Raw genomic sequence first — 144,179 nt, 5'->3', positions numbered from 1 at the left:
TGTGTGACAAGTTCTGAATGTTTACAAAAAACTAGGTTAAATTAATTATGCCAGCAAAGTGGGACTAAAGTAATTATCATTAAATAAGGAATATTTCCTTTAAAATCAAGAAAATAAAAGTGTTTTTTTTAAAAGTCTGATGAATAATGTGCATGAAAATTCAGGGCACCTTAATCTGTGATTAACAGTGAGTCAACTCAGCTATAGGGACAAGGGTTTAATTCCACCTTTCTCACAGTTTTTTTTTTCCCAATCTCAAATGTTTTCATTAAAGTATTTGGTGACACTCAATTTCTAAATATGAATGAGGTATTCCTTGTGTCTTGCTCAGGGCTGTTTTCTAGTTTGTAGGCCTTATAAACCCATACTTGTATAAAAGTGGATTCAAAATAGTACAACTGAATAAAAAATGAATAAAAGAATAATCACACATAATTTAGAGTCTTAACAGCCTGTGTAAAGTTATAGTACTTGTAAAAGTTTTTTTTTTTATTCAGTTTTATTCTCTCAGTAATGTTCACACTCCCCCGAACTGTATTTCAAATAAAGACATGGTATTATGAAACAAGTGTGCTGTTATGTGCAATTTTTTTTTATTCAGGTTTTATTCAGTTTGTATTATTGAATAAAAGCACACTTGTTTAGTTGATTTGTTAGAGACTCCACTCAAATGTATGTTTATTATATAATTGTAACAATCAGCAGTCCACAACTCAAAGCAGGACAAAGCAGCACTTCTTACATCTTGCAAGAATGACACAAACACTCACATGCATGCAAATGTCTTTACTTTTTTATCGATTGATATTTGGGCTTCAGTTTCTATACATTGACAGCAACATGTAGGTTGAGCAATTTCTTTTTCTTCATTTTTATTCCTGACTAAAAGCACACTTGTTTTGCTATGCCTTTTGTGAAAGTGTATTTGATATTTGGATTTCAGTCTTCACACATTATACACTTCACATCAACATTTTGTTGTTATTACTATAACAAATGAAAAAATTCTGTTTTAGTTATGTGTTCAGCATTTACCCTATATTTATTGATTGTTTTAGTCACCATACAGACTTGAAAATGTATGTATTTCAAACAATGCTAAATTATTTTCCTATACAATTCCAGACACCTCACTCCCAGATGACCAGACTTCAGCTATGAGTATTTTGTTTCTGACTTCAGCTGCCTCAGTAGGGGACAGCAGACTGCCTGCCCGATGCCGAATGACACATTTGCAAAACAAAGGCACTATCAGTGAGCAAGTAATGCATTGATAAGGGGGTGTGAGTAAAATTAAGGTGGCCCTGTATTACGAACATTTTCGCAGGCTTCAGGAATTCTAGTGTTAAAAGGTGTTTCACTTCTTTGTTCATTCTTGATTTTTTTTATTTGGAAAAATTTTTGTCTTCTCCATAGTGATGTTGTCTACACGGCTACAAATGTTGAAAAAAACGGTGAATGTGTATTCCTCTATCTCTGTGCCCTGCACAGCCTGCTGAGCAAGCAGTTCCCACTGTGTGCATTCTAAGCAGTCCTGTAGTTGTGATATGGCTTTCTCTGGCCATATTCTCACTATCTTTGTTATAGCTTTTTTCTGAGCTATAAGAGGTCTGTATGCAGGCATCAAAAATAATGAAAAATGGTCAGAGTGACCAAGGGATGGGGTAAGGAGGGCTTTGTAGGAGTCTTTTACACTTGTAGAAAATTTGGTGTCTGATCCCCTGGTGGGGTATTGCACATGTTGGTAAAATTTCTTGCCAGTTCTTCAATAAACCCAAAGTGTACTACTAAACATATACTGTTAATTAGCTTAAAATAAGTACATACTATATGTTTTACACGTCTTGGATGATTTATAAAATAGTCATAAATAACCCATGGCTGTTACCCCTAAATCTTGCAGAATTCAGAAAAAGTGAAGTAATATAAGCTCATACAGAAGCCAATGTTTAAATTACATAAAGATTATTCACTACAACTTTACACATCCAACACTTTTCTGTGATACATGGGATTGAGAGATTTTTGCATGCTGTTGTCACTTTTTTCTACTTTTAGAGGCACCCTTACTCCTATGATAGCTACTGTCTGTGTAGAGTTGTAGCACCTTGGGCTGCTGTTTACTAAGCACAATGGATTTACCTCACAAAACAGGCAAGCAGCTCCTCTCCCTGAGGATCTGATTTAGACTTATATCCGAGGCCTCCTAAATGTTAGTAAGCAACTGAACCCAAGAGCTCCCATCTAAAGGGCTTCTATGCAAATCACTGCACCAAACCAGTTGTAAACCTATTTGATATTCTGACAGCCCATAAAAAGCACTTCAAACAGAAAGCATTTAATATTCACACCCAGAACCATATTTCAGTCATTCTTCTTGTCTCTTTCAACTTTGAACTATATTGTTCATTAATTTAAATTGCTTTTCTGTAATCTCCTACATTTATTAAAGATTAAACAATGAATTTGTTTTTGTTTTATGACATATCACCGCTGCTTAGTTTTAAAGATAGTGTAGCTCTCTGGAACAAATGTGTTCAATGCTTTTACATGTACTTAAATGGAGACTAATAATATTTTACCATAAAATATAGTTTTATCCATATTCATACCAATAATAAAGCTAAAACAAGTATAACATTTAGAAAACACTAAAAGTCATTAAAACAAGTTTAGCAAAACAGAACACAATAACTTTGCAAACATACAGGTTACATATATTATGTGTTTAACACTAGAATTCCTGAACCCTACAAAGAAACTCGTAATCCCGGCCCAGCTTAAAACCTTCGCACCTCTCCATCAACGACTTTTGTTTTGTAAATGTGTCGATCAACACAAGCAGCAAGCAGCCTACTGTCCCATCCCCTGCCTTGACGGAGCTCAGCTTATGTAAAAACTTCTCCCAGCTCAAGCCAAGGCTCCTTACCTTCATGTGAGTTGTATAAAGGAAGTAATACAGTATATCGTTATTTGGAATACATGCTGTGAGGGATGGTTTTTATAAACAGCCCTGCTGGATACCATGGGGACCACCAGGAGCCGCTGTAGGGAGGCTTACGGAATGCTACGTGCCCTATAACCTGGAAGTACGTCCTGATTACATGACCAGAAGGAACAACGTGCTTCCAGGATGAAGAAAAGGACTTTTAACCTGACCCGGAAGTGATCACGAATCATGGACTGCAGGGTTGGAACCGCTTCCGGGTCAGGGGATATAAAAGGACTTTGGGAAAGCCCAGACGCTGAGCTGAGCTGAGAGGAAGGGTGGCTAAGTGTCTGGGAGAGGAGGATTGCGTATTGGTAGTGTTTCATTGGAGTATTGTTTGTTATATGAGTAGTGTGGAGTGGAGGGTGCTTAGTGCACGTATTTATATTAAAAATAATAAGTGTAATACTTTTACCTGGTGTTTGGTGTGGTACCTGAGGGTTCAAGGGAGCAATAGTGCCCCCTACTGTTACAATGCATTTCATGTATGTTCCGTGTCTACAAAGATCTAGGTAAGTGTAGGATGAAAGGAAATGCAAGAAATGCTGAACACATACCTAAAGCAAAAAGTTTTTCCATTTTATATTAATAATGACGTGAAGTTTATAATGTGTGAAGACTTTAGTTCAAATATCAAATAAACATGCGCTTTTATTCAAGAATATAACCAAAGGCAAAAAAAAAAAAGCATTCGATTTAAATGTGGCTGTCAATGAGTTAAAAACTCAAGCTCAAATATCAATCAACAGGGAGTTTACACTTATTCTTGAATGGCACAGAGGTAAGAAGTACTGCGCGTTTTGAATAGTGAGTTGCTATTTTTATTAATATTTCTACAATATAATAACATACATTTGATTTCAGTCTGTAACACCCGGTGTAAATTTTGGTTACTTGTAAAAGTTAGCGCTTGTTTTTTTATTATTCAGTTTTGTTCTCTTGGGAACATTCACGTGGTACAACTAACTTGCATCTCCCTCTCTGAGTTGATAGCATTTATCTTCATTCTTTTCACAAGAGCAGGGTTATAAGGAAGCACTTCTTACCTCTGCACCATTCAAGAATACGTGTAAACTTTGTGTCGATTGACATTTGAGCTTGGGTTTTTAACTCATTGACAGCCACATGTAAATGGAGTGCTTTTTTTTTCTTTGGTTATATTTTTGAATAAAAGCACACATGTTTATTTGATATTTAGACTAAAGTCTTCGCACATTATACACTTCGCGTCATTATTAGTATAACATGGAAAAAGTTTCTGCTTTAGGTATGAGTTCAGCATTTCTTTCATTTCTCGCATTTCCTTTCAGTCCTACACTTATCCAGATCTTTGTAGACACGAAACACACATGAAATGCATATATTCCAAATAACAATATACTGTATTATCTGCGTGTGAGATCTGGAGTTGTATAGGGTAAATAAGGAGCCTTGGCTTGAGCTGGGAGAAGTTTTTGCCCAAGCTAAGTTCCGTCAGGGTGGAGGATGGGACAGCTGGCTGCTTGCTGCTGTGGTCGAAATTTAACATCTTATTAAAGAAAGAAACATCCTCTAACAGGACAATTCAGTAATAACGCTGGAGAAAAGCTGTTCATTGTATCTTTTAATGACACCTCAGCAAAATGCCTTGAAGGGAGCATTCATGAAAAGCAGTCTGTTACAGCATGGTCAGAATGGTTAGAGAAACAAAGGATAGATGTTAATTTTATAAACTGTTGAATTCACATACAGTGTCAATCAATCCATACATTTTACGCTGGTTAGTTCATTGGTTTACATCTAAATGATCTGGTTCTTCTTATACCTTTTGAGATGAGACACTACCCTTGAAATTTCTGTGCATATAACCACTGTCCATTCTAGTTTATAGGACATCTGCTGATTTTTTAGTCATCTCTCAGTCATCCTTCAGTACATTTTGTATATTACATCAACCTTTCTTCTGTTACATTCTTTATTTACTTGACCATCTCAGTATTTTTCCTAAACCAATTCATATATTTTAGTGTACATTTTGTTGTTCACTTGATCTTTATTTGGTTTCTCACATTTATTAACCCTTAATGCTATTTCTTTAAGATGAATGCTATGTTACCCTAAAATTATTCTTCCACACTGCTTGTGCTGATCGACGCATTTACAAAACATATGTTGCTGATGGAGAGGTGCGAAGGAATTTAAGGTGGGCCGGGATTATGAGTTTTTTCATAGGCTTCAGGAATTCTAGTGTTAATAATGTGCATTTGTGTATTCAGTGTAAGGCCAGAAAAGCAGAGGGTCCTAATGAGATATGGTACTCCAGTAAGGCCACTAACTTTCTCATCCACCACTGGTAATACCTTCTACTGGTATGAACCTTTGAGAAATGCAGAGTGAAGTTGCTTCCAGATCTGCCGCATCTATGGACTTTAACACAGTTTTGATTTTGTTTGGATGTTTTTCAAAAAATTGCAGACTAGGAAATTTGTGGCCATTTTGAGAAACTCATATTCCTGTTAGATGACATTATAGTGGATATTCTGCATGACCAATGCCAACAATTTCTATCACAGTTAAGAGGAGGATTAACTCGTGCGCAAGCATTTATGGTGAACATCTGGATTCTGAAAGGAACTTTTAAAGGAAGAACATAAGATTTCAAAGGAGTTTGTTCCACTCATAGGAACAATTTCCTAGGAAATGCACTTCCACCAGGATATCTCTTGTTAAAATTACAAGACTCTGACTTGCTGCTGTATTTTACTTTTTTTAGTGTTTCAAATGCAGTTTAAATCAATTTGGACTAAGGACTATTCTGAAGTATTGGATATTTTGCTAATTTTGTAAAACCTAATTAATATATAAAAGGTTAAATGTTATTTCCACACTAAAAAGGAAGAAGGTTAAAGACACAATGTTTCAACTGTATAGCCTTCATCAGGTGGCATATGAGAACTATACAGCCTAAACACTGAGTCTTTAACCTTCTTTTCTCTTTCAGCATAGAAATAATGTTTAAACATTTTTTTACTTGAAATGCATGCTCACATAGCCCTACACTAACCCAATTGGTATATGTTACTGCTTAGTTCCCATTCTTCTGTTTCTGCTGAAAACTATGTTTTCTATTAATTTCCCATCTACTTACATATTAGCATGCTTCTGACTTTTAGTAAAGTGCTTGCATTATTCAAGACTGCTGCAACAAATCCTCAGTTTAAAAAAAGCAACAGTTTCATCTCGTAATTAAGACTATCATCCCATTCTCTTTTCCATTTGCATGAGAATGTCACTAATAAAGAAGTAGAAGTCCATGCAGATAGCAATTGGTTATACACAGTACGTATGTCTGCTTTTTCAATATTATAATATTAGAACTAAATTATTCAAGGTTCACAATGACTTCCTTATGACAAAGTTTTTCTTACTGTACACTGCATAATTTTAATGATGATTCTCACACCAGTAATAATGGGACCTTAGTTTAACAGCTGAAAGACACTGGAATCCCTGGTATTATGCAATAGAGTCTTTTTTGTTATTTTATTGGATGAAAGAAATAGGTAGAAACAACAATGAATCCTCAGCCATGTCTGTTCAAGGTTTCTTTGACAGTGCAGGGGTATCATGTACAACTCCATGTGTAGAATTCACACAAACATGGCGTATGGACAAAAGTGGAAATGTGCATACACACAAAAAATCCAAATGCATAAATCTGTGCGTACGTCAAGTTCCATGCACTTCCCCTTTACAAATCACAACAAACGTTAAATTTAATGCACATGCATGCGCCTACAGCCCAAATCCTGACTCCTCCAAGAATTTTGCATATTTTAATATGCAAATCAATATAAATAGCCCCTTTTCTTCATTGCTTTGTTAAAAGACAATGGCAAAAGCACATGTTAAAAAAGAATTTCAGCTAATATTAAGTGGAAGCAAGGGAAAATGCACTACTTTTACATTTACATTTACAACATTTAGCAGACGCTCTTATCCAGAGCGACTTACAACAGTGCTTAGTAGTCTACGACTGTTCTTCAGTCTTTTTAGGCTAGGATTAAATCTACTGTCATTAAACAAGTTACCGCTGACCAAGTTGTACACAAAACCATGCTAGAAGAAAAGAGTAAGTTTAGTACAATTTTTTTTTTTTTTTTTTTTATAAAGAGAAAGGGTAGAAAAAAAGTATGGGGACTTTAGTCCCCCAAGTGCTGTTTAAAGAAGTGTGTCTTCAGACGACGTTTGAAGACAGTGAGGGTCTCCGCTGTTCGTACAGCAAGAGGAAGTTCGTTCCACCACTGAGGAGCCAACACTGCAAAGAGTCTTGATGCATGTCGTCCTCTTCTTTTAAGTAAGGGTGGTTCGAGACGAGCAGTGCTTGATGTTCTGAGAGAGCGAGAAGTGACACGCTGCTTAACCAGTGCTGATATGTAAGGTGGTGCAGTTCCAGTTTTGGCCTTAAAGGCAAGTGTTAGGGTTTTGAACCTGATGCGGGCAGCCACAGGGAGCCAGTGCAGGTTCTGCAGCAGAGGTGTAGTGTGAGAGAATTTGGGAATATTAAAAATGAGTCTTGCAGCTGCATTCTGCACTACTTGTTGGCTTAAGCAGTGGTATAAGCAAAAAAAGAAAATTGATGGTGTTGCAAAGACACTCCAAAGTTAAAATTCAGAAAGTCGTGAAGTGTCTAATAAAAAAGAAGTGGTCATATTTCAAAGTCGATGTGAAAAGCAAGTCGCAGCCCACCATCTGTTTATTCTGTTTCAGACAATAGCTGATGCAAATTCACGCATTGAAGGTGCTGTTGCACACACACCTATGCCTCGGAAACCACCAGGAGACCTTCTGGCTGTGTCCTGACATACGCTGTTCTGGAGTCATAAAATGCAATAGTGGAAGCTATAAGAGATGTGGCCAATTAACTTAGACTACTAGGGATGTACTATGTGATATTAACTACAAATTAAATGAATTGGTTAAAAAATAAATGCCACATCCTGATTACTTGTTTTTAAAACAAAGTTGTAATGCTGTCCGATGTGACACACTTTCTGTGCTCTATAGAGCAGCACATTAATAGAATGGAAATGCTTTCTATTTACATAACAAAATTAATTCGCTAAAGTTGCCTTTATAGTGTAGCGTTGGGGCTGAGCGCCACAACAGATCAATTATCTGTTATTTATCCTTAAATAGACTGCTTGCCTTTTGCCACACTAGTTGGAAAAAGCACCTGCGACTGTGCGGAGCTGTTGTTTTTACAGGCTCTCCAGCAATACATGAAGTAATACCAGCTCATTTTTTTGGTAATTCATTCCTAGTTGATGCAACTTGTCCAGCACCATTGCAATAGCAATGTGCATGCAGTTGACAGCTCCGATTACATTTGGAAAACCGGACATTGCTGTGGATTGCACTTTTATGCTTTCCAGTTCAACTGCAATGTAAGGAAATCGTATCTAACTGGATGACAAGTGTATAATACCATCCTATACAGCTGGCATGGCGCAACTCAGTGATGACTGAGAAATACCCGATCAGTTAGCAAGTTCATGTTGAAAAGCTCCAATAGCTACAAACCCAAGAGTAGACAGAACTTGCAAAAGAGCAGATAGAGCACAATTCCTCAGTGTCTGCCTTTGTAAAGCCTGCCTCAGTTCAGCACACAGCTCCAAGAGAAGAGCTCTTGGAAATCTAAAACGACTAAGAAGCCAATCATCATCATGTTCCAAGAAATCAGTATAATCTATGAATAAATGTTGTCTTCTGATCCTTCCATTTGCAATGTCTTATAACAATGCTAAAGCAGCCATGGCAGCAGAATAGTTTGGTCATTCTGTGCACCATTATATTATTACAGATTGATTACAATCAGGTGCCTTAAACTAAAAAACGATATGCAGTTAATTTCAATGTATTTGATAAAGTCGTGTCAGGGATGTAAATCTAAAAAATAAAGGTAAACCACACAAGAACAGTGGCACTGCTTTGACGATGAGTGCAGCCAATTTGCAAAACAGAGCTCAACACTTAACTTATCAATTCATTATTTCAGCAATGGCTTTTTTAAGTAGAAAGCTTAGGATAAAAATTGACCCTACAGTTTAAGACCATTTTGCTTCCATCCATAAAACCATAGGGTACCACCTTAGGAGTATTTAAAAACTTAAGACTATCTTTGTTCATGCAGGGAAGAAAAAGGCTGCAACATGCTTTCATATTATGTGAATTAACTATTATAATGATGTATTTGTTGCTTTCCTAATGACAACTACTCAGAGGATGCCATTTATCCAAAACAATGTTGTATGTGTTCTAATAAAAACTTTTACCATTTATATACAGATGTATGGCTTTCTGTTTTATCACTACTATTTTGATTGCCAGTGAAAAAAGGGAAACCATTTACAGATTCTTGAAATGCTCCTCTATCTTCAAGGCTGATTTAAGGTGCCTCTGTCATTTTTTTTATGTGAATAATCCACCCAATTGGCTATGCCATGGACAGAGCCAAGTAGAATAGTTCATTGAGTTTTCATTTGACTTCATCAGTGGAACAAGTTTCATAAATCTTTTAGGGATTGTGCAACACAATTTCTTCTTAAAATAACTGAAAGGCTATCCTTAATGCTATGCATTTGCCTTATCACAGTAGTTAATACCTTGGACCTTAGGTATTTTAGTTTTCCATAACTTTGGATTTGCTGTTTATCTTGTCGTTATTGTTCTATTAAATTATAATTATAGACATGAAGAGAACATGTAAACTGCACACTGAGAGTGACTGAATTAAATCTACGACTCAGGAATTGTGGAATAACAGGATAAATACCTACATAATTGTGTGTTAGGGATGGACTCAGACTGCCCAAAACACATGTGTTTTTGTTGACGAATAAGTGAGTGAAAGATAGTTGGTCAGTCAACTTTGTATTATATGCATATACTGTAGATTCTAATAATTCTGGTGTTGTAAAAATGATACCCTGGCATAAATGCTTTGGCGTTGTGTAGATGAAAGATAAAAAATATCCAGTCATGCCAAGGATATGTTTTATGAATAAACTAGCCGTCCCCTGTAGCTCTGCCCGCGTAGTAGTGAAACAGGACAAACTTTAAAAATCAATAAACAAACCGGTATTGCTAGCTAAGCGGAGGCAAGGTACACTCCAAAATACAGTACACTAAGTCGAACAGATACTGGCGCATGAGTGAGGAGGGCCCTGTCCGGCTCCACACGCCTGACGTCATGCTTCCCCCTCCCCTCAGCCTCTGTCTCGGATTAGCGTGAATATATCGCTCCTGCACGCGAACTATAATTCTTAGTGCTATGAGAAAATTTTCTAAATCAACTGGAACACTCAAGCAAACTATAGATAAAAACCCAGTTTAAATCTGTTAAGTAGTTCTCTCGTTCACTAGCTAAGCGGAGGTAAAGTACACGCCCCGAGGCCAGTGTGTGAGTGAGGAGGATCCCGCCCCCCTCCCCTCAGCTCACAGCCGCTCTCTGAGATTCACACAAATAAATTGGTACCACAAGCAAACTATGATACTTAGCACAATGAGAGAAGTCACAAAATCAACCAGAATGTTCATGCAAATTATAGAAAAAACCCTGATCTAAATCTGTTAAGTAGTTCTCTCGTGAAAAGTGGACAGACATACAAACAGACAGACGTTGGATTTTATATATAAATATATACTCTATTTAAATAATTTTCCACATATGCATTGTATGTGCTGTCCTTTTGCCTAAGTGTATTTTTATTATTCCATTATTAACATTAGGTAATGGAGAGTAGCTTAATACACCACACAAAGTCTTTGGGCCTTGGCTTGCTATCAGGTGTCTACGCTTTCCCTCTCTTCATAGAGTTCTGTCAGCCACAGTTCACAGATGTGTCATCATGATGACTGTAGACTCTGAATTTCACTGGTGTGTTCAAGTGTCCTATGATGAGCCAGTGTCCAATCACTTATTACTTATGGCTTTAGTAAAGAGCAAATCAGGAAGGTAAAATTCAGACATTGAATAAACATACAAATAAAGCATACTTTTTTTACTTTTCGTATGTCAACATGAAGTCATTTTTTGTTGCCACAATGCCCACCCTGAAAGTTTCAAAAATAAGAAAAGATCACCTTTAGATGAGCAATGCTTACAATGTATTGTCTAAGGTGAAAATGTTTTCATCAAACAAAAGTATGCCAATTTGACAAACAGCAAGATTTTATTGATTAGTTTCTACAGGCGGAACAATTTGCAATTTTATATTTATATATAGATTACATGGTGATGTATTTATATCAAGAAAATCAATTTAATTGATTAGAGGATACAAAAAAAATCACAAAAATGTATTAGTTTAACATCAGGCTAAGAAAAATAAATTAAAGCCATAAAAATATAAGTCTAGATTAAGGATTTTAAAAACAAAAATCACTTAATAAAAATGAAATGTTTCTTACACTTTTTGATGTGACTGTGTGGTAGATTCTTTAAGACTCTTATTGATGCTCTGTGTCAGATGACCATATTGCTGCAAGAAACTGCTGCGCCAGCTCAGTGCGATATTAGAGTGGATCAAGGGGAAACAAAAATTTATTCAGGTTTTAATTCCTATAAATGTACATTGGTTGCTGTATACTACTGCGAAATCTGCTTCTTGGCTAATTTATTTGCTGTAAACGTGGTCTGCATAAAAATTATACAGCTGGGTAACCAGCAGGTACATGCTACAGTGCACATGCTCTGATTGTAATCTTTATTATTATTTTTTTAGGATTTCCAGCAGGGTGTCTTAATTGCCTTTTCATTGAAGTCAATTGTCTCTTATGTTATGCTGTGTGAAGGTCTTGAGGCAAGTGTGTGGACCCGAAAAACAAAAACATGCAGAAGCATTACTTAACAGCACAGATGTTTATGGTTTTAATATTACTTCAAAATGAATGTTTTGGTTGAACTCCCCCTTGACAACTTGACAATAGGCAGCATCAGCTTTGATTTCATAATAAAAGATTAAAAAAAATGCCTCTTAAAAATAAAACTTCAAGAGTTATTACATCTGAAACTTAAAAAAAAAATCCATTTCCTTTGTTTTCACTTTTTTACCTCTTCCTTAAAGAAATAATTTAGACAATGTCTTCAGTTGTAGGTGTCAGCAGGGAAGCTCATCATGCCGGTTTATTGAACTTGATTTTTTTAGAGAAGCTTTATAGTATTTGTCCAAAACAGTTTAGGACTATACATATAACAAGCTATTATTGGGTCTATTCCCTAGTGACTGATACATGCTGTTGTCAGTTCCAAAGATTATTAGCAGTCTTTACTCAGTGGCTCTGTAGGCTTTCCAGACAGTTTTTATCATGAAAGCAGACACTGGAAGCATAAAGATGCCACAGTGGAGTTTAATGCATTTTTTTTTATTTATACACGTATCATTTGCCTGCCACATGTACATGAAAAAGGATAATGTAAAGAAATTTGAAAATAAACATTGGCCTTCATGATAATTATGTGCTTAAAGAATGGAATGTTGTTTTGGACAAACATTTTATTCTAATGGAAAGAAGTATACGGTACAGACACCAGCTTACTAAACCAATGTCTGAAAAAGCAGAATTTATCGTCTTATGTGTGTCATAGATAATGGTGTTCACGGATGTCTCATAGTTCTAGGAAACTGGGTTTGAATCCGAGCTGGGTCATTTTGTACATTCTCCCAAAGTCTGTGAAAGTTTGTTTTGTTCTTCCTCAGTACTTTCAATTTCTTCCCTAATTCCAAACATGTGCTAGTTGTATTGATTGTCAACCCCAACACTAGCCTACCATGTGTTAGTGTGAGTGTATTTATGAGTTTACTATGGAAAGGACTAGCTGTGCAGGGCTAATGATCACTTCGTGCCCAATGCTGCTGGCATAGACTGTCTATCTGAATATCTTGAACTTTAAATGTGGGTAGCAATGAAACACCACAAAATCCTGGTGAATAAATCCAAAATGGTGTTAGGATGATATTAGCATAAACAATAAAAAAATGAATAATGACAAAAATTGTAAACATGAGTAAAAGTCAGGCCTAAATGAGGATTCATTACAATCACCAGCAATATTGTGGACTTAAAATAAGAATAAATTAATAATATATGTATGTTTTAGTTCCTTGGTTAGATTATCATATATAGATATATATAAACTCAAGAAACCTGTTCAATTGTAACTTTTTTGGAACAGCCTCACTTCCTAATAACTCTTAATGACTCCTAACTCCTAACTCTTTATGACTTAAAATAGCTGATAAGATGACTTGTGTACCACTCCACCCAGTATAAAATGTTTTTTTTTGTTGTATGTCTTCTTTTATAATAATTCATACTATCAAAGCTGGGTCTATAGTCTTCTCTTTTTATGCCAGTCTTTACTGCATTGGGGCAGTCTTATGTGATTGTACAAATTTATTTAATACAGTGACCTAACCTGAAGGAAATTATTTCCATGAACTCTCCTGTGAAATTAATAGCATGTTTTCACTTTTTCACTAATTATGAAAATGTGTTATTTTCAACAGAACAAAATATATTTTAAAATACTTTTATGAGTAGTAGTAAGTGCAATAGTAGTAGTGTCACTTGTACAGAGTTCTGTAAAATGTGTACTTACATTTTTAATTACAATATACTATGTTTTACCATTATTCAGCATTGCAGCATTAATATACATTTTTAGATAAAATTTCTATTTCTTTCTCTACTCTCTTTTTCTCTGAAGATTTCATGAACACTTTGTTTTACTTATTTACTATTCCCCTTAGTAGCTTTTCCTAAGAGATAAACACATAAATTTATAAAAATGTCTTGATTTTGTATAAGAATTTTAGAAAATTTGATGAGGTAATTTTTAATATAAAGGTTTGTCTTTTTTGTGGGTCAAACTACAATACTTATATTTGTTATTAATTTAGACCAGTTAACATAGGTCTGTTTTCAGTTTACATTAAAGAGTTTTATTTTGTTGTCAAAAAAGCCAAATCCACTCTGATTGAATGTTATATAATAATAATAAAATGTGAAAACTTCCAAAAAGGATGAATTTATTTTATAGGCACTGTATATGTACAGTAGTGGACCTCATGCTGTTATTTTATATATGCCCAGTACTTGAATGTGCAAGCCATTATCGGGTGCACCAATCTAATTGAACAATGTGAATTATACATATTACTTTCCAATATTAGTATAAAATAATTACTCAGTGTAAATTGTACATATCACTGTACTGTACATATACTGACTGACTGACATATAAAATACAATAAGGCAATAGTAACAAAGACAAAGGCAGTAGATGAATTAAGTGATAAACATTAACAGAAAAAGGCTCACTGGTTTCAGCGTTTAGAGCTGGACTGAAATCCCATTGTTTCAACAGCTTACTCCTACTAGAGGTCCTGGTATAATGTTGTTTGATGGATTACTGTTTAATGTATATTGTACAGAGGTAGCCTTTCAGAATGTACAAGGAATACTGTGTTAGCTTGCAATGCACACAGTAGAGCAGGCTGCATGGGATTGCACCAATTCATAAATGTTCAGCATCCATTAGAAGAGTGAAAACTTGAAATAGTGTGTGGAACTTTTTAGCTTTTACTAGAAAAATCTCAAACTCAAATCTTGGTCGAGGCTCAGCAAAAAATCTTTTTCCAGTTGTAGAATTTAACTTGTACAATGTCCAGACTTTTGTTTATTTTAATCTGCTATAAAACTGTAGGTTGTAAAAATGAGAGTGGATGGCTTACATCCACAAAGAAAAATGGTTGAGAGCATGCACTGATACAACGCGTTGCCACACCCACCACATAATGAACCACTTCAGGATGCCAAATTAGGACCAGAGTGAATGCATGCAACAGGTGATGCCTCAGCACCACACTAGTTCGAAAGGAATGGAACAATGTGAGGTTTTTTTTACAGTGGCTGGAATGCCAGTCCTGCCATCAACCAGGGCTGGATGCAGTTTAATGTCATACCCAGGACAGAGCAATTGCAGGTTAAAGGCCTTGCTGAAGGTCGTAACAGAATGGAATCACTTCTGGCATTTACAGGATTCGAACCAACAACTTTCTGATTGACGGTGCAGATCCCTTACCTCAGAACCACCACTCCGCCTTCAGTGAGACTAAAAGAGTGTCCAAAAAAAATTAAAATTGATGTCAAAAAAAGAAAGCAGTAACCCTGATAATGCATTTTATTTAGTTGCATCTGTCAAATCACTTCAAGACATTTTACAAGGTAAGACAGCAAACATACATAACTGTAGATGGTAGCAACACTAAAGCTATGAAAACATACACACCAATATTCCATCCTCAGCTTACCTCTCCAGGTCCTGTGAGAACTACATGCTGCAGGACACCTGCAAGACTTCAGGAAGATTTCAAGGAGGAGCTGCAACAGATGAAACAAAGGTAAAGAGTGGAACAATCAGTAAGAGAGTGGTGTAACACTGTCGTGTTAGTGCCCAAAAAGAAAGGTTGGTGTTGTTTATCAGCAGAAAGCTTTTCCCTGGAGAGAAAACATATGCAGTGGTAGAGAAGGAAGCATTGGCTATAAAATGGGCTTCAGATAGTTTAAAATAATGTCTGTTAGGGATAGAGTCTGTAGTACAGAGTGATCACCAAAGTCTGCAATTAATGTAGAGAATGAAGTTTTCAAGTTCTTACATCACTCAAAGTCTTTTGATTTTATAGTACAATGGTATACAATCAAGTCAATTAACATATACAGTAATCCCTCCTCCATCGCGGGGGTTGCGTTCCAGAGCCACCCGCGAAATAAGAAAATCCGCGAAGTAGAAACCATATGTTTATATGGTTATTTTTATATTGTCATGCTTGGGTCACAGATTTGCGCAGAAACACAGGAAGTTGTAGAGAGACAGGAACGTTATTCAAACACTGCAAACAAACATTTGTCTCTTTTTCAAAAGTTTAAACTGTGCTCCATGACAAGACAGAGATGACAGTTCCGTCTCACAATTAAAAGAATGCAAACATATCTTCCTCTTCAAAGGAGCAAAAAAATCAATAGGGCTGTTTGGCTTGTAAGTATGCGAAGCACCGCGGCACAAAGCTGTTGAAGGCAGCAGCTCACACCCCCTCCGTCAGGAGCAGAGAGAGAGAGAGAGAAATACGTGCCCTTTGAGCTTTTAAGTATGCGAAGCACCGTGCAGCATACTTAAAAGCTGCACACAGAAGGTAGCAACGTCAAGATAATCTTTCAGCACTTTTAGACGAGCGTCCGTATTGTCTAGGTGTGCGAACAGCCCCCCTGCTCACACCCCCTACGTCAGGATCACAGATAGTCAGCGCAAGAGAGAGAGAAAGAAAAGTAAGTTGGGTAGCTTCTCAGCCATCTGCCAATAGCGTCCCTTGTATGAAATCAACTGGGCAAACCAACTGAGGAAGCAAGTACCAGAAATTAAAAGACCCATTGTCCTCAGAAACCCGCGAAGCAGCGAAAAATCCACGATATATATTTAAATATGCTTACATATAAAATCCGCGATGGAGTGAAGCCGCGAAAGGCGAAGCGCGATATAGCGAGGGATTACTGTATAATATTTACAGTATTAAGTACACAAATAAATGTAGAGTAAAATGAACAGGAAATTGAATCAAGTGAACAACTTCAGTAATATTTTATCTGTAACTAAACACATTGGGTCACATGAAGTAAACAAATACAGTTAGGTCCATAAATATTTGGACAGAGACAACTTTTTTCTAATTTTGGTGCTGTACATTACCACAATGAATTTTAAATGAAACAACTCAGATGCAGTTGAAGTGCAGACTTTCAGCTTTAATTCAGTGGGGGTGAACAAAACGATTGCATAAAAATGTGAGGCAACTAAAGCATTCTTTTAACACAATCCCTTCATTTCAGGGGCTCAAAAGTAATTGGACAATTGACTCAAAGGCTATTTCACGGGCAGATGTGGGCAAGTCCGTCGTTATGTCATTATCAATTAAGCAGATAAAAGGCCTGGAGTTGATTTGAGGTGTGCTGCTTGCATGTGGAATATTTTGCTGTGAACAGACAACATGCGGTCAAAGGGGCTCGAAAACAGAAAAAACCCATCCGAGAAATTGCTACAATATTATGAGTGGCAAAATCTACAGTTTGGTACATCCTGAGAAAGAAAGCAAGCACTGGTGAACTCAGCAACGCAAAAAGACCTGGACGTCCACGGAAGACAACAGTGGTGGATGATCGTAGAATCATTTCCATGGTGAAGAGAAACCCCTTCACAACAGCCAACCAAGTGAACATCACTCTCCAGGGGGTAGGTGTATCGATATCCAAGTCTACCATAAAGAGAAGACTGCATGAAAGTAAATACGGAGCGTGCACTGCAAGGTGCAAGCCACTCATAAGCCTCAAGAATAGAAAGACTAGATTGGACTTTGCTAAAGAACATCTAAAAAGCCAGCACAGTTCTGGAAAAACATTCTTTAGACAGATGAAACCAAGATCAACCTCTACCAGAATGATGGCAAGAAAAAAGTATGGAGAAGGCGTGGAACAGCTCATTATCCAAAGCATACCACATCATCTGTAAAACACGGTGGAGGCAGTGTGATGGTTTGGGCGTGCATGGCTGCCAGTAGCACTGGGATACTAGTGTTTATTGATGATGTGACAAGGACAGAAGCAGCCGAATGAATTCTGAGGTGTTCAGAGACAACAACAACAACAACATTTATTTATATAGCACATTTTCATACAAAAAAGTAGCTGAAAGTGCTTTACATAATGAAGAAAAGTAAAATAAAAGACAAAGTAAGAAATTAAAATAAGACAACATTAGTTAACATAGAATAAGAGTAAGGTCCAATGGCCAGGGAGGACAGAAAAAAACAAAAGAAAAACTCCAGACGGCATACTGTCTGCTCAAATCCAGATAAATGCAGTCAAACTGATTGGGCGGTGTTTCATGATACAGATGGACAATGACCCAAAACATACAGCCAAAGCAACCCAGGAGTTTATTTAAGCAAAGAAGTGGAAAATTCTTGAATGGCCAAGTCAGTCACCTGATCTTAACCCAATTGAGCATGCATTTCACTTGTTGAAGACTAAACTTTGGACAGAAAGGCCCACAAACAAACAGCAACTGAAAGCCGCTGCAGTAAAGGCCTGGCAGAGCTTTTAAAAATGAGGAAACCCAGCTTCTGGTGATGTCCATGAGTTCAAGACTTCAGGCTGTCATTGCCAGCAAAGGGTTTTCAACCAAGTATTAGAAGTGAACATTTTCTTTCCAGTTATTTAATTTGTCCAATTACTTCTGAGTCCCTGAAATGAAGGGATTGTGTTAAAAAATGCTTTAATTGCCTCACATTTTTATGCAATCGTTTTGTTCACCCCATTGAAGTATAGCTGAAAGTCTGCACTTCAACTTCATCTGAGTTGTTCCATTTAAAATTCATTGTGGTAATGTACAGAACCAAAATTAGAAAAAAGTTGTCTCTGTCCAAATATTTATGGACCTAACTGTAGGCAGATAAGTACAGAGGTGTCTGAATGCCTCTTTCCATGCCAACCTTCACAGATTTGTTGTGTTTGTGCATGTTCATTTCTTTCTGTTCATTATTCGGCATGTGATACAGCAAACAAGCAGTCAGCTATCTTCACTTATACAGTACATTTTTTGAGTGTGTGTATGCTTGAATGTGCAAGTGTATCTCAAAAACTATGCACAAAACATCTGCAAATCAATAGGCCTGCTCAAAGACTGGTCAAGACTGGTAGTTCAAAGACTGAGCAAAGCATTATCTTTTTTTCCTTACATACTTGCACATTAGTTACATAGCAAACATTATGGAAATTGAAAGGTGCATTGGTTAAAGCTGCTGCTGCACAGCTGTAGTCTACGTGGAGCTGGTAGGTCCTCCACATGTCTAAGCAGATTTGTTTTCCTTCCACTTCCTCAAAGACACACATACAATATGTAATAAATTAAAAGTTTATTTGTTCCACCTTCTGTACAGTGTGTTAAACTTAAGTATTGGATCCAGAGGATAGATGCGTGTATTAAAAGAGAAATAAAATAAAAAGTAATAGCACTAAAAATACTATATATATTTGGAATCTTTTATTATTAATAGCTTTTGATTTGTAAATCCATAATGTATTTCCCATTAAGCAGTTTCTTAAAAATATGTATTTTTGATAGGAATAGTAGTACAAGTACTCAGAAAAGGGTGAAACATAATATATAAGCACTTTCACCTTTTATAAAGTATATAAACTTGATATGTTTAGAACAGGCACATTATATTTTTTTCAAAATAACCTCAGCAAATTACTGAGTAGTGTAAAGATCCATGTGAAGTGGATTTAAATATACACAGTACAGATTAAATTAAGCAACTTTATTACAAAAAAGAGCCAACTGTTTCATATTTTAAATACCCAAGCACATAGGTATTTGTAGTTTTATTATTAGGACGAGTAATAGTACAGTGGTTAGTGTTACTGCCTTCAGGCTTCAATGATCAAGGTAGAATGTCTCAGTCACTTTTTGTGGGGACTTTACAGTTTCAATTTGTGCCCAGATGGATTTTCACCAGTGCCCTCCTATATCCTAAATTCTTGTATTTTATCTTCATTAATACCTTACAGCTGACAGAGTACCAGAAAACATAGATGTGTGAGCAAGTGTGGCCTGAAAGAGACTTCTGTCATTTCAGAGGCTCATTTCTACCTTCCTCTTGATGCTGTGAGATAGGCTTTAAGTCTCTATAAACCTGCTACGGAAGAAGAGGGTTTAGTAAATAAATGAATGCATGACTTCTGATGTCACCTCTGCTTCTTTTCAGAACAGCAAAAAAAATGAAAGCAAGACCAGCATTCACTGAATTGACTGAGGGAGGGGCAACTGGAGTTTTTCTTTTTGTTAGGGCATCTTATTCCAAGGAAGGGTGGTCATGGTAGTTGTAGCCTTTTTTGGGGGCTTATATAACAAGGTTAAAGCAGGCCTTTGTATGCTCTTGCATGCTCCACGATTGTAATTCCTATTTGAATTTGTGTATACATTTTTATGTAAATGGAATTAAGTACAAAAAATAAATTATGCCCTTCAATCAATTGGGAGTGTGAGGGGCATGACAATGTTTTATGTTAGAAATTAATAAAAAAAATTAAAAAGAAATGTATTCAGAGTTTTGTAACAACATAAATTTAAAATCATCCATTTAAAGCTCAACTAATTCTCTAAGCAGATATAATTTTAAATAATGTTCCACTTTAAAAATTTGTCTTTAGTTATGCTATAAAAGTAAGTGTCTTATAGAGGTCACTGGATCATTTCAAAGAATAATTAACATAATTAGAAACTGTGTTACATTTAATCAGCATTTTAAATCCTGAAGACATACACTGTTATGAGTGCAAGTTATGGCCAGGGACATTAGAGGACAAAAATAGTATTTTGTCTTCAAAATTGATTCATTAAAAACTTAATACAACTATGCTGAATTACAGTTGTTTTTAGATAATGACCCTGCAGATATGACGCTAAGCTCTAGGTTGACTGTGCTGAAGAATTTAAATGTTACAGCCTCTGTCTCTAGAAGCAAACTCTTTTGACTGACCCTCAGTCAGCGCATCGTTCCATCCTGCTTTAAGACTATGATCATCGTCCCCCTTGCTAAAAAAACCCCACCCACCTGCCTGAATGATTACAGTCCGGTAGCACTCACTCCAATCATCATGAAGTGTTTTGAGAGAGTGGTGCTGACCCACATTCAGAACAGCATACCGGACACTCTGGACCCCCTGCAGTATGCCTACCGGCCCAACAGGTCCACCTCAGATGCAATCGCGGCCATACTACATCATTCCCTCTCCTATCTGGAGAACAAAGACTCCTACATCAGGATGCTCTTTGTTGACTACAGCTCCGCCTTTAACACGGTTATCCCCCCTAAACTGCACCCCACCCTCTGTGACTGGTTCCTAGACTTTCTGACTGACAGGCCCCAGTCTGTCAGGATTAATAGTAATAGAGTAATAGGATTTCAGCCACCATTATCACAAACACAGGCACCACACAGGGATGCGTCCTCAGCCCCATCCTCTACACCCTGTTCACCCACGACTGTGTCACCTCCCACAAAGATAACATCATCTTAAAGTTCACAGATGACACTGCAGTGATTGGACGCATCACTGGTGGGGATGAGGCGGCCTACAGGAGGGAGGTGAACAGTCTGGTGTCATGGTGTGAGGACAACAACATTACCCTCAACACAGACGAAGGAGATGATAGTGGACATGAGGAAGGAGAGGAGACCTCACCGGCCACTGTTCATCCAAGGGCTTGAAGTGGAGAGGGTGAGCAGCATTAAATACCTGGGCGTCTACATCAGTGAGGACCTCACTTGGACACTTAACACTGGTCAAGAGAGCTCAACAGCGGCTATACTTTCTGAGGAGGCTGAGGAAGTTTGGTACGTCAACTAAGATCCTCAGCAACTTTTACAGCTGCATTGTTGAGAGCACCTTGACCAGCTGCATCACCGTGTGGTACGGCAACACTACTGCTATGGACCGCAAACGCCTGCAGAGAGTGGTAAAGACTGCTGAGAAGATCACCAGGACCCCACTGCCCTCTCTGCAGAGCATCTACAACTGCAGTGTCCGCAGGAGAACTGCCTCGATCCTCAGGGACCCCACGCACCCCCAACACGAACTGTTCATACTTCTACCCTCAGGCAGGAGGTATAGAAGTATGAAATGCAGGACTTCCCGGCTAAAGAACTCTTTCTTTCCCAAGGCCATTAGACTCCTAAATAACTGACTGGATTTTATAACCGTGGTTCATCTCATTCTATCTACCTCACACAACTGTAATTGACTTGTCCATCACACACCTACCTGCATATTACACTTTATATTTCTATTCTGTTTTTATACTTTATACTGCCTCTGTTGCTTATTATCTATCTGCTACTTATTATTTATGTTTATCTTTATAAGTTGGTTTTGCCATTTGGTGTGAACAGTAAAGAAAGAATTTCATTGTACAGGGAAGCATGTTTCCTTATTGTGCACATGACAATAAACTTTGAACTTGAACTTAAAGTGATACCAGCTCATTTTAAAAACATCAAGTATCGAGCGATGCTTCGGGCACTTACAGGGTTTGGGGGTTCATTCTTGTGATCAAAGCAAGTACAGAAAGTGTTAGGTTCAGCTGAAAGAGAAAATATGGGTGCATTGTTAGTTTGTGATGCATACTTATCTCCATGCCCTTCCACAGTTTACCTGCATCATGAATGCTGCTGTACACAGATTCCAGTTTATCTAGTTATTTACTTTTAGGAAACTTACTTGCTTTCCTGAGCTTGCATCTACTCCTGTTTTACTGTATGTGTCCATATCATCAACCTGAAATGTGGTACTGATAATCTGATTACAGGTGTCAGTGATTAGAAAGTGAGTTTCTTATTAGGAAATCAGTGGACTGTTTTAAACCGTGTAAAGTCATCCATATTTCTACAGATCTTATTGGGAACCTCATATGTCCCAATTTCCATAATCAAAACATTCCTGAAGTTTATTTACTGCTGCTTTAGTTCAGTTCAGTTCTAAGCCATCCATCCATCCTCTTCCGCTTATCTGAGGTCGGGTCGCGGGGGCAGCAGCTTGAGCAGAGATACCCAGACTTCCCTCTCCCCGGCCACTTCTTCTAGCTCTTCCGGGAGAATCCCGAGGCGTTCCCAAGCCAGCCGGGAGACATAGTCCCTCCAGTGTGTCCTGGGTCTTCCCCGGGGCCTCCTCCCGGTTGGAAGTGCCCGGAACACCTCACCAGGGAGGTGTCCAGGAGGCATCCTGATCAGATGCCCGAGCCACCTCATCTGACTCCTCTCAATGCGGAGGAGCAGCGGCTCTACTCTGAGCCTCTCCCGGATGACTGAGCTTCTCACCCGATCTTTAAGGGAGAGCCCAAACACCCTGCGGAAGAAACTCATTCCAGCCGCTTGTATTCGCGATCTCGTTCTTTCGGTCACTACCCATAGCTCATGACCATAGGTGAGGGTAGGAACATAGATCGACTGGTAAATTGAGAGCTTTGCCTTGCGGCTCAGCTCCTTTTTCACCACGACAGACCGCACCGATCCGCCTGTCGATCTCATGCTCCATTCTTCCCTCACTCGTGAACAAGAACCCAAGATACTTGAACTCCTCCACTTGAGGCAGGATCTCGCTCCCAACCCTGAGAGGGCACTCCACACCTTTTCCGGCTGAGGACCATGGTCTCAGATTTGGAGGTGCTGATTCCCATCCCAGCCGCTTCACACCCAGCTGCAAACCGATCCAGAGAGAGCTGAAGATCACGGCCTGATGAAGCAAACAGGACAACATCATCTGCAAAAAACAGTGACCCAATCCTGAGTCCACCAAACCGGACCCCCTAAACACCCTGGCTGCGCCTAGAAATTCTGTCCATAAAAGTTATGAACAGAATCGGTGACAAAGGGCAGCCCTGGCGGAGTCCAACTCTCACTGGAAACGGGTTCGACTTACTGCCGGCAATGCGGACCAAGCTCGGACACCGGTTGTACAGGGACCGAACAGCCCTTATCAGGGGATCCGGTACCCCATACTCCCGGAGCACTCCCCACAGGATTCCCCGAGGGACACGGTCGAACGCCTTTTCCAAGTCCACAAAACACATGTAGACTGGTTGGGCGAACTCCCATGCACCCTCCAGGACTCTGCTAAGGGTGTAGAGCTGGTCCACTGTTCCGCGACCAGGACGAAAACCACACTGTTCCTCCTGAATCAGAGGTTCGACTACCTGACAGACCCTCCTCTCCAGAACCCCCGAATAGACTTTTCCATTGAGGCTGAGGAGTGTGATCCCAGTTCTAAGCCACTTTTCTTATTAGCTCCTCATGCTTCAGTCTATTCTTGTGAGTTGAGAACATAAATAATAACTTTGGACACACTGAACAAAAATGTCAACATTTAATGCAATAATGCATAAGTCTAAGAGGACCAATATGCTACATGTTGCTACTTTATAGCAAAACTTTGATTGAAACTAAATTCCATATAATTTAATATAAAAGGGTTGAGGACATTCAATCCATCCATCCATTTTCCAACCCGCTGAATCCGAACACAGGGTCACGGGGGTCTGCTGGAGCCAATCCCAGCCAACACAGGGCACAAGGCAGGAACCAATCCCGGGCAGGGTGCCAACCCACCGCAGGACACACACAAACACACCCATACACCAAGCACACACTAGGGCCAATTTAGAATCGTCAATCCACCTAACCTGCATGTCTTTGGACTGTGGGAGGAAACCGGAGCGCCCGGAGGAAACCCACGCAGACACGGGGAGAACATGCAAACTCCACGCAGGGAGGACCCGGGAAGCAAACCCAGGTCCCCAGATCTCCCAAATGCGAGGCAGCAGCGCTACCCACTGCGCCACCGTGCCGCCCAGGACATTCAATGAAAACTAAAAATACATAATTAAATTAAAATATTTGCTTTTCTTTTTTTTTTTTTTTTTAATTTTTATTAATTTTTATTGTAATCATTCCATACAGATAGATCAATTTATAACCCAACAAAATTGAAGACAAATCAAACCCCACCCCTGAGAAGGAGAGCTTAGCCGAAGGAGAATTGCTTAGGGCTTCTTAATAAGGCAACAATAAACAAAAGAAAGGGAGAAATAAATATATATGTAAATAATGGAGAAGGGAATTAAATGTGGTAATAGTTATTTCTCTTATTCTAAAATAATATTAATTAAATCCTGCCAGGTTTTGAAAAAATTTTGTACAGATCCTCTAACTGAGAATTTGATTTTTTCCAATTTCAAATAATATAAAACATCAGTTTTCCACTGACTTCTCAGAGGAAAATTAGGATTCTTCCAATTTAACAGAATAAGTCTGTGTGCCAAAAGTGTAGTGAATGCAATCACAGTTTGCTTGTCCTTCTCCACTTCAAGTCCGTCTGGAAGAACACCAAACACAGCTGTTAATGGGTTAGGAGGGATTGTGATACCTAGGCTGTCTGAAAGGCACTTAAAAATTTTGGTCCAAAATGATGTTAGTTGGGAGCAGGCCCAGAACATGTGACCCAGTGAGGCAGGAGCTAGGTTGCAGTGTTCGCAGGTTGGATCTTGCCCTGGAAACATTTTGGACAGTTTTAAGCAAGACAGATGAGCTCGATATATAATTTTAGTGGAATAATTCTATGCTTTGCGCATATGGAGCTCGAGTGAATTCTCTGCTTTGCTACCTTCCACTCCTTTTCTGATATATTAATTAAGAGATCTTCTTCCCAATGTCTTCTTGGATCTTTGAAAGGTAGGGACTCTAATAAGATTTTATATAATGCGGAAATGGTGTTTAATTCCTCGAAATTGAGCATTATTTTTTCCAGCATTGTGGAGGGTGCGAGGTGGGGGAAATCGAGCAATTTCTGTTTAACAAAATTTCTAATTTGAAGATAGTGAAAGAAATGTATAGCTAGGAGGTTGAATTTTGAATGTAATTGTTCAAAAGATGTAAATATGTTGTCTATATAAAGATCTCTGAGCATTTTAATCCCAAAACTTTTCCAGGTATTAAAAACTGGATATACTTGCTGTGATATTTACCCCTAGGTATTTAAACTGATCTGCTATGGTAAAAGGTAGGGTGTCTAATCTAATATTATATGCTTGTGAATTCACTGGAAAGAGTATACTTTTATTCAGATTAATTCTAAGACCAGATATCTTTTGAAATTCTGTTAGTGCTGTTAAAACAGCAGGGACAGTGTTTTCTGGGTCTGATATATATAAGACCATATCATCTGCATATAGAGAAATTTTCTGTTCCAGTCCTTCTCTGACAATCCCCTTTATCTGACAAGAATTTCGGCAGTGAACCGCCAGTGGTTCAATAGCGATTGCAAACAACAGCGGCGACAAGAGACATCCTTGTCTGGTACCACGTTCTAGCTTAAAGTAGTCTGAGCAAATGTTATTAACACAAACTGAAGCTTCTGGATTGGAATACAGTAATTTGATCCATGCAGAAATATTCGGGCCAAACCCAAATTTCTCCAATGCAGTGAAAAGGTAGTTCCATTCAATCATATCAAATGCTTTTTCTGCGTCTAATGATAGTAATATCTCTGGGGTGTTTGATTTTGCTGGTGAATATATAACATTAAACAAGCGTCTGAGATTGGAAGATAGGTGTCGGCCTTTAATAAATCCAGTTTGATCCTGTGATATTACCGAGGGCAGCACTTTCTCCATCCTTCTAGCTAGAATTTTTGAGAGTATCTTAACATCATTATGCAAGAGTGAAATTGGTCTGTATGATGCACATTGTAACAAGTCCTTATTTTGTTTAGGAAAGACGGTGATTAATACTTGACGAAATGTTTGAGGTAGTATTTGGTTGTCTCTAGCTTCTGTAAATGTTGCCAATAAGAGGGGAGCTAGCTGAGTGGAGAATTTCTTATAAAATTCTACGGGGTAACCATCAGGGCCTGCTGATTTCCCGCTTTGTAGTGACTTTATAGCATCTAGTAATTCTGTTAGCGTTAGAGGTTTATCCAGTTCCTCAGCACTTAAAGCATCTATTTGTGGTGTCTGTAATGTAGCCAGAAATACATTAGATTGTGTGTTGTCTTCTTTGTGCTCAGTAGAATATAAGGATTTATAATAATCTCTAAATGCATGCATTATATTTTTATGGTCAATAATTTCTTCTCCATTCGTGTTGGTGATTACTGGTATTGCATTGCAAACTTCTTGTTTGTGAATTTGTTGAGCTAAAAGCTTATTAGCTTTTTCTCTGTGTTCATAGTAATGATGTCTAGACTTATAAATAAGTTGTTCAGTATCTTTAGTTGTTAAAATGTTAAGTTCTGTATGCAGGGCCTGCCTTTTCCTGTGGAGAACTTCACTTGGACGCCTGGCTTGTTCTTCATCTATTCTAGTAATTTCGCTTCTTAGCTCTGACACTTTCTTGGTTTCTAATTTATTTCTGTTGGAAAGATATGAAATAATCTGTCCTCTTAAGAAGGCCTTTAGAGTTTCCCAGAGTGTTCCTGCAGAAACCTCTGTGGGCATGTTTGTCTCTAGGAAGAAGCTGATTTGTTTGGATATAAATTCTGTGCAGTTCTCGTCTGCCAATAGAAGAAAGTTAAGGTGCCATCTGCGAGGTGAGAGTGAGGGGCTTAATGCTTTTAGCTCCAAGACTAGAGGGGCATTTGTGTCGTATTTGCATGATTTAATTGTAGGCAGGAAATTATTATCTATAAAAAAAATAATCAATTCTTGAGCAGCTATAATGCACTGGTGAGTAGAACGAATATGTTCTTGAGTTTGGGTTAAGAAACCTCCAGGGGTCTGATAAGTGGTGATCATTTAAAAACTGTGTAATTGTCTTTGCAGTATTAGATGTCGTCCCCCCTGTCACAGGAGTCCTATCTAAGAGTGGATTTAGAACACAATTAAAGTCCCCTGCCATTATAATTTTATGAGTGTTCACATTGGGAATGGATACAATTAGATTTTGCATGAATTCCTTATCATCAACATTGGGTGCATAAACATTTATCAAAATCATTTTACTGTTATATAAGTTGCCCATGACCATCACATATCTCCCTTCAGGGTCTGATACTACATCTGATGCTACAAATGGAACTGTTCTGTGTATGAGAATTCCCACCCCTCTAGTTTTCTTTATAAAGCTAGAATGGAACATTTGGCCAGTCCAGTCTTTTTGTAGTCTGAACTGATCCTTGCTTAGTAAGTGGGTCTCCTGTAAAAATACTATTTTAGCGTTTAAGCCTGTTAGGTGAGAGCATACTTTCTTTCTCTTTAATTCGTGATTCAGGCCTTTAACATTCCAGCTCACAAAGTTAACTGTCCCATCATGGAGACATTGATTCTGAGTTTTTAATGTCATTTTATAGTCTTAACTGGTAATGAGGCAGTTTTAATCTTAGTTTCAAAATTCCCCATGTGTTATTGCATTTTAGCCTGTTGTTGCATTGATATTTATAGTTATAGGGCTTACAAGAATAGATTAGATATAGCTTGCTCTCCTTCTCTCCCCCCTTTATCCCCCCACCCCCCCATTTTGCCTCCCCACATGAGGCTTGATCCCACTTCGCGATGTCCCGGTCCTCTGACATACGAAGAGACAGAGCCCGTCCAAAACAAAACAAACCCCACCCCGCAGCAGTGTTAGAGAATTAAAACACAGAGATATCTATTGCAGCTGAATTCTTAATACTATCTGCCAAAAATATAATCATTAACAGTCTTTAAGCTTAAAATAATCTTCAGCACTTTTAACATATTAAGATATTAAGATTAAAAAAAAAAAAAAAAAAAAAAAAAAGAAGAATCAGCCCTGGGAATGATTTTAAAAAGTAGTCTAGGATAAACATGGTAATTCCTACTGTAATAGTATAATGTAATAGTATAAATAGCAATAAACCAAGGGTATGATGTTTAAACAGTCCACTTTAAGGTAGTAAAAAAAAAATTTAAAAAAATCCTACTTTAATTACTTCCACACTTTCACACTCACATCTATAACTCTAATTAAAACATAAACATATAATGTCCAGATAAAGAAAAGGATGTATAATTATAATACCAGTCTCTTTAAATATGGATCCAGAGAGCAGATGATAGGTCCTTCCCATGCCTTGATAGAATTAACTTTCAAAAAAGTGTCGGAAACAGCTTCTTTAATTCCTTTTCAGATTCTTCTTTGCTTGTAAAAATATAATATTGATCTTGAACTTCCACTTTCAGTTTGGCGGGATACAAGAGGCTGTATTTGATATCGGCGTTCCGTAGCAACTTTTTAATATCAAAGTAGGCTGCACGTTTTGCAGCTGTTGATGGTGAGAAGTCAGGGAAAATACGAATAAGATTATTTTCAAATATAATCTCTTGCTTGTGTCTGAGAAGTGCCATCACATCAAGCTTACATTGTAGTCGCTCAAAGCAGACAATAAAAGACCTAGGTTTAAAGGTGCTTGGTCTGATTGTGCGATAAGCCGCTGCTATCTCAATGTTGAGTTTAAAGTCATCTCCAATTATTTTAGACAGTAATCCATCCATCCATCCATCCATTTTCCAACCCGCTGAATCCGAACACAGGGTCACGGGGGTCTGCTGGAGCCAATCCCAGCTAACACAGGGCACAAGGCAGGAACCAATCCTGGGCAGGGTGCCAACCCACCGCAGTTAGACAGTAATTCTACTGCAAATTTCATAGGGCTTGAGCTTTCTCTTTTCTCAGGTATACCCTCAATTCTTACATTGTTTCTTCTGCACCCATCTTCCAGGGCCGCAAGTCTGTCTCCAAGTTTATTGCATTCGGAATTCGCAGCTGTGGCTTTTTCATCGGCGTTAGACGCCAATTGTTCCGCTGTTTCAACTCGAGCCGTGAATGCCTGCTTAACGTCATCCAGCTGATCTGTAACATCATTAATCTGGTCGGCAAGCTTTTTCAGTTTGCACCTAGTTTCTTCGATGTGTTCCTCTAATTTCTCCAACATGCCTTTAAAGTTCACGTCAAAACATTTAAATAGACGCGTTTTCCTTATCTTTGTTATCCTTCTTAAGCTTGTTCTTAAGCTCCATGTTCGCCTTCTTAAGATCATTCTTGTTATCTTTCTTAAGCTCATTTATGGCCGTAGCCATGGCGGCAGCCAGTGTAGCGATCATCTCTTTCAGTTCGGACAGTTCGTTTTGGATTTCGTGCTCCGCAAGTGAAAGTGCAGCTCCTGTTACAGCAGGTGCTGTGGGCTCACGATGAGTAGATGAGAGCACATCCTGCAGGGCCTTTTCTAGTCTCGAATGATCCTCAGAAATCGGCAATCAATCGCGACCTGTATCACTTGCACCTTCGCTCCCATTTTCACTCTCGACTGTTGACGATACAATGGAGAGGGGTCACAGGAAATCTGCGCATTCATCTGCCTGTTCCAAGTCAGTCTCCGAGAGGCCATACCTAGCACTCGGGCCAGATGTCTGTCCAGACTTTGATGCAGCTTTAAGTTTCTTTTCTGGTTCTTTCTGACTTTTCTTCTTGTTACTCATGCTTGTATATTGTAGTGGACGTTCCTTGGTCGGGTTAAATACAGGATACCTCTAAATAATATGAAATATGTGGGAAAATAAAGCCGCTGCTAGCGGAGCTCTGCTTCAGATGTCCATCTCCTATAAATGGACGAGACCAATCCCTAAATATTTGCTTTTCTTACATTAGAAACAAAAATACTCTTTCTAGTGTAGCTGCCATATCTACAATGTGAATAAATTTTAAAATAGCTTTTGATAAGGCACCTCATGATATGCTAATCAATAAATTACAAAAGATGAGAATTCTGGGACCAATGTACAATTGGGTGAAGAATTAGCTTAAGCACTGAAAGAAATGTGACATGGAACAAGGATCATTTTCAGAATTTACTGAAGTGAAAAACAAGTTCCACAGGGGTGAGTAGTTTTTAAATTTGTTTAAATGGTACTGACAAAGACTCATTTAAGTTTGCAAATGAGAACAGATTTGGTGATTTCATAGACACAATACAGTAAAAAGAAGTTGAAATGAACAAAGAAAACACAAGTATAGGGTGTTTTATTTAAATAGAGCAATATATATTAAATATAGCAAGTCTTACACATAGAATATAAAAATAAAAGGTACAGTATATTTACACCGTGAAGATCTGGTGCTAGAAATAGCACATTATGAGAAAGACCTAGAAGTCATTACAGAGTCTTCACTGCCCAGTGTAAAGAAGTGATTAAAATGGTAGAAGCATGTTGAGTTTTATAGAATGTTATGTGCAGTACATGTCTACAGAGATTATTTTAAGGTGTATTCATTTGACCCCATCATGTACTGGATTGATCTCTTACTTTCAAAAAGAATGTAACAGAGCATGAAAAAGTACAAAGAAGAGCTACTAGACATGTTGCAAGATTAAATGATATGAGCTGTATGGAAAAACAAAAGGGGTTGAGTCATTTAATCCATATTACTAACCGAGAATGCTAAACCGGATGGACGCAGGGCCATGGGCCGTAGCTGCAAAAAGACGTACTGCGCAGGCGCAAAAAGAGTCCGCGAGAGGCGGATGAGGAGCCGCGAGAGGGGGACAAAAGAGGCCGCGAGAGGCGGATGAGGGGCCGCGAGAGGCGGACAAGACCACAGAAAAAAGGAGTGAGCACAGAAAAAAGAGAAAAAAGGAGTCAAAGTAATGAAGCGCAACGAGCACCGAAAAAAGGAAAAGGCACATAAAAAAGTAGTCAAACGCAGGCAAAGCACGAAACACATTGCACACGAAACTAGACCCAAAAAAAAAAAAAAAAAAGAGGCTCGCGCACAACAGCAAGGCACCCCACAACCCCCCCCCCCCCCCCCCCCTACAGGCACCGGACACAAAAAAAAAGAACACAAAACCACCCCACAGACCCTACAAGCAAGGGACGGGACACACACAAAGAGGGGGATTCAACAAGACACAGGAACACAAAAAGAAAGAAGACGCTCGCGCAACAACAATCCTCACCCCCCCCCCCACCACACACATCCATAAGAAGTGACACCCAAAGCTACATATTCTAAAGTGAACGTCAACACCTTCACACTAGACAGCATAGGTGTCAGCATAGGTGGATCTCCTTACAATAAAGCACTATTAACCGTTCAACTGCAGAAAAGGAAACATATTAACAGTGAGTGCGATCCTCCTTATTACTTATCCATATTTCGCATGCTGAGAAAGAAACAAGTCATGAATACACGGTCACGGGTACAAAACGAAAAGGAAAGGATAACAGGAACAAACACACGAACACGAAAGAAACAACAAAATAGACGGCTATGCAGCATAGGTGGATCTCATTACAATAAGGCACTATTAACCGTTCAACCGCAGAAAAGGCTCCATATTAACAGTAAGTGCAATACTCCTTATTACTTATCCATATTTCTAAAAGAAAAAATGTCTCGACTCCAAAAACGCAAAGCTCAACTAAAGCTTCTAACTAACGATGTACCTAAAAGTAAAAACTTTATGAACTGCATTAGATCCTACAATAGTTCATTTGCTTTTGCATCTACCGGAGTAAATATCAGGCCACCAAAAGGCAATGGCCCATACTGCTTTCGCATATGTGCACAAATACTGCATCGCATTGGAACAGTGCACCCTGAAACAAATCAACAACGCAAATATGCACAAATCTACATCCTAGATCCACATGACCCAATCTATCAATCAAAGTGCTGCATCGCAACAGACACGGATTCAAAACGAAACACCTCCCGTCTCAGACATACGTTAACGGCAAGGAAGGCTACAACGGGCTTCTCACACAGCACAGGCAAATCGATTACAGCTCCAAAACAACACGTCCCAAATACTACACATGCAACAACGCGCCTCTCAAACGGCACAAGCAAAACATACTCCAGGAAAATTCATTTGGATTAATGAATGTCATTTGCAATCACTGTCATTCAGTTCACTTCCCTGAAGAAACAACTGGCAATACAAGTAATACATTTACACGTTGTTGTCAAAAGGGTCAAATTAGACTGCCTTCTTTACATTCATATACTGAATATCTACAGGAGCTTCTAACTAACGATGTACCTGAAAGTGAAATCTTTATCAACTGCATTAGATCCTACAAATCGGTATCCACTATGAACATTAACGGTGGCACTGCACGTGACATCCGTCTTGAAAAAATGTTAATTATTGATGAATGTACAATGGCATGAAGTCACTTACTCAACACCATTCATAAACTTCTACAAACGTTTATGAATAATAATATTCGCTTTGGAGGAAAGGTACTTTTATGAGGAGGAGATTTAAGACAGTGATTAGCTATTCTTCCAGATGCCATGCGCTCAGCTATTGTTCAGTGCACCTTAAAATACGTAGACAATTGGCATTGCTTTCAAAAGATACAGTTAGTAAAAAAGATACGATGTCCAGAACCAGATCATAACAATTGCTTATTACAACTGAGAGATGGTACACTCACCAATACAGATGGACTTCAGCCACATATTATTACAATTCCTCAAGCCTTTATCTGCGACGACTTAGTTACAGAGAGATTTGGAACAGCAATCTCATTAGACCAAATGCCCCTTTTAACACAACGTACTATATTATGTCCAAAAAATATTAATGTGGAAAACATAAATACCCAAGTCATTCCATTACTTCCTGGAGAGACACAACTCTTTCTAAGCTCTAACAAACTTGACTCTGATCACGACAATAACCATCTTCATTGACCTTACAAGTTCTGACCTGGAATTACCTTTTACACTTAAATGGCGTGTACAAAGAAATTTTCAAATAAACCTTTACACTGTGCCACACACTTTATTGTTTGCTTTCTATTTGCATCATCTACACCGTCACACTATTCTATATCTCATTCATACATCACGCTCTTTGTCATTCCCAACACCAGGGGTTGGCGAGCGAAGCGAGCAGGGGGCGGAGCCCCCTAGTTTTAATAAGAAAGGTAGGCGCCTTTTTTTATATAAAATGGTGTCTTTAACAACAATAATATGTCTTCACATACAGAGAGGGAGAGATAGGGAGAGATACAGGAAACACATTACCAAGTACTGTAGCTGAAAACAACACCTTGAAAACCTTCAAAAGTTAACTTCCAAAGTGGTCTTTAATGAGTACACTAATCAGTGTCAGGTTATGAATCGCCCTGCTCTAGGTTTTAAACATGTCATCATCTGAAGTAAACTTTGTATTAACACTTTTTTGGTGGTCCTGGGCATTCAACATTATAATATCCCCTGACCTTTCTGCCTGCTTAGATATTATGTTATGAATGAATGAATAACATTATTGCCAGGAGCAATTTATTGATGTTTTCCATTGATATTATAAAAGTAACAGGTCAATCTAAAACCCTATTATTCTAAATCTTGGTCACAGAGTGGAAGTTCTTTTCTTAACAACATCTGACAAAAGAGAGAAACCAACTTAGTTCAGAGTGCCAGTCCATCAGAGGACCCACTCATTCACACACCCAATTAGAGCTAGTTTAAGACTTCCAATTAAAATAATATGTTTGCCTTTTGGAGGAGGTAGGTAATCACTGTGTGGACTGGAGGAGAACTTAAAAAATCCACATAGAACGCAACATGGCATAAGATTTAGAACCTAAGACCATGGATCTATGAAGTAGCAACACTGACCACTGTCTAAGCATGTAACTCCAATGCATACATGCTATACCAGAAAGAAATAAATAATTATACTAGCCATGTGCACCCAACTACGTTGCGCGTGTTAAAGTTGTCTGTGAAGGGCTCCCTGTTTAAACGCGGCTGCCAGTCGTGAACTGGGCCCTTCGTCGCACAGCATTATGATTTTTTATAAGGGAAACAAAATTACAAAACAAAACCCTTGGACATTGATTCGATAGGAACGGCCTACTCGGAATCACTGTCCGAATAGTAATTATGTGGTGGTGGAGGAGCATTTCTGCTTCTCTCCATTCAAAGTCCATCTCATTTTCATGACGCTGTCGTTTCCTCTCACGATCTCTTCTCAACCTTTCTCCAGTCTCGCAGGTTGCTTTGTGGCAATCCAAAGAGTAAGGAAGAACCAATGCTTCTTTCTTGAACTCCAAACGCTGACTGATGGAAAATCACAGAAGTGTGTCCAACTTATATACTCTGACTGCCGACTCCAAGAAGTGGGTGAACATTCGATTTGGACGAAGTGCTGCCAACGACGGTCGATAGAAACACAAAAAACCACAGTCACGACAACGAAGCAGGTGTCGACGCTAGATCTAAACACAAAGAGTGGTGTCGACGCCAGATCTAAACACAAAGAGTGGTATCGACAGTGTTTGTAAACAAAAGTAACAACCAAGGTGTTGTGTATTAAGCCAGTACAAACAGCACGTAGTCACCTTTAGTTCAATCCTCTTTAATCACCACACTCCAACCTCATCCAACGATCCTCCCCCTCACTTCCTCTCCTCCTCCATCACTACTGCCCTCTACTGAACACAGCAGGAACACCACACAAGGCATTGAATTTGCGGACAAACAAAGATCAAGATCCAAATGAAGATTATATATAAAGATCATTCTATATCAGTAATCCCAAAGTGTAGGATATTCCTCTAGGAGAGTTAATGCAAGGAGGACAAGAGAAATTAGGATGTTAGATGTAAAAAAAAATAATAAAAATGGTTTTACAGAATAAAATAGGAAAGTATATTAAATGCATGTTGGTATACATCCGCCAAAAGCTCTTATACTGACAAAATTAAATGAATAAGATATGTATAATCAGTGAAAGACCAATGAGGAGTAAGGAACATTGATACATTTTTGACAGCAATGAAAAGAAAATCACACAAGGTAAAAACATTGAGATCTGTGTCAGGAGTAGGAGGAAAATCAAAATGAGAAAATATGACAAAGTGTATCTTGGTCTCAAATTTGCAACTTCTGTAGTTTGCTCACTGGACACTCTGCTTTTTACAAAAAGAAGCTGTAGGATTAAAGCAGCTAAGTCTTTAACTGTACATTGTTTTGACCCACATCATTACCGTGGTCAATTATAACAAAACAACACAAATCAGAGCTTGTCTTTTCTGTGCCTTTAGCCAGGGCATGGAAGCAAAAACACAACTACATTGTTTTATAAGGGGGCCTGAAAGTTGTCCAGTGGCAAGGTAGTTTTTAGAGTGTTCATCCTTAAAGAGGAGATTACATTCACGAGTATGCTAATTTCAGTAAAGAGGTCATTTTTAATTAAATTGACATACTTCTGCAATATTTTTTTGTCATTGCTAAATAAGTTAAATCTGCAGTTAAATTACATAAATCTGCACATATGGCCAGAGATAAGGGACAGGAAACTTCAACAAGTAAATACTGATTTTTTTAGATGATGCAGTCATTGGTTTAAAGTGAAATGGAAAGAAATCACTGAAATTCCTTGTCTCATGAAGCACATTTCAGTCCTGAAACTGCATTTAAAAAAAATGTACCAGTGGTCAGCATAACTTGGTCAGAAAACCTTTTAATGCAAAAGGACCAATGTATGAGTCTGTAGAGGAGAAGGAGAAGTAGTTTGTTGTGATCTCATCTAGCTCTTTTAACTGCCTTTAACTGCAGTTCACCCCACAAACACTGAATCCTAGCTTGGTATGGAGGAGTTTCCAGTCACAATACAGAAATCTGTGACATTCCTTTGCCACTTATTTATACAGTATGAGGTGAGCCACCACAGAGGTGATGTTTGCTCTGAGGATGTTGATGGAGAAGTATAGAGAAGGCTAGAAGGAGTTGTATTGCGTCTTTGTGGACCTGGAGAAAGCATATGACAGGGTGCCTCGAGAGAGTTGTGGTATTGTATGAGGAAGTCAGGAGTGGCAGAGAAGTATGTAAGAGTTGTACAGGATATGTACGAGGGAAGTGTGACAGTGGTGAGGTCTGCGGTAGGAGTGACGGATGCATTCAAGGTGGAGGTCGGATTACATCGGCTCTGAGCCCTTTCTTATTTGGAATGGTGATGGACAGGTTGACATACAAGATTAGACAGGAGTCCCTGTGGACTATGATGTTTGCTGATGACATTGTGATCTGTAGCGAGTGTAGGGAGCAGGTTGAGGAAACCCTGGAGAGGTGGAGATATGCTCTAGAGAGGAGAGGAATGAAGGTCAGTAGGAACAAGAAAGAATACATGTGTGTAAATGAGAGGGATGTCAGTGGAATGGTGAGGAAAGCAGGTAGCTGAGTTAGCGAAGGTGGATGAGTTTAAATACTAGGGATCAACAGTAAAGAGTAATAAGGATTGTGGAAGAGAGGTGAAACAGAGTGCAGGCAGGGTAGAATGGGTGAAGAAGAGTGTCAGGAGTAATTTGTGACAGATGGGTATCAGCAAGAGTGAAAGGGAAGGTCTACAGGACGGTAGAGAGACCAGCTATGTTATATGGGTTGGAGATAGTGGCACTGACCAGAAAGCAGGAGACAGAGCTGGAGGTAGCAGAGTTAAAGATGCTAAGATTTGCACTGGGTGTGACGAGGATGGATAGGATTAGAAACAAGTACATTAGAGGGTCAGCTCAAGTTGGATGGTTGGAAGACAAAGTCAGAGAGCCGAGATTGCGTTAGTTTGGACATGTGCAGTGGAGAGATGCTGAGTATATTGGGATAAGGATGTTAAGGATAGAGCTGCCAGGTAAGAGGAAAAAAGGAAGGTCTAAGAGGAGGTTTATGAATGTGGTGAGAGAGGACATGCAGGTGATGGGTGTAACAGAACAAGATGTAGAGGACAGAAAGATTTGGAAAAAGATGATCCGCTCTGGCAACCCCTAATGGAAGCAGCCGAAAGAAGAAGAAGAGGTGAGCCACTATGATGTTGCTTCACTGAAATCAAAAACACGCTCACTGCAATAGTCTGGTAAGTGATACTTTCAGTTTATCAGGAACTGTTTCATTCAGCAATGAACTATTGATTATCCTAAGAATGGGTGATGATTTCATCTCATTGTAAACTGTAAGAAATGGTGGTACCCAAAAAGAGAAGTGTGCCAATTTTACTCAAACAACACCACAAATGACTAGGGGTTAGAAGGGTATGTTTCTCTTGAAACATTTTTCTAGAGTTCTGCTTCAGGTCATTGAACATACCCAAGCTGGTTATCTGCTTCAGCATCTGTTAAGATAAGATTGATCAGAGTAGGGTCATCAGGAAACATCAGCAATTAATAGGACACATTCCACTCTGTTGGGATAACCCCATTCAATGGGCCAAAAACCCCAAGTGAAGACTGTCCAGCTGCCACAGTCAGACTTTAGATTTCTAGAAAATGTGTTTACTTGTGGAGTTTTCTCTGTAGAGGTTTAGGTATACAGTACATGTGTTTGATACAGAACTAAAACATTAAAAGCATGCAGCATTAAACTATGTTTCTGCTTTTTTCTAAACACATGTCAGTAAAACACATGAAATGCTAAAGAATCAGAAGCTCGAAGGATTTCATAATCAATAAGACCATGAAAATTGTCCTTTTTGGGGACTGGAGACTCTGTGGAAAGTATATAACAACATTTATTTATATGGCACATTTTCATACAAAGAATGTAGCTGAAAGTGCTTTACAATATATGAAAATAAATAATTAAGATTAGGCAATTATAATAAAGAATAAGTAACAATAAATAACATAAAAGGTAAGGTCAGATTGCTGGGAGGACTTAAAAAAAACAAAACAAAACTCCAGTAAAGTTGGATAAAAAACAAAATCTGCAGGGGTTTCAAAGTCAAAAGGGTGCCCAGCCCCCACTGGGCATTCTACCTACCATACATGTTCTTAAATCAATCCTCTTTTACAATAGACAGGAACTCAGCCCTGAGCCCAGGACTAATTATAAATCTCCACAAACACAGGTGCTAGTTCATCTGCAGAATGTTTTAGTATGGAGAGTGAGACATTATATCTGCCAACTCTCTCCAGAAGATTGGGGTCCTAAAAAAGCAAAAAGATACAATAGAATGTTTTTACCAAATTCAAAAGAGAGGGACACAATGTAGGCAGGGGTACGTATATTTGTAACTATTATATTATTTTAAAGGTATAATCATTTCATTTTGTCCGTGTATTTACACATTCCATTCTTAACTTCCCCATCCTACAAATAACTTCGCTTTTTTATACTCAGCCTTCATTCCACTTTTACCACCATATATTTTACAGTGTATTTTTCTGGAAGTTCTATTTTAAATTTCACTTTCTTGTTATATTTGATAATTAGTTCATTTGAAATGCAGTTTTCCTGGTAGAAACTGAAGCATGATATTACAATAGCCAAAGGCCCTTGAGCAGACACTTCAGGAAATGTCAGACATAATCCAACTAATAGTAAAAATTCATGATGCCCAAGAGACAACCTGCAGGCAAGATACAGTTGTGCATGAACTTCAGACCTCGCAACTGCAAGACACTCTATGGACCACTAAAGCAGTGCTCAGTTAGCCTGGAGTGCTTTAAGAAGATAACAGTCCAAAAATTTGAATACTAAAACAACAGACTTGTCTACGTGGGTGTTAAGTCCATGAAACATGAGCATGAGATCAAGCTTCTATACCCACTTACAGCAGTAAGGGAGGGAAGGCATAACTGGCATCTGACACACCTGGCAAACTCACAATTTCATTACAGTCAGTTCCAGCTCATTTGTGGATATATTTTGAACTTTATTTTCTTGATGTAGTTTCTGCTTCTCACAAGGTCAAATATGTGACCTCCAAATGAAATATGAACCACCAGCAGTGGAGATTCTTTGATTAACCATGGTGTCTTTAGACTAGAGGCTTTTTTCCTCAGTAACATTTATGTTGCTTGCAAGGTTTACACCACAGTCTATGAAATATCAATAATGAGCAAGTTTTAATTAGAGGAGGGTATTTAACAACAATTACAGAAAATAGCAGTAAGTATTTCCATCTAATATTTACTGAAAAAAGTAACAATTTTAAACAGTAGGTATGGAATGACATAATGTGTTTGAATTTTGGACAAATGTCTCACTTTAGCCTGTATTTTATGACCTACTTTTTCATCTACTATTCATATACAACAATTCTGATTAAAAATGCTAATTATTTAGTCTGAAATCCTCAGGCAAGCAATAACATCTCTAAGGACCCAAATCTTGATGTACTGTAGGGATACATACATCATCAAATGTACATCTCAATTTATTTAAATATTTTTCTAAGAAATCTTCAGTTCTTAGTGAATGTGTTTATATGTGTGATATTTAAGCAGCCAAATGAAGCAGTACAACTGAATAGAGATCACTGTCATGAGGAAAGACAAACACTGCAGAAATATCTACTGATAGTGCAGGAGGGATCCTTCATAACACAAATAGACCACATATCAAAAGAAAGACAACAATCTGCCAAGCGGCATTAGCTCTGACTATTCTTTATACTATTAGCATTACTACTCCTTTTTTCTTCCAGATGTAGTAATAGTCTTCTGTTTTAAATCAATTCTCATTCTCAAAGGCCAATTCAGCTCAGTAGGTATAAGTTTTCAAAAAGCATTTGACTACTGCTATTGACATCCAAATAAAGCATAACATTTTTTTCTTACAAATGCCCTGGTTAAAATGCATTTTTGACCGCTAGGATTATTGAGGCTATGTTTAAGTTTGCCATACAAAGGCTAACCAGCGTTTACACATCTGCAGGGCTAGCTTGTCTATAAGTGAAATTTGGAATGTCTATACAACTTACCTCTTATTATTAAATGTACTTTCAAGAAAAGTGGTTGGTGTCACCTTTTCTTCATTGCCACACCATAACGTAACTTTACAGTTTCTTCACTTTGATTGAAATGGAACAAGAAGTGCTCTCTTTCACTTATCTACAATGAATGTACTGGCTGCCATTCAGTGCTTTTGATAAATTATTTCTTAATTTCAGGTTTTGGCAGCCTTCATTTTTGTGAATTAAATGCACCTGATGGTAACTTAAGTGCCTTGTTCATTTAGAACTTGTAAACATCTAGCCTTACGATTCTAGTCTACTCACTCCTGGCATGATAATAATCCTCGTAATGCTAGTATAAAAAACTGACAAATTAGAAAGCATATTTTATACATTAATTTTATTTTTCTGACCCTGCCTAATAAAATTAATGCCAGGGGTAGGCAGTCTACAGTAGGTTCTAGAGTGTCATTTAGAGCAAAATCTTGTTATAAATGGAGCATTACATTTAAATAAAAATGCCTAAATCTATTTTATATTCAACCAGATTAGTCATTTCTATTGGAAGATTATATTATTTGAGAAAATCAAGAATGCTTTGTGTATCAGAGTGGTCACAAACAACTCATTCCTAAGTCTGTTTTTAAGCAACGTCCAGGTTCCAGTCCAGTGCATTTACAGGCTAAATATCTATCTGGTAACCAAAAAACATTCCTAGCAAAGCATAGTCATTTTGTCTCTTATGATATGACTCAAATTATATTTTGTGGGCTTTGATAGCACTATGTTTTTGATATTTCCATATGTTGAAAGGTTTGAGTAGTGAGAAAAGCACTATATAAATGTAAAGAATTATTAGTTTGTGTTTTAATTTGGCAGTAATTTTCCACATTTCACTGGTGTAGACTGCAGACAGTACAGGTGTATATGCTGACCATTTTAAGTCCTTGAAAGAGACATGCTGTCTTGCCAACATGATGGTTTACATTGTATTTCTTGTTTTCATTGTGTAACATTTTACTGTCCAAATAAATGAAATAGTGTTTTCTGATGCTGTGTTTCTACTTGTGCTGATAGATTGTTTCACCATGTGATGTTCATTAATTTTGTTTTTATTTTTTTATTACAGAAGTAAAGCCCCACGTTTGTAGCATTTGTAATTTAGTTTTGAGTTAACAATTGCAGTTTCCTCTTATCATCTGCTAATAAACCAATTCTTTCTGCTAAGTTCAGACCTGTGAAATGCTTTTGAGGCCGTTCTCTGCCAAAATGACTGTTTTTCATGTTCATCTTTAGCATGTACTAAATCAAAATAAAAAAGGTTACAGGAGAAAGGAACCAACCATGTTAAATTTCAGAGGTGATGCTAAAGAAGTCATTGGCTCCTGAATCTGTTTCGATACAATAGGCAGAACTTTGATACACTGACTTAAATATCTTGATAAATTTACATGAAATTCTATCTATAAGCATGACATTTTCCAAAGTGAAGATTAATGGACACAGTCAAATGATTTTTGTATTACCGTAGAGCAGGCATGTTAAACATGTGGCCTGCAACAGAAATCTGTGCAGCCCGCATGACAGATCCTAGTTAGCACTAAACTTGTACAAAATGATTACTATCGTTTGTGATTGAATCATTCTGCATCTTCGGCATTACTTATTGACTTTTTTTACTTCCACCTTCTGACAAAAGCGCGTTTTCCCATGGCATTACGGTACCGGAAACATCATCTGCTAGTATAGTTGAAGCTGCGGCATCAGCTCCTTGATACCCTAGGTATGACACTTAACCCCCCAGAAGCCTTGACCAAAGTTAATGAGCCGCGATGTTGCAACTGAAGTGCTAGGCTGCAGCAGCCTGGCAGGCTACACTACTGGCTGGGCTGCTGAGACCGGCCACTGGGCAGAACTGATCATCACGAGTAGTAATAGCTCGCATATTTTCACGTTTTTTTGCTCTAGTTTTATGTAATTTTGTGCTAGTATTGTAATGAACAGTTAGTGCAGACTACAGTGGACACGAGAAGTTGGTGAGTTGTTTGTTAACAAATTTTTGTGATTTTGAGTTTTGCATATCGGCTTATTTTACAATATAAACTTTGAAGTAAACTTAGTAAAGTAAAATTTTGAGCTCCACAATGCCAAACATGCATAAATTGATAGGCCTATGTCTTTGTCATTTAATTTAAAACAAAATATTTGCATTGCAGTATGAAGGGGACAATGACCTCGACCAAGGTGAAAAGAAAGCTATAAGATGAGCTTTCAAGAGAAATGGGAACTGCTATATTTTTGTATGACAAGAAATGACAAAATTCATTGTCTGATTTGCAATAATGTCATTGCCGTACCAAAAGAATACAATATTAAATGGCACTATGAAACCCACCATGAAACTCATGACACATACACGGAAAAATTGCGAGAAATGAAAAGTAATCTAATTAAACAGCAGACACTTTTCTTCAAGGTGCATAAAGAAAGCGTGGCTTGTGTAAAAGCTAGTTATGCACTGGCTGAACTTATTGCGAGCAATGCTAAACGATATACTGAAGGAGATTTCATTAAGCAGTGCATTGTGAGAGCAGCAGAGATCGTATGTCCTGAAAAAGCAAAGGCTTTCAAAGATATATCACTAACACGGAATACAGTTGCTGATAGAATTGATGACATGGCCGGCAACTTGAGGGAAAAGTTTCGAAATAAGTCAATTGAATTAGAGTGCTTTTCAATTGCCATTGATGAGTCGACGGATGTAACTGACATTGCACAGCTTGCTATATTTATAAGAGCTTGTGACACAAACTTAGAAATGACAGAGGAGCTGTTGGAACTTGTTCCCTTACATGACACGACTACCAGCGAGGACATTTTCAACAAGGTTGAAGAAGTTCTTTCTCAGTACACTCTGTCTATGGAAAAGCTTGTTTGTCTGGCAACAGATGGGGCTGCTGCAAGGCTGTTGTCAAAAAGAGAACATGAGAGAAAGAACCTGATTGCAAGTTTGCTCACTTCCACTGCATAATCCACCAACAATCATTGTGTTCGAAGGTTTTGAAACTAGAAAAAGTCCTTAAACCAGTTACACAAACAGTCAACTTCATTCGTGCACATGGACTAAATCATCAACAGTTTACTTCATTACTGGAGGATATAGGAAGTGAATTTGACATTGTTCCTTATTATACGGAGGTACGTTGGTTATCTTGTCACAAAGTACTGAAGAGGTTCTTCCTGCTGCGAGAAGAAATAACATTGTTTAACAGATGAAAGGAAGAAAGGAAAAAATGTGAGTTTTCTTAATGACGACATCTGGGTACAGGACTGGGCATTTGCTGTGGATTTGACTGGAATCTAAAGTTACAAGGAAAACACAGACTTGTAACTACAATGTACAATGATGTGAAAAGCTTCCAAGGCAAGATTCGTCTGTGGACACATCAATTAAGAAATGAGAATCTTGTCCAATTTCCTACATGTCAGGGTCTTAAGCATTCAAATGACAATTTGATTTTTGGAGGATTTGTTTTCCAACTTGAATTACTGAGCAATGAATTCAGTGAGCGTTTTTGTGATTCCAGTTCACACGAATAGGACTTTGCGCTGTTTACGTCACCATACTCTTACAAAGTTGAGAATGCGCCTGAGAATATCTAAATGGAAATGACTGAACTGCAGTCAGATTCTATTCTGAAGGCAAAATACAACGAAGTTGGTGTGACAGGCTTGTATCCTTACCTGCCACCCTCGTATGTGCAGATCCGTAAGTTGACATCGAGAGTACTGTCTATGTTCGGAAGCACTTACCTTTGTGAGCAATTGTTTTCGTTAATGAAAGCTACCAAAACCCCATATCGCTCAAGACTTACTGTCGAGCACCTTTCATCCCTCATAAAAGTTGCAGCTGCACAAGATTTCAAGCCTGATATTGATGAACTGGTTACTAACAAGAGATGCCAAGTGTCGGGACAAAAGAAATAGCCTCTTAGCTAGGTCCTTATATAGGAGTCTTGCAGTCTGAAATCTAAGACTCTAATTATACACTGTTGTACGGAGACTGTATGGAAATAAATTGCTTTTCTTTAAACTTTAAGTGTTACATTTTTACAAGTTTTCAGTATTGGAAAGAAAGCTACAGTAACTTTGTATAATAGTATTTGTTACAGTGCGGCCTGCTGACGCACGTCTGGCAGTCGAAGCAGTCCACCAATGGTAGTGAGTTTGACATGCCTGCCGTAGAATATATTTATGGAATTCTCTGCTTTGTTCCCCAACAAAAATATTTGTTCAATACAAGATCTTCCATCATATTGCTTGTTCTTCTATGAGGCATGTATCCTTATCTGTTTGTAGTGTGTTCACCAGCACAATGCTGAATGTTTTTTTACTTTTTTTTCCCATGGTCTGACAGTGGAGTTATGCCTCTTCAGTTGTTGCAGCCACTTTTATAGTGACTTTTATTTTTGGTAGCTGCACTATGATGTCCTTTGGCAGTTCTTCTGGAACAGATTCTTTGGTTCTGCATTTATGTAACAACTATGTTATAATTTAAATATGCTGTTATTACCATGCTTTAGTAATGGTACTGCAGTGTCGTCTATTCATGAGCCTTGTTATTCTTCAGATGTTCTATAGGAGTTTTTATTTCTTCTTCTGAGATCTTATAGAGAATGGCTTTTAGCTGTTCAAAAAACATAATATCACTATCATAGGTGTACAGTGGATTCAGAAAGCAGGCACTTTCACTTTTTACTCATTTTGTTATTTATAGACCTTATGCTAAAATTGTTTCAAATTATTTTTTCCCACATCCAGCAGCACTTAATACCCCAGAATAACAGGGAAAACAGGATTTTAGAAAGTTTTACAAATTAATCTATATATATAAAAATGGAATGGGTGGGTCGTCGGGTGGGCCTTTTTTTCATTCCGTCGTTTTTTCGACGTTTTGAAAATGTAGAATGATTATTTGATTTTTTTGTTTTTATTTGATCGTGTCTATGTAGCCGCCGTCGTAATAAAGTATCGCTAAAATCGTCATTTATCGTAATTTATTTTTGACGTATAACGTCGCCGTCGTCGAGGTCAGTGATACCAGTGCAAAAAATCTGCTTACGGTTGAAAGACACGCCCTACTCACTGGACAGTTAAAAACACCAATCAAACTAACGATGACATCAAGTATTACCCAATCAAAAGTAGGAAAGGAGGCATCTTCATAAAATGCGTGTGGGATGATTTGCATGAGACGCTGCTTTAAAAAAAAAATGATAAAAAAAATACGGGATAAATCCCGTCCAGTATTGATTCAAAACGGGACGCGCAATTTCATTCTCAAACGCGCCACGATTCCGTATTTTAAAGGACGGGTTGCAACCCTACAGTGCCAGGTAACCACCCATACAATCAGATTGTGATTCAGACTAGGAATGCAATGAATGTAATTACCCCGATCTACATACAAGGCGAAAGTCTTGCAACATTCAAAGATGATGGTTTGGGATAAGTACACCATACAACATAAAAGAGCTTATGAAGCCTTGAACCGAAAAAAGCAACATCTCAGAGATCGTAAAAAAAAAAATAGGAGCTAATGTCGTTTTACTCGCTGTAGATTTTAGTCAAACATTACCAGTTATTTCACGAGGGAGACCAGCACATCAACTCAACGCGTGTTTAAAATCCATGCTTCTCCCACGCTCGGTTATATGTCGCGTGTTCTTGGGTAGGTGCACCAAAAAATGTATACATTTAAGCATGTAATGGGCAAACAAAAAATGAGGTATACCCGAAGGCACAGCAGTAGTACTTAATGTAACTTTACTTCTTAAATGTTAATGTTTTACTGTTTAATAATTTATACGCTTCTTATATGTTGTTCAAATTCTTTTATCAAAATACCACTGACAGCGCAATGCACGATAACATCGAGTGAATACACCATACGCATCCGCCCACGGCTGCCCTGCTGTGCGCAGATAGGACTTGATTGTACAATAAAATAAAATAAAGATAAAAAGACTAAAACAATCATCACCCATAAAGCGGATAGTAGACGTGACGTACTATATGTGTACCACATTTCAAGTGTATAGGTGCAACGGTTTGCGAGCTACAGGTCATTTAAAATCCTGGACAGACACACAAATTGCCACGGTAGCAAATTACAGAAGAAGATTTTACTGTTTAATAATTTATATTTATATGAAATGTGCTTCTTATATATTACTTCATATTCTCATATGATAATGATGTTAATGTTTATATTGATTTCTGTGTTATTAAAACTGCATGTATGTGTGTATATGTATATATATATATATATATATATATATACATGCTAGCAAAATACCCACGCTTCCCAGCGGAGAAGTAGTGTGTTAAAGAGGTTATGAAAAAAAAAAGGAAACATTTTAAAAATAACGTAACATGATTGTCAATGAAAGCCCGTTTCACTCAGTAAGTCTTATGTGTGTGTTTATGTATGTATGTGTATATATATGTACATGTGTATATGTAGATATGTATATATATGTATATGTATATAAATGTTTATGTGTGTGTGTATATTATATATATAATATATATATATATATATATATATATATATATATATATATATATATAAAAGACAGCAACAGTTATAACAATGACAACACAATTACATTGACAATCATGTTACGTTATTTTTAAAATGTTTCCTTTTTTTTTCATAACCTCTTTAACACACTACTTCTCCGCTGCGAAGCGCGGGTATTTTGCTATATATATATATACGAGCTGTATATACCCGGCGTTGCCCGGGGCAGAAGTAACCTAATCGGTCAAACACTTACATATATACCAAAGTAAACCTAATCGGTCAAACAGTTACATATATAAAAAAAGCGAACCTAATCGGATAAACAGCTTCATATATACAGAAGCGAACCTAATTGGTCAAACAGTTATGCATGTGCAGAATAATTTTACAAAGATTATGCGTGTTAACAATCATTAAAAAGAAAAGATTGAGGAACTCTTCTTCTATATGTGATGAAGCTGGATGAAGCTGACTTGACGAAGACGTAGGTGGCATAGATTGGTTTTTCTAAAACAGAAGAAAAAAATGAGTATCTATTATTATTTTAAATTAGAATGAAAATGAGAACCTTGATTAGAGATAGATTATCCGTATTAAAATATGTGCATGAATAAACTTTTGCTAACTCTCTAGCAAAAGTTTATTCATACAAATTGGCATGGGATGGCTTTGTGAAAAAGTAAAAATTAGATAAAAATAAATTGAGAATACGTACTTCGATATGACTGAGATTATCTGTAATGATGAAAAAAAAGTTTAGTATGTTTTTTTTTCCATACGGGAAGGATGTAAAACCTTACATAGGCACCCTTCAGCCCGTACTGAAGGGTACTGTCAGATTCTTACTGACTAAAAAACACCCTTTTTATTCCACACCTACCCCAAAAACCACTATTAGGCATTACTTTGGGGTGGCAGTAGTTTAGTTATGAAACAGCTGGCTCCTGAAAAAAATCTGTCTTATTAGTGGCTTCATCACATATAGAAGAACAGTTCCTCAATCTTTTCTTTTTAATGATTGTTAACACGCATAATGTTTGTAAAATCATTCTGCACATGCATAACTGTTTGACCAATTAGGTTCGCTTCTGTATATATGAAGCTGTTTGACCGATTAGGTTTACTTTGGTATATATGTAAGTGTTTGACCGATTAGGTTACTTCTGCCCCGGGCAACGCCGGGTATATACAGCTCGTTAAATATATAATGTGGAAATATCACAACAACACAATTCCTGAGCTGAACACCCAGCTGAACAATCATGGGAGAAGAGCCATAGTAAGAGAGCTGACCAACAACCTGATGGTCACTCTGTCTGAGCCTCATAAAACCTGTTTGGAGAGGGGAGAAATGCACAGAAGGACAGCTATCACCGCAACACTCCACTGATCTGGGCTTTATGACTGAGTGGTCAGATAGCAGCCTTTCCTCAGTAAAAGACAAGTAAGACCACTAGGAGTTTGCAAAAAGGCCCCTAAAGGACTCTCAGACTGTGAAAAACAAGATTCTCTAGGTCTAATACAATAGAATACAATTTATTTTTGTATAGCCCAAAATCACACAAGAAGTGCCGCAACGGGCTTTAACAGGCCCTGCCTCTTGACAGCCCCCTAGCCTTGACTCTCTAAGAAGACAAGGAAAAACTCCCAAAAAAACCCTTGTAGGGAAAAAATGGAAGAAACCTTGGGAAAGGCAGTTCAAAAAGAGACCCATTTCCAGGTAGGTTGGGCATGCAGTGGGTGTCAAAAAGAATGGGGTCAATACAATACAATACACAGAACACAACAAATCTTCAATACAGTATAAAAATAAAAATTTTACAAGTATGGACCAGGATTTAACAGTAGATGATATCACATAGTATGATTTGGATTTGTTTAGAGTCCTGGAGACCTCAACCATCAAGCTGCCTCCCCCATTTGGCCATTCCACAGCTGAAACATTGCTTGGTCAGCCAATCCGATGAAAGGACCCCTCTACCCCATGATTCCTGCGATCCTCCATCAGGGATGAGTTTACCTTAGGCAGGCAAAACAACTTGGCAGGTGGGCCATGGCACCAAGTGCCACGTTTGAGTACCGAGAAGAGAAACAGAATAGATGAGAGTTAGTAACAAATTATGACTATCATGTTACTTATATTTTAGTGCTAATGACTAACAACAGAGATGCAGTCTGTACAGTTTAATAAGCAGCTCTAGTCAGGATATGCTAAACTGAAGTAGTGAGTCTTCAGCCGGGATTTAACAGCTGAGACCGATGGGGCATCTCTTATAGTAGCAGGCATACCATTCCTCAGTTTAGGGGCCCTGTAACTAAAAGTTTGACCTCCCACTGTTATTTTATTAATCCTTGGAAACATAAGCAGACCGACATCTTGAGATCTTAATGTGCGCTCTGGTTTGTAAGTCATGATAAGTTCAGACAAGTAAGCTGGACCTTGGCCATTTAATGTTTTTATATGTTAAAAGGAGGACTTTGAAATCTGCCCTAAACTTAACCGGGAGTCAGTGTAAGGATTTAAGCACTGGAGTTATGTGTTCATACTTTCTTGTTCTTGTAATAATTCTTGCAGCAGCATTTTGGATTTTTTGGAGGCTGTATAAAGTAACAGTTTGAACATACAGTGAACACTGCATTGCAGTAGTCAATCCTACTAGAAATAAATGCATGAATTAATTTCTCAGAATCCTGCTTATTTAGAAAGCGCCTTAATTTCCCGAAATTTTTAAGATGGAAGAAACATGATTTGGACAACTTTGTAATATGCGCTTTAAATGACATGCTAAAGTCAAAGATAACTCCTAGATTGCAGGCTGATTCAGTAAAATTAATGGTGATTCCAATTGAGTTAAATGATGACAAAATATTGTTGTGATTAGCGTCATTCCCTCCAACAATTAACATCTCTGTTTTATCGGTGTTTAACACTAGAATTACCAGAACCTACGAAAAAACTCGTAGATCCAGCCCACATTAAATCCGTTCACACCTCTCCCTCAGCGTCTTCTGTCCTGTAAATGTGCCGATAAAGACAAGCCAGCAAGCAGCCTGCTATTCCATCCCCGTGCACAAAGTTCTCCCAGCTCATGCCTTGATTGATTATCTGGGAGTGAAGTTCTGAAGTTTTAGAGTGGAAATAATAGATTGTTATTTGGAACACATGCATTTCTACAATAATCTGTGTAAACACATCGTTAAAACAGAAACATTTTTCATATTTTAGTAGTAAATGACAAAATGTTGGCATAAACTATATAATGTGTGAAGCCTGAAGTCCAAAGATCAAATAAACACTTTCACAAAAGGTTCATAGAAGATACAACAGTTTCTGTGGCGTAGCGGTGATATTTGCTGACTTGTATTCAAGAGTCCCCGGTTTGATCCTGACTGCCTCCCATATTTGCCATTTTCAGTAGTGAGCTGCTCTTATTGTTAATATTATACAGTACACACATACATTTGGTTTGCGTCTGTAACAGACGGTGCACATTTACAGGACTTGTAAAAGTTACCATTTTTTTTCACTTTTATTCTCTCAGTCATGATCACGATACATACTACCGCCCTAGGGATCTGACGCTGTTAGTTTTTATTTGAAACTGGGAGTAACTGTAGATGTGTGGTGTTTTGAGGCAATGGAACTGGACATTCTCTGATCTGGAGGGATAAAAGCTGACACACAAACGCTGGTGAATCTGCCTTCTTCGTATCTCACTGTCACTTGATTTTTTTTATTCAGTTTTATTGAGTGTTCCTGCTTACACTGAATTAGTATGCACCTTATGGTCTATGATGTGAAAAAAAAAAAACAGAGACATAGTTATATATGATATTTGGAATTATTCATTTTCTGACCTGCATTTAAAATGAATGCCTCAAAGGATGTAAAGTCTTTTTAGACGTGATTTGCATTTTGTTACAATGAATTATTCCAAGGCCTCACCCTCGACCAGAATCTCTAGACTTATGAAGGAACGAGTATCCATCTGGTGACGCCTCAGCTAGGGGAACAGTATCAAATTTACTAAGCCAGGTTTCAGTGAGAAAACACAGATCAGATTTTGTACTTATCATAATATCATTTACCAAAACAGCTTTACTGCTAAGGGAGCGAATTTTCAATAAGTAGCATTTAAAACTGCATGCTTCTTTCTGAACTGGTGATATATTTTTTGTTTTAATTTGAAGTAAATTTCTATTACAGATGCCCCTGGTGGAGGGTCTGGTTTTATCCCTTGGTCTAATTATACACCTTATTTTTTGGTTATCAAGTAATTTAAGGTTTGCATTAAGACTAAATTTACTGGATGCTCCACAACAGGGATTATGGGTAACAGCTTCAGGATAGTAACAGGTGGGATAAACAACAGCCTGTGATTTAAGATCACATGACTGCAGCCTGGATGGTGCTCTAATCAGTCAGCCAGGTAGTTTTGCTGCCATATTTTGGGATAATACATAAGATCCCCTCCAATTAGGATGAAGACCATCTCTTTTGAAAAATCCAGGCTTTTCCCAAAAATCATCCCAATTGTTCACAAACACTATACTTTTATTTGCACACCAGGGAAGTATTTTTCATACGTGGATTAGTCGTTTAGCCGGATGTAATTGTTGACGATTTGGCCTGATCCTGGATCTGTCGGTTTTTCGAAACTCTTGCTGGAAGTGTTGTCATAGCAACACATCCTATTCCGCAAACCTGCTCGGAGAAGGTTTGTTCTACGTAAACAAGGATTAGTTTACACACGTGATCAGTGATGGTGCGTGGAAGTCATCCAGTCATGGCTTTGCCGTTCATGAATGAGAGACCAATTGATATTGGTGCGCAAATTATAAGAAGAGAATTTCATATAGAGAGGGTTTTGTGCGATCGGCAAGATCCTTATTGCTCCTGGAGGAAATTCTTTTCGAAAGATACCGCTTTAGCCGAGGGGGAATATTGTACCTCAAAGATTTATTAGCACCTTATATTTGAAGTCAAACTCGGCGAAGTCGGTCTCTCACAACCACACAGACAGTATGCATTGCTTTGAGGTTTTTTACAAGCGGCACTTTTTTATATACTGTAGGCGATGCGGAAAATCTAACTAAAAGTGCAGTTTGCCAGGCAATTCGTAAAGTCTGTTTGGCTCTGAAATATTTCCTTTGGGTTTTCATAGTGTTTCCTGGACACCTGCGTGTGCAGACAATAAAAGAGGCGTTTCATGCCATTGCAGGTAGGTAATACACAGGCTAAAACACCCACAGTTCCATGAAGAATCTCAATCAGCCTAACATTCTCATTACCAGGATTTCCAAATGTGATTGGGGCACATGGGACTGATCAGAGTGGAGTTTGATCAAACATTATTTGGAAAATGTACCTCTCCTCCTGATGAATAATCAGACACAGTGTCTTCATCAAATATTTGACCTTCGTTAATATCTCGTTGGTCAGACACAGGTTCAAGGGATATGACATTCCCTGCAACTGACCCAACAAAAAAGAGGGCTATATGGAACATACCTATGGCACACATGGATGGCAAATATATGCAATGACCATCCTTTACCTGAAATGAAGTGATCACTGCATCCTGCCACTGGTTCTGAGGAGGAGCTTCCCCCTGGAATGCCTTCAGAAACAGGGCGATGGGCATTTTGCTGGAGAGCCAACTCTTCTGCAGGGGTTAGGTCTGGACCGCGTGGACCTCCACCTGTTTTTTGCTTGTCTGCCTTCTTATTAGCTTTAAAATTAATGTTTTTTATATTATATATGATTCTTTATGTCAACATTTCTTTAAATAGTTATATACCAATATTTACCAGTTTGAAGTATATTCTTGTACTTCACTTTAAACTGTTCCCATGTTCTCCTTGTGCTCACGTTTGATCTGGAATTATGACATATTAAATAATAATTAATCTGACACATAGGAAATGAAACGCTGCATTCAGTAAGTACAATGCACAGTACTTAGTGTTTAATTCGTCGGCCACTTTTTGCCAGCCGTCTTTTCTGGTCTGGGCTGCTTTTGCAGTGTTACCCCTTGTGTATATTAAATCTTGAAATTCTTCATGTCTTTCGAATAAAAGGTCTTGCGCCGCGTGTGTGAAAAAAATGCGGCCGTTCTTTCGTCATTTTGTTACAGCCTATCAAAGACTTGCTGATCATGTTTTCTAGACTCAATATATATGGGCTTTTCACTCAGCACGAGCGCGTGCATTCATCTCATATGATTAGATCCAGCTCGACTAATCTAATACACGGCTGCATTTGAAAAACCGACCTATCCCGGATGAGTGTCACCGGCATTAACTTATCCAAGATGAGGCACCTGATCTCGGATGATTTAAGCAACGTACAAAAAATACCCCCCAGGTTTCTAGCCAGCAGTGAAAACAAGATTATGAAAACAACTGATGAAAACAAGATTACTGTCATGTCTGGAAGAAAACCAGTCACCACTCATCACCTGCTCTGTGCCATCCCATCAGGCTGTGGGTTTGTCTTTTAGGAGTAGGGACAAGGAGATCAGGCAGCGTTGAGGAAAGGATGAAATGAGAGTACAGAGATATACTCAATGAAAACCTGCTTCAGATTTCTCTGGACCTCAGACTGGGTCAAAATTTCTCCCTTCAACATGGCAATGATCCTAAGTATGAAGTAAGGACAAAACAGCAGTGGAACAGGAACAACTCTGTGAATGTCCTGGAGTGGCAAGCAAGAGCCTGAACTTGAACCTGGCTGAATATTCCTGGAGAGACCAGAAAATAGCTGTTCATTGATAGTCTCCATTCAACCTGACAAAGCTTGAGAGGATCTGCAGAAAATTGTCAAATCCAGATGTGTGAAGCTTGTCACATCATACCCAAGAAGACTAAATACTAAGTATCTGAATATTTGTGGCAATATGATATTTCAGTTTTTATTTTAATACATTTGCAAAAATTCCTAAAATGCTGTTTTTACTTTGTCATTCTAAGTATTGCCTGACACGGGGAAAAAAATAATTTAAAAGGCTGCAACACAGCAAAACGTGAAAAAAGTGAAGGGATCTGAATGTTTTCTGAATCCAGTGTACAGTAGGTAGTGTGATGCTCAGTTTGATTTAGAACAACCATTACATGTCTGTGCAAATTGCTTCTTTTTCATTAATGTGCTGTCTGTCCTACTTACAGTATTTTACAAATGATTGTAGTGGTTAGATGTCATTGCTTTGGACTCCTCTTTACACCTCTGTATATATTAATAATTAAGCTATTCTTTTTTTCTCTCTTCTGCATTTTTCCTAGATAATCTTTTTTTTTTTGCATCTTGTTTTTTTCATTTTGTTCTATCCACTTCTGATATTTTTCTTGCTTCCTGAAATCCTTTTGGTCTTGTGTTTTATTTTATCTACAATTATCTGTGTGAATGTTCAGTGTTCCTATCACTGCCTATGCACAGTCTATGATGCTGCTTTAGGATATTTTTCCATTGTTCCTCAAAATCCCCAGCAGTCTGTAGTGCATCAAATCTGCTTTCTAGTGTTTTCATAAGCTCAGTCCAGCTGTTTTTTTTAAGCTTTTGCTACAGGAAGTGGCATTTCTGCTATGTGTTTTTTTTAACTTTTTCAATTTGATCCACAATATCATATAGACTATTATTAGTGGTGATATAATCTAACACTGGATACTCAGTATACTCAAACATCCTGCAGGCAACTTCTACATTGTCAATTAATGCATGTCCATCATAAACCTTTTCTGACTATTAGAATATGATTCAGTATTATTTTGGGTATTTACTTTTTCTTTCTATTTTTTGTTCTAATTTATTATTATTTAACATAACATTTTGATACCATTTTGTTTACTTATATTTTTGTATTTACCATCATTTTGAGTTGTTTTGTTGCCACAGCAGCCATATTGTTGATGACAAAGATTCAAGGTTGCTAGATAGATGACTGGACATCAACATGATATTTGATGTCTTTATGCTCATGTTAAATAAGATGGCAGTGCACATCACAGGGTATTTCAAACTTTTGGATGATTTAAAGCAATTCGTAATAGTTTGTTTCTTTAGTTACCTTAGGGAAAGGATAATTAGACAGTTCAGAACATCTGGGGCCTCATTCATAACAGAGTGTGTAGAATTCACACTAAAACATGGCGTACAGACAAAAGCGGAAATGTGTGTATGCACAAAAAAATCCAAATGCATAAATCTGTGCGTATACCAACTTCCACATTCTTCCACTCCATAAATCCTGGTCTGTGTGAAAAGTAACACTCGTGCATGCGCCTACCGCCCCACCCCAACTCCTCCCAGAATTTTGCCTCTTTGAATATGCAAATCAATATAAATAGCCCCTTATCTTTTGCATTCTGTGAAAAGGCAATGGAAAATACACATGGGGGTGGGGGGGAGAAGAATTTCAGAGAATACCAAGTAGAGGCAAGGAAAAACATACTATTTGTTGGTATAAGCAGTGATATAAACAACAAAAGGAAGTTGATCGAGTGACAGAGTGATGGAGAAATTTGAAAGTTCAAGTTCAAAATTTGCACACTGCCCGAAATAAATAAGAAGTGGACAGATATCAAAGTCGGTGTGAAAAGGCGAGTCATAGCTCACCATCTGAGTGTCATATGGAAGCGTATTAGGGTACAGAGAAAAGAAAAAAACTGGGACAAAGTGGGGAAAAAAAGGTCAAAATTACCACTTTAATCATGTAGTTTATTTTGTGATTAAAGTAGAACGTCATAAACTTCATCTTAAAATCGTTTAATTTAATAGTTTCTCAAATCCCATCGTAACTAAAGTAGCATGTTAAATGCTTTGTATTCTATGTGTTCTTCTATGTACTCTTATGTGTGTGAATCACTATGTGCTTCTTAAACGGGCTTTCTCTTATGCAGGCAGGACACAGAATACATTACATTCATGATGTTACAGCTCTCTGAACAATTTAAATACTAAGATGTATACTTGATATCATTTTCATGATGACAGAAATTAAAGCATGTATAAAACATTGAGACACGTTGGCGCAGTGGTAGTGATGAGCTGGCACCCCTTCCAGAGATTGTTCCTGCCTCACACAAGATGCTTGCTGCGCGGTGTGGGACCCTCAGTAAAATAATTTATTGCAGCAATACTGTCTCTTTCAAATGGTTTAACCCCCGATTCCTGCCCTTCTTTTTCTTTCTTCAAATAACCAATCACCACACAATCAGCTCTTTAATAAATGTCAAGCCATCTGTAAGCTTAGAACGCTGATTCTTCAAAACTTTTAAGGAACATTGAAATATCTTTGTAGTACATGTTTAATTAATTATTTCCATCTATCCATCCAGGGTCATGCCAGTCCCACCAAGCATATTCCTGAATGGGGCGCCAGCTCATCGCTACCACTGCGCCACCGAGTCCTCGCATATTTAATCATTAATAAAATACATTATTTAAATGAAGTTAAAATTTTATCTGTATAATGTAATATATATACTTTACTGTATTTCACCTTAAAAAGAAGATAGCGCCTGGAAATCGAAATTGACTTAGAAGCCGGTCGTCATCTGTAAATACGCACTCTCTTCTATTGAATTGAATTGAATTCCTTTATTGTTATTGTACAGGAGAATGAAATTCAATATGCAAATCCTCCATAAACTTAAACCTATTAAATGGTAAAATAACAACAATAGCAACAACAGCAATAATAACAATAGGATAAAAACAGTGAAAAATATACAATATGGAAGTATAAGTGGCTAAGGTTGTGCAATATTACAACTGTAATGCAACTTTACAGTGAGGTAATTGTACTTATAAGTACAAACAGTTCTGCCAGAAGCACTTGATGGACTGATCGAGTGCGTTTATAGCTGTTGGGATGAAACTGTTTCTGAACCGCATGTTCCGTACAGGAAAGGCTCTGAAGCATTTAATTGGAGAAGTTCAAATAGACTGTGCCCATGGCTGAGGCAGTGTGTGCTATAAGCTGTATCCCGATAATTCTCTCATTTCTTGACACAATCTGCCATAGAGCTTTCCAATCAGCTGCTATACAGGTGTGATTACACACTCAGATCCAGTGGGTTAAAATACTCTGAGTGGTGCACTGAGAGTAACAATGCTAAAGTGGATATGGTATTTGGAATAGTTTGCACCATTAAATGGTTACAGGTTGATTACAATCATATGCCTCGAACTAAAAAACGATATGCGGTCAATTTCAGTGTATTTGATAAAGCCGCATCAGGGATGTCAATCAGTAGCACTGCTTTGATGCTGGATGCCGCCAGTTTACAAAACTAAGAGGAGAACTTGCATATGCAAGGGATTGAGCTGGTATGAAAATGTGTGTGGCTTTACGCCAAGTTTATTTTTTTATACATTGTGATGTGATCGTGGAAACGGGCGTATCCAACATTTTTCTGCGTATGCACTGTTTATCATGAGGCCTCTGCTCTTTCATTTTTAACCTACGATTCTTCTGTAACGTATTGGATTTGTTCATTGTTGCATTTTGATTTTTTGGGTTCAGACGCTCTCTTGGTTTTTGACCAGCAACCAAATACTTACATAACATATGTAAATAAAATTGCTTTTATAATCTCATTACTAATTAGATAGATAGATAGATAGATAGATAGATAGATAGATAGATAGATAGATAGATAGATAGATAGATAGATAGATAGATAGATAGATAGATAGATAGATACTTTATTAATCCCAATGGGAAATTCACATTCTTCAGCAGCAGCATACTGATACAATAAATAATATTAAATTAAAGAATGATAATAATACAGGTGAAAAAAACAGACAATAACTATGTATAATGTTAAATATTAACGTTTACCCCCCCTGGTGGAATTAAAGAGTCGCATAGTTTGGGGGAGGAACGATCTCCTCAATCTGTCTATGGAGCAGGACAGTGACAGCAGTCTGTCGCTGAAGCTGCTCTTCTGTCTGGAGATGACATTATTTAGTGGATGCAGTGGATTCTCCATAATTGATAGGAGCCTGCTGAGCGCCCTTCGCTCTGCCACAGATGTTAAACTGTCCAGCTCCATGCCAACAATAGAGCCTGCCTTCCTCACCAGTTTGTCCAGGCGTGAGGCGTCTATCCTCTTAATGCTGCCTCCCCAGCACACCACTGTGTAGAAGAGGGCGCTCGCCACAACTGTTTGATAGAACATCTGCAGCATCTTATTGCAGATGTTGAAGGAAGCCAGCCTTCTAAGGAAGTATAACCGGCTTTGTCCTTTCTTGCACAGCGCATCAGTATTGGCAGTCCAGTCTAATTTATCATCCAGCTGCACTCCCAGATATTTATAGGTCTGCACCATCTGCACACAGTCACCTTTGATGATCACTGGGTCTATGAGGGGTCTGGGCCTCCTAAAATCCACCACCAGCTCCTTGGTTTTGCTGGTGTTCAGGTGTAGGTGGTTTGAATCGGACCATTTAACAAAGTCATTGATTAGGTCCCTATACTCCTCCTCCAGCCCATTCCTGATACAGCCCACGATAGCAGTGTCATCAGCGAACTTTTGCACATGGCAGGACTCCGAGTTGTATTGGAAGTCCGATGTATATAGGCTGAACAGGACCGGAGAAAGTACAGTCCCTTGTGGCGCTCCTGTGTTGCTGACCACAATGTCAGACGTGCAGTTCCCAAGACGCACATACTGAGGTCTGTCTTTAAGATAGTCCACAATCCATGCCACTAGGTATGAATCTAATCCCATCTCTGTCAGCTTGTCCCTAAGGAGCAGAGGTTGGATTGTGTTGAAGGCGCTAGAGAAGTCTAGAAACATAATTCTTACAGCACCACTGCCTCTGTCCAAGTGAGAGAGGGATCGGTGTAGCATATAGATGATGGCATCTTCCGCTCCCACCTTCTCCTGATATGCAAACTGCAGAGGGTCAAGGGCATGTTGAACCTGTGGCCTAAGGTGGTGAAGCAGCAGCCTCTCCATGGTCTTCATCACATGTGATGTCAGAGCAACAGGCCGAAAGTCATTCAGCTCACTAGGACGTGATACCTTTGGGACTGGGGTGATACAAGATGTTTTCCAAAGCCTCGGGACTCTCCCCTGTTCCAGGCTCAGGTTGAAGATGCGCTGTAGAGGACCCCCCAGCTCCGATGCACAGACCTTCAGCAGTCGTGGCGATACTCCATCTGGACCCGCTGCTTTGCTGGCACGAAGTCTCCTCAGCTCTCTGCTCACTTGCGCTGTTGTTATTATGGGTGGGGATGTTTTTCCTATGCTGGTATCAGCAGAAGGATGTGTGGAGGGTGCAGTACTCCGAGGTGAGAGTGAGAGTGGGTTAGGGTGGTCAAACCTGTTAAAAAAGTTGTTCATTTGGTTTGCTCTCTTCACGTCTCTCTCAATGGTGGTACCCCGCTTCGAGCTGCAGCCAGTGATGATCTTCATCCCATCCCACACTTCCTTCATGCTGTTATTCTGCAACTTCTGCTCCAGCTTACTCCTGTACTGCTCCTTCACCGCCCTGAGTTGGACTCGGAGTTCCTTCTGCACGCGCTTGAGCTCATGCTGATCACCGTCTTTAAAAGCCCTTTTCTTCTGATTCAAAAGGCCCTTGATGTCACTTGTAATCCATGGCTTGTTGTTAGCATAGCAGCGTACTGTTCTTACTGGAACTACAATGTCCATACAGAAGTTGATGTAGTCAGTAGTGCAGTCAACAACTTCCTCAATGTTCTCATTATGAGATCCCTGCAGGATATCCCAGTCTGTAGTTCCAAAAAGTTCTCTCAGAGTATTCTCAGCCTCCGGGGTCCACTTCCTGAATGATCGTGTGGTTACAGGTAGGACTCTAAATTTTGGTTTATAGTGAGGCTGAAGCTGAACCAGGTTATGATCTCCTTTCCCAAGCGCAGGCAGCGGGGTGGCGCTGTATGCGTCTTTAACGTTTGCATACAGTAAATCAATAGTCTTATTTCCCCGGGTGTTACAGTCCACATACTGGGAGAATGCAGGCAATGTTTTGTCCAGCGTCACATGGTTAAAGTCTCCAGCGATTAGCACAAGCGCCTCAGGGTGCTGCGTTTGTAACTTAGCAACAGCGGAATGGATGATGTCACTCGCTGACTCCACGTCTGCCCGAGGAGGAATGTATACAATAACAACAATGACATGTCCAAACTCTCTGGGCAAATAGTAGGGACGTAAACTTACGGCCAACAGTTCGATATCCCTGCAGCAAGTGGAGATTTTGACGTTAACATGTCCAGAGTGACACCACCGTGTATTAATATAGAGAGCGAGTCCTCCTCCTTTGTGCTTACCACAGGTACTTGCATCTCTGTCCGCTCTAACTATGCTAAACCCGGGTAGCTCCACGTTGGCATCTGGGATGGTGTTATTTAGCCACGTTTCGCAGAAACACAACAAACTGCATTCTCTGTAGGTCCTTACATTTTTCACCAGCGCAGCCAGTTCGTTGATCTTATTTGAGATTGAGTTTACATTCCCCAGAATCACAGAAGGCACCGAAGGCTTGAAACGCCACTTTCTCGCAAGCCGCTTCTTTTTTAGCTTAGTACCGGCTCTGCTGCCACGATACCGCCTTCTTACCTCGTCGGGTAAATATGGAACCACACCGGCACTGGCATTTGTTCTCAGCGCCCGAAGTTGAGTACTTGAATAGGCGAGTCTCGGCGTGTTAAAATCCATGCCCACGTTGTAAAAGTAAGTATGTCCAGGGAAGGAATCCACATAAAATAAAGTGGTAGGAGTGATCAATAAATAAAAATAGAAAAATAAAAGTAGAAAAGTACACATACATATACAGTCATACACGGAGCTGCTGAAAAGGCTGCCACTCACGGCGGCGCCGGATGCATCATAATTAGCAATTCTCTAGAGCAAGCATCAGCTTTTTTTATGACTTGAACTATCCTTGCTACTCAGACTTATAGCTTACCGAAGTCTTTGATTAGTTCGAGTGAAGAGAAGATGATACTAGTTGCTGATTAAATTTTTGGCAAGTACTAGCAATTATATTAACTTTCAAGATGTTGCAGATAAAAAGGAAAAAGTGAATCCACATTAATTTATGTGTTGTCTACCCAAATACTTTAAATACAAGACAGCTAGCCATGATTTAGATGATAACTTAGATGAAGTTATCAGTTTAGCCATAAACCTAGCAACTAGACTTACTGAAAGAAAGAGGAAAATTTCAAGCAAAAACATTTGCTGAGAATTCACCAACACTCCTGTACCTAGGAAAGGGTTTGGTTAATTTTCAAGACGAATTACTGAGGGTCTGTCATATGGTATTAACATGTCCTAATTGTAGAGAAACTGAATTGCCCATTCTGTTTTGAGTTTGGTGGGGATTGTAGATTATTTGTAACACTAAATAGTACTGTTCTTTTATAATCTGGAGCCAGTGAAAACTGATTTAGTTTTGTGCTGCTAGAGCAATTCCAAATTAAAAGTACACTGCAATACATTGAATCTAAGTCAAGCAAAAAGTATTTAAATCATATGAAATTTAGTTGTCCTTATTGCAATAATTATTGACATATCCAAAAATTATTATTTATGATTATTTAGATTAGGTTAAGAAAACTTGTCAAGTAAATTCTGCTTACCCTTTTGTTAGATTTTTTTTTGTAAAATACAAGCAAAATAAATCAATTTTTTGTCCAGTTTTTGTATATGTATTTTTTGCAGTGAATCCCAGCCAAATACAAATTTTTTTTTCTGTTGATGGAGGTCCCATTGATAAAAGGTTGTTAGAACATATATTGCCTTTATTAGTTTTGCAAGTAGGGTTCTTTCATATTGAACATATTTTTTGTTTATTTAGTTTTCTGCACTGCTGACTTCAACGGTTAATTGGAGAACTACAGAGCTGGAATCATGAGGACTTGCATGCAAACAATAGGTAGTTGCATTAAACAATTACCTATGCCACCGCTTTCTTATTTCAACATTGAATCCCTGCCCAATCAACATCAGGATTATATTTAATAGGCAATGGACATAACAATCCTTTACTAAATGTATGAATTGGACCATTGAATTGTTACCTAGATCTTTTTTTAACCTAAAGGACCATCTGTGCTCTGTCCATTTTAGAACTGAAATACATCGAAAATGTTATTAAAGAAAAAATAGAAAATAGTTGGAAAATAGTTAGACCATATACTGTACTACTGCGGTGGGCTGGCGCCCTGCCCAGGGTTTGTTTCCTGCCTTGTGCCCTGTGTTGGCTGGGATTGGCTCCAGCAGACCCCCATGACCCTGTAGTTAGGATATAGCGGGTTGGATAATGGATGGATGGATATACTGTACTAGTCCCGTAGGCATAGAATGTTTTTCTGTAGTTAAGAAAGATGGCTTTGTAAGATCTGGCACCAATTATTGAGACTTAAATAAAATCATCATTAACAACAGCTATCTTCTTTCTTTTATTCCGCACCACTTAATCACTCAAATTACTGGCTCAACAGTATTTACCAAACTAGACGTACCAAGTTGATGGAACTTAATTTGCATATGAGATGAGGATGATGGTGGAGAAATAAGCAAAACTTTTCTGCAGGTTTTTCGTGATAGGAGATCAGAACCACTTTAAATCAAATGTATAATACAAAAATGTTATCACAATGTATGTATGGTTTCAAAACTTGTTTCTGAGTTAAACAAACATGTACTGCTTTCGGCTGCCAATTATGATGTCAGAAGCATGAGCTAATGCAGATGATTTTGGAAACATGATTTTAGTTTTATTATGGACGATTACACACAAGCACTTCTTATAATTCTAGTTTGTAAGTTACATTAGCACAATTCACTTTAGCTTCCTCACTCTAATGGAAGAAGTGTGTGAGCTGTGAAAACACGTTTCAGAGAACAGAATAAAAGGCAAAGTTGTATTACATTCAGGAGGACTACATCATACCTAGATTATCTTTACAAAATCAGTAAAAAAAATTCTGATCAGTGAGAAGAAAAAGGAAGGGAAAGTCATGCCAAGAATTTTCTGACTTACTGCAAGCAACACAAGAAAAACACATATTTTGTGATTCTTCAAAGTGCTGGGGCACAGCTTTTAAGAATGTGAACATGTCTATCAGGAAGTTAAAAATTAACTCGGAATGATGCTAAGGCATAATCATGGACAGGCAGGAGTTCATAACACACACATGCTAACAAAAAGTGATTGCAAAAGCTAAATACACTATGTGACGATGCAGGTTTGCTGCATGCTCCCATCTACTGTCCGGGAGCCCTGGAACCTGACACCGTCGGTAATACTACCGATGAGCTAAGCAGTGAGGCAACAACAATAGCAAAGGGGATGGTGCAAAAGTGCAATGTGCTTTTATTAAAACAATCAAAACAATGTTCAAATTAAATAAAGTGCAGTGATTCAAAAAGAGTCATTAAATAAATAATCCATAAAAACAGTAGTGAAACGTGGAGGTTAAAAACAATAGAAAAAAGTCTTCTTAAGAACAACGAGGTTAAAATCAATGCTGGAAGCTGTCCTTTTAAAAATCTGTTGCATCTTTCTTGTACTACTGGCAGCCCCCCTGCTTCTCCCGTCTGGGCTTCTCAACAGGGGAGTCGCTCTACATGCAGCTGACCTTCTCTGCACTGTCCTACTGTTTGGATTGCCTTAGCGACCCCTGGCTCCGGTAGGCTCCTCCATACAGCGACTTCGGTTCCACAGCAACCAGGGCGCCCACGCTGGGGAATACACACCCCAAGTCCCAACTCCTGCTGCCTTCTGCGGCCTTACGCGGAGAGTCATCTGCCTTCTGGTCACTCCCGCCCTTCAGAATAAACTCTGCGGGAGCAACCACTACTGCTACTCCTCGGGTGTTGGCCTAACACCCAAGCTCCCTGATCAGCTGCGTGCGAGCATGTAGTAGCTCGCTTGCTCGCTCTCCCGCACCAACTTTCACCTCCTGCTGCAGCTTCCTGCTCTCCTGCAACCTCAATTTCATTCAGTCTTTTTCCTCCCCTTAGCCGACTCGCGCTTCTATTTATCAAGAGGGCATGGCAGCTGTGGTAAATCAGCAGCCCCCGGAACAATCACGGATGCGGACCATTTCTCACCTGTGCACTAAGGTGAAAAACACCCACATCGCGAATAGCCCTGAGAACCGCTTCAGCCACACAACCACCACGCCCCTTCACCAAGCCGCGAGCACAGTGATTTATTTTAAAACTGGCCTTTTAAACGGGAGCTGTGGACCCGCTATACCACACCCTAAAGAGGATATGTAGCCAACAAAGAACAAAGTAAAAGACAAAACACAATAGTTGAAATTATTTAGCTCTTTATAGTTCAAAAGAAAATAACAGATTTGCAACAGGATTTTTTGGGGTGGAAGTAAGGATGCCATATCAGACACTTCTGTGTTTTACATGCATGGCACCTTAATGTCAGAAGTACTTTGACCAGCAATGGTGCCCTGCAATGGTAAAGGACATGGTCCTGTGACACAATGTGGAACTCTGTGCCCTTGAACCCATGGCATGACCTTAGTAATGAGGCGCCTAGCAGTTCATAACCGAGTTAAAACCAGAGGTATGTGAGATAAAGGCAAAGTAGACTCTTGAAAATATCAAAAATAATGTCCTTTATTATAAACACAATGATTGTTGTTCAAGTGCAAACTATTTAAAAATGTAAGTGTCTTGCAAAAAAAAATCAAAACTTGTATCCACACCCACTTGGTTGACAAAAAAACAATGAATACTCAAGGTGGTAAAAACTGTGATACTATTTACACTCTGTACAGGTTCTGTACTATTGCATTCTTCAGGGTTGAAAAAAAATGCCAAAAACAAATAAAAGGTTTCTTCTTTAATCTACTTCAAGAAAACCGTCTTCCACAAGTGAAAAGACAAAAAATGCTACGTGTAGATCTAGCAAAAACTCCCCAGCTTCTCAATTTTTCTTTCCTGGTCGTCACCCTCCACTTTGTAGATGATCAGAGGTTCTCCCAATGTGTTTTCTCTCTATCAGTATTGCTACTGACTAAATATTACAATACTGATCCGGCCTGAAAACAGACTCCCCTCTAGGGTTCACTCTACCCTCTTTATATGGCTGTAGGCTCCTTAACAGCCAATTGTGAGTCATGCTCTAGGGTATCACCCTATCCTGATTTATGTAGTGGGCTAGCTGCCTCTACATTTTGTTGACCTCCCCAAAAACTCCTATAACAATCATTAATTTTATGTGTGTGTGCAATACCTGCTGCACAACCACATGCTTGTTTCAGAGTGGCTTGTTTCTCCAGTGGGCCCCTGCTCTTCTTTGCACATAAGCCGGCTTCTCTGTTACGTGCATCTCGGCTTCATGGCTGCTATCTCGCCGAAGCACCTGGTGCCTTGCATTATGGTTTGCCACCCTGAAATGCTTTCTTCCAGAACTGTGTCTGTGTCGCATTTTAACACCATCTTCAGATGCTGGTGACACTTTCAACGCATCTTATGCTCTCACCTGTACTGCAATAAAAAACAAAAAAAAAAACAAAGGTAAGTGCACCTTGTAACTATTAACAAAAGAATATGCTGGCTATAAATAGTTAGGCTCTCATTGACTGCCTCTAATTTGGTATAGTGCTAAGGCGCTATACCACACACAAAAATAACAAAAGTCCATAATGGTGGCACAATGACATCACCATAATAAAAATATTCATACCTAAATACATAGAATACAAAAAAGGTAAGAAATATTCCACCTATTTTAGGTGGGAATGTTATTTCTTATGCGGGCTGCCATTTTGCGGCTTAGTAACGATAAGTTTGCTAGGATAATTGAGCGGAGATGAATGACAACACTGCGATGTTAATGTCGGTGATCAGAGATAAGGATATCAAAAATCTCTATGTGCGTGAAGTTCTCTCCAAGTCTTTATAGTTTTGGTACTTGCTATGCTTCTTTGACTCAGATTTTTCATTTACCCCTGGTCTAGTTGAAATATAAAACAAATTACTGGTTATCAAAGTCAGCTTGGCTTTTCAGTGCACATTTAGCAGCCATACCATGTGTACTTCAGAACAGGTCATCCACCTATAGTCATGCATGTTCAGGCCCAGCCAATACTTGGATGGGAGACCAACCAGGAAAAAGCTTGGATTGCTGCTTGAATAGATGTTGGTGAGGCCAGCAAGGGACGCCTACTCTTTGGTCTGAATTTGGATCCCAATGCCCCAGTGCAGTAATGAGGACACTGTACTGTAAAAATGGCACCATCCTTCAGATGAGACATAAAACCAAGGTCCTGACTCTCTGTGGTCATTAAAGATCCATCGGCATCCTTTGTAAATAGTAAGGTGTATCCTGATGTCCTGGCTAAATTGTCTACCATGGCCTAGTTTTTCTGACCCAATAATCATCCTCTGTCTCTGATTAGCTAAATATCTCTCACCCCTTCACCACATAACAACTAATGTATGGTGAGCATACTGGTGCAAAATGGCTGCTGTCGCATCATCCAGGTGGATGCTGCACATCAGTGATGGTTGAAGTGACTCCCTATTCACTGTATAAAGCTCTTTGAGTACCTTGAAAAGCACTATATAATAGTAACACATTATTATTATTGTTGTTTAAATTCTTGATAGGCTTCATAATATCATCAGCCTCTGACAGCATGACAAAATGGAGGCAGGCAGCATACATTGTCCAAGCTTTGACGTAGCCTAAACAATCCATAGGGGTGTGTGTATTAGCTACAGTTAGTAAAAAGATTAGACTAAACTGGACTTCTGCACTTCCATTTTATGACCTTTGATTTCTTACCCAACGTTTTTATTCATTTTGCTGGTTTATTTTAAATTTATAGGATCATACCATTAATGATTCTTCATGTGTTCATACCTTCACTATTCTTCTTGGGCATGAGCCCTGGTGCAACCCTTTAAAAGCTGATGTCTTCTTGGCTTAACCCTAAGTGTGTCCTTGCAGCCAAGGAGGCACCTAACCAGCAGTTCAGCCAACCTTCTATGATGCTCCTAGGCTTGATCCCCTGTAGCTGCCTCTGGCTCCCAGCAGGACACCACCCCCGAGCTTCCGACTACTGCTGTCAGGCTTGCGTCCCTGCAGTTCATGACTCCACCCACAGGCCGCTACATCGAGCCTTCCATTCCTTCAAAGCCGAGCTGCTTATGCAGCGAGTCGCTCCAACTGAGCAGCGCGTCACACTCCAGTTCCCAGGTCGCTCAGCAGGTGTGACCTATTTCAGCCCCTGAGCATCTGTCGCACGGTCCCTCGAGGGACTTCCTCCCAGCTGTCTGCCTTCTTTCTCTCTCTTATCTGCATGGACTGGCTCTCTTCCATCTTCTCTTCTCTCCATCATTTAACCTCCTATTAAAATCATCTAACCATTCTTTTCTTTCTTCCTTTTGATTCTCCCTTTTTCTCATGCCAGCTCATCCTAATATGCCTCCGTTGGAGTTGTGTCTCAATCGCGCATTGCAGGAAGCAGATGAAGAAATTGAGACAGACATGCAGGTGCATCTCATCCCAGTTGCTACACCAATCCCCTACAACTTTGTGAGCACACACACCCACGGAGAATCGGCCGACTAATTATTTATTTATTACAACAGCCACCTTTTTCTGAGCCGCAGACATGCTATACCACAAACCCATATTGACTATTCACTAATACACTTGCACTTAACATATATTTCTCAGTCTCTACTTTAATAATTGCTTTCATTAATTTTCCCACAATACACATTAAATTACTTGAGACAACCTTATTACCATTTATATATAAAATGGGTTTTTGTTATGTTCCCATCTTTAGAAATTTCCCCATGAGAAAAGAAGAATTCGAAACTGACTCAATAAATCAGCTCTCTAAAACAGCCTGGAGACTACTTCATTTGAAAAGCCAAATACCTAGGAAACCCTATTGACCACTTTTCCTATTTTATCTCCAGTGGAAAAAAAACTATATATTCCCCTGGGTACTTTTGTGCCCTTAGGGGTAAGACTAAGGCTACAAATCTCACAGCACATTGCTTTTAATGTACGGCCTTCATTGAAGTCACTTCCATTAGTTTACCTAATCTCAGTTTTGTAGTTCTTTTTTTATAAAGGTGTGCTAAAAGCTATTCATGAGCACATGAGTTAGACCTTTGTATTGGTGAAATGTTCTACAGAATTTTTCTCAAGCTGCTGCAGTATATCTGAAAAGCTCTTCATTCCATATATCAAAACACAGATGCAAAATTGGTTGACATGAGGTCCACTGCTAATGGAATTCATGGGTACCAAAGCAATCAGATGCAGTTTATCAAATGATTAGGAGACACACTTATTCTGCTGTAAGTTGTGTACAGGCTGTTTAACATCAAAGGTGTCATGTTAAGGCATTTACTGCTGTTTGAACTCTTGTCACACAAATTCAATTAATTGCAGATCAATAGAGAACATGTATTGAAGCCAAATGATTTTAGATATCTTCAGTTACAACAGTTAATCATTGGCATCAGCCCTGGAATGCCTGTATATTTAGTTATTACATTAACTTCAGAGGGTGGCAATTTAACAGGTAGCTTATATATGCATATTAAAGTAAAATAAGCATAAGTATTTTTCAAGTAGAAAAGATTTCTTTTCAGAATCATGATATATATAGTATTTTACCACATGATATTGTGGTTTAAAATTAACCATTTTTGATTAATTTTAGAAAATACTTTGTTTTTGCATTTTAAAATGGAGAAGATGGGGTTGAAGTTCAAATATGAAAACAAGAAACAAAAGCTTTAAAACTTTCTGAATACCTACAGTGGGCTGGCTCCCTGCCCGGGGTTTGTTTCCTGCCTTACACCCTGTGTTGGCTGTGATTGGCTCCAGCAGACCCCCGCGACCCTGTAGTTACGATATAGCGGGTTGGATAATGGATGGATGGTTGGACTTTCTGAATACGTCCATATTTCAAGCCAAGAGTGTTAGTGAGTATTGAGCTGCATCTAGAGATTGCAAGCATTCTGCAAAACGCAGGAAGAAAAAAAAGCAAACCTGTTTGTTGAGAGTCAGACATTTTAAAAGGACACCAGGTGTGCACTTAACCTCGCTGCTCATCTTCCTCTCCGGCAATCTTACAGCCCCATGGGCATGGATACACTTTGAAAAGCCACTGCCAGCACCTTTACAAATCGAAATTAAATAATGTTGATGCCTGCATTAAACTGCTGTCTCTGTTCTCTAAACAGCTAGACAATGATTACCGGAACAATGGCAAACTTATGATCACTCAACATATGTTATAAAATTCGATAACTGGATTATGGCACTTCAATCTGCTTCATTGTTGTAGCTGTGTTTTCTCCAAAATTACCAAAGTTCAGCAGCTCCAGCTAAAAAATGGGATTCAACAAAAGCCTGACGTGCCGAAATGATTCCACAGACAAAATATCATTCAAATATCATTCAAATATCATCAAGTTTTAGTTAAAATTCAAAGTAAAACAGTTCACACAGAAAAGAAAATTAAAATAGCAAAAAAAAAAACCAATCTGTTCAAAGCTTAAATCTTGTTACATTTCAAATCGATACAAATCACTTCCAAAAATCGTTTCTGAACCATTTCAAAATAATGGTCAGAAAACTGTATGCCTAACCCATTTCCAAGTTGAAAATGGGTCTTTTAAGTCCCTGTGTACTGGGACCTGTTCTAAACAACAACTGAACTAATTAGCACAGTGAATCTCAGTTATAGCAAGAAAGTTCTATCTTTACTAACTTATAGGGGGAAAAGACTATACCATTGTCTATGACTATGAAAGAAATTTATATTCTATTCAAATTAAGCAAATACTAATATGAGTTTAACTCAGAGCTTTAACTTTCTAAGATTGGCACTTACAATTGTGGTTTGCTTCTTATTGCATAATCTGAATTTTTCATTTTTCAATATTTTTATCATGTGTAAAACATGACACAGGTAGTTGGCTGTCATAATATTCTTTTTTTTTCTTTTTTCTTGCCTTATCAGTGGTTGTTGGGTACATATTTTACATGGATTTGGGGGTTTTGAGCCCCCGGGAATATGAATATCACATTACATTCATAAAATTCACAATGACATAAAAGTTAAAATTTTAATATGTGTTTTTGTGATGCCATTTTGTGTTAGGGTTTTGATGAGTTAGTATTGATCATTCCTGTGGTGATCCAGCACAACAGCCCACATGAAAGAATGATGGATGACATCATCCAGAGCACCAGCATAAGGGTCAGCTGAAAGGTTTCCAGAAGATACTGTATTTGATTACACTTAGCTATGTTCTCTGACTGATTCTTTCATTTTTTTGGCTAGTACTCTAATTTTTAATGATTGGGTGGCTGTCATTTGGTATTGACATCTGATTGCTCTTTGACCACATCCCAGTTTCAAATTTTTCACTGGGCCGCCTTGAGTCAGTACACGTCCGTGACTCTTTCAAAAATGTAAGGCTCATATAAAAAGGCAATGCATTATAATCAGTTCAGTTCAGATTTATTGTAATGTCTACAATATACAATAAAAGTCATGTGTGCACTTCACCATCACAAACCATGATGCCATTCAGCATGAATCTCACTCCATAGGCAATATAAAATAACAACACATAATATAATAGACAAAAAGTACACGCTATTTAAGAAAAAAAAATTCTTTAATCTGAATGGGCATCTGTCAATAAACTGTTGTATCTGTACGTGATTCAGTATGCATTCCAACATTGCCTAAAAATAAAACATTGGTTTAAGTGCACATAGCATAATAAAATAATATGATTTGAGTGTGCATGTGTTGTTGATGTTTCCGAATGTTGTGAATCATAGCAGATGTGTACTAAAATCAGATGATTTCGAGGCACGTTGACTGCTTTGCTGCTACAGTATATCAGACATCTGGCAGATTTTTGTGCAGAGCTTAATTTGTTATAAGTCATGGCAGAATGTAACTGTTGAGGAAACTACAGAGACAAAAGTAGTAAAATATGTAGCCTGAAGCTATGAAAATCTGGCGAAATGGGTGTGTGCCTGGGAGAAATGTCAAAACTCCACCTACAACAGACAGACAACCAGACAGAGAAACATACTGTATGCTTTCATTAAGAAGATAGTACGAAGAATATATGATAAAATGTATTACTTTCAGGTTGCTGTTGTTGTCACAAGCATGCCCCAGAAATGCAGAATGCACACTTTATAAATAGAAACCTTTGCTACTTTAAAGTGGAAGTAAGGTTTTTCTATCCACATTCGGATCCCAGCCCCATTAACCTCCATTTTTAAATAGCAAGAACAGGCTGGGTATTCTTTTATATTTAAACAATGCTTCCCTTTGGCAAGTCTATACCAAAATTGAGAAGAAATAACTTTGACATGAAAAATAGCACTGCGGTGGGTTGGCACCCTGCCCGGGATTGGTCCCTGCCTTGTGCCCTGTGTTGGCTGGGATTGGCTCCAGCAGACCCCCGTGACCCTGTGTTCGGATTCAGCGGGTTGGAAAATGGATGGATGGATGGATGAAAAATAGCAAGCTTATGCTTTACTATAGATAAACACATTCACATACATCAACAGGTAGTCCATGTTTAAAAAAAAAAACAACACAATATAATTAGAACAATCTATACAAGAGCAGGGGCCTCATGTATAAATGGTGCGTACACACAAAAATGTTGCGTATGAACGTTTCCATGCTGAAATTGCGATGTATAAAACCTAAACTTGGTGTAAAGCCACGCACAGTTCCATTGTAGCTCCAACCCCTACGCAAGTTCTTCGCTCGGTTTTGCAAACTGGCAGAACCCAGCGTCAAAGCAGTGCTACTGTTCCTGTGTGGTTACCCTTTCTTTTTTAGATCCACATCCCTAATGCGGCTTTATCATATACACTGAAACTAACTGCATATTGTTTATTAGTTTAAGGCATCTGATTGTAATTAACCTGTAACAATATAATGGTCCCGGGAATAGCCAAAGTATTCCAAAAAACCATAACTGCTTTAGCGTTGTTACTCTCACTGCACCTTCTTTTTCTTCTTTCAGTTGCTCCTGTTAGGGGTTGCCACAGCAGATCATCTTTTTCCATATTACTCTCACTGCACCACTCAGAGTATTTATATCACTATATCTGAGTGGGGAATCACAGATCTACAGCAGCTGACCAGAAAGAGAATTATCAGTATACAGCATCAAGCACACGCTGCCTCAGCCATGCTACCTATTTGAACTGCTGTCACACGGCAAACGCTACAAAGCCTTTCCTGTACGGACCTTACGGTTCAAAAACAGTTTCATCCCAAGAACTATAAAACGCACTCAATCAGTCCATCAAGTGCTCCTTGTCAAACTGTTTGTACCTATAAGTACAATCACCTCACTGTAAACTTGCACTACAGTTATAATATTGCACAACCTGAGCCACTTTATAAAGTGCGTATTTACATATGATAACAATATCATTTTTAAGATGAAATGCAGCAAAATATGTTTATTATATCATACAGATAAAACTTTAACTTCATTTAAATAATCTATATTGTTAATAATTAAACATGTGAGGACATGGTGCCACAGCGCTAGCGTTCATGGATTGTTCTTGCCTCGCGCTGTATTCTTGCTGGTGCTGACGTGACACTGGAAGGATAGATAGATAGATAGATAGTGAGAGAGATTCATTCACTCTCTCACTAACCTCTCTCTCTCTCTCTCTATTGCAGCAAGCGGAAGCACAGAGCTGAGCAGCGAGCGGAAGCACAGAGCAGCGGCGTCTCCCACAGGCACGTAGCCCTTTGCAAACACCCGAGCAAGTTCAACTGAAGTAAAGCTGGCAGCTGACCAAGAGAAATAACTGGCAGTGAGAAATTAAAGTTGATCGCTCAACGGGTGGTGGAAACTTAAAGCCAATGGTCTCTTAGTGATTCAGCTGAACGCGGAAAGCGCTGAAGCACCGAAGTTACTACAAAAAAACAGAGACGATGACATCAACACTAAATGTAAGTTCTATCTGCTCTCTGCCCGTTGAGGGCACGTTTATATGTTGTGTGTCCTGCAGCTTGTACAGTTCAGGTTTTCCGGCCGACAGTGTAGACAGCTTCACATGCCAAAAGTGTTTAGTTAATTTAGAGTTGGTCGGTAAAATACGCGAATTGGAGGACCGCGTTAGGAATCTGATAGCAATTAGGCAAACCGAAAACTGAATTGACTCGGTTTGTTTAGACAATTCGGCTACTTCTGATTCGGCTTCAGTCTCTACAGGTCCCACTGCAGTCAGTGCGCGGCCTAAGTCAGCAGCACCAATTCAGCCACAGGGCGAGTGGGTAACAGTAAGACAGGGGTCTATGAAGCCAAAATTTATTCCCCCAGTACCCAGGTCACCAATTCGTACTCAGAAAAGATTCTTAGCACTCTACAGCGCGCCTGTGGAAACTGAGAATAAGAAAGTGCTCACAATTGGTGATTCCATAGTGCGGAATATTAGAATTCCAAACTATGTTAAACCAGCAGTTAATGTTAAATGCCTCGCAGAGGCCAAGATTTCTGGCATAGAGGCCACATTGGACCATGTCTCCGACAATGAAGTATCTACCTTATTGCTGCATGTCGGTACTAATGATATTTATTCACAGCAATCTGAGATATTAAAGAGGAACTTCATCTCTCTATGCATCAAAGCTAAAAGAAACTGTCAGAATTTAGTTGAATCTGGCCCCTTACCAAGATTATATAGAGGGGATGTGATTTATAGCAGATTGCATTCCCTTCACTGCTGGCTAGAAACTTGGTGTGCAAATAAAAGTACAGCATTTGTGAACAATTGGGATGATTTTTGGGAAAGACCTGGATTTTTTCAAAAGAGATGGTCTTCATCCTAACTGGAGGGGATCTTATGTATTATCCCAAAATATGGCAGCAAAACTGCCTGGTTGACGGATTAGAGCACCATCCAGGCTATAGTCAAGTGATCTTAAATCACAGGCTGTTGTTTATCCCACCAGTTACTATCCTTAAGCTGTTACCCATAATCCCAGTTGTGGGGCATCCAGTAAATTTAGTCTTGATACAAACCTTAAATTAATTGATAACCAAAAAATAAGGTGTATAATTAGACCAAGGGATAAAACCAGGGGCAGCACGGTGGTGCAGTGGGTAGCGCTGCTGCCTCGCAGTTTGGAGATCTGGGGACTTGGGTTCGCTTCCCGGGTCCTCCCTGCGTGGAGTTTGCATGTTCTCCCCGTGTCTGCGTGGGTTTCCTCCGGGCGCTCCGGTTTCCTCCCACAGTCCAAAGACATACAGGTTAGGTGGATTGGCGATTCAAAATTGGCCCTAGTGTGTGCTTGGTGTGTGGATGTGTTTGTGTGTGTCCTGCGGTGGGTTGGCACCCTGCCCGGGATTGGTTCCTGTCTTGTGCCCTGTGTTGGCTGGGATTGGCTCCAGCAGACCCCCGTGACCCTGTGTTCGGATTCAGCGGGTTGGAAAATGGATGGATGGATGGATAAAAAGAGACCCTCCACCAGGGGCATCTGTAATAGAAATTTACTTCAAATTAAAACTAAAAAATATATCACCAGTTTAGAAAGAACCATGCAGTTTTAAATGCTGCTTATTGAACATTCGCTCTCTTGGCACTAAAGCTGTTTTGGTAAATGATATTATATTAAGTACAACATCTGATCTGTGTCTTCTCACTGAAACCTGGCTTAGTAAATGTGACACTGTCCCCCTAGCTGAGGCGTCACCAGATGGCTACTCGTTCCTTCATAAGTCTAGAGATTCTGGTCGAGGAGGAGGACTTGGAATAATTCACTGTAGCAAAATGCAAATCACTTCTAAAAATTTAGGCAACTTTACATCCTTTGAGGCATTCATTTTAAATATTATAACAGATTCCAACACAATTATAGTGCATATCTACAGACCACCAGGGCTGTTCATTGTTCATGACTGAATTTAGCAACCTTCTATCTGATTTGGCTATAAATTATGATCACGTAGTATTGATGGGGGATTTTAATGTACACGTTGATGTGGAAACTGACACTTTTAGCAAATGTTTTACTTATTTGTTAAATTCAGTAGGATTTTGTCAGAATGTCAAAGGTCCAACTCATAATCATAACCACACATTAGATTTAATTATAACTTACAACGTTGAAATTCAAAATTTAAATATTACTCCATTAAATGAAGTTATTTCTGATCACTACTTAATTACATTTAATTTTGTCCTGCCGTTGCCAACACACTCACAGATTAAAACAAAGACAGTGCGACATCTAGATTGTAATTCTGCTTCAAAATTTATGGATACTTTGAGTAAGTCGAGTGTAATTGTGGAAAACCATTTAGATCAGTTAACATCAAATGTAAACATGGAAAACAATTTAGATCAGCTAACATCACATTATAATGTGTCACAAAAATGAGACATACTCAGATGAAGGTTTGTGGCAGCCACCCGTATAATCTGGTATCCTGGCTGCAAAGTCGTTTTTTTTATCAAATAAACAGCACTGATGTGCATACAACTGAGTCCAAAACAAGACTGAGGAATTAGGAAAAAGGGCAGGGTTTTAAAGGGGAAGACAGGAAGTGAGGTCATAAGGATCAGGTCCATGTTCTTTAGCCATTGGTTCGAGCCTGGACATGGCGTCAGAGGGGCCGGATGGAATCTCCCAGGAATGGTCTACAAAAAAGAGAGAAAAAGAGTCAGTGCACTCTGCCAGCTCCCGGCATGCCTCAGAACTGCCGTCACTCAAGCCCTTTAGCTGCCTCCCATGCGCACGTGTGTGACAAGGCCCCCCCCTTAGCCCAGACCCGTCGGGTCGGGTGACCCTAACCGAGAGGTCGTGAACCCGAGAAAGAGCATCAGCGTTGGCATGGAGAGTGCCTCGGCGATGAACGAGCGAAAACTTATACGGCTGTAGGTCAAGAAACCACCGGGTGACCCGCGGATTCGACTCCTTGTGCAGGGCCATCCACTGTAGGGGTGCATGGTCCATGACAAGGGTGAATTCCAGGCCCAACAGGTAGTACCTAAGCTGAGTAATCGCCAAAGCCTCCCTTTCCACCGCTGCATACCTGGTCTCCCGGTCCAACACTTTCCGGCTCAGGAACATGATGGGGTGCTGCACACCATCAACGCTTTGGCTCAGCACGGCCCCCAGGCCTGTGTCCGAAGTGTCCGTCTGGAGGATGAAAGGCAAAGAAAAGTTAGGTGCCATCAAAATAGGTGCGGACGTAAGGGCCTGCTTTAAGTCACCAAATGAAGCGCCTGTCTTCTCAGTCCATACCACAATGTTCGGGGCCCTCTTCTTTTTTAAATCAGTGAAGGTCGCCGCACTCTCCGAGAACTGGGGTACAAACCGGCGGTAGTACCCCGCTAACTGGGGCCATTTCAAAATGGCTTCTACTTTGGAGCACTGTGGCCTTACGGTACCCCGACTCACCAGGTAGCCTGAATATTTGGTCTCGCTTAATCCAAAGAAGCATTTCTTGGGATTAATCCGGAGCCCGGCCTCACCAAGTGTCCGCAATACCGCTCGGACATGCTGTAGGTGTTCCCTCCATGTGCTGGAATAGATGACCACGTCATCCAGGTAGGCAGCACTGTATGAGTTATGAGGCCAGAGCACTTTGTCCACCAGACGCTGGAAGGTTGCTGGAGCCCCATGTAACCCAAATGGAAGGACACAATACTGCCAGTGTCCGCTAGGGGTACTAAACGCATTTTTTTCCTTCGTGGAGTCCGTTAAAGGAACCTGCCAGTACCCTGTTGTCATGTCCAGTGTGGTCAAATATCGAGCCTGTCCAAGCCTCTCGAGGAGGTCGTCCACTCATGACATTGGATAGGCATCAAATTGGGAGACTTGATTAAGCCGACAGAAGTCATTGCAAAACCTCCAGCTCCCGTCAGGCTTACCGACCAGCACAATGGGACTGGACCAGGGACTATAACTTTCCTCGATCACACCTAGTTCCAACATGCGCTTGATCTCAAGCTCCACTTCAGCCCTTTTTGCCTCGGGAAGACGATACGGGCGTTCTCGGACAATAACCCCGGGCTCTGTCACATTGTTGTGCTCAACCAGAGAGGTCCTTCCTGGGTTCTCACTGACTAGCTCCCGAATGGCCCGGATAACTGTTTCCAGCTCCTGCCGTTGTCTGGGACTTAAGTCCGCACCGAAGTTAAGGCTGTGGGTGTGAGCGAAGAGTGAGCAGGGCTGGCCGGAGGAGGGATCGGGATCCCTGTCCTTCCACGGTTTCAGCAGGTTCACATGTTAAACCCGCTCCTTCGGCCGAAGATTGGGATGACTCACCAAATAGTCGACGAGTCCCTTCCTCTCCTTAACTTCGTAGGGGCCTTGCCAATGGGCAAGCAACTTCGAGTGGGAGGTAGGCGCTAGGACCATGACCCGATCTCCCGGGCGGAACTCCCGGAGAGACGTGCTGCGGTTGTAGTAACGGACCTGTGCTGCTTGGGCCTCTTCCATGTGACTTTTAAGGATGGGCCGAATCTTTCCAAATCTATTGCGGAATTGTACGATATACTCTAATATGTTTGTAGAGGGAAGAGCCTCTTCTTCCCATCCTTCTTTTAGAATATCTAATATGCCCTGGGGTTGTCGCCCATACAGTAATTCAAAGGGGGAGAACCCCGTGGAGGCTTGTGGGACTTCCCGATAGGCAAAAAGGACGAGGGGGAGGAGCTGATCCCAGTTCCTTCCATCCTTGCTGACCACCTTACGCAGCATTTGTTTGAGAGTCTGATTGAACGTCTCCACTAAACCGTCGGTTTGAGGATGATACACCGCAGTCTTTAAATGCTTTATTTTCAGTAATCTGGCAGTCTCCTTGAACGTCTCCGAGGTGAAAGGTGTCCCCTGGTCCGTCAAGACTTCCTTGGGGATACCCACATGTGCAAAGACCCCTAGTAATTCTCGTGCGATGGCTTTAGAAGTGGCTGAGCGCAACGGAACAGCTTCGGGGTATTTTGTAGCATAATTCATAAGGACTAGGATGTACTTGTGTCCTCGGGCTGAGGGCTCTAGAGGTCCGACTATATCGACCCCAATTTAATGGAAGGGAATATCAATCAGGGGAATAGGAACGAGAGGAGCACGGTCCTTTCTTGAAATTTGTCGCAGTTGACACTCCGGGTAGGAAGCGCAAAAGCGACGAACCTCCTCATTGATTCCCAGCCAGTAGAAACGGAGCTTGATCCGCTCCAGGGTTTTTTCAGTGCCCAAGTGGCCACCTAGGAGGTGGGCGTGTGCTAACTCACAGAACTGCCGCTGGAAGGTCTGCGGGATTAGCAGCAACCTTCTCTGCTGCCCGTCATGCATTGCTAAGCAATAGAGAAGGTTGTTGTCTAATACAAAGTGAGGACCCTGTGTTATTGACTGGTTTGTGCGCTGGCCGTTGACTAGGACCACTGCATTTTTTGCGAATTTCAGGGAATCGTCACTCCACTTCTCCCTTTTAAAGGAAGCCGGCGTCTCTCTAAATTGAAACTGTAAAAGGGAGAGAGGGTCTGGACCGACCTCAAGGGGTGTGGTTTCCTCCCGCTCCGCCGCGGCGCTGGTGGATGACGTGTTGGCATGTGACGGTCCGGGAGATGCCACGTCATTCAGAGCGGCTGCTTCGTCTCTCTCTGCCGGCTGATTACACGGTGTGGAGGCAGCTTGAGACGGCTCATCCCCGTCCATAACTAGGCCCAAGTTATCCCCAGGAGTGGTATGTGACTCACTACTTTTTATATTAGACCAGTCCTGCCCTAGGTATCACCGGGTGTGGAGGATCAGGGAGGATCGCCACGGTTAATTTCTGAACTGATCCTCTGTAACTGATGACACAAACGGCGGTCCTGTACCAGTGGATTTCTCCATGGACACAGGTTATACCAGTCTTAAATTTCAACCACTGTTGCGGTAGCACAAATCGGCGGGCAACAATGGAAATGTTGCTGCCGGTATCGAACAGAACAGACGTTTTATACCCGTTAACAATCACCACGCCTGTGTGTGGGACTGCCAACGGGTTTGTCAGAGCACACCAACCCCTCTTCCCCCCCACCTGCATTCCACCTCATTCCCAAGCGGTTTGCGCGCCCGCGGCCTCGGGGACGTCGGCACAAGCTCTGGGTTGTACAGGGGGGGGGGGGCTAGGTTTTGGGACGTACTCCGGTTGAGTTTGGCCAAGGGACGGTTCAGCTCCCCCAGATTGGGAGGCCCTCCTTTGTTTTTCTATGAGCTCTGCCATGTTTTTGAATTGTCTACCCCAGACTGGCTGGGTAAAGCCCCGGGGTAGTGTGTCCAGAAGCAGATAGCAAGCCACCTGCTCTAATACTTGAAAGAGCTTGAGTTCGTGTGGCCGTAGCCACTGCCCTACCTTTTGCCTATAGGGACCAGGCTTGTTGAGAGGTCGGCTGCTCTGGGTTGAACCTCCAGTTTTTCAGGTTACTCACCTGCCAGTCTGGGGCACCCCTAGGTAGGAATCGGGGCTCTGGCTTCACAGGGAGGCGGGCACTCTCCTCCGAGAGAGCATAAACAGCCCTCTTCGCCTCCCCCTTCCGAAGCAGCCCAATTCTATGAGCCCATCCCGAACACTCCCTGGCCTGTCTAGGTTGCCTAGTGGAGCATGCCGGGAGCAGAGCCTGTTCTGGGCCACTCCGAAACATGGGACACCCTCCCCGCCTGGAAATTCGGCCCCGGTACGCTCCCACCTGGATGTGTTGCAGGTCCTGTCCCCTTCTCTTCCTGGACTTCTCGATCCTGCCGGCTACGCCAATGTCACAAAAATGAGACATACTCAGATGAAGGTTTGGGGCAGCCACCCGTATAATCTGGTATCCTGGCTGCAAAGTCGTTTTTTTATCAAATAAACAGCACTGATGTGCATACAACTGAGTCCAAAACAAGACTGAGGAATTAGGAAAAAGGGCAGGGTTTTAAAGGGGAAGACAGGAAGTGAGGTCATAAGGATCAGGCCCATGTTCTTTAGCCATTGGTTCGAGCCCGGACGTGACATCAGAGGGGCCAGAGCCGGTAAGGTCTCCTTCCATTGGCTCGGTCCCGTAAGTGACGTCAAGAGAGCCAGATGGAATCTCCCAGGAATGGTCTATAGGAAAGAGAAAAAAAAAGAGTCTGTGCACTCTGCCAGCTCCCGGCATGCCTCAGAACTGCCGTCACTCAAGCCCTTTAGCTGCCTCCCATGCACACGTGTGTGACAAATGTGACCTTAAGAAATGCTCTGGACACCTTAAGAAATGCTCTTAACACTAGAATTACCAGAGTCTACGAAAAAAACTCGTAGATCCGGCCCACCTTAAAACCGTTCTCACCTCTCTTTTGTCTTCTAAATGTGCCGATTTGGAGGAGCAGCGAGCAGCCGGCTATTCTGTCCCCCCACCGTCGCAGAACGTTCACTAAGTTTTTCCAGCTCATGGCTTGTTTGATTATCTGGGAGTGACTGAACTGCTGGAGTTTTAGAATAGAAATAATAGATCGCTATTTGGAATACATGCATTTCATGCGTGTTCCGTTTCTACAGTAATCTGTGTAAACACATTGCTAAAACAGAAACTTTTTCATATTTTAGTAATAAATGTTACAAAATGTAGAATGTGTAAAGCCCGAGTTCCTAAGATCAAATAAACACTTCCACAAAAGCTTCACACACCATATAACAGTTTCTACAGTTTCACGCTAAGATTTGCTTCTCAGACCAAGTAGCTTTTCTCTGCCTCACAAACATGAGTTCAATTCCCCGCTGGGGATAAAGTGTTACTTCTTTTTTTTGTTTTTAACCTCAAACGGACATAAAATTTGTAAATTGGTATGCACTGTCAGTTAATGAGATCGTTATATTTTCATGTGGGATGCTCCTTTTAAAATATTTTTTTAACAATTGAGACTGCAATTAACATGAACAACTGTCCTTATAACTTATTTTTTTCAAGATCCATAACACACAGACAGACAGAGCACTGCGTAATACAGAGACAGACAGGCAGAGATATACAAACAAACAGGGAAGGCACGTGTACTGAAAGAAAAAAAAAATCAACATGTGCGTTGTTTCTGTAGCACTGAATGAGCTCACCCGCTCTAACATCACCCCTCCCCCGATCTGGCTCTCTAAGTAACAGCGCAAGTACAGACGCAAACCAAGTGTAATCAAGAGTCCTGGTTCGATCCCCACTCACTCCTATATTTGCCGTTTTCAGTAGTAAGCTGCTCTTTTTGTTAATATTATACAGTACACACATGCACTTGATTTGTGTCTGTACTTGCGCTGTTACTTAGAGAGTCAGATCGGGGGGAGGGGTGATGTTAGACCAGGTGAGCTCATTCAGTGCTGCAGAAACAACGCACATGTTGATTTTTTTTTTCTTTCAGTACATGTACCTTCCCTGTTTATTTGTATATCTCTGCCTGTCTGTCTCTGTATTACGCAGTGCTCTGTCTGTCTGTGTGTTATGGATCTTGAAAAAAATAAGTTATAAGGACGGTTTGCTGACTTGGAGCACCACTGCCTTACTGTGCCACAGAGACGTGAGTTCGATTCCCAGCTTTGAAGAAAGTGATTTTTTTTTCCTCAAACGGACATTGAATTTATAAATTGGCATGCACTGTAAATCATTAACTTTAAAATGTCAATCGCGGTTATTTCTGTTGATTAATTCATGCTTTTTTACTTAGAGTCAGAACAGGAGCTTTTTCAGCTTATTTAGCTTCTGATCTGACTCAAACAGCACCAGTATAACTTCACACCCAACCTGACGCTGTTCGTTTTCAAATAATATTGCATTACTTCGACGATGTTTTCTGATTGGTACTATTCGCGTCATAAAATGATTTCTTCAAAACGTCACATATATTTGTCTCTTTCTTTTTTAAAATGTGCGTTGTAGCACTCAGCAACTGGCCACCTGCATGTTCTTGCGCACACTAAATCAGACAGCGCTATATGCAATCATCAGATTCAAATGTTAAGTTATATAGCACAGAATGGAAATCAGCAGTTCTTAGCATTCCACCACGCAAGCTGTTATATCAACCGCCTACTGTAACTTGCTTTCTTTTTTCTTCGGTTATAGTCTTGAATAAAAAGTGCACTTGTTTTGTTATACTTTTACATCAACATATGTTCCTGTGTTTGAGCTACATGGGCATGCTCAAAAAATACGCGTGTAATGCCACAAAAAAGTGCATGCAGACACTTCAGTTCGCAAGCATTGGTACGACAATGCAGTCACAAGTACACTGCAGAGCTTTGGCGCGTCTTTATGTGAAAACAGCAGTGTCAGATGGGGAGTGTCTGATGATTGCATATAGCGCTGAAGTTACTGCTCTTTACTATGCTTTCCTCTGCATGTCCTGGAGTACAAAAGAAACAGCATACAGCAACACGTGGGGACTGGCAATACTGGGGGAAAAAAACACGCGGTCGTATGTATCGTGATACACTGCAGAACTATAGCACGTCTTTATGTAAAAACCGCAGTGTCAGGTTGGGGGCGGTAGCGATGGATCCTGAACGCGACTGAGACAATGAAAAGTGAATTTAAAAAAAATAAAGCTAACCTTTACAAATATCATAAATTACACCAGCTGTTACAGACTGAAATCAAATGTGTCTTTTTATTCTAAAATAGTAAAAATAAGAACACTTCTCAAATGGGAGTTGTGCATGATCGAACTCATGAGCTTCTGATGCATAGTCAGCGACTGATACTGTTACGCCACGGAAGCAGTGATAGTTAATTCATATCAATGTCTCACACTAAGGCGGGTTTTTTTGGCGGTGGCTTTTTTTTGTATCTTTTGTGAAAGTGTTTCTTTGATATTTGGACTTCAGGCTTCATACATTATATAGTTTATGCCTACATTTTGTCAATTGCTACTAGAATATATAACACGTTTCTGTTTTAACAATGTGTTTACACAGATTACTGTAGAAATGCAACACATATGAAATGCGTGTGTTTCAAATAACAATCTTATTATTTCTACTCTAAAACTCCACTTCACTCCCAGATAATCAATCAAGGCAAGAGCTGGGAAAAGCCTGTTTACGTTCTAAGTCGTTGGGGGGATGGAATAGCCGGCTGCTGGCAGCTTGTCTTTATCAGTACATTTAGATGACAAAAGACGCTGGCGGAGAGGTGAGAAAGGTTTTAAGAAGCGATTTAAGGTGGGCCGGATATACGAGTTTTTTCGTAGACTCTGGTAATTCTAGTGTTAAAACAAAAGTGATCAAAGCAAATAAAAACTCTTTAATGAAAACACTTGAGCTCTTAAATTAGAGTGTTGAAAACTGGAGCACAGTTGGAGAACAACAAAGCTACATGTCTTTCAAATTGCATGGACAGAGAGTGTTAATAAATATAAAAAAGCCCTCTTTAAAGCGCGCTCAGAATACTATTCTACAATAATAGATAGCAATAATAAAAATCCTCGGGTACTGTTTAGAACAGTGGCTAAATTAACAAATGGAAATTCAGATCAACAGTGCAAAATACCAACAGATATTAGCAGTACAGACTTTATGAACTTCTTCAATGAGAAAATTAAAAATATAAGATCCCAGATCTCTGCATCACACTACAAACCAAATACTAGCTTAGCAGATCCTGTCTCACATTGCATTCAGCACTTTAGTAATTTTAATCCTGTAACTGAGCAGGAAGTCTTAACTTTAATTTCTAAAATGAAGCCCACTTAATTGTCCCCTATATCCAGTGCCAACAAAACTAGTAAAAAGTGCAATGGATGTTTTTGCAGCACCTATTCTAAACATTATCAGTAGTTCATTATTGCATGGCACAGTACCTGATGCACTAAAAGTGTCAGTCATTAAACCATTACTTAAAAAGTCAGACCTAGACCCACACATACTAAATAATTATAGGCCTATTTCAAATTTACTGTTCCTCTCTAAAATACTAGAAAAAGTAGTCGCCAGCCAGCTTCAGTCACACCTTACGCATTACAATTTATTTGAGAATTTCCAGTCTGGTTTCCGCACTGGTCATAGTACAGAAACGGCACTAACACAAGTTGTAAATAACATTCTGATATCCTCTGATGAAGGAAACTCCACTGTAATTATGTTGTTGGACTTAAGTGCAGCATTTGACACCATTGACCATTCTATTTTACTACACAGGATAGAAAATGATGTGGGGCTTACATGCACCGTGCTCGCTTGGTTTAGTTCTTATTTATCAAATCGATTCCAATATGTACAGAAATGTGCTGACAGTACTCCATCATTATACATAGAAGTTTAATATGGTGTCCCGCAGGGCTCAGTACTGGGACCTTTATTATTTTCACTTTACATGCTTCCACTGGGATCTCTCATTAGGAAACATAATGTTAATTTTCACTCGTATGCAGATGACACCCAGTTATACCTTTCATTTAAATCAAATGAAGTTTCTCCAATGTTGTCTTTAATTAGTTGTGTTATTGAATTAAAGGAGTGGATGAATGAGAAGTACTTGTCTTTAAACACAGATAAAACAGAGATGTTAATTGTTGGAGGGAATGACGCTGATCATAACAATATTTTGTCATCATTTAACTCAGTTGGAATCCCCATTAATTATACTGAATCAGCCCGCAATCTAGGAGTTATCTTTGACTCTAGCATGTCATTTAAAGCACATATTACAAAGTTGTCCAAATCATGTTTCTTCCTTCTTAAAAATGTTAGGAAATTAAGGCGCTTTCTAAATAAACAGGATTCTGAGAAAATAATTCATGCATTTATCTCTAGTAGGATTGACTACTGCAATGCGGTGTTCACTGGATGTTCAAACTGTTCTCTATACAGCCTCCAGTTAATCTTGCGGCTGCAAGAATTATTACAAGAACAAGAAAATACAAACACATAACTGCAGTTCTTAAATCCTTACACTGGCTCCCGGTTAAGTTTAGGGCAGATTTCAAAATCCTCCTTTTAACATATAAAGCATTAAATGGCCAAGATCCGGCTTACTTGTCGGAACTTACCATTACTTACAAACCAGAGTGCACATTAAGATCTCAAGATGCTGGTCTGCTTATAATTCCAAGGATTAATAAAATAACAATGGGAGGTCGAGCTTTTAGTTGAGCATTAGCACTAAAACATAAGTAACATGATAGTTATACTTGGATACTAACCCTCACCTATTCTGTTTCTTTTCTCGGTACTCAAATGTGGTACTTGGTGCCACGGCCCACCTGTCAAGTTGTTTTGCCTGCCTAAGGTAAAGTCATCCCTGATGGAGGATCGCAAGAATCATAGGAAGGAGGGGTCCTTTCATCGGATTGGCTGGCCCAGCGCTGTTTCAGCCATGGAATGGCCAAATGGGGGAGGCAGCTTGATGGATGAGGTCTCCAGGACTCTAAATATATACAAATCTTCTTATGTGATGTCATTTACTGTTAAATTCTGGTCTGTACTCCTAAAATTTTTATTTTTATACTGTATTGAGGATTTGTTCTGTTCTGTGTATTGTATTGTATTGTATTGACCCCCTTCTTTTTGACACCCACTGCACGCCCAACCTACCTGGAAAGGGGTCTCTCTTTGAACTGCCTTTCCCAAGGTTTCGTCCATTTTTCCCTACAAGGTTTTTTTTGGGAGTTTTTCCCCTGTCTTCTTAGAGAGTCAAGGCTGGGGGGCTGTCAAAAGGCAGGGACTGTTAAAGCCCATTGCGCCACTTCTTGTGTGATTTTGGGCTATACAAAAATAAATTGTATTTTATTGTATTGTAATAATTAAACACGTACTACGAAGATATTTCAGTGTTCCTTAAAAGTTTTGAAGAATCAGTGTTCTACGCTTACAGATGGCTTAACATCTATTACAGAGCTGATTGTGTGGCGATTGGGTATTTGGAGAAAGAAAAGGACAGGAATTGGGGGTTAGTATGTTTGAAAGAGACAGTACTGCTACAATATATTATTTCATCGAAGGTCGTGCATGGTGCATCAGGCATCTTGCGTGAGACATGAACAATCACTGCGCAACCGTGTTTCCATGTTTAATAACATACTTTAACTCCTATCATCATGAAAATGATATCACGTATATATCTCAGTATTTTAATTATTCAGAGAGCTGTAATATTACGAATGTAATGGATTCTGTGTCCTGTCAGAGGAAGAAAAAGCCCGGAAGCACGTAGTGATTCACACACATAGAGCACATAGAAGAACAAATACAAAACAAAGCATTTTACTTTAGTTACGATGGGATTTGAGAAACTAGTAAATTAAACAATTTTAAGATGAAGTTTATGATGTTCTACCTTAACGACAAAATAAACTACGTGATTAATGCGGAAATTTCAAGATTAAAGTTGACATTTCGTGCTTTTTTCCCACTGTGTGCCTTTTTTTTTTTCTCTGTACCCTAATAAGCTTTCATATGACACTCAGACGGTGGGCTACAACTCGCCTTTTCACGGCGACTTTGATATGTGACAACTTCTTTTTTATTTCAGGAACTGTGTGACTTTGTGAACTTGAGCTTTTGAGTTTCTCCAACACGCTATGTCACTCAATCAACTTCCTTTTGTTGTTTATACCACTGTTTAAACCAACAAATAGTAAGTTTTTCCTTGCCTCCACTTGGTATTCGCTGAAATTCTTCTATTTTCCCTCGTGCTTTTACCATTGTCTTTTCACAGAAGGCTGAGTTTAAGGGCTATTTATATTGATTTGCATATTCAAAGAGGCGTAATTCTGGGAGGAGTTGGGGCGGGACAGCAGGCGCGTGCACGTGCGTTACTTTTCACGCTGACCGGGATTTATTGTATGTAGCGGAAGAACATGGAAGCTGGCGTTCGCACAGATTTATGCATCTGGATTTTTTTGTGCGTACGAACATTTCCGCTTTTGTGCTTACGCCATGTTATAGTGTGAGTTCTACGCACTGCGTTATACATGAGGCCCCAGGCCATTCAGCCCAACAAAGCTCACCAGTTCTGTCCACTAAATTCTTCCAAAATAACATTGTCTAGTTTTGAAAATTCTTCAAGTCCTACTGTCTACTGCACTACTTGGCATCTCATTCAATGTGTCTGTGGTTCTCTGTGTAAAGAAAAACTAATATTTGTGCAAAATGTACCCTTAAGAAGTTTCCTACGGTCTCAATCCACTGTACTAATTCATATCGTAATTTTAAACATTTAAATCATGTCTCCTCTTAATCTTCTTTTTCTTAAATTAAAATTCAAATTAAAACTTTTAATCTTTCCTCATAATGCATCTGAACTGTGTCAATATGGTTTGTGCTTGTTTGGAATTCTGGTTAAGGAAAATTTTTTTTGTTGTCTTCTTTCTTTACCACATACTTAAGGATTTGACTGTTTTAAAATAAATAAAACTTTATACTTATTTATTTCACTGTATTCATTCTTTTGTCTGGATGTCTGAAGCAGTCTTGTATTTTTCTCAGACATTCCTTAACAGTGAATACAGCATCTCACCAGAAGTGATTAAGATTATCTTAAGATCCTCGAGTATTCTATCATTATCTGCAGCTTTCCCGTTATTTCATTTTATTTACACCTTTTGCAATTTTGTACTTATTTTGGGAGTCTATCATTCATGTTCAAAGTAGAATCAGTAGGTGAAAGATTTAATCCTAATTGTTGCCTGAAGTCTCTTGAGAATTTCCCAACAATGTTTGAACTAATCAAGTACTCTGCACATTCTACTTAGTAATTGTCTTTTACAATTTCTCCTTCAAACTCTTAGCCTACACATTGATATTTGTAAATATTTCTCATACTTAAGAACTAACATCTCAGTGATGTGTCATTGTAGTAGTTAATACATTGATTGACCTGCTTTTCATTTGACACTCATTCTCTGCAGTATTCCTTAAAGCATCATCTGGTATTAAGTTCTCAACCTCCTACACTCACATTTAACACTATAAACAGATACACTTTATTGGATAGAATTTGTATAAATTCATCAGAGGCATGCAGATAGTCTCCTAATTTTAAGAATCCTGTAAACAAACTGATAAAAATATTATCCTAAGCTGAGAATCCACATCATGTAATAACAATTTATGATGTGCAGCAAACTAATATTTTGCTTACCTAAGTACGTGTTCTGTCCTCTTAGTGTCCGATTAGCTGTTTTTAAACCAAAAGTGGGTGCACTTGGCAGAATAAATATCAAGCAACAGGAATAAGCTTTACATCTTAAAAATTTTAAATAGGTTGAGATATCACAGTCTTGCATTAACTTTTTTTATTATGTAACATAACTGTGACACTGACAGAAGCTTGTCAGTGACAGAACAGCTACAGCATGTCTGGACCACTTCTGACTATAATTTGCATTTGTAGAGTAATTATTTGATTGTAAATTAGTTTGTGTTCTAATTTCGAGAGGCATAAAAAGAAACTGGCAAGATTGCATTATTTGTTGTCTTCATAACTTGACTGCTTTTTGAGCTTTCTAAAACTGCAACTAATACTTTAATGAAAATCGATATAAGAGCACTGACATTAATTGATGAACTGTTTAAAAGTATTCACTGTAGGACACACACACACACACAACCCCATGCTTACTCAAATGTGGCCAGCATATAGTCACCAGTTGACTAGACATGCATACCTTTGATTTTGTGAGGGAATCAGAATACCAGGAGGAAAACACAGGTATGATGTGCAGATCAATGAAATCGGTGACAGTGGTTGGATTGCTCAATTATCTGGAAATGTACTGTACTTAATGCTTGCCTTCCATAGACTAGTGACTGAATTTTTATGCAAAAAATATATAATGAATTTAAACATTGACAGTGGATATATCCTCATGCTTATACGAGAAACATTTATATAGAGTTGCCAGTACAAATAACTGATGAGCAGCTTTATGACTGTAGCATTAAGAATTATTCCTAAATCTAGGGATGCTAGTGTTAACAATCATTTACCTTTGCCAGAATAGAGGAAAGAGAAAAGTAAATATGCTAAGGTCTTTAATAATAATACAGTGTACCGTTTAAAGGAAACATATGCTATCTATGTGTTGAACATCATAATATTCTGGTACACAGCTACCTATTCCAACACAATCTGTAGTGTTCTATGACCTGTGATGATGCAGGTTTGGCTCCACGCTCCCATCGGCTATTAGGGAGCCCTTGAACCCAACACCGTCGGTAATGTCACCGATGAGCTAGACAGTGAGGCAATAACAATGAGCAAGGGGATGATGTATTAAATGTGCAAAGTGCTTTTATTAACAGACAAATCAAAACAATCCGTGTTCTAATAAAGTGCAGTAGTGCATTCAATAAATCTTTAAATAAATAATCCTTAAAACAGTTGTGAAGTGGAGGTTTAAAATACACAAAAACAACAATCCTTTAACACGAGGTTAAAACGTCAACAGGAAGCAGTCTTTAAAAAAAACAGATGACAATCCACGGTGCTTCTTCTCTGTTAGTGTCAGTGTCTCACCTGCTTCTCCCATATGGGCTCTGCAACAGGCGAGACGCTCTTAATGCAGCTGACCTTCTCTACACTGTCCTGCTTTAGCTGTTTGGCTCGTCTCACCGACCTCTGGCTCCGGTAGGCTCCTCCAGACAGCGACTTGGGTTCCACAGCGACCAGAGCGCACACGCTGGGGAATACACACCCCAAGCCCCAACTCCCGATGCCTTCCGCGGAGAGTCATCCACCTTACGGTCACTCTTGGCCTTCAGAATATTCTGCGAGAGCGACCACTGCTGCTACTCCTCGGGTGTCGGCCATACACCCAAGCTACCTGTACAGCTGCCCACGAGCCTACACTCGCTCGCTCTCTCGCACTGACTTTCTCCTCCTGCTACTTCCTGCCGTCTCCTGCAACCTCCGTTTCTTTCCCTTTTACTTCTCTCCTCCTAACCAGCTCGTGCTTCTCTTTATATGCAGAGAGGACATAGCAGCTGCAGCCCATTAGCCACAGGAACAATCACGGATGAGGGCAGTCTCTTACCTGTGCACTTAGGTGAGAAACGCCCACACCACAGATCGCCCAGCGGCTCACTACAGCTACCACGCCCCCTAGCTAAGCCGCGATTATTTATTTAAAACCAAACGGCCTTTGCTGTAAGAGCTGTGGACCCATAACACCACATGACCCAGTGGGGAGCAGGTGCTGTACTATGATATAATGCAATCAGTAACAATGGACTCCATTGTGCACCTATAAAAGTTAATGGGAGTACACAGAATCATCGAGGCCCTCATCAGATATTTGAAAACATTCCTAACTATAACTGAGATGTACTGTGCTTATCTAAGATCATGATTGTTGATGACTCCAAGAATTTAAGATGCTGACCTTAACCACAGTGGTGAAGACTGAAGTGTGGTCTGCTTCCTGCTTCATGACATCCATGACCAGCTCCTTGGTAGTGATGACATGAAAAGAAAGATTGTTGTTCTGTCATCACTGTTTCAGAAGGCATATATTTTAAGTGTAAGTCATTTCATCATTTATGGAGGTCAGGCATGTGAAGTTCGTGTTTTTTCCCCTGCAGTCATAGATGATCGGATGTACAGCAGAATTCAAAGCTAATGACACAGTGGGATTTGTGTATGAGGATTAGCGTGGAGGAAGTTAAGATGCCAATGTGCATCTGCTGATATTTACAAGTTAGAAACTCGTAAATCTGCTTTAGATGATGGCAGTCCAAGTCCAGGAGCTTGGGGATTAAGTTTGATGCTACAACAGTGACAAATGTGAAGCTGTAGTTTATAAACTGTACTCTGGCATAGCAGTTTTTAGTATCTTCGTTTAGTATAAGGGATATGATATTCTTATTACACAAGTTTTAACAATATTTAAACTGGAGGTGGTCAAATCTATTTAGAAAATTCCAAATAAATTGCTTCAACATGAGCACGCCTGATAGGGGTTCGATTTTAAAAAGAAAGTTGCTCAAGGTGTGTCATGGTGTGTGGTGTAAACGTGCCAGCATCTACTTAGATAGGTATGTGGGGTAGACAGGGGTGGCAGATTGGCTGGATAATCTTGCTGATTGTATTTAAGGAGTTGCAGGCCAACAGGGGAATTTAAGGTAGGGTTAAGCACTGCTGAGCTATTGAAGGAGCAGTTGTGTTACTTGACAGCTTTATATATATTTTTTTATTGTGTGTATATATCTCCGAGTGATCATTTTAGTGGAAGTATACATATTTTGTGTTGGGATAGTTTTTCTTTCGAGACTGGTGCAATTGTTTTTTTTCTTTTTGTATATGCACCACACACTTGTTTTTTTTTCCTTGGGCATTTTTTTTTCCTTTTTTTTCCCCCTTTTGAGGAGCTTCCTGAGCGAGGGATAAACACTGCCTTGATTTTTGAAGTGGGTGTGTATAGTTTTTATACAGCTACAGTAACTGTGAAAGTACACTGAACATATTGTAAATACACAATTTTTTTTCTTTTTGTTTTTCTTTTGATGGAATGTCAGTACTTAAGGACTGTGGCACACAAACCCGCCTGACACCGCTGAGTTTTTCTTGTACAGCACTTTGTGTAAATAAAATTGCACCTTTCACCCGTCAATTTTGTTCTCTGTCTCTTCTCTCCGCTGATCCTGTTCGTCTCATGATCTATCAGATGTCCAGAGTGTAGATTGGAGTTATTTTCCCACTACACAGGATATCACAATGACATGCAGAGAGTGGCAGCCCAGCCAGGATTAAACAGGAATCCTTACCTGCTCAGAAGGCCAGTACCAATGGAAGGACCAGGGGGACAATTTGTTTAAGACAGTTTCTTCCCTCATACATACCTCCTTGGCTCAGAATCCCCACATGGATGCCCACAGGGTTCTGTGGGGGCTGCCAGGAGGAGCTGAAGGGAAGTGCTCTCAACCAACTATGTCCTGGCACAGGAAGAACTCCTTGGTCTGAGATAAAAGAAACTACCCTGCCACACCCGGGCAAGTCAGAGCTTGGAGGAAGGAAGACAACACCCGCAGGAGTGAGGTGGACAGAGAGAAAGAAAAATGAGAGATCGAAGAGCAAGTATTTATTTTGTATATAGACTGTGTGCACCGCTTTAGGTCTGTGTGAAATAAAAGCCCTTTAATTGAATCAGAGTGATGTTGTGTATTATACTGGTCACAGTTTACTGAAAGTGCAATGCTTCTGATAATAGTAACTCCTCAAATTGTACTTTTTTATTTTTTAATGTGACTTTTTTTAATGTGATTATCTAATTTCCGATCAGACAGGTTGACTGAGCATTTCATAATTGGTCTATTTTTCATTGAAATGCTTATTTTTGCTATTGGTTTTCCTCTTAAGACATTTTGACAGAGATATCTTTCTGGCTAACTCAAATTGATAGCTAATTTGCAATGTGACTTTTGAATGTTTCTTACTTTTTAAGTAAAAGTTGACTGGGTACAGCCTCTGTGGATTTTCATGAGGAAAATATATCAATTTAAATGACTTGCTAGTTTGGCGTAATTATAACTACAGAATGAATTCTGTGCAACATATTCTTGATGATTCCCTATCTTGTGTAGATATAAATTTGATAGGTTTGAGCTGTGTGATATGAAAAAGTGAATGATTTCATAAGAATGTTCAGGAGTGAAGGAGGAATTGTGTCTGTAAAGTATTTGTATGCGGGGAAGAGGGCATTGTAGGTTTATACCAGGGCTTGGCCCAATCAGTATTTGATCTGTTTGCATTTGGCCCCATTTCAAATCTATTTGATGATCCACAAGGTGGGGATCGAACAGTGTTATAGAATATGCTTCTTAAGGCCAAGAAACCTCATTATCTACTGCACCACTTCTGCTTTTGTGTATTTGTAAATATGTCACAGTTACTGTGAAAATCAAACAAAAAATTAATAAGGAGACTTCATTCTACCTCCCATAAGTATTGCTATTTATAATTAGCCATGTTGATTTCGCTATAAATATACCACGTAGAATTTAAGTAAACTTAACACTGCATGATTCACAGCAGCAATAAAATGGAAGACAAGTTGGATAGCATCAGAATGTTGGTATGCAAATTTCAAACTATTTGCAGATTAACAGTTTAGTGTACAATGAGAATCAAAGTAGGAAATCAGTTCTGCGATTTTTGTGATGGATGATCATGAAGTAAAAATTATTAAAACATTTTTTTTCAGTTCAGGTTTTTATTTTTTGGTACCCCTTTGGATGTCCATAAAATAATAGGAAATTTCATAGAATTATAGCCCAAAAAATGCTAAATAATACATTTATTTCCTCAGCCTGATTCAGGGTCTTTGGACAAATTTAGTAATACTTACGTTAATGAAGTTGATACATTCCAGTTAAATTCATTATAAGAAACTTAGTTATCAGAGGTAGATTTAACAAAAAAGGAATATGGATCCATATTGTAACTATGGGGCAGGTGACAGGTTGCAGTCTGGGTGGGTGTCACAGGGCTCATGCCATCTGCCATCTTTTTCCTTTTCCACCCTACAATGCCTTTGCTGGTGCCCTAATTTTGCATGGCTTCTTCCATGATTCTCCATGCTCTGTCATCTGCATCATTCATTGCTGAGATATTTTAGCTCTCCTGCTCCGCCTCACACGTAACTTGGGCTCAAAGTCAACACCATCCACCTCATGTTTCAAAACTGCCGGAGATGATCCAAGCCAGGACCTTTAAGGAGAAATCCTGGTGGCCATGCACAAAGGCTAATGTTCTTTAAGAGAGGAGAACAATTTCTAAAGTGCTTTCAACCAAATGCTCTCTATCCATGCACATTTTTCCAAGTTCTTCACTGGCTCCTTTCATGACTGGATGCTAACTTCAATGATTCTGCTATGTGACATTTCATACTGGGCAAATTATATTTGCTACTTTATAAAAAATATTAATATTACTACAGTATGTGTGAAATAACTAAGCACTCATACAGTATAAAATAGCTTTGCATTCTACAGTGTATGTAATATCAAAGACAACTATTTTGTGTAAGGATGTTGCACAGTGACAGCATTCTACCAAACAAGTACTTGAATTTGCGCATGTACCATGGTGTATTTTTTGTTATAAAGGACATACATTCTGAGTGGATTGGTTATCTGAGGTATTACTGTACAAAATAATCTACTGTAAACTTTCCATGAAAATAAAGAGGGAACATCTCTTAACTAACTTAAATAATTAGGTTACATTGAATACATTTAAGAAAATCGGAATGATAACAATTAGTCATGCAATATCTGTTTTCCTCTCTAGAATGGAGGAACAACACCGAAAAGAATGTTAAAATGAATGACATCACTTCCACGCTGCCTCTTACAGTCAGGAAGGATAAAAATCCCTCAATACAGGACTGGTAACCACTTCACCCACAGATCTCAGGAAGAATGCATTATACCCTACACTGTATTCATACAGTTAGGTCCATAAATATTTGGACAGAGACAACTTTTTTCTAATTTTGGTTCTGTACATTACCACGATGAATTTTAAATGAAACAACTCAGATGCAGTTGAAGTGCAGACTTTCAGCTTTAATTCAGTGGGGTGAACAAAATGATTGCATAAAAATGTGAGGCAACTAAAACATTTTTTTAACACAATCCCTTCATTTCAGGGGCTCAAAAGTAATTGGACAATTGACTCAAAGGCTATTTCATGGGCAGGTGAGGGCAAGTCCGTCATTATGTCATTATCAATTAAGCAGATAAAAGACCTGGAGCTGATTTGAGGTGTGGTGCTTGCATGTGGAAGATTTTGCTGTGAACAGACAACATGCGGTCAAAGGAGCTCTCCATGCAGGTGAAAGAAGCCATCCTTAAGCTGCGAAAACAGAAAAAACCCATCCGAGAAATTGCTGCAATATTACGAGTGGCAAAATCTACAGTTTGGTACATCCTGAGAAAGAAAGCAAGCACTGGTGAACTCAGCAACGCAAAAAGACCTGGACGTCCACAGAAGACAACAGTGGTGGATGATCGTAGAATCATATCCATGGTGAAGAGAAACCCCTTTACAACAGCCAACCAAGTGAACAACACTCTCCAGGGGGTAGGCGTATCGATATCCAAGTCTACCATAAAGAGAAGACTGCATGAAAGTAAATACAGAGGGTTCACTGCAAGGTGCAAGCCACTCATAAGCCTCAAGAATAGAAAGACTAGATTGGACTTTGCTAAAGAACATCTAAAAAGCCAGCACAGTTCTGGAAAAACATTCTTTAGACAGATGAAACCAAGATCAACCTCTACCAGAATGATGGCAAGAAAAAAAGCATGGAGAAGGTGTGGAACAGCTCATTATCCAAAGCATTCCACATCATCTGTAAAACATGGTGGAGGCAGTGTGATGGCTTGGGCGTGCATGGCTGCCAGTGGCACTGGGACACTAGTGTTTATTGATGATGTGACATGGGACAGAAGCAGCCAAATGAATTCTGAGGTGTTCAGAGACATGCTGTCTGCTCAAATCCAGCTAAATGCAGTCAAATTGATTGGGTGGCGTTTCATGATACAGATGGACAATGACCCAAAACATACAGCCAAAGCAACCCAGGAGTTATTAAAGCAAAGAAGTGGAAAATTCTTGAATGGCCAAGTCAGTCACCTGATCTTAACCCAATTGAGCATGCATTTCACTTGTTGAAGACTAAACTTTGGACAGAAAGGCCCACAAACAAACAGCAACTGAAAGTCGCTGCAGTAAAGGCCTGGCAGAGCATGAAAATAGAGGAAACCCAGCATCTGGTGATGTCCATGAGTTCAAGACTTCAGGCTGTCATTGCCAGCAAAGGGTTTTCAACCAAGCATTAGAAATGAACATTTTATTTCCAGTTATTTCATTTGTCCAATTACTTTTGAGCCCCTGAAATGAAGGGATTGTGTTAAAAAAATTATTTAGTTGCCTCACATTTTTATGCAATTGTTTTGTTCACCCACTGAATTAAAGCTGAAGGTCTGCATTTCAACTGCATCAGAGTTGTTTCATTTAAAATTCATCGTGGTAATGTACAGAACCAAAATTAGAAAAAAGTTGTCTCTGTCCAAATATTTATGGACCTAACTGTATATCCTTTAAATCACTGACCCATTTAAGAAAAAGAAATTTGACTTTACTTATACAACTGGAGCCCCAACTCGTGTCATTCCAGGTTACACAGTGTCAGCAAGTTTCTTTACATGTTCTGGATATTTGGGTAATTACTCTTATGTACCAAACATTATCTGTAAACCTTTAGCATACCTTCATGTGTGGCCTTTCCATTTGTTGCTTACAACTGCTTCGGGTAACATTTTACATTTTCATTTATGTTGCTGTTGGGAAATTATTATTATTTTTTTTTAGCAAGGAGCTAATCTACACCTAAGGTTGCTCTGGAAATTGTTTGCAAAATATCTTGTTTTGAATAAAAGTTTATAGCCCGAAGGGAGATCCTTCACAAATACTACTAAACAGAATGTTAGAGTTAATTAGTTAATGTCTGCTTTTCTAGCCGTAACTAATCTTAAATTCTGTAGGTTTCCATTTAAAAAAGTGTAGTTTGGTAAAAATTGGACTACAAAATAACAAATTTAAAGAGTAATGAGAAGGAAACTGCGAGGAGAAAAGAAATGCAACAAAATTTGATTACAAGAATCACCTTTACGATGAGTGATAGGGAGGAAATGTACCTCAAACGAAGAAATTAAAGTATGCATAGTTTATAGATTATTACTAAAACTACTCTACTAATTGAACAAAAAACAACAAAAATGGGACTGAATTTTAATCCTGGCACACTGTCTGCATGTATCTTTGTGAGTTTTACTCTGGTCACTCTAGTATTATTACTAGAGACACACAGAAAAAGTTGATTTGCACTTTAGCTCTAAGTGGTTTGGACTTCAGTGTGCTTCACTATGGAATAGTGCCCTGTCCGGAATTGATTTCAATACTAGGCAGCCCTGCTATTGGGATATACATGCAACACATGATATTTCATGTACATCGTTGGACATAATGCAAGTCTGCTTAAGTCTGTGGCAAAAGAAACTCTGAGTGTCATCTGCAGCTGCATGTATGATACTGATTTTGGGGATGAATGGCCGCTGCTAAATTATAATTCAATGCTCATATTCACTGATATAAATACAGAATGTGTATTGTAACCAAGATCACCTTAGAGTTTGTACAATACTTTTGTTTTAGGAAACATGCCCACTATATAGCACTATATCCCAGATATTGATTTTAGCTTGAACGTTTTTCATGGCTACTGAATAAAAAATGTTTTTTTCTAAGTATAAACATAAGCAAATTGAGATGAAAAGCATAATTTTTACTAGTCTGAAGGCAAATTCTTGACCTATAGGTGCCTCAGCCATGAAGGCGTTTAAGACAGAAAAAAAATATGTAGCAAAAATCCCCGAAATTATCTTTCTCCAGGCTATTGTTGGAGAAACATGATGTACTTTTATCTAGAGAGTACTTTGTGCTGGTCAAGCAGGAAAGGCATCAAAATATTACATTTTTCTAGTCATTCTTCTCTAGTATAAAAGAAGAACCTATTACACTTTTATACCAAAAATAGTCACAGGCATGTCAAGCTGAGCCCTTCTCGCAGCTTTCATTTACAGCATTTGTGTTAACAAAGAAGGGCTTCAGAGGCAGAATTCCCTGCCTACACGACAGCTAAACTGCATGAAGAAAATGATGTGATGTCCACGGTCTAGAGGAATGTCATGAGAGGCAAGGGTGACTTAGCTTTGCGATCTTGTTTCCCATTTATAATGTAACCAAGAATAATGAAGTGGAGAATTGGGCCATTCACACTTGACCCCGGATTATCAATACCCCACCGCAGCAATGACAATGAAAAAGCACAGGAGGGCTGAATGATGTATGAAAGATCACAGAAATGTTTAGTGCAGGCTAAGCAGAAAATAACACAATGGCTGTCTGGAGGCCAGAGGGACTTCAAAACAATTTAGAAAAGGGACAGTCAATTTGGAAGTGCAGGTAAGTCAGATTCTGAGGCTTAAAATTACATGTCAAGATTTATAATTATGAGTGTATATAATATATATATAAAAACTAAGAGAAGTACATAGTATAGACCATAAGAAACATAGTGCAGAGAATCGTTCATTTCCTGATAGAGGGATGAAATAGATAAATCCAGAATAGATTGTAAATCTAAGCATTCACACATTTTTCTCTGTTCATATATACAGTGTACACCAGACATTATATGATTTATAAATGTTCTTTTACCACCGAAACATTAACTACCAAAAGTGTCTGTGTCTGAGCAGTTAAATTTCTCATTGACAATGATGTCAGTTTTTCCATCATTTGTTAATATTGAGTTTTAAATCACTCCACTAAAGCATAAAACCCCCAAAACTTACTGTGTGAGAATCTGTCATTAATAAGGGGCCCAACTGAGGTAATAGTCTCATATTTTATGGCTGGGGAGGACAGCAAGGTAATTTTAAATATGCCATAATATAGTTTGCATGCTTTAATGCATTATAGATGAACCATAAATGAATAGGAGCTGATCCACCAAATGTGCCTCTCGCACATTAAGGCTTAGTTAAACTTTACTGTGGATTTCAAATCTATAAGCATCTAGGAAAAGATCAGCAAATTAATTATTGAGGGGGAGTTTCAGTAACTAATAAGAACTACAACATTTGTGGATTTGAGTTGGGACAAGTAAAGAAGGTGGAAAAAAAACATTTTTTGGAGTGTAGTATTCATCTTTTTATAAACAACAAAGTAGTTTGAATTGATGCATTAAATAATCCTAGTCTCATTTTTGCTTCAATATATTTTATTACTGCAATTATTAACTAGTATGTAGCAGAAGAAGACAGAATAACAGTTCTTAGTTGTTGTTTAAGTGCAAACACATTAACATTATTACATTATAATTACCACTGTGATCTGGGGATACAATAAGGTTACTGTCCCTCTTATGTGTCATAAAAAGTGAGCTCATTGTTATGTTTTAAGAATATTCTGTAACCAAAATGACTTTGTATCATTATTAAGTCACATACTGTATCCAGTTACCCCAGGATCAGCTCAGAACCTTTCAATATGATGTCAGACCCATAACCATTAGAGACAGAGATGCTAATCAGAGGTGCTTTACCTGTGATACTTCGGTTGGCACCCCACTTTTTCATGCTACCTAACTTTCTTATTTATTGCAACTGTATATAAGCACTGGTACAGTCCCTGTCCTTTGTATTCAGTGGTGACCAGGTTGGAAGTCATTTGCTGTCTTCCCTCAGTGAGAGATTATTATTATTTAATGTGTTTATTTTAAATTAAAAATATTTCTATGTTATTTGCATACTTACAGTATTATCCTTACACACGTTTTGTGTGGAAAAGTTCCAGTACTACAATCAATACACTGTTTATTTATTTATTTATTTATTGTGTTTTGCCATTTGAGAATCACCACAATAATTTGTTCAGAAGCATTTGAAAATGGCTTCCTACACAGTTTTCCTATTATAACTGCCCACAATTAAAGTAAAAATTTAAATTTGGTCGTGTGTATGTATAATATTTAAAAATAATGTGAAACTTGTTTTTAATTATAAATATTAGCTTACTAAAAACAAATTCTTTTGAAAGGTTTGTAAATATACTTTCTGCTAACTAATTTTAAGATGTGTTTAATATGAGTAGCTTGTATTACATAAAATGGAATACACAGACCAATGTGTGTGGGAGAAGGTTACATGGAGAGCTGTAATTTAGTTGCATTAGTGAGGAAATAAGCCATGCATACCATTAACAAATACCTTGGATAGAAATAGAGTTCCAATTAAGTTGCCTCAGAACGCATCTTAAGTGAAACATTAAGATATAGTATATAAACTCAATCATATATATATCTTTCTTTTCCTTACAGTTTTTCACATTTTTATTTTCCACACATGAATATTTAGTGATAACTTTAATTAGCCCCTGTAGCGTGTTCTTGCTTGCTTATAATTTGAAAATAAAAATTTGGACAATAGGTGTTTTTGATCCACTGCAGTGTGTCAAGAATCGAATGCTTTTACCAGGACTGTAATGGCTTCCGGCTTCCATGACCTATTTTATGGCAAGTGCATTTCGATCTAAGGCCACCTATCACTAATTTCCTGGTAGAAATGTACATCTTAAGTATATTGTGAGAAGCGGAACACTTTTGAATTCCTATACCAGTGACACTTTCAGTTTTTAAATGTTATATCTTTAAAGGATGCAATCGTCTTGGACGAGAATTGTCACTTCTTCCTGACCTGCTTCTTTGTTGATTATTAAACACACATTTCTTAGATCTGTCTGTCAAACATATGGTAAGAAATGTTGATTTCCATGCTTATTATGAAGTGAACATTTTCAAACTTCTCAAGAAGCTTTACCTTGCAAAAAGCATTAGGTATTAAATTTGAGAGCAACTTTTGACAATGACATTAATTCCTTTTTGTCAGACTTTTGGACCAGAACTGCAGACTGGACATTTTGTTGACTTTTGGTAATTTTGGCATTAATTTTTTGATTGCAACCCAGATGTTAATGCATAGCAAAATGAGCTTGGTTGCTAATACAACATTTAGTACTGTGATCAATTAGCTTTTTCTTCTTCCATAAGAGTTTTTCTTTAGGTCTAAACCAGAATCTTGTCAGAAAAGCTTAATGGAAGAATCCCCCTTCTTATGACTTAAAATACAGGATTTCTGCAATCTCACACAGTCTGTGTTCCTTGTGGCTTTTCCATAGCTGCTTTGGATTACAGTGGACTGCTCACTTTCGTTAATTTTGAAAGTGTTTTGACAGTAAGCAGAGCAATTTCTTCAAACCAGAAGTGCAACTATTTCTTTGGAATTTGCATGCCACAACATTCCCAAATGCCATTTTAGTAGGGTCCCTATTTTCTCAAAGCCTCCATGTTTTCTATTATTTTGTTTAGTTAACTAGATTACTCTTCCGTTCTACCACTGACCACAACACCAGTGTTTCCTACCCAGCAACCAATGAACATTTTGATATATCTTTTCCATTTAGTGTGTAAAACATCTAATTGTTAAATAAAAGCACAATACATGTATTAACTTTATTGGTTTTCAAAATTGTACTTGCTAATAACATATTTGAAGTTGAGTGGTTATGTTAATTAGTTAATACCTCTTTTGGGTATCAGTCTATGAAATCATTCCAGGCAGCACAGTGGCATACAGACTAGCACTGCTTTTTCACAGATCTTCAGTCTTAAATTAAGGTTAACAGTCTTACAATCGGGTTTTACCTGTTGTTGTAACTCAAGCTGCTAAGGAAACCCTATGATATTTTGATAGTACAATTCTGTCTGTCAGACCCTAAAGATGAGAACCATTAATGTTATTTAAATTCCTTATTATAGCACAGACATCATTTTCACAATGTATGGAGTAAATCTCTTTGACTAAGTTATAATTTTTTGAAGTTCTTATTGTCTTTTAAATTATATTTCTTGATATGATGATATGATTTTTGTATGATTGAGTTACCATACCATACAATTATGGTCCCAGTCAGCATGCTTTCTGTGGTGTACCAAGTAAATTTCCAAGACTATCCTATATCATCACTGTCTCAAAGAAAGGTGATACCTATATCTTTCTGAGGATGACCTTAGTGCTGTATATTAAATTCAGTAACCTGAGAAATCTAAACCAATAAAGTAAATTAAATGTTTAACATTAGCTTAACTTAGCTATGAACATTGAGATAATTAAGTAAAATTTCATGATCCTTAGGTCCTTACCTCTCAGTGACTGTGATGATTGGGAGAGCTCATCTGGCAGAATTTTCAGTGCTAAAGTTTGCTCAACTGCCTGATGTTTCATCATAAGCGGTGACTAATTTAGGTTGTAGCGGAAATAACAGCAAAGTACAACATTAATGTGGGGTAACTATAAATGAAGGTGCAAACTATTTGAACCTGATATCTATGCACTGATTCCAGGTGCAAGTAAAGATAGGTAAGTAATTTCTGACCATTTAACAGCTAAACCTAGGTAAGGAACATAATCATGGATCATTATTAAACCAAAGAAAATCAACAAGCAGCTCAGTAAATAATTTAATAATTTAAAAATGTTCTTCCTTGTATTTTACTCTGCCAAGGAATGTAACTGTGGTGGACATACATAGACAAAATCAAATAAAAGAAAAATAAATAAAAAATGAACAAAGAAGACATAAAACAAGGATATGAACTCCAGTATAACATAACTCCCTCCCCAAGGGGTGGCTTCCAGACACCCCAAACCACCCCCCACTCCCCCCCCCCCCTCAATTCAGTCCAACACACATATTCTTTCCCCATTAGATCAGCATAAAGAGGAGATTGGAGCTAGGCCAGGCTGTCAGAGTGAAAAGACAGGCACCTGGCTTAGCATACGAGAAAGGCACACCATTACCTGGTGGGCACTTCTGATAAACTGGGCAGCAGGCAGCTGGCACCTCCTGGCAGGGAACACTTGGCAGCAGACAGCTGGACACCTCCCAATAGAGACAACTGGGCAACAGGCAGCTGAGTGCCTCCTGGCAGGGATGAAAAGGATAAAACATATAAGCTAAGAGGAAAGTTTTTATTTTTCTATACTAACCTCTAGTCTCTCTGGAGTCTTTGACCATAACTAGAAGGTGCACTCTTGGGGTCACAGGCAGAAAATTGGGTGTGTCTCCTTCTGAGGTAGCAACTCAGCACACCCCCCCCCCCTGATGGTCCCAACGAGGCTAATGAGATGAGAAGACCTTGCAGTGAGGACTGGACAGCAAGCAGTTGCACATCTCCCGGGAGGGATGCCTGGGCTATAACAAAAAAGCTATGAGGCGAGTCTTTACCTGTTGTACTGCCCTTAAAACTCTCGAAAGTCCCAGACTTTAATGAAACACTTCCATTCTTCCCTCTTCTTTTGGGGCAGCCTGTTCCATTCTTTCATTCTTTCTTGCAGTAGCCCACTCTGTGCTTTCCGAAAACAAAACCTCTTCGGGAAACTTCTGGAGGATGTTTATATATTATATAACTATGACATGAAAATAAACAAAAGATTGAAACTGAAGAGACTGCATACCTTGGGGTGAATGGCATAATGATAGCTGTGACATAAAGTGGAGGCAGTGATATAGTTGAAGCGGCAGCAAACACAGGGGATTTGGCTTTGGTATTGATCAGAGGCATGCACACTACACCAGCTATAGCAATAGTGGCAGCTGTGGTTGTGCTGCTTCCCAGTTGACCTTTCTGGTGAGAACTTACAGGCTTTATTGAATATTTCTCCAACAGGTACAGAATATTAGCCTCAGACATACACACCTTATCACTTAAAAATTGTCATCATCATATACAACCCAGAAACAGAAAAAAAGTTAGGATGATATGGAAAATGCAAAAAAAAAAACAAAAAAAAACTGATTCTTAAATATACTTTAACTTCTATTTAATTGCAGACATCATGAACCAGTGGCGATTTGTAATGTGGGGGCCTGGGGTGCCGCCTTCCCTCCAAATATTTTAAAAACTCTACTTAAATTAATTAGGTAATGAGAAAAAATCTTGAAATAAATTTGTTTATTTGTTTATTTTATCTGCGCATTTCAACATCCATTCAAAATTGGTTCCGACTTATATTTGGTTTAATTTATGTGTGAATACCTATATTTCCTTAGTGAAGGATGCCAGCCAAATGAGAGTATATGTAAGTCCTTGATCTTTTGACAATTAGGTGACCCAAGGCTGCTCTTTGATTGGTTGCTTTCAGTTTTTTCTGGGGACGCAGCACTGCGCTCTGGAAACTCCCACATTTATTGGCAGTGAATCAGTATTGTTTTAGGCTTTTTTAATTTAATGTGATTGGACAATCTTCAATGCACTATTTAATTTTAACGTCAATGGTTCACAGTTCCAAGACCCACCATTAATGTAACTGCAGATGAGCAGGCGCGACTTTAGCGACAACTTCAAGTGAAACTTCAGAAATCAAAGAAAATTGAATTATTTCTTTCATAAATTGTTAAGTTGAAGAAAAAAAGAAGATAAAGGAGCTTAGACCAGACTGACCTGACTTAAGATTTCAGCAGCAGGCAGGTAATTGAGGATGAGCTTAATAGCAGACTTTTTCCCACTCTTGTTGTGACAAATGGAGTTGTCTAACAGAATGTGGTGTAAGTATTGTCTTTTTTTATTTACCTGTTTGCTGTTTTGTGGACAACAATGGGGGTATGAGACCTAAAAAATATTTCTGAAAAATGCAAGCAGCATGAAAGTATCCACAGTCGTCTAGACCAGTATTTTTCCACCAGTGTGCCGTGAGAACTACCCAGGTGTGCTATGGAAATAATAGTGTAGCACACCTGGGTCTAAACCTGAGAGGGACAACCACCTTGGGTGGTCAAGACCTGTCTGAAGAGGGCAAGACTACTTGGAGAAGCTGAAATAAAAGAAGCACTGTGATTGCTGTGTTGCTGGCACAACACTTCAAGCAATTCAGATGCATCTCCAGGCTGCTGGAGTCCATCTGCCTGCGTGTGTGGTCAGCAGTGAGTGTCACAGGACCAGTTGATAGTGGGCATATGAGTTGCCGCTGGAGCACAGAGGGGCAGGCAAAGGGACAAAGAAGCTGGGAGATGGCACTTATTGAGCACTTTGCTGGCATGTCTCTGTGAATGCTGATCTTGGAGGTGGCTTTTTACTGGCCCCACTGGTAGACCTATCCTTTCAGACATTTGAGCACATATATCAGATATAAAGTGTTTGAGGTTAGTAAGGCAGTGGTGTGACTTGGGATGTTTTTGGTTACAAAAGTGTACACCAAAGGAAACAGGTTGGGAAGCACTGATCTGGAGAATAGTATGAAGCTAAATTTTTTGGGAAGGCTTAGTGAAATGACTCAGTTTAAGCAGAAAGTAATTGAGAAAGGATAGGAGGAGAAAATTTATGTTCAAGGAAATATAGGTATCCTGATTGTAAATGCAGAATAAGATTTAGATTGGACTTGTCCTGTGGGTGTAGTACAAGACAGGTTGGGGGCCAATTTATGTTTTAAAATGTGGGGGTCTTTGGGTCTTACAATGTGAATTTGTGCCCAGGTGAGATAAGCCTGGCAAACTTGGACTGGGCAGATTGGCAGTAAGCACAGAATAAAATTAGGGTGGGAAAGACTATGTGGGTGTGGTAAATCATAAACTGGAATGCAAGACTTGAGAAAAATTGCCTAGTGATTGTATGATGTGCATTTATGAAGTACAGTGGAAATGATAAAGGACTGGGCACTCTGTTAGCAGAGACAGCATAAGATTTGGATTGGACTTATGCTGTGGATGTGTTACAGGTGCACATTATTAGAAGATTACAGAGGTGGTGGTGCAGACATTATGGTGTGGGTTTTGGCAGAATGAGGAACTTGGCAGAGGATTTGGCAGTTTATAGACAGGTGTTGTATAAGATTCATTTGGCAGGTACATCTGTTCCTTTCCACCTCTATACGGCAATTATTGGAAAAATAAGGAGACTGTGGATGTCACAGACTGAAGTTTTAGAGTACAGTAGAAACAGAAATCTGACATCAGATAATGGCAGCATGGTGGAAAGGGTCTGGTATTGGAGAGGTCAGGATGTGCATTGACACGATGATGAGAGCCACGAGAGCATGTGGAATGACCAGATAGATAGGTATGAAAGGCACTATATAACAAATAAGTGCTGCTTCAGTTTGTTCCCCCAAACAACTGTGCCCCTGCCCAAAATTTTTTCACCAGCTGCCACTGGTATGAACTCAAAATAGTTTGTGTTTTGTCTGGTCAAACTTCATTTTATTTGTTAATATACATCCATTCCTGCATTTCAAACCTGTGACACATTACAAAAAAACTTGGGATGGGAGCAAATTATGGCCAGTAATGAGGTAAAGTAATTAAATTATGATGTGATTTCAAACAGGTGATGTCAACAGGTGATTGAAATAATGATTTGGTACAAAAGCAGCATCCACAAAAGGCTGAATCTTTGAGGAGCAAAGAGGATCATCAGTTTGTCAACAAATGTGTGAGAAAATAATTGAAATGTTTAAAAATAGTGTTCCACAAAGAAAGATTGGAAGGGATTTGCATATTTCTACCTCTACAGAGCATAATACTCTTTAATGATTCAAGGAATCTGGAGGAATTTCAGTGCATAAAAGGCAACGGCGCAAGCCTAAGCTGAACTTCCGTGATCTCTGATCTCTCAGATGGCACTGCACCAAGAACACTCATCAGTAGCTGATATAACTGCATGGACAAGGGATTACTTTGGCAAACCTTTGTCAAGCAAGTACAATAAGGAATTACCCTCAAAAATGCCACTTAAAACTTTATAATGCAAAAAAGGAGCCTAATTTTAACCATGTCGAGAAGTTGCATAAACTTCTCTGGGCTTAGAGGCATCTTGGATGGACCATCACACAGTGGAAACGTGTTGTAGTCAGATGAATCAGTATTGAAGATATATTAAGGAAGAAATGTATTTGATCGTGACTGGGAGAATAAAAGTGAAAAAAAACGCTAACTTTTACAGGTTCTATAAATTTACTCTGGCTGTTACAGACACAAATCAAATGTATGTTTTTATTGTATCATATTAACAATAAGAGTAGCTCGCTACTCAAAATGATATATTTGCGCAGCAACCAGGATCGAACCTGTGGCCTTTTGATTACAAGTCAGCAGTTCTTACCACTGTACCACAGAAGCTGTCATGTTGCACTTGTGTCAGAAGGGGACATTGTTTTTCGATTTCCTGGATAACTGATTGTGTCAGAGTTGTCTGCAGGATGAAGGTATTTGCTGTCTTGCAAAGGAGTCACCGCTTTGAAGTCTGGCTGGTTGAGTATACAAATAATACCAAGTTGTGATAACAGACCTGCTCCTTCCTTGGAGGATGTGTGTATTTACCTGACTTGGAGATTATATGTCTGACGCTATTGGTTTCTAATCAGCATGTCTGTACTTATTTATGATTGGTAACAATACATTTTGTTAACTTGTGTTTTCATTAATTATTAACCCCAGGAAATTTAGATGTGCCATTGTTTAATCCGATTGTCCAGAACTGATAATGGCAGGTACTGAAGGAGATTTAAACTTCTAGGCAGGAGAAGGAAAAGGAGAGCAGGAGCGGTCCACTGAGAACACTGCCAAGACACTCGGACAGAGCACAGGGGCTCATAGGCAGACGAGGGTACCTGGCTGGCACGACGTGAGGCACAAGGACGGCAACACTTACTTCCAGGGAGGAAGAGACAGCTCCACAAGGAGACGCCAGTTGTGGGTCCAGCGAGAGAGGGAAGCCGCATGAAAGGACCAAGCAAAGCTGACAGACGAGAAATGAGGCATGCCTAGGTCACAGCAACACAAGGAGCCTAGAGTGGACAAAAAAAAGAACGATGAAGAGACGCTGACAGGGATTCAGCAATTTGATACAACTTCTGTTGGGAAACGAGTGTGCAGTTAACAGAGTGCATCCGTGGACAGTTGAATGATTTAAGTGTTGGGGTAACACAGTGCGCAAACTGGACTTTGCACCACTAAAGGTTGTATCCTCCAACTCTTGTTTTTAACGGACTTTTAGAGTGTGGACTGTGTGTTTTCCTTTTAAAAAAAGGAAATTCGTTCCTGATATGTTTAGATTTTGTTATGTTCGTTGATCTTTTTAATGTACTTTATATTTCTTGTGTAATAGAACTTACTGTTGCTTTTTTTCTGAAATTACTGTTCACTCACCGCCCAATTTAAAGAAACCTGTGTGCTATTATCAGTAAATTTCAAGTGTTCCCAGTCTCTTAATAAAACTGGGTGGCGTAGTCGGATAGTTAAAATGGTGTCTAAGTTAGATTACCTGTAAGTGTGACCAGACACCTGTTACACTTGCACCTTTTGTGAAAGTATTTATTTGATATTTGGACTTCAGCCTTCACACTTTATACAGTTTATGTCTACATTTTGTCATTTATTACTAAAACATGAAAAACGTTTCTGTTTTAACAATGTGTTTACATAGATTGTTGTAGACACGGAACACATGAAATGCATGTGTTCCAAATAACGATATATTATTTACCCTCTAAAACTCCAGCACTTCACTCCAAGATAATCAAGGCTTGAACTGTGAGAACTTCATGCCCTTTCTACGGTGGTGGTGGGGATGGTATAGCTTGCTGCTTGTCTTGATCGACACATTTATAAGACAAAAGACGCTGATGGAGAGATGCGTATGGATGGATTTAAGGTGGGCCAGAATTATGAGTTTTTTCGTAGGCTTCAGTAATTCTAGTGTTATACGGACTTACGGTTTTTAAAAATGATATAAACCTTCAGTAGTGGTTTATCACTATAATTATGCTATGATGACCACAATCACACTCGCTGGCAAACTAATAACCCATTAAATATTTTCAATATGTCAAGCCTCTTAAATTAACACGTTTCATTCCTTCCATTCTTCATTGGATATGTTAACTGTTGTAAGGCTGTAAAAAAAATAACACATATGGTAAATTCATTTCTAGTACAATAAAAATATATTTACTCTTTTCAATTTAGTTTATTTGCATTTATCTACATTCTTTTAGATTTTTCCACTGAAACAATTTTTCTCAGTAAATCTGGGTTCTTGCATAAACATGAATAGAAATCTTTACATAGCATACTACCAAAATTGAATCTTGTGAGCATTAGCCCCTTAATAGAATCTGTACTGCCCTTTCGAAAACAAGGATATTTGTTGTTCAAGTAGTCTGTGAACTTGCACTTTCTTTTCAGCATAATGGATATTCCTAAATTAATGTAAATGAAAGAATTATGACAATATTGTTAAATTACTTGAAGTGACTTATTACTTAATCCACTGATAATTAAAAAGATATTGCATTTATATGACACAATTAACGTGTGATTTTCTTTTTTTTAATTAACTGAAACTTTAATAGTTGACTCATTCATTTACAATTTTGATATAATGGCTTCAAAAGAATGGCCAGTTTTTAATAATCCAGATAGCCATGTCAGTCTCCGTGGCCGCGATCACACCTGCACATGAGGGTGCGATCGCTCCCAATTGCATCATTGGCTTCCTGCGGTGCGTGATTAAGACGCTGTGCCCATGGAGCCGTATAAGTACATGCCAGCACAAGGAGAAGGGGAGTTCGAGAAAAAGAGAACATTGGAAGAAAAAAGAGAAGTCTCGGGAGGACGATTGGGCCACCAGGACAAGAAAGCACGAGCTGGGGGCCAGTGAAGGAGCATAGGCTGTGGTGCTCAAGGGGCTGGTTCGTCCCACTGAATGATGGTGTCAAATGGGGAGAGCATGCCGGATGACCTCCCTATGCATCCAAAGTACAACTGCGGGAGCGTGAAGGAAGATAGGTGGAGAGACGACCTCGGACAGTCTGGCTGTGTGGTTTAGAGGCATCCAAGACGGGGAGGGGGGAGGGTTTGGGGGTGGGCAGAGGAATGAAGTTTGTGGCTGTAGAGTCTCTGCCGGCTACACGAGTGATGGATGAGCCAGGGAGACGAAAAAGTTGTTTGGGCTGAGTGTGCGCACTACTTACGCAAATGCTGATTGGCTTTCAATTTTTACCAATGGTAATGATATGGAGATTTTCAAATTTTAGGAGCCAAAATTCCAGTTATTTTCCAAATTTTATAAATTCCTCCCAGACAATCCATGGCACATTAAAAATGGCACGTCCAAGAATATGACGATAGTTGGCAGCCCTATACCCAAGTAGCTATCCACCTTCATTAACCCCTTCACCGCCCTGTGCCGGATATATCCGGCACCGTTGTTTTAATGCTAACGCCATACTGCCGGAATTATCCGGCACATTTGCCTGTGGTTATATGAATGCCTGGCAAGTAGTATAACTGACGGTTTGGCGTGGGTATTATTACTACGTTGTATTTCGACAAGTCTGTGGTTGTTTTGGCCAGTCATGTGACGTGATTCGCATGTAACAGCTGTGAATATGGCGAAACGTAAACTGACTTCAAGTGAGGCTTTGCAGGCGATTTTGGACAGTTCTGATCATGATTGTAGCAGTTCTGAAGAAGATTTTAGTGACAGTGATGAGCAGCAACGTGCGCTGCATGATATTGTGAATGAAGACGCATCGGATGACGGCGCTGAGTGGGTGTATCCCCAGCATCTCAGCTGGGCTGCTGCCCGTGGTGAACTACCTTTTCTGCATTCGTTTGAGGGAACGTGTGGCTTTATTGTTGATGTAAACAATTACACTGCTGAGCAGTTTTATGAGCTGTTTGTGTCACCTGATTTGATTAGACATTTTGTTCATCAGACAAATCTGTATGCAGCACAGTTTATTGAGAAAAATCCCAATTTACCTCCACATTCCCGTGTTCGTGCTTGGTTTGACACTGATGAAAACGAAATGAAAAAATTCATTGGGATTTTGATGTTGATGGGAATAATCAGAAAACCAGATATTGAGATGTACTGGTCTACAGATCCTATGTATGCAACACCTATTTTTGCAGCTGTCATGACACGTAACCGATTCTCTTTGCTGCTGAAATTCTTTCATTTGAATGACAACAGAAACGAGCCAGATAAGAAAGATCCAAACCGCGACCACTTGTTCAAGCTACGTCCTTTGATTGATCATTTATTTGAAGCATTTCAGTTGCCCTACATGCCAGGACCGTCAGTTGCAGTTGATGAAAGTTTATTGTCGTGGAAGGGCCGCTTACAGTTTCGACAGTATCTACCATTGAAAAGGGCACGGTTTGGTATCAAGATGTTTTGCTTAGCTGAGAATTCAGGTTACATTTATAGATTTCGTGTATACACTGGCAACTTGCACAACATTTAGTGGTCAATACTGCTTGAATAAATGTAAAAAATGTAAAAAAAATGTAAAAAAGTAAAAAAACAAAAATTGTTCAGATTTCGCCTGGCTTGGGGAATATTTAGGGAGTTGGCGGTTAAAGGGTTAAAGAATCTTTCAAAAACTGAAGCTATTTTTGCACATAGGTGCTGTAAAGTTGACGAGTTTTTGTGTTTGTTCTGGTGGTTCATTTTGTTTTGAATCTTGACAATTCCCAAGCATAATTTCCCAAAATATCCCAAAAAGCCTACTAGAGGGGGAATTTGTCAAACTCAGCTAGTAACAATGGCAAGTACCAATTTTTTAAAAGTAGAATATTTATTCCTCAAAAAAAGCTATGCACAGAACGCAAACTCTGCAAGCAGAAAGAAACAGTCACAAACTCCCAAGCACAGTCAAATAAACTGCAGCAGATTATGGGTTGCCCCTGCCTTTATAGGGCTGAGAGCAGTGCCATGTGGTCATTGGCCCCAACTCTTGGGGAACCACCCAAAAAATGCAAGCAATAGAAGACATACATAGAAAAAATCAAATACAAAAAATAATGAATCAAATCAAAATTGAACAAACGAGGCATAAAACAAAGATCTGAATCCCAGCTAAGGTAGGAGGCCTTGCTGAAATATAACAATTTCACATTTTGTCTCTCAGCTTGAGCTTTTCCGAATCTGTATGTTTTGCCATCATTTGCTTCCCTGCCTCCGGTATGGTTCATGGGAAATAAAAAATCTGAAGTCCACAAGATTCTAGACTCTATGCAGCATGGATCTGAATTGAGTATTAAGTGGACTAGCGTGGTTATGGGCTGGAGGATTTGTCATGGTGTCTGTTTGGAATGTGCATGCACCCTGGCTGTTAATAAGTTCATGCAGTCATTCCTGTCAAAGCCTGAGGATCATGCAAAGAGTACAAACCTTGTGGTTTTGATGTATTTTGCAGTTATTTTTTTAAACTTATTTATTGAGTTTTCCAACCATTTGGAAATCAATAAGTTTTGAAATTATTTTTAATTAATTCTATTATTTGTTTATGCAACGTGATCTGCAGATCATGTAACCACTATTGCCGCACTTATGACGTAACAAGACTTCTGGTGTAAATACAGCCTCAATTTCATTCAAAATTATTCCTCAGCTGGATAAAATAAACAAAATCCTTAAAGACAGTTTTATTCAATTAAGCCTAAAGCTAACTTAATTTCAGTTTTGAATCCCATTTTGGCTTCAACTTTGATTTTCTGATTTGCCCCTGTGTCTTGTTTGGTTGCGATACTTTTTTTGATCTCCAGTTTTGATGTTTGCCTAGAACTAACTATGGTTTTTATCTTGTGCTTGCATCTCTGAGTCTTTTAGTTACAATAATACTTAACATCCCTATTATATGTACTTTTTTTTGTTTTTTTAACAAAAAAGTTTCTAATCAAAGTTATCATTCAGGAAGCATTATTCTGTTTAGACAATCTCTTTTTTTATCTAAAAATGTTTAACAACAACAACATTTACCGTATTTATATAACATATTTTCATACAAATGATGCAGTTCAAAGTGCTTTACATGATGAGGAAATAAAAAAGACAAAATAAATAAGAATTAAAATAAGGGAACACTAATTAACATAGAATAAAAGTAAGGTCCAATGGGCAGGGAGGACAGAAGAAAAAAACTCCAGACAGCTGGAGAAAAAAATAAAATCTGCAGGGGCTCCAGGCCACGAGACCGCCCAGCCCCCTCTAGGCATTCTACCTAACATACTGTAAATTACCTCAATCAGTCCTCATTGTATTCAGGGTTCACATGGATGAACTTGATGATGACCTCCGGCCTTTAATCCATCAATGTAGGGACATCACAGGGCTTTGATTAGGTGGTGGTGGCGCAGATCGCCACTACAGAAAACTGGAAAAAGAACAGAAGAGAAAGTAGGGGTTAATATGGATTTTGAAGCCATCATAAATAATAATGTTCATTAATTGAATATACAGATCATCAGGATTAAACTAAAATGAACCTATGAGACAGCCATGTTAAAATAATGTGTTTTCAGCAGTGTTTTAAGGTGCTCCACCGTATTAGCCTGGTGAATTCCTATTGGCAAGCTAGTCCAGATTTTAGGTGCATAACAGCAGAAGGCCACCTCACCACTTCTTTAAAGTTTAGCTCTTGGAATTCTAAGCAGACATTCATTTGATGATCTAAGGTTACGATTTGGAGTGTAAGGTGTAAGACATTCCAAAATATAAGATGGAGCAAGATTATTTAAGGCTTTGTAAACCATAAGCAGTATTTTAAAGTCTTTTCTAAATGACACAGGTAACCAATGAAGTGACTGATCAAAACTGGAGAAATGTGCTCGGATTTTCTTTTCCTAGTTAAGATTCTATCAGCTGCATTCTGCACTGGTTGCAATCAATTGATGTCTTTTTTGGGTAGTCCTGAGAGGAGTGCATTACAGGAATCTAGTCGACTGAAAACAAAAGCATGAACTAGTTTCTCAGCATCTAGCAATGTTATAACAGGTCCAACTTTTGCTGTATTTCTTAAGTGAAAAAATGCTGCCCTAGCAATCTGATTAATATGTGATTTAAAATTCAGGTCAGAGTCAATAGTTATCCCTAAGTTCTTTACCTCCGTCCATTTTTGCCAATCACTAAAATTTCTGTTTTCTCCTTATTTAATTTGAGAAAATTACTACACATCCATTCAGAAACACAAGTAAGACATTGTGTCAGTGAATCAAGAGAGTCATGGTCATCAAGCGCTATTGATAAATACAGCTTTGTGTCATCAGCATAGCTGTGGTAGCTCACGTTATGCCCCAAGATATTCTGACCTAACAGAAGCATGCTAATCGAAAAGAGCAGCGGACCCAGGATAGAGTCTTGTGGAACACCATATAGAATATCATGTGTCTTTGAAGTATAATTACCACAGCTAACAAAGAATTTTCTACCTGTCAGGTAGGATTCAAACCAATTTAAGACACTGCCAGAGAGGCCCACCCATTGACTAAGGCGATTTCTAAGAATATTGTGATCAATGGTATCAAATGCGGCACTCAGATTTAGGAGGATGAGAACAGATAAATGACCTCTGTCTGCATTTACCCGCAAGTCATTTACTACTTTAACGAGTGCAGTTTCTGTACTGTGATTTGTTCTGACACCGGACTGAAACTTATCAAGAATAGCATGTTTATTGAGGTGGTCATTTAACTGCATAATGACTGCCTTCTCTAGGATTTTACTTAAGAAAGGCAGGTTAGAAATAGGTCTAAAATTTTCAAAAACAGAGGAGTCCAGATTATTTTTCTTCAGCAGGGGTTTAACTACAGCAGTCTTATGACAGTCTGGGAAGACCCCCATATCTAAATTTGTAAATTTCCCCTTGGGATTAATAAAGTATCTATCTATCTAATGACAAGTTTACTATATCAAGAATACTATTAATTAACACGCCCGATACTTCTTTAAAAAAACTTGTTGGTTATTGGTCAAGGATGCAGGTGGAGGGTCTCAGTTGAGAAAATATTTTATATAATTCAGTTATATCTATCCTGGTGAAAGAATTTAATTTGTTTATAATGGAGTACCAGGGTTTAAGAGGAACAGTATTGGTGAGATGTACTATATTATTTCTAATATCATTAATTTTTTGATTAAAAAATACAGCAAAAGCCTCAAGTTTCACTGGAAGTATTTTGGGCGCACTCCATTGAGTGACCTTGGTTTAGCAGACGATCAATTGCATAGAAGAAGACTCTGGGATTACTAGCATTGTTATTTATAATTCTAGAGAAATAACACCGCCTCTCAAGATGGACTATTTTGTTGTATTCTATTATTTTAACCTTTAATATCTCATAGTGGATAATCAGTTTAGTTTTTCTCCATTTACGCTCAGCTCTCGGGCATGTTCTCTTTAGATTAGACACTCTTTGGGTCTTCCGTGGTATAACAGCACTAGAAGATTTTTTTAATTATCTTTTCAGGTGCGACTACTTCAGCAGCAGCTCGCACCTTAGTATCAAAATTTTCCACCTTACTATTTACATTATCCTCACTATTGTAGTAAGCACTACAAACAGACGGGTTGCTTAGAATGTTTGTAAATTTTGAAGCTGCTGATGAATCAAAGAAGTGTTTTTTAACAATATGCTTCTTATGAATATTTTTTATTATTATTTCTATATTAAATAGTAAGAGAAAATGGGCTGATAAACCAATATCAACCACATCAACTTTTAGTTCTTTAGTAATTACTAAGTCTAACGTATGCCCCGCTTTATGTGTAGGCTGACTAATGTGCTGGCTCAAATCAAAAGAGTCCGGGAGGTTCATGAATTATTTTACTTTCGGGTCACACTGATTATTGATATGAAAGTTAAAGTCACCGACTATTAGGAACGTGTCATAGTTCGTAATTACAATTGACACCAAGTCTGAGAATTCCTCAAAAAAAGACACATTGCATTTAGGAGGTCTATACACGAATAATACTAGAAACTGAGAAACTCCATGAATAACAACAGCAAGATACTCAAAGGACCTGAAGTTACCAAAACTCACATCTTTACACTTTAACCGGCTCGAGTAAATGTTTGCTAAACCGCCACCTTTCTTACCTTGGTGATCTGCATGAGCAAAGCTGTAATTCGGAGGTGCAGATTTGATTAAAACAGCCGCACCATCACAGCTAAGCCACGTTTCACTTAGTGCAATAAAATCAATTTTCCGATCACTAATAAGATCGTTGATAGAAAATGTCTTGTTGGTTAATGCTCTAACATTTAACAAAGCCATATTTAATGTTTAATGAGCTGAATTGTATGTGCGTTATGGTTATTCGAGATAGAAATTATTTTTTATTAGCACCGCTCTGTGCATATTTTTTGTTTAATCTATAATCTGTTTTTATAGTTTTAATACATTGGTCATCTAGAGGTGTAATTCTGATTAAGCTATTTGTATTTATGCCGTGCTGCCTAGATTTTTTTATTTGCATTGAGATTAGTTATTAGAGTATTAATGCAGTGCACTTTTGAGGAAGATTTTGTTACCGAATTGTCATGTCCTAGCAAAGCATTACGGAAAGGGTTAGGAGTAAAAATAGAGAGTCAAGAGAGACGAATTACCTTAGCGATGTTTTCGGAGAGGACCCAGGTGCCGAATCTATTTGGATGCAGACCATCCATTAAAGAAACGCAGCCTTTCCCAGAAGAGGTCCCAGTTGTCTACAAACCCGTTGTTTTGACTCTCGCAGAAGCCTTTCAGCCAGATGTTTAGTCCCAGGAGACAACTGTAATACTCACATTTACATGTAATACTTACATTTTTTTGGGTTTGTTTCTTGAAAGAAATTATGTTTACTACATTGAATACTACAGGTATGGCAATTCTAGTTAATTAGCCCGTTTTTTATTTAACCAGCTGAGGCATGCTCATCACTCCTCTCTTCAGGTCGCTACATTGGCTCCCTTTAGCAGCATGCATTAAGTTCAAATCCTTGATGTTTGCCTGCAGAGTAGTCAGTGGGTCAGCACCCGAGTATATGGAGTCACATGAAGTCCTATACTCCTTCTTGCCCACTCAGGTTTTAATTGATAGGGGAAAAAAAACCTTTGCTCTGAGATATTTTCTATTGCTGGTTAATTTGTTGTTAGACTAAGTTTAATTGCTTTATTGATTGCAATCCATGATTGTATATTTATTAGAACACTCTAGACGAGAACAGGCCATTCAGCCCAACAAAGCTCTCCAGTACTATCCTCTTATTTCTTCCAAGAAAACATCAAGTCGAGTTTTGAAAGACCCTAACGTCTTATTGTCTACCACACTACTTGATAGCTTATTCCAAGTTTCTATCGTTCTTTGTGTAAAGAAAAACTTCCTAATGTTTGTGCGAAATTTACCCTTAACAAGTTTCCAACTGTGTCCCCGTGTTCTTGATGAACTCATTTTAAAATAACAGTCTCGATCCACTGCACTAATTCCCTTCATAATTTTAAACACTTCAATCATGTCACCTCTTAATCTTCTTTTGCTTAAACTGTAAATCTTTTAATCTTTCCTCATAATTCAACCCCTGTAGCCCTGGAATCAGCCTAGTCGCTCTTCTCTGGACCTTTTCTAGCGCTGCTGTGTCCTTTTTGTAGCCTGGAGACCAAAACTGCACACAGTACTCGAGATGAGGCCTCACCAGTGCATTATAAAGGTTGAGCATAACCTCCTTGGACTTGTACTCCACACATTGTGCTATATAACCTAACATTCTGTTAGCCTTCTTAATGGCTTCTGAACACTGTCGGGAAGTCGATAGCTTAGAGTCCACTATGACTCCTAAATCCTTCTCATAAGGTGTACTCTCGATTTTCCGACCGCCCATTGTGTATTCAAACCTAACATTTTTACTTCCAATGTGCAATACTTTACATTTACTGACATTAAATTTCATCTGCCACAAATCTGCCCAAGCCTGTATGCTATCCAAGTCCTTCTGTAATGATATAACGGATTCCAAATTATCTGCTAATCCACCTATCTTGGTATCATCTGCAAACTTAACCAGCTTGTTACTTATATTACTATCTAAATCATTTATATATATTAAAAATAGCAGTGGCCCTAGCACTGACCCCTGTGGAACACCACTCTTAACATCGGCCAGTTCTGATGAGGTTCCTCGCACCATCACCCTCTGCTTCCTGTGTCTGAGCCAATTCTGCACCCATCTACAAACATCACCCTGAACTCCCACCTCTTTTAATTTGATGCCCAACCTCTCATGTGGCACCTTATCAAATGCTTTCTGAAAGTCCAGATAAATAATATCATAAGCTCCACTTTGATCGTATCCTTTTGTTGCCTCCTCATAGAATTCCAGCATGTTAGTAAAACACGACCTCCCTTTTCTGAACCCATGCTGACTGCTTAGAATAACTCCTGTCCTTGCCAGGTGTTGCTCGATCTTATCCTTAATAATTCCTTCCATTAATTTTCCTGTGATGCATGTTAAGCTTACTGGCCTATAGTTGCTTGGATCTGCCCTGTCACCCTTTTTATATAATGGGATGATATTTGCCATTTTCCAGTCCTTCAGAATCTCTCCAGTGCGCAGTGACTTCCTAAAAATATGCGTCAAGGGTTTATATATGTACTCCCTAGCCTCCTTAAGAACACGAGGATAAATATTATCTGGTCCTGGTGATTTGTTTGATTTCAGCTTATTTAATCTGAGCAGTACTTCTCCCTCTACAATTTCCAAATCCCTCAGTACCTCCTTAGTAGTCGCGTTTACCTCTGGGAGGTTATCCACTTGCTCACTTGTAAACACCTCAGAAAAATGTAAGTTTAAGGCATCCGCTATTTCACTGTCTGTATCTTTTAATTCCCCTTTACTATTCCTGATGCACTTGACCTCCTCCTTGACTTTTCTTTTACTACTAAAATACTGAAAGAATCTCTTAGGGTCTTCTTTCACCTTATCTGCTATATTCCTCTCCAACTGTCTTTTAGCCTCCCTGATATCCTTCTTAATGGTTGCCCTCATGTTCTCATACGCTCTACAATTCACTTTGCAGTCATTAGCCTTATATGCCTTATAAAGCAGTTTTCTCCTTTGCAACTTCTTTTTTAAATCTTTAATAATCCACCGTGGAGTTTTTTTTCGTTTCCTATTAATTCCAAATTTAGGGATGTATCTGTCCTGCATTACATGTAAAACATTTTTAAACCTGTTCCACTGCTCCTCAACTGTCTCCACACTTAAAAGCTTATCCCAGTATATCCTACTTAGACTGTCGCATCTGCTCAAAATTAGCCCTACCAAAGTTCAACTTAACAATTTTAGTCTTTGCATCTGCACTCTTACAAAATACTGAGAATTGTATTACATTATGGTCACTTGACCCTAGTGGTTCAATCACCTCTACACCCTCAATTCTATCCTGATTATTACAAAATACTAAATCCAGACAGGCTTCACCCCGTGTTGGTGCTTTAACATGCTGTGTTAAAAAACAGTCATTGATTATTTCTAAAAACTCCTGCTCTTGTACTCCGCCATCTGTAAGGTTATCCCAGTTAATATTTGGATAATTAAAGTCCCCCATAACTATAATATCTCCCTGTAAACTTGCCTTTTTGATATTACTAAAAAGATGTGTGTTGAAATTACTGTCTGAATTGGGTGGTCTATAACACACTCCTAAAATAAGACCTCTTTCCCTAATATTTTCCGGGCGAAGCCACATGTCCTCACTAAGATGGGGCTCATCATCCAACTGAAGAAGACTTACATTTAAATCCTGCTTGGCATAAACAGCAACCCCACCTCCTTTTCTGTTCTGTCTATCCTTCCTAAAAAATGTGTATCCCTCTATGTTACACTCATCCCCATCTTTGTTATTTAGCCAGGTTTCCCTTATTGCTATAATATCATAATTATGCTCTGCTACATATAACTCCAACTCACTTACCTTATTTTTGATACTTCTAGCATTAAGGCAAGCTATTTTTAATATATTACTCCTTCTACATTTAAATGTTTGCTTAGAATTTACATTACTATGCATTCTTCTTTCTACATCATTGTTTGTTCTTCCATGTATAGATCTAAACCTGGCCTGTCCTAAACTCCCTGCCCCCGCATTCTCTAGTTTAAACAATCCTCGACTAGCCTACACATACGCCTCACCAATACATTGGTGCCCCTCCAGTTCAGATGTAACCTGTCACGGCGGAACAGGTCCCATCTGTTCCAAAAGGAGTCCCAATGCCCCATAAACCTATACCCTTCTACCCTGCACCAAGATTTGAGCCACATGTTAAGCCTTCTAATCTCCTCAATCTTACCTGGACTGGCGCGTGGCACAGGCAGAACTTCGGAGAAGACTAATTTGTCAGTTCTGCTCCTCAGCTTAGCACCTAACTCTTTGAATTTGGATCGCAGAACTGACAGACTACCCTTATGTATGTCATTTGTTCCAACATGGACAATGACAACTGGATCCACCTCCGCTCTGGCCAAGAGCCTATCCACCCTTCCAGGGAGGTCCCCCACCTGTGCTCCCGGAAGGCAACACACCATGCGAGACTCTCTCTCTCTGGAGCACACCTGCGCTTCAATCCCCCTAATGATTGAGTCCCCAACTATCACTACCTCTCACTTTTTGGGAACTGGTTTTGAGGTGGCCCATTGGGGCTCCTCATCCCTGCCTACCACCTCAGAATTATCAGAGACACCGTCCAGCTCCGCAAGGACATGATAACGGTTTGCCACTTCTAATTTTGGGGTTGATGCCCCCGGACAGTGTGCACCCTTTGCCTTACGCCTTGTGACCGTGACCCAGCTATTTCTACCTGTCTGGTCTGGAATCTCCTCCCTCGCCACCTTGGGGGTGCACACTATCTCTCTAAAGGACACCTGGGCCAAGTCCGCCAATTCTCTATTACAACGCAGGTCAGCCAACTCCTCCTCCAGTTCAGCGACCCTGAACTCGAGGTGCTGGATCAGCTGACATCTCTTGCAGATGTAGCCCTCATAGACAACTGGCTCTTCCAAACCATCATCTAAAAAGTCCAACATCCAACAGGACTTGCATTGCACGGGCCTCATTATTAAAATTTGATTTGGGATTAGTAAACTGCCTTAAGTTTATTATTTTTTTTTTTAAATTAAATTTCTCCTTCTTTCGGCTGCTCCTTAACTTAAATGGTATAACTAAGATCAGATATTTTACACCTTTTCCCCTTAAGCTCCTGTACTGTTCTGCCTCTCAGCTGCCTGCTATTTGTCTTTCTATGAGGTTAACTTTACTTTTCTCTCTCTTCTCCTAACGTTGCACTCCTCTTTCTTATAAGCTCTCCACTCGCACTGTTTGTATTCCCCCGTATTAATTAACCCTTACGCTGTCGACCACTTACTGTTCTACCTGTGGACCTCTAAGGACTGTTTAATCTAAAATAAACAAAATAAATAAAACTTTACTACCTTGTTTGCTCCTACAGCTGCTTGTGCCTGCTCGGCGCCTTAACGCTGGCCGCTGACCTGTGCACTGCTGAGCCTTTTACTGCTTTGAAGTCAGCCGCGGCCTTTTTTTCTTTTCCATCCATCCATCCATCCATTATCCAACCCGCTGAATCCGAACACCTTTTCCTTTTCCTTTTCCTTTAAACTATGGAATCGCTGTTACGACGACGCGGTTATTTGCTCACAAATGCCGATATCAGTTACTGCTGCTTTCTACCCTACCTCCTCGATGCTAATTCCAATACAGATAACAAAAACAAAAACAGGTACAAGTAACTTTTCAAGCGCACCTCCAAACACCCAGCTACTTTTGCTCTTGTGCGGGCGAAAAAAAAAGCAAAAAAAAACCCTTCTAAAGGGAAAAAAGCTTTAAAAATTCCCACACGGTTCCTTAGCGGCAACCAAAACCCAAGTTATAAGAGCAAAATGTATTTTTTTATTTAAATCTCACACCACAGAACAGACCAAAAACTCTCAACAGCCTCTAGCGTTTGCAAAGCACACGTCACTTAGTTATTACATCTTTTTCAATTGTAGCAATCAACTTTTTGTTACCTGTCCTACTACACCTGCTGAACAAACAGGCCCTAGCCTAATGTTACTCAGTTATGTTTACCACTTTTGTAAGTTGCTTTGTATAAAAATGTCTGCCAAGCAAATAAATATAAATGCAATTATTTAATACACTCTGATTCTAGGATTCTAGATATAGTAGTTCTTTTTGAATGGTAAAATAAGCATGTTGTTGCTTGGCTTTGAACATTAGTACAATGTAAGCTCACTGTGTTCTTGTGTGATTTAGAGTATTGCCATTAAGCTATTCCGTTCTAAAGCTTGGCTTTAAAAATTTCGAAGCTATGCAGAGCCTTTTATTTTATTTATTGATTGTGGTTGTCATATTCAGGTCATAATGAACCAATTGGGCTCTTCCTGCTAATAATGTAAAAAAGATCTCAATCCATTCCTTATTCAAAAATCATCAGACAGTCATCAGCATCAGCTGATAAAGTTATTGTTGAATATGGTCATGGACTTTATTTTATTCCCACTTGGGGACCCTAGATCTGCGATGCAGTGTCTGTAACTGTGAACTTCAGTTATAAACACCTTGTGACAGAGTTAACCTATCTGTTATGAATATATCCTTTATTCCTTCTCTTCCCTGATGGACATTATCTTAAAAGGTATGACAGTGTAATATCCTTGCCAATACAGGGCACTATAACATAAATGTGTCTTATTTGTATGATGAGAGTACTCAGTAGAGTTGATAACATCTAACACCGTTGATTTCTGTTGCTTATGGCCATGGGATTTCACACATTTTCTTTCTTTCTTTCTTTCTTTCTTTCTTTCTTTCTTTCTTTCTTTCTTTCTTTCTTTCTTTCTTTCTTTCTTTCTTTCTTTCAGTTTTCATTTATTTATTGAAATTCACCTATTCATTCCTTGTTCTATTTTAGATTAGCAATCCCTATGTTTCTTTGTTTATTTATTTATTTTAATAAGAGATTGTTCTTATGTAACAGTCACAATCCAGGTGGATGAATAAACAAAAATATATCTCCCTTTATGCCATCTGGATTGCTAATGTTACTCTTTAATGATAAACATTAAGTACCTTAAAGCTCAACAACAATTACTTGCAGATGCAAAACAATGGGCTATAATTACAAAATTCTCTCAAAAACTAACGTATGTCTTTGATAAGCAACCAGAATTCTGAGTTAGGCATAGCCAGTGTCAAAATCAGTATTTCCTATTGTAAAGCAGTGAAGGCAAAATCTTAATAAGGGTATGTGTTAGAGCCATAAGAAACAATTTAAAACTTCAGTGGTTACCTAATAAGTCACCAAGTGTGCAAAGCAGAGATACACCACCCTTTAGCAGGAAGAGTCATTTGACAGATGCGTCACAGCTGCCATTTTGCTGAAAAGCTATCTGGACAGACATTAGATAGCACCTGCCTCACTGGACAAGGCAATGAACAGAAAACACACACCTACTGATTTCTCAGGACAGAATCACCACAGTGAAATATAGACAACAGGGTGTGACAACTGTTGCATGGCACAAGAATGCTAGCAAGACATGCAAATTTCATTTGATGCATTACATGAGGAAACCGATGGACAGGAGTAAAACAAAATAAAAAGTAAAGGCCCTGAACTAAGATTTTTGTTTGCAAAGAATTCCTGTTGTATCTATACATCGGGATCAGTGATAGATCTTTTTTAAACAAAGTTTTTTTTGTACAAAGTGAACACCAAAACACTTGATTTTTGATATTTGCTACAACTTCTCCCTTCACCAAATAAATCACTAGAAAAAAGCAGTATTTACTATCAATCACAGCAGCTGTGCCCATATCAGAAATATCTTGACAATAGTGTTAAACTAAATTTCGGAAACTTAAAATCATATCACCAATAGCCGTGCTATCCAGTTTAAATTTGTTTCAGTCATTCCACACACATGTACATTCTTTTCTTTTTCCAAACTTTTTGGGTCTCTTCATTCTGTTTTTTAAATTGTGTTTCACCTTGCTGTTTTGTTCCTTTAAACTATACTCTGTTGTGCTACATTAAACACTTCTTATGGTAAATGAACTTAAATCATAGCACTGCTTAGTCCAAACAGTACATTTATACCAGTCCAGGTATTTTCCTGTCTTCCAGAGGAGAGGGGGAAGGATGGGATAAATGGTTTAGAATTGGTGTTTTCAGAATTTTTCTCACGTCACATCTGTACTAAATGAAGCTGTATACATTATGAAAGATGCATAAATAGATACTGAACAGACAAAAAATAAATTATATCTTTTCTTAATAAAAATTAAAGAATCATACCAAAAATATTCTCTAATTTTACCTATCATGGCTCTCAAAGGAAAGTGATGGGAAAAAGAAGTTAAATCAATGTGAGGTAAAACATTTTAGGAAATTGTGATTTCTCACTTCTTCACATAACAGGCGTCAGCATTACCACATGTCATCAGCTAATTTCTTTCACACTTCTTGATCTGTTTAAAAGTCATTCATCAATCTCATTTGATTTTAAAATTGCATATCCTCTACAACTGTTACCACAAATCACCAATGACATGTTATACTGCTTATCTGATATTGCTTGAACTGTGCCTGGGTCCCAAATGTTTTCTCTTTCTCATCTCGTGAATGGGTTGGAGGACAGGTGGACAGGCTGTTTTAGCACTTTAAATTTTCTGAACTGTTTGGTTCAGTGTGGTTGGGAGGCTACAGAGACAGAAGCTGAGATATTAATGAAAATAATGAGACTTAATAACAATATCCAGTAAGAAGCTCATGAAGGGTCAGATACATTAAAATTGATAATTCAGGTTAGCACAGTGTTGAGCTATGTTACCCTGGATATGATTCCCAGTCCCATCACTTTCTGTGTGGAGTTTCACATTCTCCCTGTGCTTGCATAGATTTTCTCATCTGTTACTCAGATTTTTCTCCCTGTACTCGGAGATGTATATTAGGTTACCTATTATATGTCACACAAAATGACATCTTGGAGATTAGTGCAGTGTACGAAATACCAAAAAAATTTAATTAATTTAAGTCTGCTCTGAATGTGTGTGTTAGTGTATGTGCCATGTGTTGGATTGGCAACTTGTCAGTTTCTGCTTTATACTTGATAATGTCAGCATTTGACACTACATTTACTGTAAGTAAACGATGACAACGTGTACCATCTCTCCTAAAAAATATGCAATTTTCAGACAAGGAATGACAATGCTTGCCTTTATCAGAGCAATTTCTAATTTACAAAAATTAATTAAAAAAGGGCACTAGATATCTTAAGGATGTGCATTTCATCACCTTGAGGACTAATTGGAGCCATCCTTGATTTGTGTTTGGTTTTCTGAAGATTAAGAATAACAGTGCATGGAAGGACACCTGAAGGAATTCTGGAACTTTGTTGAGTTGGAAAGTTTATGTATGTAATACCTCATGATCCAGAGGTATGTACAATTTTATGTTAAATAAAAAAATAAAACAGAAGAATGGTGTCAGCACCTTTAAATCATATTATGGGGTTTGAAGGCAACATTTAACATATAAACCGTCAGTATTACAGTATTTGTAGGTTTCCTGCATATTTGTTCCAACCACACTTCATTACACAGAAGAGATCTGTTGACCATTTAGTGAGGTGTTCCCTCAGTCTAATTTGAGAATGCCAGGAGGAAGCACTGCACAAAGAATATTGACCTTAAGTGGCAGCAACTGACTCAAATTAAGAAGGTAATTTTTTTGTGGGACATATGCACACAGAAAGTAAAACAAAATGGGTTGCTGTACTAATCCTGAGCTGACAATAGACTTGACAGAAGAGTTTAAACAAAAATTTCACTTACAATGAGAAAAGCAGGCAAAATAAAAGGTAGAGAGAGAGACTCGAAAGTTTAAAAGTTCACTTGCTGTGTACAACAAACATTTATCATCTTGCAAATGTTTGTAGGCCAATTTACAGACCTAAAGCCAACCAAGGTTGAACTGGCCTCCATTACTTAATATTATTAATAGTTTGTGTTCTCATACTTAATGCAGAATATTCCTGGGTACAGGATATCCAGATAACATTTGATGAATGCCAGAATGCTAAAAATGTCTTCCACAAAAAGAAATTAATTTTATTTGTGGATTTATAACCTATGAGTAAGTGAAATATCAAAAGATATTTACTACATTATGTTTCATTCCTAGTAGAAAGTCTCAGAATGAGTCACATTGAGAGAATGATGATTGAAATCAGTTTATTGATGCACAAAATTGCTCAGTTTGAGAAGATGGATTACAAAGTAAAATCTCAATGAGAATAACAGTTAAGTATGAGGAGAAAAATAATGTGAAGAATCAAACTCAATGGCTAAACTGACAGACAAAAGGACAATTTAGTAACCAAGGGCAAAGTATATATTCCTGAAAACAATTAAAGGGACACTTTTTAATCAGAGTATTGCATCAAGTCAATGAAACTTCTGGGCTATTGATCTGGTCAGTTAAGTAGCAGAGGGGGTTGTTAATCAATTTCAGTTGCTTTGGTGTTAATGAAATTAACAACAGGTACACTAGAGGGGCGCCAATGAGACAACCCCAAAACAGGAATGGTTTAACAAGTGGAGGCCACTGACATTTTTCCCTCCTCATCTTTTCTGACTGTTTTTTTCACTAGTTTTGCATTTGGCTACCATCAGTGTCAATACTGGTAGCATGAGACGATACCTGGACCCCACAGAGGTTGCACAGGTAGTCCAACTTCTCCAGGATGGCACATCAATACGTGCCATTGCCAGAAGATTTGCTATGTCTCCCAGCATAGTCTCAAGGGCATGGAGGAGATTCCAGGAGACAGGGAGTTACTCTAGGAGAGCTGGACAGGGTCCTTAAGGTCCTTAAGCCATCAACAGGACTGGTATCTGCTCCTTTGGGCAAGGAGGAGCAGGATGAGCACTGCCAGAGCCCTACAAAATGACCTCCAGCAGGCCACTGGTGTGAATGTCTCTGATCAAACAATCAGAAACAGATTTCATTATGGTGGTCTGAGGGCCCAATGTCCTCCAGTGGGCTCTGTGCTCACTGCCCGGCATTGTGGAGCTCGATTGGCATTTACCCTAGAATACCAGAATTGGCAGGTCCACCACTGGCCCCCTGTGCTTTTCACAGATGAGAGCAGGTTCACCCTGAGCACATCTGACAGATGTGAAAGGTTCTGGAGAAGCCGTAGAGAACATTATGCTGCCTGTAACATTGTTCAGCATGACTTGTTTGGTGGTGGGTCAGTGATGGTCTTGGGAGGCATATTCATGGAGGGACACACAGACTTCTACAGGCTAGACAACGGCACCTTGACTGCCATTAGGTATCGGATGAAATCCTTGGACCCATTGTCACACCCTATGCTGGTGCTGTGGGTCCTAGGTTCCTCCTGGTGCACGACAATGCTGGCCTCATGTGGTGAGAGTATGCAGACAGTTCCTGGAGGATGAAGGAATTGATACCATTGACTGGCCCCCACGCTCCCCTGACTTAAAACCAATAGAACACCTTTGGGACATGTTTCTGTCCATCTGACACTGCCAGGTTTCACCTCAGACTTTCCAGAAGCTCACTGATGCCCTGGTCCAGATCTGGGAGTTACTGCAGGACACCATCCGTCATCTCATTAGTAGCATGCCCCGATGTTGCCAGGCATGCATACAAGCACATGGGGGCCATACAACTACTGACTACGATTTGGAGTTGCTACAATGAAATTTCGGCAAAATGGACTAGCCACATCATTTTTTCACTTTGATTTTTGAGGTGCCTTTGAATTAATTTCTCTGTAGGTCGATAATTTCCATCAAACGATGTGGCATCATTTTGTTCCTAACACCTTACCCAGTCCATGTCAGTTTAGATATCCAGTAGGATTTTTTCCCATTAAGATCTGATGTGTTTTCAAAGTGTTCCTTTAATTTTTTTGGCAGTTTTATGTTTAAGTGCTTTGGTGCTTAGACCAGAACACGTCTATGAGAAGAATGGGTTAATAAGGCACAGAAGAGATAAAAATAAGAGATCTGAAAATACATCAGAATCATATGAAAAAGAACAAAAAGGAGTATAATAACATTACATAGTGCTCAGAATTTCTAACCCTGTAATACAATATAATTGTATTGTAAATGGGCTTTGGGAACTCATGGAATAAACATAATTTCTTAATTTTAATGTTACCCAATGTTATAAAGATTTTTTTTGACAATTTCAGGTGTCTAAACTTCTTTATTACTACACTAACAGGTGCCTTGAAACCACAGAAAAATAGTTCTAATGGGATTCATTTGAGTGGTGTTTTTAATTAGCATGTGTAATACATGTTAATTGAACATGAAGATCCTTTAACAATTATCATCTGACTTGCAGCGCCCATTAATGCTCCTGTTTTAATTATATTACCTATCTGGTTTTATTTAACAAGAACCTTTCTACACACCTGTTTTCATGATGCTGCCAACACAAAGGTCACAAGGCAAAGCAGGCTTTTTAACTGAAGTATCAGTTAAGGCGTAGCACTAAGGAAAGAAATGCATAGCCGTGTACATGTCACAAAATGGAATCACTAAATACAGAGAAATGGCTAACACTGCTAATGCATTTTGTCATAAAGCACTTAATAAGAATGTATTTTTATAGGGCAATATGGCAGTAATAGAAGATTGTGCATCATTAGGCTATTGCCAGATTTTAAAATAGTATACAGTTGCAATCTTTAAAAGATATCTAAATGTACAATTCTGATTTCAATGATTACATTTTATAAAAAATAAATAAATAAAATGGTGGTTCCCAAACGCCTACTAAGTGTAATACCTCTTTTCATTTCTACATACCCTATTTAATAGCCCTTTGAAAGATTTTGCTGCCTTTACTGCTTTAGGATACTACTGTGTTTAGGTACCAATTCAGTATTTGTATGCCAAAGGCGATATCACATCACACGACTTTATCAGTAATTTTCAGTCATAGTTTTCATTTACATGATTTTAGATACCTGAGGGCAGTAATGATGCCCTCCCCTGAGTCATATGTAGTGTGACTTACCCATCTACACATTTCATCTAGTGACTTGTCTCAACAAAACAAAACATTTGTCTAAAGTTGTAGAGGCAGGCTATATGCACATGAGACCTGATAACTAACGAGTTCTTATCCAGAGGTACAGTGCATATAATGTAGCAACAAGGAATAAGGAACGTGGGAATTTATGACCTCACAAACAGAAGATAGGCATGTCAGTCTGATATTTTGCGTTTTATATACCAGGGGGGGCGGCACGGTGGCGCAGTAGGTAGCGCTGCTGCCTCGCAGTTGGGAGACCTGGGGACCTGGGTTCGCTTCCCAGGTCCTCCCTGCGTGGAGTTTGCATGTTCTCTCCGTGTCTGTGTGGGTTTCCTCCGGGTGCTCCGGTTTCCTCCCACAGTCCAAAGACATGCAGGTTAGGTGGATTGGCGATTCTAAATTGGCCCTAGTGTGTGCTTGGTGTGTGGGTGTGTTTGTGTGTGTCCTGCAGTGGGTTGGCACCCTGCCCAGGATTGGTTCCTGCCTTGTGCCCTGTGTTGGCTGGGATTGGCTCCAGCGGACCCCCGTGACCCTGTGTTCGGATTCAGCGGGTTGGAAAATGGATGGATGGATATACCAGGGGTAGGCAACGTCGGTCCTGGAGTGCCACAGTATGTGCAGGTTTTTGTTCCAACCCAGTTCCTTAACGAGAACTCAATTATTGCTGATGAAGCACATATTGCTTAAGTGACATTTTAATGCTTCAGTTTAGTGGTCTCGCTTGTTAAGGTTCTCCAACCTTAATTGCTTATTTCAATCTTAAACTGCTGCATTCAGTGTTTTAATTGCTCCTTATTAGCAATAAGATGTAAAACAGGGGTAGGCAATGTCGGCCCTGGTGAGCCGCAGTGGCTACAGGTTTTCATTCAACCCAATTGCTTAATTAGAAACCAATCATTGCCAATCTCAGACCTTATTTAATTTTATGGCTTGTTAGTCTGTGCAATGTAAGGCTTTTATATCGTAGATTTTTTTCCTTTCCAAGGATATCATCCAAATGATTTGAAGCCTAAAACAGATCATTTTCAGTCTGTCACATTTTTCTATTAAGTGTTTTATTAAATCAAACCGTGCATGATGAACACACACAGATGTAATTGGAAAAAAGCTAGCTGGAGAACTGCTGGCTGCTTTGTCTTTTACATCTTATTGCTAATAAGGAGCAATTAAAACACTGAATGCAGCAGTTTAAGATTGAAATAAGCAATTAAGGTTGGAGAACCTTAACAAGCGAGACCACTAAAATGAAGCATTAAAATGTCACTTAAGCAATATGTGCTTCATCAGCAATAATTGAGTTCTCGTTAAGGAACTGGGTTGGAACAAAAACCTGCACATACTGTGGCACTCCAGGACCGACGTTGCCTACCCCTGTTATATACCATGATAGAATGATAAAAGCAAGAAAAGGAAGAGATTGTGGCTAAACTCACTGTACCTGTAAACCCTTCGCACCAGCACTAGCTTTGTCAGGCAGCATGTTACTGGTTGTCAGATAAAAGGAGCAAGCTCATGATACTTTGGAACTGTTAAGCCATGCTAAAAAGTCATCAGGTGCTTACATAATTTGACATACCCAGTAATTTCTAGTTGTATAAATTGACACACTCAGGTGACAAGATCAGTAACCACAGACATCAAATTTGACATCCCTTCCAACTACAGGTTCTGTAATGTGACGTGAGCTTTAGGTGGACTCCCATTTACTAATTATCAGTAGTTGTATTTTAAGTAGCTCATATATAGTAGCTCTTAATGGCATCATGACTGGGCAATTGTTAGCAGTGCTGCTTTGCAGCACATTAGAGAAATAGACAAAGCTTTACTTTTCCCCTGGGGGAATTTGGCTTTAGCTCTTTAAATAATTAATAGGTCAATAAATAAGTAAGTAAATAAATAAATAAATACACACACACACACTTTAGTTTGAACAAACACCAAATGACTTTACAGCAACAAAATTAGAAAGAAAAGAAAAGCTCTGACTTGGATGTCCTTGTTATATGAATACAATGTTTTTCCTTTATTTTCTTTGTCCTATGCAGTTAAAATCATAGCACAATTCCTGTAATACTCTGAACATTAGTAACAGCTGTTCTTTAATTAAGTGGATGTGGAATTTTCCTTTCTCATTTTTATTCACAGTATATAGGTTTAGTCAAAACTGTGTTTTGTCATTCAGAGTTCTCTTATTCTGAAGACTAGTATGCACAACCTGTGACCAGTAGAACATAGTCAGGATACTGTAGTTTTACAGTACACTGCTGGAATATGGAAGGGCTAGAGCTTCTTATTTCCGTTATTTTGCGGTAACTTCAACCAGAAGACATCTACATTTAAAATATTACCTTGTTTTACAAGTATCAAAGTATTTTAAAACAGCCAAAAAAATAGCTTTCCATATGAAAAAAATACAGTAAGGATTTTATATGGCCAGAATGCTAAATTAGTACATGTTACCATTTAGAATTTTATAGTATAAGTAGGGGTGGCATGGTGGGGCAGTGGGTAGCGTTGCTGCCTCGCAGTTAGGAGACCTGCGTTCGCTTCCCAGGTCCTCCCTGTTTGGAGTTTGTATGTTCTGCCCATGTCTGTGTGGGTTTCCTCTGGGTGCTCCGGTTTCCTCCCACTGTCCAAAGACATGCAGGTTAGGTGCATTGGTGATTCTAAATTGTCCCTAGTGTGTGCTTGGTGTGTGTGTGTGCGCGCCCTGCGGTGGGCTGGTGCCCTGCCCGGGGTTTGTTTCCTGCCTTGTGCCCTGGGATTGGCTCCAGCAGACCCCCATGACCCTGTAGTTAGGATATAGCGGGTTGGAAAATGGAAGGATGGATATCATAACTTTTCCTTATAGGGCATGGTTTATTTCTTGCAAGATTATGACCACTTTCTTAGAAAAACTCACAAATGAAAAGTATATGGCATATATCTAACATACTGTATACAGTATAAATCTAATAGTAAATCATACAAAATACTCACCATATAATTACATAATTTATTTTACCTTTTTTGTAATATATTTATATTATTTCTAGTATGTAATTAACATATCTCATATAAAAGGCCATTTGAGCATTAGAGTATGTTTTAATATTATTCCTGTTTAAAAAATAATACTGTGTTGTAAGGACATGATTAATACATGTCATACTGTGTATGCATTGAGTTAAAGCACTCCTAATTTTGATTTCTGTAAACCTGAAATCCTGGTGTTTATATCCATCAACCAGTTCCAGACAATTTTTACCAGGTCTCTCGTTTCTGCCAATTACAGCCTATGATTTTTCTAAATGGACACCAAAAGGACTGGCTCTCCAAGAATGGATGTCTGAAATCCTTTAAAAATACAGCTCAAAACATCAATGAAAAAGGAATTTCAATTTTTTTTTCTCTAATAATTACAGTAAAATGTAGCCACAACTACCTCAAATACATGCACAAGCAAAAAGAAACCAAAAGGTACTTACTGTTTAACTGATGGATCAGACGAAAGTGAAGAACACCACTGTAACAAACAACATTAAACAATAATGTAAAACAATGGTGAAACTAGTTATCAAAAAGTATCAGGGTGTTCTCTTCCATGATTTAGGGGAAGCTCTGCAAGCTTGCCATTTATTGTTGTACCAATTGTTGATGACATAACATGAGCCCATTTTTCCAGTGATGCCTTTGCAAAAAGTAAAAGGTTGGAATACAGACGAATTAAGTCATAACATTTTACTCTACATGCACATGTTAATTATATCATTAAAAATTGGCACATATCCACCCACCAGGGGCCTCATGCATAATGCCGTACGTAGAATTCACACTAAAACATGGCGTAAGCACAAAGCAGAAATGTGCGTACGCACAAAAAAATCCAGATGCATAAATCTGTGCATTCACCTACTTCCACTTTCTTCCGCTTCATAAATCAGCGTGAAAAGTAACACACGTGCACGCGCCTGCTGTTCCACCCCGTCTCCTCCCAGAATTATGCCTCTTTGAATATGCAAATCAATATAAATAGCCCTTAAACTCAGCGTTCTGTGAAAAGACAATGGCAAAAGCACAGGGGAAAAATAGAAGAATTTCAACGAATACCAAGTGGAGGCAAGGGAAAATGTGCTATTTGTTGGTTTAAACAGTGGTATAAACAACAAAAGGAAATTGATCAAGTGACACAAAGTGTCGGAGAAACTCAAAAGCTCAAGTTCACAAAGTCGCACAGTGCCGGAAATGAAAAAGAAGTTGTCAGATATCAAAGTCGCCGTGAAAAGGCAAGTCGTAGCCCACTGTCTCAGTGTCATATGAAAGCTTATTAGGGTACAAAGAAAAGGAAAAAAAAATAGGGACACAGTGAGAAATAAGCTCGAAATGTCAACTTTAATCTTGAAATTTCCACTTTAATCACATAGTTTATTTTGTCATTAAAGTAGAACATCATAAACTTCATCTTTAAATCGTTTAATTCACTAGTTTCTCAAATACTATTGTAACTATAGTAGCACGTTAAATGCTTTGTTTTGTATGTGTTCTTCTATGTGCTCTATGTGTGTGAATCACTACATGCTTCTTAAATGGGCTTTCTCTTCCTCCGACTGGACACAGAATCCATTACATTCGTGATATTACAGCTCTCTGAATAATTAAAATACTGAGATGTATATTTGATATCATTTTCATGATGATAGGATTTAAAGCATGTTATTAAACATGGGAACATGGTGGTGCTGTGATAGTGACGAGCTGGCTCCTTGTCCAGAGATTGCCTCACGCAAGATGCTTGCTGCGATGTGCGCAACCTTCAATGAAATCATTTATTGCAACAGTACTGTCTCTTTCAAACGTACTAACCCCCAATTCCTGTCCTTCCTTTTCTTTCTCCATGTAACCAATCGCCACACAATCAGCTCTGTAATAGATGTTAAGCCATCTGTAAGCTTAGAACGCTGATTCTTCAAAACCTTTAATGAACATTGAAATATCTTTGTAGTACGTGTTTAATTATTCTATCCATCTATCCTTCCAGTGTTGTGCCAGCCCCAGCAAGAATACAGAATAAGGCAGGAACAATCCCTGAACAAGGCACCTGATCATCGGTAGCACTGCGCCACCGTGTCCTCACATGTTTAATTATTAACAATATAGATTATTTAATATGATGTTAACATTTTATCTGTATAATGTAATAAACATATTTTGCTGCATTTCATCTTAAAAATGATATTGTCATCATATGTAAATACGCGCTTTATAAAGTGGCTCAGGTTGTGCAATATTATAAGTTTACAGTGAGGTAATTGTACTAATACCAAAAGACCAAAAAAAAAGACCAAAGAAATGATATTTGATTTTAAGATACAGAAATCTGTATGTTCACCTATTGTAGTTCTGGGAGAGGAGGTAGAAATAGTGAATGAATATAAATACTTAGGAACTTACCTAGATAACAATCTTAACTGGAATACAAATACAAAAAAAATATTTTCTAAATGCAACCAGCGCTTATTTCTCCTCCATAAACTCAAACTATTTAAAGTAGACAAGGACCTCATGTTGTCCTTCTATCGTAGTATGATCCAGTCCATGATCACTTTCAGTTTTATTGCCTGGTTTAATAGTCTGACAAACCAAAACTCAAAAAAGCTCCATCAGATTACGAAGTATGCAGCTAAAGTTATTGGGGCTGATCTAGATGATTTGACTAGTGTGTGTCAGAGGGCAATGCTAAAGAAACTGGAAATCATCTCAACTGATGACAGACATCCATTACATGTAGAACTAAACTTCAGTAAATCAGGAAGGATAGTTGCTTTGAAAACCCACACAAATCGCTCCAGAAACTCCTTTCTTCCTAGTGCCATACGACTTTTCAATAAGAAATATCGGAGATAATGTTTAAGGTTTTGATATATATCCTGTTACCTTTTTTTTTTTTTTTTTGGTATAAATATGTTTTATATAACTGCCTTACCTTAACCTTTCTTATTTCTATTTGTCTGTTTTATTTCATTCTGTCTGTTACCTGTTATTAGATGCAACTGAGAAGGCAAATTTCATGTTTTCCTGTGTAAACATGACTAAATAAAGAAACCTAACCTAAACCTAACCTAACCTAACCTAATAAGTACAAACAGTTCTACAAGGAACACTTGATGGACTGATTGAGTGCTAGTTCTTGGGATGAAACTGTTTCTGAACCGCAATGTCCCTACAGGAAAGGCTCTGAAACATTTGTCGTTTGAGAGCAGTTCAATAGACAACATGGCTGAGGCAGCATGTAGAGCTGTGATTCCACACTCAGATACAGTGGGATAAATAGTCTGAGTGGTGCATTGAGAGGAACAGCGCTAAAGCAGCTATGGTATTTGGAATAGTTTGGCCATTCCGTGGACCATTATATTGTTACAGGTTAATTACAATCAGATGCCTTAAACTAATAAACAATATGTGGTTAATTTCAGTGTATTTGATAAAGCCGCATCAGGGATGTGGATCAAAAAAAAAAAGGGAAACCACACTGGAACAAACGCTGGGTGCCGCCAGTTTGCAAAACCAAGTGGAGAACTTGCGTATGCCAAGCATTTAGCTAGCGTGAAAATGTGCGTGGCTTTACGCCAAGTTTAGGTTTTATACATCACAATTTGAGCATGGAAATGGGAGTACGCAACATTTTTGTGCTTACTCACCGTTTATACACGAGGCCCCAGAACACCTGAGGTCTCATATATAACGCTGTACGTAGAATCCACACTAAACACATGGCATGTGGACAAAACTGGAAATGTACGTATGTACAAAAAAAAAATTGGATGTATGAAACTGTGCGTAAATAAAGTTCCACACACTTCCCCTTAATAAATCCCAATCAATGTGAATTTTAATGCACATTCATGCAAACAGCTCCACCCCAATTCCTCCCAGAATTATGCCTGTCTAAATGTACAAATAAATATATAAATGGTGGAAAAAAAGAATTTCAGCAAATGTGAAATGGAGGTCCTGCTCAGTGAAGTGGAGTTAAAGAAAAACATACTATTTGTAGGCTTAATCAGTAGTATAAACAACAAAAATAAATTGATGGGGTAGTGCAGCATGGCGGAGGCATTCAAAAGTTCAAGTTCAGAAAATCACACAATGCCCGAAATAAAGAAGAAGTGAACAGGTATCAAAGTCACAATGAAAATTTGTGTCACAGCCCACCATCTTGTAGCGGGGCCACATAGTTAGTGTTAAATGTCAGTTCTGAGTGCGTCTCGTTTCATTGTCCCGTTTACTGTTTGTGTACCAGTTAATGCCGTCCCCGAGAAGGGGGACGGATGATGGAAGGAGACCACAGCCTCAAACCTGGAAAACACCTGTTTACAATCAATCAATCACAGCCGTCACAGGATTATTTAAGCCAGCAGGAGGAGAAGGAAGAGGGAGGAGAGAAGGAGATTTTGTTTCACCATCACGACCACGAGCAACCTGTACCTGTTTTCCATATTGCGCTTATCCATCCAGTTTGTTTTTCCATCTGCCGGATTTATTTCAAGGACCTCACCACGAGAGACCCCGGGGTAGGACTTAATCATCCACCACATACACGAGGATTCACGGTGAGGCTGTTCCATTTTTTCCGGGGAGAATCAAACATCGCAATTTCACTAATTCAGTCATCCGCTTTCAGGACAGTTTCTTTATTACCGGACTCACGTTCTCATTCATTTTCAGTTTATCATTCATTGTTGTTATTCGTGTTGTGTGTTTATTTGTTACAGGGACAAGGGAGGGTTTTTGTTGTATATATATATATATATTTGGTGGTGTCTTGTTATTGCTGGGGTGGAGGGATATTTATATTTATATGTTTCTATTTTTCTATTTCATTTCACTTAATACATATAATCTGTTTAATTTTACATCCTGTTTTTGTGTGCTCATATTTTTCACCGTCGATTGTGGGGGGGAAAAGTTTAATTGGTAAGAAGTACGGCTTGATAGTTAGATTATTTCTCAGTAAATTATCCAGGCCACAGGTCTTGGAGGTGTAGCTGCCGGCTGGGTAAAAGGGGTCGGCCGTTACAATCTAAAAAAAAGAAGGTATATGTAGAGTTTCTCAAACCCCATCGTAACTAAAGTTTCAAGTTAAATGCTTCATATTCTAAGTGCTCCCTGACCAAGTTGTTAATCCCTACATGCTTCTTAAACGGGCTTTCTCTTGTGCTGAAAGGAGCATGCAGGCAGTGATCACCACACAGAATACATTACATTCATGATATTACAGCTCTCTGATCATTTTTACAATACTAAGATATATACTTGATATCATTTCCATGATGAAATGCATTTAAGCATGTATTAAACATGTGGGGGCATGGTGGCACAGTGGTAGAAATGACCTGGAAAATCTTTGTTATACATGTTTAATTATTCCATCCTTCCATTCCATTCCCAGCAGGCATCATGCATGAGGCAGGAACAATCCCTGAACTGGGTGTCAGCTCATTGCAGGGTGAATACAAGCACACACATACACTAGTAGCATCAATTTAAGTATCAGCAAATCCCCTAACCTACAATGCTTTTGAAGGAAACCAAAGCACACAGAGGAAACCCACCAGGAAAACATACAAACTCCAGGCAGGGGACACCTGGGCTGTTGCCCCCTTACTGCGAGCATGCAGTGCTTCTGTTGTACCACTGTTACCCCATATGTTTAATTATTAAGAGTATACATTATTTAAATTAAGTTACCAGTTTATCTGTTAAATGTAATATACATACTTTATTTCATTTAATCATAAAAATAATATTAAGTATACATCCTAGTATTCTAACAGCACACAGCTCCAAGAGGATAGCTCTTAGAAATCTAAATCGAAGCCAGTCATCATCATGGGACAGGAAATCAATATGATCTGTAAATACACACTCTCTTCTAATTCATCTATTTGTGATGTCTTTTAACAAAACTAAAGTAGCCATGGTAGTTGGAATAGTTTGGCCATTCCGTGCACCATTATATTGTTATACAGTAGAATGATTACAATCAAGTGAATTAAATTTGTAAATACAGTACAATGCAATTTATTTTTGTATAACCCAAAATCACACTAGTGCGGCAATGGGCTTTAACAGGCCTTGCCTTTTGACAGCCTCCCACCCTTGACTCTCTAAGAAGACAAGGAAAAACTCCCAAAAAACCCTTGTAGGGAAAAAATGGAAGAAAACTAGGAAAGGCAGTTCAAATAGAGACCCCTTTCCAGGTAGGTTGGGTGTGCAGTAGGTGTCAAAAAAGTGGGGTAAATACAATACAATGCACAGAACATAACACAAGTAATCCTCAATACAATATAATAGTAAAATAGAAATATTACAAGTACAGAGCAGAATTCAATAGTAGATTATTTCACATAATACAATTTGGATTTGTTCAGAGTCCTGGAGACCTTGGCCATCAAGCTGCCTCCCACTACTGGCCATTCCACAGCTGAGACAGCACTGGGCCAGCCAATCCGATGAAAGGACCCCTCTGCCCGACGATTCCTGCAATCCTCCATCAGAGATGACTTTACCTTAGGCAGGCAAAACAACTTGGCAGGTGGGCCGTGGCACCAAGTGCCACATTTGAGTACCGAGAAGAGAAAAAGAATAAGCGAGGGTTAGTAACAAATTATAACTATCATATTACTTATGTTTCAGTGCTAATGATTAACAACAGAGATGCAGCATGCACAGTTAATCAGCAGCTTTAGTCAGGATATGCTAAACTGAGGTAGTGAGTCTTCAGCCAGGATTTGAAAGCTAAGACCAAAGAGGCATCTCTTATAGTAACAGGCAGAACATTCCACAGTTTAGGGGCCCTGTAACTAAAACCACGACCTCCCACTGTTATTTTATTAATCCTTGGAATCATAAGCAGACTGGCATCTTGAGATCTTAATGTACATTCTGGTTTGTAAGTGATGACAAGTTCAGATAAACCATTTAAGGCTTTATATGTTTAAAGGAGGATTTTGAAATCTGCCCTAAACTTAACTGGGAGCCAGTGTAAGGATTTAAGAACTTGAGTTATGTGTTTGTATTTTCTTGTTCTTGTAATAATTCTTGCCGCAGCATTTTGGATTAACTGGAAGCTGTATAAACAACAGTTTGAACATCCAGTGAATGCCGCATTGCAGTAGTCTTTCCTACAACAAATAAATGCATGAATTAATTTCTCAGAATCCTGCTTATTTAGAAAATGCCTTAATTTCCCAACATTTTTAAGATGGAAGAAACATGATTTAGACAACTTTGTAACATGCGTTTAAACAACATACTAGAATCAAAGATAACTCCTAGATTGTGGGGTGATTCAGTAAAATTAATAGTGATTCCAACTGAGTTAAATGATGACAAAATATTGTTGTGATTAGCATCATTCCCTCCAATAATCAGCATCTTTGTTTTACCGGTGTTTAAAGACAAGTAGTTCCCATCCATTCACTCCTTTAATTCACTAACACAACTAATTAAAGACAACATCGGAGAAACTTCATTTGGTCTAAAAGAAAGGTATAACTGGGTGTCATCTGCATACGAGTGAAAATGAACATTATGTTTTCTAATGATAGATCCCAGTGGAAGCATGTAAAGTGAAAAACAGTAAAGGACCCAGTACTGAGCCTTGAGGGACACCATATCTCACTTCTGTGTATAATGATGGAGTACTGTCAGCACATTTCTGTATATACTGGAATTGATTTGATAAATAAAAACTAAACCAGGCAAGGACAGGGCCTGTAAGCCCAATGTCATTTTCTAGCCTGTGCAGTAAAATACAATGGTCAGTGGTCTGAAATGCTGCGCTTACGTCTAGCAACATAATTACAATGATTTGCAATTAATTTTGTTGTATTTGGTAAAGCCCGTGTCATGGATGTGAATTTAAAAAAAAGAAAGGGAGACAACAGAAACAGTAGCACTGCTTTGACGCTTGGCGCTGCGTGTTTGCAAAACCGAGTAGAAATGTGTATACACATGGTCTGAGGCTTCCGTGAAAATGTGCATGGATTTAAACCAAGTTTAGTTTTTATACATCTCAAAGTGAGTGTGGAAACGGGCATACACAACAGTTCTGTGTATACACCATTTATGCATGAGGCCCGCGAACTGCACCTTAAACATATAACTCCACACTATTATAAAACCTCTTAAATTTTAACAAGCAATCACATAATAATACAAATCTTCATTGTGTACAGTGCAAGTAACATAAACTTGCAATGTCAAAACGACAGCTTTGTTTGTGCCAAGATGAAGAGTTACAGATACAAAAGAAAATTCCAACTTGTACATAATAAGATCAAAGAAAAGTTTGTTTGTGAACTATGCCGTTTTAGAATCATTGTATACTTATCTTATTGTGTGTGTGTGTCTGAAAACATAATAAAGGGAAATATACAAAATAAAGGTAATGTGTTAAAATGAATGATGGTAAAATAAAACTAACTTTAGGTAGAAGATAACACCCACCGGCCATAATGAGAAGTATTCCTAAAAGATTTTTTTTCCTGCTAACTGCTGCTTTTGTAGTTACTGAATATTTACACTTCAAAGTTGTTTTGTCATAAAGAGTACATACTGCATTTTTTAATATCCATTAAGTATTCTGTTTCTTGCCATAAACTCATATCTAAAACAGATGGATTGTAATGGGAAAGGGAATTTTATATGACCTGCATAAACTTATATTATTTTATTTTACAATAATAAATTGCAACAATACAAGAAGACAATAATAAATTGCAGCATCTCAAACTTAACTTTTTTTTTCAATTTTAAGTGCACATTTATTACATGTATATAAAGTGATATTAAAATGCCTATACGCTTCATTTGTTAACAATTGATTTAAATATTTTCTCAATAACTAAAATAAGTAAATGGCTTGATGGTAAATTAAGTTAAATATTAAGCCATATACTGAACTTTTATAGGGTGGCACGGTGGCGCAGTGGGTAGCGCTGCTGCCTTGCAGTTGGGAGATCTGGGGACCTGGGTTCGCTTCCCGGGTCCTCCCTGCGTGGAGTTTGCATGTTCTCCCCGTATCTGTGTGGGTTTCCTCCGGGCGCTCCAGTTTCCTCCCACAGTCCAAAGACATGCAGGTTAGGTGGATTGGCGATTCTAAATTGGCCCTAGTGTGTGCTTGGTGTGTGGGTGTGTTTGTGTGTGTCCTGCGGTGGGTTGGCACCCTGCCCGGGATTCGTTCCTGCCTTGTGCCCTGTGTTGGCTGGGATTGGCAGACCCCCGTGACCCTGTGTTCGTATTCAGCTGGTTGGAAAATGGATGGATGGATGAACTTTTATAATTTATACAAAACATATTAGAATTACAGTCAATTTTTATACAACTTTTTCATATGGGTTGGTAAAAAATAATACAGTAATCCCTCCTTCATCGCGGGGGTTGCATTCCAGAGCCACCCGCGAAATAAGAAAATCCGCGAAGTAGAAACCATATGTTTATATGGTTATTTTTATATTGTCATGCTTGGGTCACAGATTTGCGCAGAAACACAGGAGGTTGTAGAGAGACAGGAACGTTATTCAAACACTGCAAACAAACATTTGTCTCTTTTTCAAAAGTTTAAACTGTGCTCCATGACAAGACAGAGATGACAGTTCTGTCTCACAATTAAAAGAATGCAAACATATCTTCCTCTTCAAAGGAAACAGAGAGGAAAGCAAACAAATCAATAGGGCTGTTTGGCTTAAGTATGCGAAGCACCGCCGGTACAAAGCTGTTGAAGGCGGCAGCTCACACCCCTTCCGTCAGGAGCAGAGAGAGAGAGAGAGAGAGAGAGAGAGAAACAAAGTCAAAAATCAATACATGCCGTTTGAGCTTTTAAGTATGCGAAGCACCGTGCAGCATACTTAAAAGCTGCACACAGAAGGTAGCAACGTGAAGATAATCTTTCAGCATTTTTAGACGAGCGTCCGTATCGTCTAGGTGTGCGAACAGCCCCCCTGCTCACACCCCCTACGTCAGGATCACAGATAGTCAGCGCAAGAGAGAGAGAAAGAAAAGTAAGTTGGGTAGCTTCTCAGCCATCTGCCAATAGCGTCCCTTGTATGAAATCAACTGGGCAAACCAACTGAGGAAGCATGTACCAGAAATTAAAAGACCCATTGTCCTCAGAAATCCGCGAACCAGCAAAAAATCCGCGATATATATTTAAATATGCTTACATATAAAATCCGCGATAGAGTGAAGCCGCGAAAGGCTAAGCGCGATATAGCGAGGGATCACTGTAATAACATCCCTATGTCAAACCAGGCTAAAATGAAGATGCCAATTAATTTGATATGTACAGTATGTTTCTGGTGTGTATAGAAAAAATTAAAATAAGAGGAGCAAGATCAAACTTCATGTAGACAATAATTATGTTCCTTTCTCTATAACCTTAAAGGAGCACACCCACTTTACCATTGTGCCTACCTAATGATAATAACATCCATCCAACTATCCATTTACCAACCCGCTGAATCCGAACACAGGGTCACGGGGGTCTGCTGGAGCCAATCCCAGCCAACACAGGGCACAAGGCAGGAACCAATCCCGGGCAGGGTGCCAACCCACCGCAGGACATGATAATAACATACATATACATAAAATACATACATACATACATAAAATCTTCCTTTTTCAACTTTTCACCAGTTTCATCTACATTTATTAATTACCTGCTTTGTAAGATGAGACCTTGTATTTGTGCACAGGACCCCATCCACACCACACCTTTCAAATCCTGCCTTCGTGCTATAATCCAAATTGTTCAAGCAATAATAAATAATCCATTGAAATTGAATCTTTGCAGTTATTTTGAAAATCTGGCCTTGATGCTGACAATCTAAATATCTTCTGTCCTATCTCTCACGTACCTTTTCAGTCAAAAGGTCTTGAGCATGTTGTGGCCCCCCAACTCACCAGTTAATTAACTTGTAATAAGTCTGGTTTCAGAGAACAACTCAGCAGTGAAACTTATTTGCTTCAAATAACTAATGATTTGCTTATGGCAGTAAACTCTGAGCAAATCAGCATATTAATTCTTAATTATTCAATAGGTGTAAATGCGGCATTTGATACTGTTAAGCATGATATTGTACTGTCCAGAATAGAAAACATTCTGAGTATCTGTGGCACTTTTCTCCTGTGGTTTAAGTCTTATTTTATTAATAGGCAACAGTTTGTTAGATCCAGCTCAGCACTAGTCACACTAAAAGTTTCTCAAGGCTCTGTCATTGTTCCTCTGCTCTTCTCTATCTACATGCTTCCTTTTGGCCATAATACAGTATGCATAGCTTTGGACTGGGTTATCATGTTTATACAGATAATACTCAGATCTATTTCTGTTTCTTTTAAGTGAAACTTCAGAGTTTTCTCAGCTCACAACATGCCTCAGTGGAATTAAAGCACGAATAGAACTTAACTAATAAAAATGAAATTGCAACAAAACTAAAGTCATGCTAATTGGCACTAAAGCTCCGCTTGAGAAAATGAACTCCTCTTCAATTGCTCTTGCTGATGATGTCATCAGACCTTCTTTTTCTTCTAGAAATCTTGGTGTCATTTTTGATATCTCCCTTTCTTATTCTAACCACATAAATTACATGAAGAAATTTTCTTATTTTCACCTCCGCACTATATCCCATATTCACTCATCCCTCACCTTTCTACTGGCAGATGCTCTCTCTTATCATACATCAGAGCTCCAGTTGGTTCAAACCCGCAACAGCAAACACGTAACACACATCCTGCTCTTCCTTCACTGCATCCCTGTGTCTTATGGAACTGAATATAAAATTGTATTAGTTACCTATAACCTATTAAGTTTTAAATGGCCTTGCACCAGACTACATCAGTAACCTCCTCCATCACTATGTTCCTGTCTGCCCACTAAGATCCACTGACAATCTTGTTGTGCCCCAAAACTAACCTGCACTCTATGGGGGATGGATCCTTCAGCTCTATTGCACCCAGACCTTGGCACAACCTACCTAGTTGATGAGATCAACTTCATTCTTTTAAAAAACAACAAAAACTTATTTATTCAGGAAGGCTTTGAACTTATCCTGACATTCTAACCCTTCTTACAGTTAACCTTCTCTGTCAAGGTGCTCAAGATGATTTGTATTAGAACTTTAGATTATTTGTTTATGTTTTTCTTTAGTATTTTATTTAGAATTCTTATTCCAATTCAAAACTTTACATATCTTATATTTATCTTTATTTAGTGTTTTATGTGGGTATTATTTGTATATAATGTTTTATATGCCCTGTTATTCATTTTGAATTTCTGTGAAGCAGTTTGAGCATGAGGAGGGTGCTACATAAATAAAATATATTATTATTATTATTAAAAATGCAGCAAATGTCAATGCATCATGCACCACCTTCACTTACCAGTGGAACTTCTCCAGTATGAGATTAGGTGAGATGAATTTTTTTTATATGCACAGTAGACAGTCATTCACACTGTACAATGAAAATCTTACTCTGCATACTCTTCCTGCCACCAGTATACATAATTTAAACACAATACAATAAATGTGCTAATAGTCAATAGGCAATACATAGGATGAAAAATAAATGTAAACATTAAATACAGCAGTGTAATGTAAGCATATATAACACACAT

Source organism: Erpetoichthys calabaricus, chromosome 12, assembly GCF_900747795.2.
Source record: "Erpetoichthys calabaricus chromosome 12, fErpCal1.3, whole genome shotgun sequence".
Taxonomy (NCBI): domain Eukaryota; kingdom Metazoa; phylum Chordata; class Cladistia; order Polypteriformes; family Polypteridae; genus Erpetoichthys; species Erpetoichthys calabaricus.
Note: the sequence above shows the minus strand (reverse complement) of the source record.